We start from the raw sequence: 144,179 nt of genomic DNA, 5'->3' as shown, positions 1-144,179 counted from the left end.
CAACATGAAATGTTGTAAAATTCCATTTGTAAGCATATGTATTGCAATTGAGCACATCAAACTTTACAGAATGAAGTTATTGCAAAACCATCCAAAACAGGCTTCTTTCAGTCTGATATGCTCCCACACTATACTTTAGAGCACTCTCTGTCATAGGTGAAGAGATTACATGTATATTTGCAAGATAACATTACAATTATTTAAACTCTTGAAACCAAGTCAGTTCTGACCTGTAGCAACATGAAATGTTGTAAAATTCCATTTGTAAGCATATGTATTGCAATTGAGCACATCAAACTTTACAGAATGAAGTTATTGCAAACCCATCCAAAACAAGCTTCTTTCAGTCTGATATCCCACTCTATACTTTAGAGCACTCTCTGTCATAGGTGAAGAGATTACATGTATATTTGCAAGATAACATTACAATTCATCAAACTCTTGAAACCAAGTCAGTTCTGACCTGAAACAACATGAAATGTTGGAAAATTCCATTTGTAAGCATATGTATTGCAATTGAGCACATCAAACTTTACAGAATGAAGTTATTGCAAAACCATCCAAAACAAGCTTCTTTCAGTCTGATATGCTCCCACACTATCCTTTAGAGCACTCTCTGTCATAGGTGAAGAGTTTACATATATATTTGCAAGATAACATTACAATTCATCAAACTCTTGAAACCAAGTCAGTTCTGACCTGAAACAACATGAAATGTTGTAAAATTCCATTTGTAAGCATATGTATTGCAATTGAGCACATCAAACTTTACAGAATGAAGTTATTGCAAAACCATCCAAAACAAGCTTCTTTCAGTCTGATATGCTCCCACACTATACTTTAGAGCACTCTCTGTCATAGGTGAAGAGATTACATGTATATTTGCAAGATAACATTACAATTCATCAAACTCTTGAAACCAAGTCAGTTCTGACCTGAAACAACATGAAATGTTGTAAAATTCCATTTGTAAGCATATGTATTGCAATTGAGCACATCAAACTTTACAGAATGAAGTTATTGCAAAACCATCTAAAACAAGCTTCTTTCAGTCTGATATGCTCCCACACTATACTTTAGAGCACTCTCTGTCATAGGTGAAGAGTTTACATGTATATTTGCAAGATAACATTACAATTCATCAAACTCTTGAAACCAAGTCAGTTCTGACCTGAAACAACATGAAATGTTGTAAAATTCCATTTGTAAGCATATGTATTGCAATTGAGCACATCAAACTTTACAGAATGAAGTTATTGCAAAACCATCCAAAACAAGCTTCTTTCAGTCTGATATGCTCCCACACTATACTTTAGAGCACTCTCTGTCATAGGTGAAGAGTTTACATGTATATTTGCAAGATAACATTACAATTCATCAAACTCTTGAAACCAAGTCAGTTCTGACCTGAAACAACATGAAATGTTGTAAAATTCCATTTGTAAGCATATGTATTGCAATTGAGCACATCAAATTTTACAGAATGAAGTTATTGCAAAACCATCCAAAACAAGCTTCTTTCAGTCTGATATGCTCCCACTCTATACTTTAGAGCACTCTCTGTCATAGGTGAAGAGATTACATGTATATTTGAAAGAAAACATTACAATTCATCAAACTCTTGAAACCAAGTCAGTTCTGACCTGAAACAACATGAAATGTTGTAAAATGATATTTGTAAGCATATGTATTGCAATTGAGCACATCAAACTTTACAGAATGAAGTTATTGCAAAACCATCCAAAACAAGCTTCTTTCAGTCTGATATGCTCCCACACTTACTTTAGAGCACTCTCTGTCATAGGTGAAGAGTTTACATGTATATTTGCAAGATAACATTACAATTCATCAAACTCTTGAAACCAAGTCAGTTCTGACCTGAAACAACATGAAATGTTGTAAAATTCCATTTGTAAGCATATGTACTGCAATTGAGCACATCAAACTTTACAGAAAGATGTTATTGCAAAACCATCCAAATCAAGCTTCTTTCAGTCTGATATGCTCCCACACTATACTTTAGAGCACTCTCTGTCATAGGTGAAGAGATTACATGTATATTTGCAAGATAACATTACAATTATTTAAACTCTTGAAACCAAGTCAGTTCTGACCTGTAGCAACATGAAATGTTGTAAAATTCCATTTGTAAGCATATGTATTGCAATTGAGCACATCAAACTTTACAGAATGAAGTTATTGCAAACCCATCCAAAACAAGCTTCTTTCAGTCTGATATCCCACTCTATACTTTAGAGCACTCTCTGTCATAGGTGAAGAGATTACATGTATATTTGCAAGATAACATTACAATTCATCAAACTCTTGAAACCAAGTCAGTTCTGACCTGAAACAACATGAAATGTTGGAAAATTCCATTTGTAAGCATATGTATTGCAATTGAGCACATCAAACTTTACAGAATGAAGTTATTGCAAAACCATCCAAAACAAGCTTCTTTCAGTCTGATATGCTCCCACACTATCCTTTAGAGCACTCTCTGTCATAGGTGAAGAGTTTACATATATATTTGCAAGATAACATTACAATTCATCAAACTCTTGAAACCAAGTCAGTTCTGACCTGAAACAACATGAAATGTTGTAAAATTCCATTTGTAAGCATATGTATTGCAATTGAGCACATCAAACTTTACAGAATGAAGTTATTGCAAAACCATCCAAAACAAGCTTCTTTCAGTCTGATATGCTCCCACACTATACTTTAGAGCACTCTCTGTCATAGGTGAAGAGATTACATGTATATTTGCAAGATAACATTACAATTCATCAAACTCTTGAAACCAAGTCAGTTCTGACCTGAAACAACATGAAATGTTGTAAAATTCCATTTGTAAGCATATGTATTGCAATTGAGCACATCAAACTTTACAGAATGAAGTTATTGCAAAACCATCTAAAACAAGCTTCTTTCAGTCTGATATGCTCCCACACTATACTTTAGAGCACTCTCTGTCATAGGTGAAGAGTTTACATGTATATTTGCAAGATAACATTACAATTCATCAAACTCTTGAAACCAAGTCAGTTCTGACCTGAAACAACATGAAATGTTGTAAAATTCCATTTGTAAGCATATGTATTGCAATTGAGCACATCAAACTTTACAGAATGAAGTTATTGCAAAACCATCCAAAACAAGCTTCTTTCAGTCTGATATGCTCCCACACTATACTTTAGAGCACTCTCTGTCATAGGTGAAGAGTTTACATGTATATTTGCAAGATAACATTACAATTCATCAAACTCTTGAAACCAAGTCAGTTCTGACCTGAAACAACATGAAATGTTGTAAAATTCCATTTGTAAGCATATGTATTGCAATTGAGCACATCAAATTTTACAGAATGAAGTTATTGCAAAACCATCCAAAACAAGCTTCTTTCAGTCTGATATGCTCCCACTCTATACTTTAGAGCACTCTCTGTCATAGGTGAAGAGATTACATGTATATTTGAAAGAAAACATTACAATTCATCAAACTCTTGAAACCAAGTCAGTTCTGACCTGAAACAACATGAAATGTTGTAAAATGATATTTGTAAGCATATGTATTGCAATTGAGCACATCAAACTTTACAGAATGAAGTTATTGCAAAACCATCCAAAACAAGCTTCTTTCAGTCTGATATGCTCCCACACTTACTTTAGAGCACTCTCTGTCATAGGTGAAGAGTTTACATGTATATTTGCAAGATAACATTACAATTCATCAAACTCTTGAAACCAAGTCAGTTCTGACCTGAAACAACATGAAATGTTGTAAAATTCCATTTGTAAGCATATGTACTGCAATTGAGCACATCAAACTTTACAGAAAGATGTTATTGCAAAACCATCCAAATCAAGCTTCTTTCAGTCTGATATGCTCCCACACTATACTTTAGAGCACTCTCTGTCATAGGTGAAGAGTTTACATGTATATTTGCAAGATAACATTACAATTTATCAAACTCTTGATACCAAGTCAGTTCTGACCTGAAACAACATGAAATGTTGTAAAATTCCATTTGTAAGCATATGTATTGCAATTGAGCACATCAAACTTTACAGAATGAAGTTATTGCAAAACCATCCAAAACAGGCTTCTTTCAGTCTGATATGCTCCCACACTATACTTTAGAGCACTCTCTGTCATAGGTGAAGAGATTACATGTATATTTGCAAGATAACATTACAATTATTTAAACTCTTGAAACCAAGTCAGTTCTGACCTGTAGCAACATGAAATGTTGTAAAATTCCATTTGTAAGCATATGTATTGCAATTGAGCACATCAAACTTTACAGAATGAAGTTATTGCAAACCCATCCAAAACAAGCTTCTTTCAGTCTGATATCCCACTCTATACTTTAGAGCACTCTCTGTCATAGGTGAAGAGATTACATGTATATTTGCAAGATAACATTACAATTCATCAAACTCTTGAAACCAAGTCAGTTCTGACCTGAAACAACATGAAATGTTGGAAAATTCCATTTGTAAGCATATGTATTGCAATTGAGCACATCAAACTTTACAGAATGAAGTTATTGCAAAACCATCCAAAACAAGCTTCTTTCAGTCTGATATGCTCCCACACTATCCTTTAGAGCACTCTCTGTCATAGGTGAAGAGTTTACATATATATTTGCAAGATAACATTACAATTCATCAAACTCTTGAAACCAAGTCAGTTCTGACCTGAAACAACATGAAATGTTGTAAAATTCCATTTGTAAGCATATGTATTGCAATTGAGCACATCAAACTTTACAGAATGAAGTTATTGCAAAACCATCCAAAACAAGCTTCTTTCAGTCTGATATGCTCCCACACTATACTTTAGAGCACTCTCTGTCATAGGTGAAGAGATTACATGTATATTTGCAAGATAACATTACAATTCATCAAACTCTTGAAACCAAGTCAGTTCTGACCTGAAACAACATGAAATGTTGTAAAATTCCATTTGTAAGCATATGTATTGCAATTGAGCACATCAAACTTTACAGAATGAAGTTATTGCAAAACCATCTAAAACAAGCTTCTTTCAGTCTGATATGCTCCCACACTATACTTTAGAGCACTCTCTGTCATAGGTGAAGAGTTTACATGTATATTTGCAAGATAACATTACAATTCATCAAACTCTTGAAACCAAGTCAGTTCTGACCTGAAACAACATGAAATGTTGTAAAATTCCATTTGTAAGCATATGTATTGCAATTGAGCACATCAAACTTTACAGAATGAAGTTATTGCAAAACCATCCAAAACAAGCTTCTTTCAGTCTGATATGCTCCCACACTATACTTTAGAGCACTCTCTGTCATAGGTGAAGAGTTTACATGTATATTTGCAAGATAACATTACAATTCATCAAACTCTTGAAACCAAGTCAGTTCTGACCTGAAACAACATGAAATGTTGTAAAATTCCATTTGTAAGCATATGTATTGCAATTGAGCACATCAAATTTTACAGAATGAAGTTATTGCAAAACCATCCAAAACAAGCTTCTTTCAGTCTGATATGCTCCCACTCTATTCTTTAGAGCACTCTCTGTCATAGGTGAAGAGATTACATGTATATTTGAAAGAAAACATTACAATTCATCAAACTCTTGAAACCAAGTCAGTTCTGACCTGAAACAACATGAAATGTTGTAAAATGATATTTGTAAGCATATGTATTGCAATTGAGCACATCAAACTTTACAGAATGAAGTTATTGCAAAACCATCCAAAACAAGCTTCTTTCAGTCTGATATGCTCCCACACTTACTTTAGAGCACTCTCTGTCATAGGTGAAGAGTTTACATGTATATTTGCAAGATAACATTACAATTCATCAAACTCTTGAAACCAAGTCAGTTCTGACCTGAAACAACATGAAATGTTGTAAAATTCCATTTGTAAGCATATGTACTGCAATTGAGCACATCAAACTTTACAGAAAGAAGTTATTGCAAAACCATCCAAATCAAGCTTCTTTCAGTCTGATATGCTCCCACACTATACTTTAGAGCACTCTCTGTCATAGGTGAAGAGTTTACATGTATATTTGCAAGATAACATTACAATTTATGAAACTCTTGATACCAAGTCAGTTCTGACCTGAAACAACATGAAATGTTGTAAAATTCCATTTGTAAGCATATGTATTGCAATTGAGCACATCAAACTTTACAGAATGAAGTTATTGCAAAACCATCCAAAACAAGCTTCTTTCAGTCTGATATGCTCCCACACTATACTTTAGAGCACTCTCTGTCATAGGTGAAGAGATTACATGTATATTTGAAAGAAAACATTACAATTCATCAAACTCTTGAAACCAAGTCAGTTCTGACCTGAAACAACATGAAATGTTGTAAAATGATATTTGTAAGCATATGTATTGCAATTGAGCACATCAAACTTTACAGAATGAAGTTATTGCAAAACCATCCAAAACAAGCTTCTTTCAGTCTGATATGCTCCCACACTTACTTTAGAGCACTCTCTGTCATAGGTGAAGAGTTTACATGTATATTTGCAAGATAACATTACAATTCATCAAACTCTTGAAACCAAGTCAGTTCTGACCTGAAACAACATGAAATGTTGTAAAATTCCATTTGTAAGCATATGTACTGCAATTGAGCACATCAAACTTTACAGAAAGAAGTTATTGCAAAACAATCCAAATCAAGCTTCTTTCAGTCTGATATGCTCCCACACTATACTTTAGAGCACTCTCTGTCATAGGTGAAGAGTTTACATGTATATTTGCAAGATAACATTACAATTTATCAAACTCTTGATACCAAGTCAGTTCTGACCTGAAACAACATGAAATGTTGTAAAATTCCATTTGTAAGCATATGTATTGCAATTGAGCACATCAAACTTTACAGAATGAAGTTATTGCAAAACCATCCAAAACAAGCTTCTTTCAGTCTGATATGCTCCCACACTATACTTTAGAGCACTCTCTGTCATAGGTGAAGAGATTACATGTATATTTGCAAGATAACATTACAATTCATCAAACTCTTGAAACCAAGTCAGTTCTGACCTGAAACAACATGAAATGTTGTAAAATTCCATTTGTAAGCATATGTACTGCAATTGAGCACATCAAACTTTACAGAAAGAAGTTATTGCAAAACAATCCAAATCAAGCTTCTTTCAGTCTGATATGCTCCCACACTATACTTTAGAGCACTCTCTGTCATAGGTGAAGAGTTTACATGTATATTTGCAAGATAACATTACAATTTATCAAACTCTTGATACCAAGTCAGTTCTGACCTGAAACAACATGAAATGTTGTAAAATTCCATTTGTAAGCATATGTATTGCAATTGAGCACATCAAACTTTACAGAATGAAGTTATTGCAAAACCATCCAAAACAAGCTTCTTTCAGTCTGATATGCTCCCACACTATACTTTAGAGCACTCTCTGTCATAGGTGAAGAGATTACATGTATATTTGCAAGATAACATTACAATTATTTAAACTCTTGAAACCAAGTCAGTTCTGACCTGTAGCAACATGAAATGTTGTAAAATTCCATTTGTAAGCATATGTATTGCAATTGAGCACATCAAACTTTACAGAATGAAGTTATTGCAAACCCATCCAAAACAAGCTTCTTTCAGTCTGATATGCTCCCACACTATACTTTAGAGCACTCTCTGTCATAGGTGAAGAGTTTACATGTATATTTGCAAGATAACATTACAATTCATCAAACTCTTGAAACCAAGTCAGTTCTGACCTGAAACAACATGAAATGTTGTAAAATTCCATTTGTAAGCATATGTATTGCAATTGAGCACATCAAACTTTACAGAATGAAGTTATTGCAAACCCATCCAAAACAAGCTTCTTTCAGTCTGATATGCTCCCACACTTACTTTAGAGCACTCTCTGTCATAGGTGAAGAGTTTACATGTATATTTGCAAGATAACATTACAATTCATCAAACTCTTGAAACCAAGTCAGTTCTGACCTGAAACAAAATGAAATGTTGTAAAATTCCATTTGTAAGCATATGTATTGCAATTGAGCACATCAAACTTTACAGAATGAAGTTATTGCAAAACCATCCAAAACAAGCTTCTTTCAGTCTGATATGCTCCCACACTATCTTTTAGAGCACTCTCTGTCATAGGTGAAGAGTTTACATATATATTTGCAAGATAACATTACAATTCATCAAACTCTTGAAACCAAGTCAGTTCTGACCTGAAACAACATGAAATGTTGTAAAATTCCATTTGTAAGCATATGTATTGCAATTGAGCACATCAAACTTTACAGAATGAAGTTATTGCAAAACCATCCAAAACAAGCTTCTTTCAGTCTGATATGCTCCCACACTATACTTTAGAGCACTCTCTGTCATAGGTGAAGAGTTTACATGTATATTTGCAAGATAACATTACAATTCATCAAACTCTTGAAACCAAGTCAGTTCTGACCTGAAACAACATGAAATGTTGTAAAATTCCATTTGTAAGCATATGTATTGCAATTGAGCACATCAAACTTTACAGAATGAAGTTATTGCAAAACCATCCAAAACAAGCTTCTTTCAGTCTGATATGCTCCCACACTATACTTTAGAGCACTCTCTGTCATAGGTGAAGAGTTTACATGTATATTTGCAAGATAACATTACAATTCATCAAACTCTTGAAACCAAGTCAGTTCTGACCTGAAACAACATGAAATGTTGTAAAATTCCATTTGTAAGCATATGTATTGCAATTGAGCACATCAAATTTTACAGAATGAAGTTATTGCAAAACCATCCAAAACAAGCTTCTTTCAGTCTGATATGCTCCCACTCTATACTTTAGAGCACTCTCTGTCATAGGTGAAGAGATTACATGTATATTTGAAAGAAAACATTACAATTCATCAAACTCTTGAAACCAAGTCAGTTCTGACCTGAAACAACATGAAATGTTGTAAAATGATATTTGTAAGCATATGTATTGCAATTGAGCACATCAAACTTTACAGAATGAAGTTATTGCAAAACCATCCAAAACAAGCTTCTTTCAGTCTGATATGCTCCCACACTTACTTTAGAGCACTCTCTGTCATAGGTGAAGAGTTTACATGTATATTTGCAAGATAACATTACAATTCATCAAACTCTTGAAACCAAGTCAGTTCTGACCTGAAACAACATGAAATGTTGTAAAATTCCATTTGTAAGCATATGTACTGCAATTGAGCACATCAAACTTTACAGAAAGAAGTTATTGCAAAACCATCCAAATCAAGCTTCTTTCAGTCTGATATGCTCCCACACTATACTTTAGAGCACTCTCTGTCATAGGTGAAGAGTTTACATGTATATTTGCAAGATAACATTACAATTTATCAAACTCTTGATACCAAGTCAGTTCTGACCTGAAACAACATGAAATGTTGTAAAATTCCATTTGTAAGCATATGTATTGCAATTGAGCACATCAAACTTTACAGAATGAAGTTATTGCAAAACCATCCAAAACAGGCTTCTTTCAGTCTGATATGCTCCCACACTATACTTTAGAGCACTCTCTGTCATAGGTGAAGAGATTACATGTATATTTGCAAGATAACATTACAATTATTTAAACTCTTGAAACCAAGTCAGTTCTGACCTGTAGCAACATGAAATGTTGTAAAATTCCATTTGTAAGCATATGTATTGCAATTGAGCACATCAAACTTTACAGAATGAAGTTATTGCAAAACCATCCAAAACAAGCTTCTTTCAGTCTGATATCCCACTCTATACTTTAGAGCACTCTCTGTCATAGGTGAAGAGATTACATGTATATTTGAAAGAAAACATTACAATTCATCAAACTCTTGAAACCAAGTCAGTTCTGACCTGAAACAACATGAAATGTTGTAAAATGATATTTGTAAGCATATGTATTGCAATTGAGCACATCAAACTTTACAGAATGAAGTTATTGCAAAACCATCCAAAACAAGCTTCTTTCAGTCTGATATGCTCCCACACTTACTTTAGAGCACTCTCTGTCATAGGTGAAGAGTTTACATGTATATTTGCAAGATAACATTACAATTCATCAAACTCTTGAAACCAAGTCAGTTCTGACCTGAAACAACATGAAATGTTGTAAAATTCCATTTGTAAGCATATGTACTGCAATTGAGCACATCAAACTTTACAGAAAGAAGTTATTGCAAAACCATCCAAATCAAGCTTCTTTCAGTCTGATATGCTCCCACACTATACTTTAGAGCACTCTCTGTCATAGGTGAAGAGTTTACATGTATATTTGCAAGATAACATTACAATTTATCAAACTCTTGATACCAAGTCAGTTCTGACCTGAAACAACATGAAATGTTGTAAAATTCCATTTGTAAGCATATGTATTGCAATTGAGCACATCAAACTTTACAGAATGAAGTTATTGCAAAACCATCCAAAACAAGCTTCTTTCAGTCTGATATGCTCCCACACTATACTTTAGAGCACTCTCTGTCATAGGTGAAGAGATTACATGTATATTTGCAAGATAACATTACAATTATTTAAACTCTTGAAACCAAGTCAGTTCTGACCTGTAGCAACATGAAATGTTGTAAAATTCCATTTGTAAGCATATGTATTGCAATTGAGCACATCAAACTTGACAGAATGAAGTTATTGCAAAACCATCAAAAACAAGCTTCTTTCAGTCTGATATCCCACTCTATACTTTAGAGCACTCTCTGTCATAGGTGAAGAGATTACATGTATATTTGAAAGAAAACATTACAATTCATCAAACTCTTGAAACCAAGTCAGTTCTGACCTGAAACAACATGAAATGTTGTAAAATGATATTTGTAAGCATATGTATTGCAATTGAGCACATCAAACTTTACAGAATGAAGTTATTGCAAAACCATCCAAAACAAGCTTCTTTCAGTCTGATATGCTCCCACACTTACTTTAGAGCACTCTCTGTCATAGGTGAAGAGTTTACATGTATATTTGCAAGATAACATTACAATTCATCAAACTCTTGAAACCAAGTCAGTTCTGACCTGAAACAACATGAAATGTTGTAAAATTCCATTTGTAAGCATATGTACTGCAATTGAGCACATCAAACTTTACAGAATGAAGTTATTGCAAAACCATCCAAATCAAGCTTCTTTCAGTCTGATATGCTCCCACACTATACTTTAGAGCACTCTCTGTCATAGGTGAAGAGTTTACATGTATATTTGCAAGATAACATTACAATTCATCAAACTCTTGAAACCAAGTCAGTTCTGACCTGAAACAACATGAAATGTTGTAAAATTCCATTTGTAAGCATATGTATTGCAATTGAGCACATCAAACTTTACAGAATGAAGTTATTGCAAAACCATCTAAAACAAGCTTCTTTCAGTCTGATATGCTCCCACACTATACTTTAGAGCACTCTCTGTCATAGGTGAAGAGTTTACATGTATATTTGAAAGAAAACATTACAATTCATCAAACTCTTGAAACCAAGTCAGTTCTGACCTGAAACAACATGAAATGTTGTAAAATTCCATTTGTAAGCATATGTATTGCAATTGAGCACATCAAACTTTACAGAATGAAGTTATTGCAAAACCATCCAAAACAAGCTTCTTTCAGTCTGATATGCTCCCACACTATCCTTTAGAGCACTCTCTGTCATAGGTGAAGAGTTTACATATATATTTGCAAGATAACATTACAATTCATCAAACTCTTGAAACCAAGTCAGTTCTGACCTGAAACAACATGAAATGTTGGAAAATTCCATTTGTAAGCATATGTATTGCAATTGAGCACATCAAACTTTACAGAATGAAGTTATTGCAAAACCATCCAAAACAAGCTTCTTTCAGTCTGATATGCTCCCACACTATACTTTAGAGCACTCTCTGTCATAGGTGAAGAGATTACATGTATATTTGCAAGATAACATTACAATTCATCAAACTCTTGAAACCAAGTCAGTTCTGACCTGAAACAACATGAAATGTTGTAAAATTCCATTTGTAAGCATATGTATTGCAATTGAGCACATCAAACTTTACAGAATGAAGTTATTGCAAAACCATCTAAAACAAGCTTCTTTCAGTCTGATATGCTCCCACACTATACTTTAGAGCACTCTCTGTCATAGGTGAAGAGTTTACATGTATATTTGCAAGATAACATTACAATTCATCAAACTCTTGAAACCAAGTCAGTTCTGACCTGAAACAACATGAAATGTTGTAAAATTCCATTTGTAAGCATATGTATTGCAATTGAGCACATCAAACTTTACAGAATGAAGTTATTGCAAAACCATCCAAAACAAGCTTCTTTCAGACTGATATGCTCCCACACTATACTTTAGAGCACTCTCTGTCATAGGTGCAGAGTTTACATGTATATTTGCAAGATAACATTACAATTCATCAAACTCTTGAAACCAAGTCAGTTCTGACCTGAAACAACATGAAATGTTGTAAAATTCCATTTGTAAGCATATGTATTGCAATTGAGCACATCAAACTTTACAGAATGAAGTTATTGCAAAACCATCCAAAACAAGCTTCTTTCAGTCTGATATGCTCCCACTCTATACTTTAGAGCACTCTCTGTCATAGGTGAAGAGATTACATGTATATTTGAAAGAAAACATTACAATTCATCAAACTCTTGAAACCAAGTCAGTTCTGACCTGAAACAACATGAAATGTTGTAAAATGATATTTGTAAGCATATGTATTGCAATTGAGCACATCAAACTTTACAGAATGAAGTTATTGCAAAACCATCCAAAACAAGCTTCTTTCAGTCTGATATGCTCCCACACTTACTTTAGAGCACTCTCTGTCATAGGTGAAGAGTTTACATGTATATTTGCAAGATAACATTACAATTCATCAAACTCTTCAAACCAAGTCAGTTCTGACCTGAAACAACATGAAATGTTGTAAAATTCCATTTGTAAGCATATGTACTGCAATTGAGCACATCAAACTTTACAGAATGAAGTTATTGCAAAACCATCCAAAACAAGCTTCTTTCAGTCTGATATGCTCCCACACTATACTTTAGAGCACTCTCTGTCATAGGTGAAGAGTTTACATGTATATTTGCAAGATAACATTACAATTCATCAAACTCTTGAAACCAAGTCAGTTCTGACCTGAAACAACATGAAATGTTGTAAAATTCCATTTGTAAGCATATGTACTGCAATTGAGCACATCAAACTTTACAGAATGAAGTTATTGCAAAACCATCCAAAACAAGCTTCTTTCAGTCTGATATGCTCCCACTCTATACTTTAGAGCACTCTCTGTCATAGGTGAAGAGATTACATGTATATTTGAAAGAAAACATTACAATTCATCAAACTCTTGAAACCAAGTCAGTTCTGACCTGAAACAACATGAAATGTTGTAAAATTCCATTTGTAAGCATATGTACTGCAATTGAGCACATCAAACTTTACAGAATGAAGTTATTGCAAAACCATCCAAAACAAGCTTCTTTCAGTATGATATGCTCCCACACTATACTGTAGAGCACTCTCTGTCATAGGTGAAGAGTTTACATGTATATTTGCAAGATAACATTACAATTCATCAAACTCTTGAAACCAAGTCAGTTCTGACCTGAAACAACATGAAATGTTGTAAAATTCCATTTGTAAGCATATGTATTGCAATTGAGCACATCAAACATTACAGAATGAAGTTATTGCAAAACCATCCAAAACAAGCTTCTTTCAGTCTGATATGCTCCCACACTATACTTTAGAGCACTCTCTGTCATAGGTGAAGAGTTTACATGTATATTTGCAAGATAACATTACAATTCATCAAACTCTTGAAACCAAGTCAGTTCTGACCTGAAACAACATGAAATGTTGTAAAATTCCATTTGTAAGCATATGTATTGCAATTGAGCACATCAAACTTTACAGAATGAAGTTATTGCAAAACCATCCAAAACAAGCTTCTTTCAGTCTGATATGCTCCCACTCTATACTTTAGAGCACTCTCTGTCATAGGTGAAGAGATTACATGTATATTTGAAAGAAAACATTACAATTCATCAAACTCTTGAAACCAAGTCAGTTCTGACCTGAAACAACATGAAATGTTGTAAAATGATATTTGTAAGCATATGTATTGCAATTGAGCACATCAAACTTTACAGAATGAAGTTATTGCAAAACCATCCAAAACAAGCTTCTTTCAGTCTGATATGCTCCCACACTTACTTTAGAGCACTCTCTGTCATAGGTGAAGAGTTTACATGTATATTTGCAAGATAACATTACAATTCATCAAACTCTTGAAACCAAGTCAGTTCTGACCTGAAACAACATGAAATGTTGTAAAATTCCATTTGTAAGCATATGTACTGCAATTGAGCACATCAAACTTTACAGAATGAAGTTATTGCAAAACCATCCAAAACAAGCTTCTTTCAGTCTGATATGCTCCCACACTATACTTTAGAGCACTCTCTGTCATAGGTGAAGAGATTACATGTATATTTGCAAGATAACATTACAATTAATCAAACTCTTGAAACCAAGTCAGTTCTGACCTGAAACAACATGAAATGTTGTAAAATTCCATTTGTAAGCATATGTATTGCAATTGAGCACATCAAACTTTACAGAATGAAGTTATTGCAAAACCATCCAAAACAAGCTTCTTTCAGTCTGATATGCTCCCACACTATACTTTAGAGCACTCTCTGTCATAGGTGAAGAGTTTACATGTATATTTGCAAGATAACATTACAATTCATCAAACTCTTGAAACCAAGTCAGTTCTGACCTGAAACAACATGAAATGTTGTAAAATTCCATTTGTAAGCATATGTACTGCAATTGAGCACATCAAACTTTACAGAATGAAGTTATTGCAAAACCATCCAAAACAAGCTTCTTTCAGTCTGATATGCTCCCACACTATACTTTAGAGCACTCTCTGTCATTGGTGAAGAGTTTACATGTATATTTGCAAGATAACATTACAATTCATCAAACTCTTGAAACCAAGTCAGTTCTGACCTGAAACAACATGAAATGTTGTAAAATTCCATTTGTAAGCATATGTACTGCAATTGAGCACATCAAACTTTACAGAATGAAGTTATTGCAAAACCATCCAAAACAAGCTTCTTTCAGTCTGATATGCTCCCACTCTATACTTTAGAGCACTCTCTGTCATAGGTGAAGAGATTACATGTATATTTGAAAGAAAACATTACAATTCATCAAACTCTTGAAACCAAGTCAGTTCTGACCTGAAACAACATGAAATGTTGTAAAATTCCATTTGTAAGCATATGTATTGCAATTGAGCACATCAAACTTTACAGAATGAAGTTATTGCAAAACCATCTAAAACAAGCTTCTTTCAGTCTGATATGCTCCCACACTATACTTTAGAGCACTCTCTGTCATAGGTGAAGAGTTTACATGTATATTTGCAAGATAACATTACAATTCATCAAACTCTTGAAACCAAGTCAGTTCTGACCTGAAACAACATGAAATGTTGTAAAATTCCATTTGTAAGCATATGTATTGCAATTGAGCACATCAAACTTTACAGAATGAAGTTATTGCAAAACCATCCAAAACAAGCTTCTTTCAGACTGATATGCTCCCACACTATACTTTAGAGCACTCTCTGTCATAGGTGAAGAGTTTACATGTATATTTGCAAGATAACATTACAATTCATCAAACTCTTGAAACCAAGTCAGTTCTGACCTGAAACAACATGAAATGTTGTAAAATTCCATTTGTAAGCATATGTATTGCAATTGAGCACATCAAACTTTACAGAATGAAGTTATTGCAAAACCATCCAAAACAAGCTTCTTTCAGTCTGATATGCTCCCACTCTATACTTTAGAGCACTCTCTGTCATAGGTGAAGAGATTACATGTATATTTGAAAGAAAACATTACAATTCATCAAACTCTTGAAACCAAGTCAGTTCTGACCTGAAACAACATGAAATGTTGTAAAATGATATTTGTAAGCATATGTATTGCAATTGAGCACATCAAACTTTACAGAATGAAGTTATTGCAAAACCATCCAAAACAAGCTTCTTTCAGTCTGATATGCTCCCACACTTACTTTAGAGCACTCTCTGTCATAGGTGAAGAGTTTACATGTATATTTGCAAGATAACATTACAATTCATCAAACTCTTGAAACCAAGTCAGTTCTGACCTGAAACAACATGAAATGTTGTAAAATTCCATTTGTAAGCATATGTACTGCAATTGAGCACATCAAACTTTACAGAATGAAGTTATTGCAAAACCATCCAAAACAAGCTTCTTTCAGTCTGATATGCTCCCACACTATACTTTAGAGCACTCTCTGTCATAGGTGAAGAGTTTACATGTATATTTGCAAGATAACATTACAATTCATCAAACTCTTGAAACCAAGTCAGTTCTGACCTGAAACAACATGAAATGTTGTAAAATTCCATTTGTAAGCATATGTACTGCAATTGAGCACATCAAACTTTACAGAATGAAGTTATTGCAAAACCATCCAAAACAAGCTTCTTTCAGTCTGATATGCTCCCACACTATACTTTAGAGCACTCTCTGTCATAGGTGAAGAGTTTACATGTATATTTGCAAGATAACATTACAATTCATCAAACTCTTGAAACCAAGTCAGTTCTGACCTGAAACAACATGAAATGTTGTAAAATTCCATTTGTAAGCATATTTACTGCAATTGAGCACATCAAACTTTACAGAATGAAGTTATTGCAAAACCATCCAAAACAAGCTTCTTTCAGTCTGATATGCTCCCACTCTATACTTTAGAGCACTCTCTGTCATAGGTGAAGAGATTACATGTATATTTGAAAGAAAACATTACAATTCATCAAACTCTTGAAACCAAGTCAGTTCTGACCTGAAACAACATGAAATGTTGTAAAATTCCATTTGTAAGCATATGTACTGCAATTGAGCACATCAAACTTTACAGAATGAAGTTATTGCAAAACCATCCAAAACAAGCTTCTTTCAGTATGATATGCTCCCACACTATACTGTAGAGCACTCTCTGTCATAGGTGAAGAGTTTACATGTATATTTGCAAGATAACATTACAATTCATCAAACTCTTGAAACCAAGTCAGTTCTGACCTGAAACAACATGAAATGTTGTAAAATTCCATTTGTAGGCATATGTACTGCAATTGAGCACATCAAACTTTACAGAATGAAGTTATTGCAAAACCATCCAAAACAAGCTTCTTTCAGTCTGATATGCTCCCACACTATACTTTAGAGCACTCTCTGTCATAGGTGAAGAGTTTACATGTATATTTGCAAGATAACATTACAATTCATCAAACTCTTGAAACCAAGTCAGTTCTGACCTGAAACAACATGAAATGTTGTAAAATTCCATTTGTAAGCATATGTACTGCAATTGAGCACATCAAACTTTACAGAATGAAGTTATTGCAAAACCATCCAAAACAAGCTTCTTTCAGTCTGATATGCTCCCACACTATACTTTAGAGCACTCTCTGTCATAGGTGAAGAGTTTACATGTATATTTGCAAGATAACATTACAATTCATCAAACTCTTGAAACCAAGTCAGTTCTGACCTGAGACAACATGAAATGTTGTAAAATTCCATTTGTAAGCATATGTACTGCAATTGAGCACATCAAACTTTACAGAATGAAGTTATTGCAAAACCATCCAAAACAAGCTTCTTTCAGTCTGATATGCTCCCACTCTATACTTTAGAGCACTCTCTGTCATAGGTGAAGAGATTACATGTATATTTGAAAGAAAACATTACAATTCATCAAACTCTTGAAACCAAGTCAGTTCTGACCTGAAACAACATGAAATGTTGTAAAATTCCATTTGTAAGCATATGTACTGCAATTGAGCACATCAAACTTTACAGAATGAAGTTATTGCAAAACCATCCAAAACAAGCTTCTTTCAGTATGATATGCTCCCACACTATACTGTAGAGCACTCTCTGTCATAGGTGAAGAGTTTACATGTATATTTGCAAGATAACATTACAATTCATCAAACTCTTGAAACCAAGTCAGTTCTGACCTGAAACAACATGAAATGTTGTAAAATTCCATTTGTAAGCATATGTGTTGCAATTGAGCACATCAAACTTTACAGAATGAAGTTATTGCAAAACCATCCAAAACAAGCTTCTTTCAGTCTGATATGCTCCCACACTATACTTTAGAGCACTCTCTGTCATAGGTGAAGAGTTTACATGTATATTTGCAAGATAACATTACAATTCATCAAACTCTTGAAACCAAGTCAGTTCTGACCTGAAACAACATGAAATGTTGTAAAATTCCATTTGTAAGCATATGTATTGCAATTGAGCACATCAAACTTTACAGAATGAAGTTATTGCAAAACCATCCAAAACAAGCTTCTTTCAGTCTGATATGCTCCCACTCTATACTTTAGAGCACTCTCTGTCATAGGTGAAGAGATTACATGTATATTTGAAAGAAAACATTACAATTCATCAAACTCTTGAAACCAAGTCAGTTCTGACCTGAAACAACATGAAATGTTGTAAAATGATATTTGTAAGCATATGTATTGCAATTGAGCACATCAAACTTTACAGAATGAAGTTATTGCAAAACCATCCAAAACAAGCTTCTTTCAGTCTGATATGCTCCCACACTTACTTTAGAGCACTCTCTGTCATAGGTGAAGAGTTTACATGTATATTTGCAAGATAACATTACAATTCATCAAACTCTTGAAACCAAGTCAGTTCTGACCTGAAACAACATGAAATGTTGTAAAATTCCATTTGTAAGCATATGTACTGCAATTGAGCACATCAAACTTTACAGAATGAAGTTATTGCAAAACCATCCAAAACAAGCTTCTTTCAGTCTGATATGCTCCCACACTATACTTTAGAGCACTCTCTGTCATAGGTGAAGAGATTACATGTATATTTGCAAGATAACATTACAATTAATCAAACTCTTGAAACCAAGTCAGTTCTGACCTGAAACAACATGAAATGTTGTAAAATTCCATTTGTAAGCATATGTATTGCAATTGAGCACATCAAACTTTACAGAATGAAGTTATTGCAAAACCATCCAAAACAAGCTTCTTTCAGTCTGATATGCTCCCACACTATACTTTAGAGCACTCTCTGTCATAGGTGAAGAGTTTACATGTATATTTGCAAGATAACATTACAATTCATCAAACTCTTGAAACCAAGTCAGTTCTGACCTGAAACAACATGAAATGTTGTAAAATTCCATTTGTAAGCATATGTACTGCAATTGAGCACATCAAACTTTACAGAATGAAGTTATTGCAAAACCATCCAAAACAAGCTTCTTTCAGTCTGATATGCTCCCACACTATACTTTAGAGCACTCTCTGTCATTGGTGAAGAGTTTACATGTATATTTGCAAGATAACATTACAATTCATCAAACTCTTGAAACCAAGTCAGTTCTGACCTGAAACAACATGAAATGTTGTAAAATTCCATTTGTAAGCATATGTACTGCAATTGAGCACATCAAACTTTACAGAATGAAGTTATTGCAAAACCATCCAAAACAAGCTTCTTTCAGTCTGATATGCTCCCACTCTATACTTTAGAGCACTCTCTGTCATAGGTGAAGAGATTACATGTATATTTGAAAGAAAACATTACAATTCATCAAACTCTTGAAACCAAGTCAGTTCTGACCTGAAACAACATGAAATGTTGTAAAATTCCATTTGTAAGCATATGTACTGCAATTGAGCACATCAAACTTGACAGAATGAAGTTATTGCAGAACCATCCAAAACAAGCTTCTTTCAGTCTGATATGCTCCCACACTATACTTTAGAGCACTCTCTGTCATAGGTGAAGAGTTTACATGTATATTTGCAAGATAACATTACAATTCATCAAACTCTTGAAACCAAGTCAGTTCTGACCTGAAACAACATGAAATGTTGTAAAATTCCATTTGTAAGCATATGTATTGCAATTGAGCACATCAAACTTTACAGAATGAAGTTATTGCAAAACCATCTAAAACAAGCTTCTTTCAGTCTGATATGCTCCCACACTATACTTTAGAGCACTCTCTGTCATAGGTGAAGAGTTTACATGTATATTTGCAAGATAACATTACAATTCATCAAACTCTTGAAACCAAGTCAGTTCTGACCTGAAACAACATGAAATGTTGTAAAATTCCATTTGTAAGCATATGTATTGCAATTGAGCACATCAAACTTTACAGAATGAAGTTATTGCAAAACCATCCAAAACAAGCTTCTTTCAGACTGATATGCTCCCACACTATACTTTAGAGCACTCTCTGTCATAGGTGAAGAGTTTACATGTATATTTGCAAGATAACATTACAATTCATCAAACTCTTGAAACCAAGTCAGTTCTGACCTGAAACAACATGAAATGTTGTAAAATTCCATTTGTAAGCATATGTATTGCAATTGAGCACATCAAACTTTACAGAATGAAGTTATTGCAAAACCATCCAAAACAAGCTTCTTTCAGTCTGATATGCTCCCACTCTATACTTTAGAGCACTCTCTGTCATAGGTGAAGAGATTACATGTATATTTGAAAGAAAACATTACAATTCATCAAACTCTTGAAACCAAGTCAGTTCTGACCTGAAACAACATGAAATGTTGTAAAATGATATTTGTAAGCATATGTATTGCAATTGAGCACATCAAACTTTACAGAATGAAGTTATTGCAAAACCATCCAAAACAAGCTTCTTTCAGTCTGATATGCTCCCACACTTACTTTAGAGCACTCTCTGTCATAGGTGAAGAGTTTACATGTATATTTGCAAGATAACATTACAATTCATCAAACTCTTGAAACCAAGTCAGTTCTGACCTGAAACAACATGAAATGTTGTAAAATTCCATTTGTAAGCATATGTACTGCAATTGAGCACATCAAACTTTACAGAATGAAGTTATTGCAAAACCATCCAAAACAAGCTTCTTTCAGTCTGATATGCTCCCACACTATACTTTAGAGCACTCTCTGTCATAGGTGAAGAGTTTACATGTATATTTGCAAGATAACATTACAATTCATCAAACTCTTGAAACCAAGTCAGTTCTGACCTGAAACAACATGAAATGTTGTAAAATTCCATTTGTAAGCATATGTACTGCAATTGAGCACATCAAACTTTACAGAATGAAGTTATTGCAAAACCATCCAAAACAAGCTTCTTTCAGTCTGATATGCTCCCACTCTATACTTTAGAGCACTCTCTGTCATAGGTGAAGAGATTACATGTATATTTGAAAGAAAACATTACAATTCATCAAACTCTTGAAACCAAGTCAGTTCTGACCTGAAACAACATGAAATGTTGTAAAATTCCATTTGTAAGCATATGTACTGCAATTGAGCACATCAAACTTTACAGAATGAAGTTATTGCAAAACCATCCAAAACAAGCTTCTTTCAGTATGATATGCTCCCACACTATACTGTAGAGCACTCTCTGTCATAGGTGAAGAGTTTACATGTATATTTGCAAGATAACATTACAATTCATCAAACTCTTGAAACCAAGTCAGTTCTGACCTGAAACAACATGAAATGTTGTAAAATTCCATTTGTAAGCATATGTATTGCAATTGAGCACATCAAACTTTACAGAATGAAGTTATTGCAAAACCATCCAAAACAAGCTTCTTTCAGTCTGATATGCTCCCACACTATACTTTAGAGCACTCTCTGTCATAGGTGAAGAGTTTACATGTATATTTGCAAGATAACATTACAATTCATCAAGCTCTTGAAACCAAGTCAGTTCTGACCTGAAACAACATGAAATGTTGTAAAATTCCATTTGTAAGCATATGTATTGCAATTGAGCACATCAAACTTTACAGAATGAAGTTATTGCAAAACCATCCAAAACAAGCTTCTTTCAGTCTGATATGCTCCCACTCTATACTTTAGAGCACTCTCTGTCATAGGTGAAGAGATTACATGTATATTTGAAAGAAAACATTACAATTCATCAAACTCTTGAAACCAAGTCAGTTCTGACCTGAAACAACATGAAATGTTGTAAAATGATATTTGTAAGCATATGTATTGCAATTGAGCACATCAAACTTTACAGAATGAAGTTATTGCAAAACCATCCAAAACAAGCTTCTTTCAGTCTGATATGCTCCCACACTATACTTTAGAGCACTCTCTGTCATAGGTGAAGAGTTTACATGTATATTTGCAAGATAACATTACAATTCATCAAACTCTTGAAACCAAGTCAGTTCTGACCTGAAACAACATGAAATGTTGTAAAATTCCATTTGTAAGCATATGTACTGCAATTGAGCACATCAAACTTTACAGAATGAAGTTATTGCAAAACCATCCAAAACAAGCTTCTTTCAGTCTGATATGCTCCCACACTATACTTTAGAGCACTCTCTGTCATTGGTGAAGAGTTTACATGTATATTTGCAAGATAACATTACAATTCATCAAACTTTTGAAACCAAGTCAGTTCTGACCTGAAACAACATGAAATGTTGTAAAATTCCATTTGTAAGCATATGTACTGCAATTGAGCACATCAAACTTTACAGAATGAAGTTATTGCAAAACCATCCAAAACAAGCTTCTTTCAGTCTGATATGCTCCCACTCTATACTTTAGAGCACTCTCTGTCATAGGTGAAGAGATTACATGTATATTTGAAAGAAAACATTACAATTCATCAAACTCTTGAAACCAAGTCAGTTCTGACCTGAAACAACATGAAATGTTGTAAAATTCCATTTGTAAGCATATGTACTGCAATTGAGCACATCAAACTTGACAGAATGAAGTTATTGCAAAACCATCCAAAACAAGCTTCTTTCAGTCTGAAATGCTCCCACACTATACTTTAGAGCACTCTCTGTCATAGGTGAAGAGTTTACATGTATATTTGCAAGATAACATTACAATTAATCAAACTCTTGAAACCAAGTCAGTTCTGACCTGAAACAACATGAAATGTTGTAAAATTCCATTTGTAAGCATATGTATTGCAATTGAGCACATCAAACTTTACAGAATGAAGTTATTGCAAAACCATCCAAAACAAGCTTCTTTCAGTCTGATATGCTCCCACACTATACTTTAGAGCACTCTCTGTCATAGGTGAAGAGTTTACATGTATATTTGCAAGATAACATTACAATTCATCAAACTCTTGAAACCAAGTCAGTTCTGACCTGAAACAACATGAAATGTTGTAAAATTCCATTTGTAAGCATATGTACTGCAATTGAGCACATCAAACTTTACAGAATGAAGTTATTGCAAAACCATCCAAAACAAGCTTCTTTCAGTCTGATATGCTCCCACACTATACTTTAGAGCACTCTCTGTCATAGGTGAAGAGTTTACATGTATATTTGCAAGATAACATTACAATTCATCAAACTCTTGAAACCAAGTCAGTTCTGACCTGAAACAACATGAAATGTTGTAAAATTCCATTTGTAAGCATATGTACTGCAATTGAGCACATCAAACTTTACAGAATGAAGTTATTGCAAAACCATCCAAAACAAGCTTCTTTCAGTCTGATATGCTCCCACTCTATACTTTAGAGCACTCTCTGTCATAGGTGAAGAGATTACATGTATATTTGAAAGAAAACATTACAATTCATCAAACTCTTGAAACCAAGTCAGTTCTGACCTGAAACAACATGAAATGTTGTAAAATTCCATTTGTAAGCATATGTACTGCAATTGAGCACATCAAACTTGACAGAATGAACTTATTGCAAAACCATCCAAAACAAGCTTCTTTCAGTCTGATATGCTCCCACACTATACTTTAGAGCACTCTCTGTCATAGGTGAAGAGTTTACATGTATATTTGCAAGATAACATTACAATTCATCAAACTCTTGAAACCAAGTCAGTTCTGACCTGAAACAACATGAAATGTTGTAAAATTCCATTTGTAAGCATATGTATTGCAATTGAGCACATCAAACTTTACAGAATGAAGTTATTGCAAAACCATCCAAATCAAGCTTCTTTCAGTCTGATATGCTCCCACACTATACTTTAGAGCACTCTCTGTCATAGGTGAAGAGTTTACATGTATATTTGCAAGATAACATTACAATTCATCAAACTCTTGAAACCAAGTCAGTTCTGACCTGAAACAACATGAAATGTTGTAAAATTCCATTTGTAAGCATATGTATTGCAATTGAGCACATCAAACTTTACAGAATGAAGTTATTGCAAAACCATCCAAAACAAGCTTCTTTCAGTCTGATATGCTCCCACACTATACTTTAGAGCACTCTCTGTCATAGGTGAAGAGATTACATGTATATTTGCAAGATAACATTACAATTAATCAAACTCTTGAAACCAAGTCAGTTCTGACCTGAAACAACATGAAATGTTGTAAAATTCCATTTGTAAGCATATGTATTGCAATTGAGCACATCAAACTTTACAGAATGAAGTTATTGCAAAACCATCCAAAACAAGCTTCTTTCAGTCTGATATGCTCCCACACTATACTTTAGAGCACTCTCTGTCATAGGTGAAGAGTTTACATGTATATTTGCAAGATAACATTACAATTCATCAAACTCTTGAAACCAAGTCAGTTCTGACCTGAAACAACATGAAATGTTGTAAAATTCCATTTGTAAGCATATGTACTGCAATTGAGCACATCAAACTTTACAGAATGAAGTTATTGCAAAACCATCCAAAACAAGCTTCTTTCAGTCTGATATGCTCCCACACTATCCTTTAGAGCACTCTCTGTCATAGGTGAAGAGTTTACATATATATTTGCAAGATAACATTACAATTCATCAAACTCTTGAAACCAAGTCAGTTCTGACCTGAAACAACATGAAATGTTGGAAAATTCCATTTGTAAGCATATGTATTGCAATTGAGCACATCAAACTTTACAGAATGAAGTTATTGCAAAACCATCCAAAACAAGCTTCTTTCAGTCTGATATGCTCCCACACTATACTTTAGAGCACTCTCTGTCATAGGTGAAGAGATTACATGTATATTTGCAAGATAACATTACAATTCATCAAACTCTTGAAACCAAGTCAGTTCTGACCTGAAACAACATGAAATGTTGTAAAATTCCATTTGTAAGCATATGTATTGCAATTGAGCACATCAAACTTTACAGAATGAAGTTATTGCAAAACCATCTAAAACAAGCTTCTTTCAGTCTGATATGCTCCCACACTATACTTTAGAGCACTCTCTGTCATAGGTGAAGAGTTTACATGTATATTTGCAAGATAACATTACAATTCATCAAACTCTTGAAACCAAGTCAGTTCTGACCTGAAACAACATGAAATGTTGTAAAATTCCATTTGTAAGCATATGTATTGCAATTGAGCACATCAAACTTTACAGAATGAAGTTATTGCAAAACCATCCAAAACAAGCTGTTTTCAGACTGATATGCTCCCACACTATACTTTAGAGCACTCTCTGTCATAGGTGAAGAGTTTACATGTATATTTGCAAGATAACATTACAATTCATCAAACTCTTGAAACCAAGTCAGTTCTGACCTGAAACAACATGAAATGTTGTAAAATTCCATTTGTAAGCATATGTATTGCAATTGAGCACATCAAACTTTACAGAATGAAGTTATTGCAAAACCATCCAAAACAAGCTTCTTTCAGTCTGATATGCTCCCACTCTATACTTTAGAGCACTCTCTGTCATAGGTGAAGAGATTACATGTATATTTGAAAGAAAACATTACAATTCATCAAACTCTTGAAACCAAGTCAGTTCTGACCTGAAACAACATGAAATGTTGTAAAATGATATTTGTAAGCATATGTATTGCAATTGAGCACATCAAACTTTACAGAATGAAGTTATTGCAAAACCATCCAAAACAAGCTTCTTTCAGTCTGATATGCTCCCACACTTACTTTAGAGCACTCTCTGTCATAGGTGAAGAGTTTACATGTATATTTGCAAGATAACATTACAATTCATCAAACTCTTGAAACCAAGTCAGTTCTGACTTGAAACAACATGAATTGTTGTAAAATTCCATTTGTAAGCATATGTACTGCAATTGAGCACTTCAAACTTTACAGAATAAAGTTATTGCAAAACCATCCAAAACAAGCTTCTTTCAGTCTGATATGCTCCCACACTATACTTTAGAGCACTCTCTGTCATAGGTGAAGAGTTTACATGTATATTTGCAAGATAACATTACAATTCATCAAACTCTTGAAACCAAGTCAGTTCTGACCTGAAACAACATGAAATGTTGTAAAATTCCATTTGTAAGCATATGTATTGCAATTGAGCACATCAAACTTTACAGAATGAAGTTATTGCAAAACCATCCAAAACAAGCTGTTTTCAGACTGATATGCTCCCACACTATACTTTAGAGCACTCTCTGTCATAGGTGAAGAGTTTACATGTATATTTGCAAGATAACATTACAATTCATCAAACTCTTGAAACCAAGTCAGTTCTGACCTGAAACAACATGAAATGTTGTAAAATTCCATTTGTAAGCATATGTATTGCAATTGAGCACATCAAACTTTACAGAATGAAGTTATTGCAAAACCATCCAAAACAAGCTTCTTTCAGTCTGATATGCTCCCACTCTATACTTTAGAGCACTCTCTGTCATAGGTGAAGAGATTACATGTATATTTGAAAGAAAACATTACAATTCATCAAACTCTTGAAACCAAGTCAGTTCTGACCTGAAACAACATGAAATGTTGTAAAATGATATTTGTAAGCATATGTATTGCAATTGAGCACATCAAACTTTACAGAATGAAGTTATTGCAAAACCATCCAAAACAAGCTTCTTTCAGTCTGATATGCTCCCACACTTACTTTAGAGCACTCTCTGTCATAGGTGAAGAGTTTACATGTATATTTGCAAGATAACATTACAATTCATCAAACTCTTGAAACCAAGTCAGTTCTGACTTGAAACAACATGAATTGTTGTAAAATTCCATTTGTAAGCATATGTACTGCAATTGAGCACTTCAAACTTTACAGAATAAAGTTATTGCAAAACCATCCAAAACAAGCTTCTTTCAGTCTGATATGCTCCCACACTATACTTTAGAGCACTCTCTGTCATAGGTGAAGAGTTTACATGTATATTTGCAAGATAACATTACAATTCATCAAACTCTTGAAACCAAGTCAGTTCTGACCTGAAACAACATGAAATGTTGTAAAATTCCATTTGTAAGCATATGTACTGCAATTGAGCACATCAAACTTTACAGAATGAAGTTATTGCAAAACCATCCAAAACAAGCTTCTTTCAGTCTGATATGCTCCCACACTATACTTTAGAGCACTCTCTGTCATAGGTGAAGAGTTTACATGTATATTTGCAAGATAACATTACAATTCATCAAACTCTTGAAACCAAGTCAGTTCTGACCTGAAACAACATGAAATGTTGTAAAATTCCATTTGTAAGCATATGTACTGCAATTGAGCACATCAAACTTTACAGAATGAAGTTATTGCAAAACCATCCAAAACAAGCTTCTTTCAGTCTGATATGCTCCCACTCTATACTTTAGAGCACTCTCTGTCATAGGTGAAGAGATTACATGTATATTTGAAAGAAAACATTACAATTCATCAAACTCTTGAAACCAAGTCAGTTCTGACCTGAAACAACATGAAATGTTGTAAAATTCCATTTGTAAGCATATGTACTGCAATTGAGCACATCAAACTTTACAGAATGAAGTTATTGGAAAACCATCCAAAACAAGCTTCTTTCAGTATGATATGCTCCCACACTATACTGTAGAGCACTCTCTGTCATAGGTGAAGAGTTTACATGTATATTTGCAAGATAACATTACAATTCATCAAACTCTTGAAACCAAGTCAGTTCTGACCTGAAACAACATGAAATGTTGTAAAATTCCATTTGTAAGCATATGTATTGCAATTGAGCACATCAAACTTTACAGAATGAAGTTATTGCAAAACCATCCAAAACAAGCTTCTTTCAGTCTGATATGCTCCCACACTATACTTTAGAGCACTCTCTGTCATAGGTGAAGAGTTTACATGTATATTTGCAAGATAACATTACAATTCATCAAACTCTTGAAACCAAGTCAGTTCTGACCTGAAACAACATGAAATGTTGTAAAATTCCATTTGTAAGCATATGTATTGCAATTGAGCACATCAAACTTTACAGAATGAAGTTATTGCAAAACCATCCAAAACAAGCTTCTTTCAGTCTGATATGCTCCCACTCTATACTTTAGAGCACTCTCTGTCATAGGTGAAGAGATTACATGTATATTTGAAAGAAAACATTACAATTCATCAAACTCTTGAAACCAAGTCAGTTCTGACCTGAAACAACATGAAATGTTGTAAAATGATATTTGTAAGCATATGTATTGCAATTGAGCACATCAAACTTTACAGAATGAAGTTATTGCAAAACCATCCAAAACAAGCTTCTTTCAGTCTGATATGCTCCCACACTTACTTTAGAGCACTCTCTGTCATAGGTGAAGAGTTTACATGTATATTTGCAAGATAACATTACAATTCATCAAACTCTTGAAACCAAGTCAGTTCTGACTTGAAACAACATGAATTGTTGTAAAATTCCATTTGTAAGCATATGTACTGCAATTGAGCACTTCAAACTTTACAGAATAAAGTTATTGCAAAACCATCCAAAACAAGCTTCTTTCAGTCTGATATGCTCCCACACTATACTTTAGAGCACTCTCTGTCATAGGTGAAGAGTTTACATGTATATTTGCAAGATAACATTACAATTCATCAAACTCTTGAAACCAAGTCAGTTCTGACCTGAAACAACATGAAATGTTGTAAAATTCCATTTGTAAGCATATGTACTGCAATTGAGCACATCAAACTTTACAGAATGAAGTTATTGCAAAACCATCCAAAACAAGCTTCTTTCAGTCTGATATGCTCCCACACTATACTTTAGAGCACTCTCTGTCATAGGTGAAGAGTTTACATGTATATTTGCAAGATAACATTACAATTCATCAAACTCTTGAAACCAAGTCAGTTCTGACCTGAAACAACATGAAATGTTGTAAAATTCCATTTGTAAGCATATGTACTGCAATTGAGCACATCAAACTTTACAGAATGAAGTTATTGCAAAACCATCCAAAACAAGCTTCTTTCAGTCTGATATGCTCCCACTCTATACTTTAGAGCACTCTCTGTCATAGGTGAAGAGATTACATGTATATTTGAAAGAAAACATTACAATTCATCAAACTCTTGAAACCAAGTCAGTTCTGACCTGAAACAACATGAAATGTTGTAAAATTCCATTTGTAAGCATATGTACTGCAATTGAGCACATCAAACTTTACAGAATGAAGTTATTGGAAAACCATCCAAAACAAGCTTCTTTCAGTATGATATGCTCCCACACTATACTGTAGAGCACTCTCTGTCATAGGTGAAGAGTTTACATGTATATTTGCAAGATAACATTACAATTCATCAAACTCTTGAAACCAAGTCAGTTCTGACCTGAAACAACATGAAATGTTGTAAAATTCCATTTGTAAGCATATGTATTGCAATTGAGCACATCAAACTTTACAGAATGAAGTTATTGCAAAACCATCCAAAACAAGCTTCTTTCAGTCTGATATGCTCCCACACTATACTTTAGAGCACTCTCTGTCATAGGTGAAGAGTTTACATGTATATTTGCAAGATAACATTACAATTCATCAAACTCTTGAAACCAAGTCAGTTCTGACCTGAAACAACATGAAATGTTGTAAAATTCCATTTGTAAGCATATGTATTGCAATTGAGCACATCAAACTTTACAGAATGAAGTTATTGCAAAACCATCCAAAACAAGCTTCTTTCAGTCTGATATGCTCCCACTCTATACTTTAGAGCACTCTCTGTCATAGGTGAAGAGATTACATGTATATTTGAAAGAAAACATTACAATTCATCAAACTCTTGAAACCAAGTCAGTTCTGACCTGAAACAACATGAAATGTTGTAAAATGATATTTGTAAGCATATGTATTGCAATTGAGCACATCAAACTTTACAGAATGAAGTTATTGCAAAACCATCCAAAACAAGCTGTTTTCAGACTGATATGCTCCCACACTATACTTTAGAGCACTCTCTGTCATAGGTGAAGAGTTTACATGTATATTTGCAAGATAACATTACAATTCATCAAACTCTTGAAACCAAGTCAGTTCTGACCTGAAACAACATGAAATGTTGTAAAATTCCATTTGTAAGCATATGTATTGCAATTGAGCACATCAAACTTTACAGAATGAAGTTATTGCAAAACCATCCAAAACAAGCTTCTTTCAGTCTGATATGCTCCCACTCTATACTTTAGAGCACTCTCTGTCATAGGTGAAGAGATTACATGTATATTTGAAAGAAAACATTACAATTCATCAAACTCTTGAAACCAAGTCAGTTCTGACCTGAAACAACATGAAATGTTGTAAAATGATATTTGTAAGCATATGTATTGCAATTGAGCACATCAAACTTTACAGAATGAAGTTATTGCAAAACCATCCAAAACAAGCTTCTTTCAGTCTGATATGCTCCCACACTTACTTTAGAGCACTCTCTGTCATAGGTGAAGAGTTTACATGTATATTTGCAAGATAACATTACAATTCATCAAACTCTTGAAACCAAGTCAGTTCTGACCTGAAACAACATGAAATGTTGTAAAATTCCATTTGTAAGCATATGTATTGCAATTGAGCACTTCAAACTTTACAGAATAAAGTTATTGCAAAACCATCCAAAACAAGCTTCTTTCAGTCTGAAATGCTCCCACACTATACTTTAGAGCACTCTCTGTCATAGGTGAAGAGTTTACATGTATATTTGCAAGATAACATTACAATTCATCAAACTCTTGAAACCAAGTCAGTTCTGACCTGAAACAACATGAAATGTTGTAAAATTCCATTTGTAAGCATATGTACTGCAATTGAGCACATCAAACTTTACAGAATGAAGTTATTGCAAAACCATCCAAAACAAGCTTCTTTCAGTCTGATATGCTCCCACACTATACTTTAGAGCACTCTCTGTCATAGGTGAAGAGTTTACATGTATATTTGCAAGATAACATTACAATTCATCAAACTCTTGAAACCAAGTCAGTTCTGACCTGAAACAACATGAAATGTTGTAAAATTCCATTTGTAAGCATATGTACTGCAATTGAGCACATCAAACTTTACAGAATGAAGTTATTGCAAAACCATCCAAAACAAGCTTCTTTCAGTCTGATATGCTCCCACTCTATACTTTAGAGCACTCTCTGTCATAGGTGAAGAGATTACATGTATATTTGAAAGAAAACATTACAATTCATCAAACTCTTGAAACCAAGTCAGTTCTGACCTGAAACAACATGAAATGTTGTAAAATTCCATTTGTAAGCATATGTACTGCAATTGAGCACATCAAACTTTACAGAATGAAGTTATTGCAAAACCATCCAAAACAAGCTTCTTTCAGTATGATATGCTCCCACACTATACTGTAGAGCACTCTCTGTCATAGGTGAAGAGTTTACATGTATATTTGCAAGATAACATTACAATTCATCAAACTCTTGAAACCAAGTCAGTTCTGACCTGAAACAACATGAAATGTTGTAAAATTCCATTTGTAAGCATATGTATTGCAATTGAGCACATCAAACTTTACAGAATGAAGTTATTGCAAAACCATCCAAAACAAGCTTCTTTCAGTCTGATATGCTCCCACACTATACTTTAGAGCACTCTCTGTCATAGGTGAAGAGTTTACATGTATATTTGCAAGATAACATTACAATTCATCAAACTCTTGAAACCAAGTCAGTTCTGACCTGAAACAACATGAAATGTTGTAAAATTCCATTTGTAATCATATGTATTGCAATTGAGCACATCAAACTTTACAGAATGAAGTTATTGCAAAACCATCCAAAACAAGCTTCTTTCAGTCTGATATGCTCCCACTCTATACTTTAGAGCACTCTCTGTCATAGGTGAAGAGATTACATGTATATTTGAAAGAAAACATTACAATTCATCAAACTCTTGAAACCAAGTCAGTTCTGACCTGAAACAACATGAAATGTTGTAAAATGATATTTGTAAGCATATGTATTGCAATTGAGCACATCAAACTTTACAGAATGAAGTTATTGCAAAACCATCCAAAACAAGCTTCTTTCAGTCTGATATGCTCCCACACTTACTTTAGAGCACTCTCTGTCATAGGTGAAGAGTTTACATGTATATTTGCAAGATAACATTACAATTCATCAAACTCTTGAAACCAAGTCAGTTCTGACCTGAAACAACATGAAATGTTGTAAAATTCCATTTGTAAGCATATGTACTGCAATTGAGCACATCAAACTTTACAGAATGAAGTTATTGCAAAACCATCCAAAACAAGCTTCTTTCAGTCTGATATGCTCCCACACTATACTGTAGAGCACTCTCTGTCATAGGTGAAGAGTTTACATGTATATTTGCAAGATAACATTACAATTCATCAAACTCTTGAAACCAAGTCAGTTCTGACCTGAAACAACATGAAATGTTGTAAAATTCCATTTGTAAGCATATGTATTGCAATTGAGCACATCAAACTTTACAGAATGAAGTTATTGCAAAACCATCCAAAACAAGCTTCTTTCAGTCTGATATGCTCCCACACTATACTTTAGAGCACTCTCTGTCATAGGTGAAGAGATTACATGTATATTTGCAAGATAACATTACAATTAATCAAACTCTTGAAACCAAGTCAGTTCTGACCTGAAACAACATGAAATGTTGTAAAATTCCATTTGTAAGCATATGTATTGCAATTGAGCACATCAAACTTTACAGAATGAAGTTATTGCAAAACCATCCAAAACAAGCTTCTTTCAGTCTGATATGCTCCCACACTATACTTTAGAGCACTCTCTGTCATAGGTGAAGAGTTTACATGTATATTTGCAAGATAACATTACAATTCATCAAACTCTTGAAACCAAGTCAGTTCTGACCTGAAACAACATGAAATGTTGTAAAATTCCATTTGTAAGCATATGTACTGCAATTGAGCACATCAAACTTTACAGAATGAAGTTATTGCAAAACCATCCAAAACAAGCTTCTTTCAGTCTGATATGCTCCCACACTATACTTTAGAGCACTCTCTGTCATTGGTGAAGAGTTTACATGTATATTTGCAAGATAACATTACAATTCATCAAACTCTTGAAACCAAGTCAGTTCTGACCTGAAACAACATGAAATGTTGTAAAATTCCATTTGTAAGCATGTGTACTGCAATTGAGCACATCAAACTTGACAGAATGAAGTTATTGCAAAACCATCCAAAACAAGCTTCTTTCAGTCTGATATGCTCCCACACTATACTTTAGAGCACTCTCTGTCATAGGTGAAGAGTTTACATGTATATTTGCAAGATAACATTACAATTCATCAAACTCTTGAAACCAAGTCAGTTCTGACCTGAAACAACATGAAATGTTGTAAAATTCCATTTGTAAGCATATGTACTGCAATTGAGCACATCAAACTTTACAGAATGAAGTTATTGCAAAACCATCCAAAACAAGCTTCTTTCAGTCTGATATGCTCCCACACTATACTTTAGAGCACTCTCTGTCATAGGTGAAGAGTTTACATGTATATTTGCAAGATAACATTACAATTCATCAAACTCTTGAAACCAAGTCAGTTCTGACCTGAAACAACATGAAATGTTGTAAAATTCCATTTGTAAGCATATGTACTGCAATTGAGCACATCAAACTTTACAGAATGAAGTTATTGCAAAACCATCCAAAACAAGCTTCTTTCAGTCTGATATGCTCCCACTCTATACTTTAGAGCACTCTCTGTCATAGGTGAAGAGATTACATGTATATTTGAAAGAAAACATTACAATTCATCAAACTCTTGAAACCAAGTCAGTTCTGACCTGAAACAACATGAAATGTTGTAAAATTCCATTTGTAAGCATATGTACTGCAATTGAGCACATCAAACTTGACAGAATGAAGTTATTGCAAAACCATCCAAAACAAGCTTCTTTCAGTCTGATATGCTCCCACACTATACTTTAGAGCACTCTCTGTCATAGGTGAAGAGTTTACATGTATATTTGCAAGATAACATTACAATTCATCAAACTCTTGAACCCAAGTCAGTTCTGACCTGAAACAACATGAAATGTTGTAAAATTCCATTAGTAAGCATGTGTATTGCAATTGAGCACATCAAACTTTACAGAATAAAGTTATTGCAAACCCATCCAAAACAAGCTTCTTTCAGTCTGATATGCTCCCACACTATACTTTAGAGCACTCTCTGTCATAGATGAGGAGTTTACATGTATATTTGCAAGATAACATTACAATTCATCAAACTCTTGAAACCAAGTCAGTTCTGACCTGAAACAACAAGAAATGTTGTAAAATTCCATTTGTAAGCATATGTATTGCAATTGAGCACATCAAACTTTACAAATTGAAGTTATTGCAAAACCATCCAAAACAAGCTTCTTTCAGTCTGATATGCTCCCACACTATACTTTAGAGCACTCTCTGTCATAGGTGAAGACATTACATGTATATTTGAAAGAAAACATTACAATTCAACAAACTCTTGAAACCGAGTCAGTTCTGACCTGAAACAACAAGAAATGTTGTAAAATTCCATTAGTAAGCATGTGTATTGCAATTGAGCACATCAAACTTTACAGAATGAATTTATTGCAAAACCATCCAAAACAAGCTTCTTTCAGTCTGATATGCTCCCACACTATACTTTAGAGCACTCTCTGTCATAGGTGAAGAGCTTACATATATATTTGCAAGTATACATTACAATTCATCAAACTCTTGAAACCAAGTCAGTTCTGACCTGAAACAACATGAAATGTTGTAAAATTCCATTTATAAGCATATGTATTACAATTGAGCACATCAAACTTTACAGAATGAAATTATTGCAAAACCATCCAAAACAAGCTTCTTTCAGTCTGATATGCTCCCACTCTATACTTTAGAGCACTCTCTGTCATAGGTGAAGAGATTACATGTATATTTGAAAGAAAACATTACAATTCATCAAACTCTTGAAACCAAGTCAGTTCTGACCTGAAACAACATGAAATGTTGTAAAATTCCATTTGTAAGCATATGTATTGCAATTGAGCACATCAAACTTTACAGAATGAAGTTATTGCAAAACCATCCAAATCAAGCTTCTTTCAGTCTGATATGCTCCCACACTATACTTTAGAGCACTCTCTGTCATAGATGAGGAGTTTACATGTATATTTGCAAGATAACATTACAATTCATCAAACTCTTGAAACCAAGTCAGTTCTGACCTGAAACAACAAGAAATGTTGTAAAATTCCATTTGTAAGCATATGTATTGCAATTGAGCACATCAAACTTTACAGAATGAATTGATTGCAAAACCATCCAAAACAAGCTTCTTTCAGTCTGATATGCTCCCACACTATACTTTAGAGCACTCTCTGTCATAGGTGAAGAGCTTACATATATATTTGCAAGTATACATTACAATTCAACAAACTCTTGAAACCAAGTCAGTTCTGACCTGAAACAACATGAAATGTTGTAAAATTCCATTTGTAAGCATATGTACTGCAATTGAGCACATCAAACTTTACAGAATGAAGTTATTGCAAAACCATCCAAAACAAGCTTCTTTCAGTCTGATATGCTCCCACACTATACTTTAGAGCACTCTCTGTCATAGGTGAAGAGTTTACATGTATATTTGCAAGATAACATTACAATTCATCAAACTCTTGAAACCAAGTCAGTTCTGACCTGAAACAACATGAAATGTTGTAAAATTCCATTTGTAAGCATATGTACTGCAATTGAGCACATCAAACTTTACAGAATGAAGTTATTGCAAAACCATCCAAAACAAGCTTCTTTCAGTCTGATATGCTCCCACTCTATACTTTAGAGCACTCTCTGTCATAGGTGAAGAGATTACATGTATATTTGAAAGAAAACATTACAATTCATCAAACTCTTGAAACCAAGTCAGTTCTGACCTGAAACAACATGAAATGTTGTAAAATTCCATTTGTAAGCATATGTACTGCAATTGAGCACATCAAACTTGACAGAATGAAGTTATTGCAAAACCATCCAAAACAAGCTTCTTTCAGTCTGATATGCTCCCACACTATACTTTAGAGCACTCTCTGTCATAGGTGAAGAGTTTACATGTATATTTGCAAGATAACATTACAATTCATCAAACTCTTGAACCCAAGTCAGTTCTGACCTGAAACAACATGAAATGTTGTAAAATTCCATTAGTAAGCATGTGTATTGCAATTGAGCACATCAAACTTTACAGAATAAAGTTATTGCAAACCCATCCAAAACAAGCTTCTTTCAGTCTGATATGCTCCCACACTATACTTTAGAGCACTCTCTGTCATAGATGAGGAGTTTACATGTATATTTGCAAGATAACATTACAATTCATCAAACTCTTGAAACCAAGTCAGTTCTGACCTGAAACAACAAGAAATGTTGTAAAATTCCATTTGTAAGCATATGTATTGCAATTGAGCACATCAAACTTTACAAATTGAAGTTATTGCAAAACCATCCAAAACAAGCTTCTTTCAGTCTGATATGCTCCCACACTATACTTTAGAGCACTCTCTGTCATAGGTGAAGAGATTACATGTATATTTGAAAGAAAACATTACAATTCAACAAACTCTTGAAACCGAGTCAGTTCTGACCTGAAACAACAAGAAATGTTGTAAAATTCCATTAGTAAGCATGTGTATTGCAATTGAGCACATCAAACTTTACAGAATGAATTTATTGCAAAACCATCCAAAACAAGCTTCTTTCAGTCTGATATGCTCCCACACTATACTTTAGAGCACTCTCTGTCATAGGTGAAGAGCTTACATATATATTTGCAAGTATACATTACAATTCATCAAACTCTTGAAACCAAGTCAGTTCTGACCTGAAACAACATGAAATGTTGTAAAATTCCATTTATAAGCATATGTATTACAATTGAGCACATCAAACTTTACAGAATGAAGTTATTGCAAAACCATCCAAAACAAGCTTCTTTCAGTCTGATATGCTCCCACTCTATACTTTAGAGCACTCTCTGTCATAGGTGAAGAGATTACATGTATATTTGAAAGAAAACATTACAATTCATCAAACTCTTGAAACCAAGTCAGTTCTGACCTGAAACAACATGAAATGTTGTAAAATTCCATTTGTAAGCATATGTATTGCAATTGAGCACATCAAACTTTACAGAATGAAGTTATTGCAAAACCATCCAAATCAAGCTTCTTTCAGTCTGATATGCTCCCACACTATACTTTAGAGCACTCTCTGTCATAGATGAGGAGTTTACATGTATATTTGCAAGATAACATTACAATTCATCAAACTCTTGAAACCAAGTCAGTTCTGACCTGAAACAACAAGAAATGTTGTAAAATTCCATTTGTAAGCATATGTATTGCAATTGAGCACATCAAACTTTACAGAATGAATTGATTGCAAAACCATCCAAAACAAGCTTCTTTCAGTCTGATATGCTGCCACACTATACTTTAGAGCACTCTCTGTCATAGGTGAAGAGCTTACATATATATTTGCAAGTATACATTACAATTCAACAAACTCTTGAAACCAAGTCAGTTCTGACCTGAAACAACATGAAATGTTGTAAAATTCCATTTGTAAGCATATGTATTGCAATTGAGCACATCAAACTTTACAGAATGAAGTTATTGCAAAACCATCCAAAACAAGCTTCTTTCAGTCTGATATGCTCCCACTCTATACTTTAGAGCACTCTCTGTCATAGGTGAAGAGATTACATGTATATTTGAAAGAAAACATTACAATTCATCAAACTCTTGAAACCAAGTCAGTTCTGACCTGAAACAACATGAAATGTTGTAAAATTCCATTTGTAAACATATGTATTGCAATTGAGCACATCAAACTTTACAGAATGAAGTTATTGCAAAACCATCCAAAACAAGCTTCTTTCAGTCTGATATGCTCCCACACTATACTTTAGAGCACTCTCTGTCATAGGTGAAGAGTTTACATGTATATTTGCAAGATAACATTACAATTCATCAAACTCTTGAAACCAAGTCAGTTCTGACCTGAAACAACATGAAATGTTGTAAAATTCCATTTGTAAGCATATGTACTGCAATTGAGCACATCAAACTTTACAGAATGAAGTTATTGCAAAACCATCCAAAACAAGCTTCTTTCAGTCTGATATGCTCCCACTCTATACTTTAGAGCACTCTCTGTCATAGGTGAAGAGTTTACATGTATATTTGCAAGATAACATTACAATTCATCAAACTCTTGAAACCAAGTCAGTTCTGACCTGAAACAACATGAAATGTTGGAAAATTCCATTTGTAAGCATATGTATTGCAATTGAGCACATCAAACTTTACAGAATGAAGTTATTGCAAAACCATCCAAAACAAGCTTCTTTCAGTATGATATGCTCCCACACTATACTGTAGAGCACTCTCTGTCATAGGTGAAGAGTTTACATGTATATTTGCAAGATAACATTACAATTCATCAAACTCTTGAAACCAAGTCAGTTCTGACCTGAAACAACATGAAATGTTGTAAAATTCCATTTGTAAGCATATGTATTGCAATTGAGCACATCAAACTTTACAGAATGAAGTTATTGCAAAACCATCCAAAACAAGCTTCTTTCAGTCTGATATGCTCCCACACTATACTTTAGAGCACTCTCTGTCATAGGTGAAGAGTTTACATGTATATTTGCAAGATAACATTACAATTCATCAAACTCTTGAAACCAAGTCAGTTCTGACCTGAAACAACATGAAATGTTGTAAAATTCCATTTGTAAGCATATGTATTGCAATTGAGCACATCAAACTTTACAGAATGAAGTTATTGCAAAACCATCCAAAACAAGCTTCTTTCAGTCTGATATGCTCCCACTCTATACTTTAGAGCACTCTCTGTCATAGGTGAAGAGTTTACATGTATATTTGCAAGATAACATTACAATTCATCAAACTCTTGAAACCAAGTCAGTTCTGACCTGAAACAACATGAAATGTTGTAAAATTCCATTTGTAAGCATATGTATTGCAATTGAGCACATCAAACTTTACAGAATGAAGTTATTGCAAAACCATCCAAAACAAGCTTCTTTCAGTCTGATATGCTCCCACTCTATACTTTAGAGCACTCTCTGTCATAGGTGAAGAGATTACATGTATATTTGCAAGATAACATTACAATTCATCAAACTCTTGAAACCAAGTCAGTTCTGACCTGAAACAACAAGAAATGTTGTAAAATTCCATTTGTAAGCATATGTATTGCAATTGAGCACATCAAACTTTACAAATTGAAGTTATTGCAAAACCATCCAAAACAAGCTTCTTTCAGTCTGATATGCTCCCACACTATACTTTAGAGCACTCTCTGTCATAGGTGAAGAGATTACATGTATATTTGAAAGAAAACATTACAATTCAACAAACTCTTGAAACCGAGTCAGTTCTGACCTGAAACAACAAGAAATGTTGTAAAATTCCATTAGTAAGCATGTGTATTGCAATTGAGCACATCAAACTTTACAGAATGAATTTATTGCAAAACCATCCAAAACAAGCTTCTTTCAGTCTGATATGCTCCCACACTATACTTTAGAGCACTCTCTGTCATAGGTGAAAAGCTTACATATATATTTGCAAGTATACATTACAATTCATCAAACTCTTGAAACCAAGTCAGTTCTGACCTGAAACAACATGAAATGTTGTAAAATTCCATTTATAAGCATATGTATTACAATTGAGCACATCAAACTTTACAGAATGAAGTTATTGCAAAACCATCCAAAACAAGCTTCTTTCAGTCTGATATGCTCCCACTCTATACTTTAGAGCACTCTCTGTCATAGGTGAAGAGATTACATGTATATTTGAAAGAAAACATTACAATTCATCAAACTCTTGAAACCAAGTCAGTTCTGACCTGAAACAACATGAAATGTTGTAAAATTCCATTTGTAAGCATATGTATTGCAATTGAGCACATCAAACTTTACAGAATGAAGTTATTGCAAAACCATCCAAATCAAGCTTCTTTCAGTCTGATATGCTCCCACACTATACTTTAGAGCACTCTCTGTCATAGATGAGGAGTTTACATGTATATTTGCAAGATAACATTACAATTCATCAAACTCTTGAAACCAAGTCAGTTCTGACCTGAAACAACAAGAAATGTTGTAAAATTCCATTTGTAAGCATATGTATTGCAATTGAGCACATCAAACTTTACAGAATGAATTGATTGCAAAACCATCCAAAACAAGCTTCTTTCAGTCTGATATGCTCCCACACTATACTTTAGAGCACTCTCTGTCATAGGTGAAGAGCTTACATATATATTTGCAAGTATACATTACAATTCAACAAACTCTTGAAACCAAGTCAGTTCTGACCTGAAACAACATGAAATGTTGTAAAATTCCATTTGTAAGCATATGTATTGCAATTGAGCACATCAAACTTTACAGAATGAAGTTATTGCAAAACCATCCAAAACAAGCTTCTTTCAGTCTGATATGCTCCCACTCTATACTTTAGAGCACTCTCTGTCATAGGTGAAGAGATTACATGTATATTTGAAAGAAAACATTACAATTCATCAAACTCTTGAAACCAAGTCAGTTCTGACCTGAAACAACATGAAATGTTGTAAAATTCCATTTGTAAACATATGTATTGCAATTGAGCACATCAAACTTTACAGAATGAAGTTATTGCAAAACCATCCAAAACAAGCTTCTTTCAGTCTGATATGCTCCCACACTATACTTTAGAGCACTCTCTGTCATAGGTGAAGAGTTTACATGTATATTTGCAAGATAACATTACAATTCATCAAACTCTTGAAACCAAGTCAGTTCTGACCTGAAACAACATGAAATGTTGTAAAATTCCATTTGTAAGCATATGTACTGCAATTGAGCACATCAAACTTTACAGAATGAAGTTATTGCAAAACCATCCAAAACAAGCTTCTTTCAGTCTGATATGCTCCCACTCTATACTTTAGAGCACTCTCTGTCATAGGTGAAGAGTTTACATGTATATTTGCAAGATAACATTACAATTCATCAAACTCTTGAAACCAAGTCAGTTCTGACCTGAAACAACATGAAATGTTGTAAAATTCCATTTGTAAGCATATGTATTGCAATTGAGCACATCAAACTTTACAGAATGAAGTTATTGCAAAACCATCCAAAACAAGCTTCTTTCAGTCTGATATGCTCCCACACTATACTGTAGAGCACTCTCTGTCATAGGTGAAGAGTTTCCATGTATATTTGCAAGATAACATTACAATTCATCAAACTCTTGAAACCAAGTCAGTTCTGACCTGAAACAACATGAAATGTTGTAAAATTCCATTTGTAAGCATATGTATTGCAATTGAGCACATCAAACTTTACAGAATGAAGTTATTGCAAAACCATCCAAAACAAGCTTCTTTCAGTCTGATATGCTCCCACACTTACTTTAGAGCACTCTCTGTCATAGGTGAAGAGTTTACATGTATATTTGCAAGATAACATTACAATTCATCAAACTCTTGAAACCAAGTCAGTTCTGACCTGAAACAACATGAAATGTTGTAAAATTCCATTTGTAAGCATATGTACTGCAATTGAGCACATCAAACTTTACAGAATGAAGTTATTGCAAAACCATCCAAATCAAGCTTCTTTCAGTCTGAAATGCTCCCACACTATACTTTAGAGCACTCTCTGTCATAGATGAGGAGTTTACATGTATATTTGCAAGATAACATTACAATTCATCAAACTCTTGAAACCAAGTCAGTTCTGACCTGAAACAACAAGAAATGTTGTAAAATTCCATTTGTAAGCATATGTATTGCAATTGAGCACATCAAACTTTACAAATTGAAGTTATTGCAAAACCATCCAAAACAAGCTTCTTTCAGTCTGATATGCTCCCACACTATACTTTAGAGCACTCTCTGTCATAGGTGAAGAGATTACATGTATATTTGAAAGAAAACATTACAATTCAACAAACTCTTGAAACCGAGTCAGTTCTGACCTGAAACAACAAGAAATGTTGTAAAATTCCATTAGTAAGCATGTGTATTGCAATTGAGCACATCAAACTTTACAGAATGAATTTATTGCAAAACCATCCAAAACAAGCTTCTTTCAGTCTGATATGCTCCCACACTATACTTTAGAGCACTCTCTGTCATAGGTGAAGAGTTTACATGTATATTTGAAAGAAAACATTACAATTCATCAAACTCTTGAAACCAAGTCAGTTCTGACCTGAAACAACATGAAATGTTGTAAAATTCCATTTGTAAGCATATGTACTGCAATTGAGCACATCAAACTTTACAGAATGAAGTTATTGCAAAACCATCCAAAACAAGCTTCTTTCAGTCTGATATGCTCCCACTCTATACTTTAGAGCACTCTCTGTCATAGATGAAGAGATTACATGTATATTTGAAAGAAAACATTACAATTCATCAAACTCTTGAAACCAAGTCAGTTTTGACCTGAAACATGAAATGTTGTAAAATTCCATTTGTAAGCATATGTATTGCAATTGAGCACATCAAACTTTACAGAATGAAGTTATTGCAAAACCATCCAAAACAAGCTTCTTTCAGTCTGATATGCTCCCACACTATACTGTAGAGCACTCTCTGTCATAGGTGAAGAGTTTACATGTATATTTGCAAGATAACATTACAATTCATCAAACTCTTGAAACCAAGTCAGTTCTGACCTGAAACAACATGAAATGTTGTAAAATTCCATTTGTAAGCATATGTATTGCAATTGAGCACATCAAACTTTACAGAATGAAGTTATTGCAAATCCATCCAAAACAAGCTTCTTTCAGTCTGATATGCTCCCACACTATACTTTAGAGCACTCTCTGTCATAGGTGAAGAGATTACATGTATATTTGCAAGATAACATTACAATTCATCAAACTCTTGAAACCAAGTCAGTTCTGACCTGAAACAACATGAAATGTTGTAAAATTCCATTTGTAAGCATATGTATTGCAATTGAGCACATCAAACTTTACAGAATGAAGTTATTGCAAAACCATCCAAAACAAGCTTCTTTCAGTCTGATATGCTCCCACTCTATACTTTAGAGCACTCTCTGTCATAGGTGAAGAGATTACATGTATATTTGAAAGAAAACATTACAATTCATCAAACTCTTGAAACCAAGTCAGTTCTGACCTGAAACAACATGAAATGTTGTAAAATTCCATTTGTAAGCATATGTACTGCAATTGAGCACATCAAACTTTACAGAATGAAGTTATTGCAAAACCATCCAAAACAAGCTTCTTTCAGTCTGATATGCTCCCACACTATACTTTAGAGCACTCTCTGTCATAGGTGAAGAGTTTACATGTATATTTGCAAGATAACATTACACTTCATCAAACTCTTGAAACCAAGTCAGTTCTGACCTGAAACAACATGAAATGTTGTAAAATTCCATTTGTAAGCATATGTATTGCAATTGAGCACATCAAACTTTACAGAATGAAGTTATTGCAAAACCATCCAAAACAAGCTTCTTTCAGTCTGATATGCTCCCACACTATACTTTAGAGCACTCTCTGTCATAGGTGAAGAGATTACATGTATATTTGCAAGATAACATTACAATTAATCAAACTCTTGAAACCAAGTCAGTTCTGACCTGAAACAACATGAAATGTTGTAAAATTCCATTTGTAAGCATATGTATTGCAATTGAGCACATCAAACTTTACAGAATGAAGTTATTGCAAAACCATCCAAAACAAGCTTCTTTCAGTCTGATATGCTCCCACACTATACTTTAGAGCACTCTCTGTCATAGGTGAAGAGTTTACATGTATATTTGCAAGATAACATTACAATTCATCAAACTCTTGAAACCAAGTCAGTTCTGACCTGAAACAACATGAAATGTTGTAAAATTCCATTTGTAAGCATATGTATTGCAATTGAGCACATCAAACTTTACAGAATGAAGTTATTGCAAAACCATCCAAAACAAGCTTCTTTCAGTCTGATATGCTCCCACTCTATACTTTAGAGCACTCTCTGTCATAGGTGAAGAGATTACATGTATATTTGAAAGAAAACATTACAATTCATCAAACTCTTGAAACCAAGTCAGTTCTGACCTGAAACAACATGAAATGTTGTAAAATTCCATTTGTAAGCATATGTACTGCAATTGAGCACATCAAACTTTACAGAATGAAGTTATTGCAAAACCATCCAAAACAAGCTTCTTTCAGTCTGATATGCTCCCACACTATACTTTAGAGCACTCTCTGTCATAGGTGAAGAGTTTAGATGTATATTTGCAAGATAACATTACACTTCATCAAACTCTTGAAACCAAGTCAGTTCTGACCTGAAACAACATGAAATGTTGGAAAATTCCATTTGTAAGCATATGTATTGCAATTGAGCACATCAAACTTTACAGAATGAAGTTATTGCAAAACCATCCAAAACAAGCTTCTTTCAGTCTGATATGCTCCCACACTATACTGTAGAGCACTCTCTGTCATAGGTGAAGAGATTACATGTATATTTGCAAGATAACATTACAATTAATCAAACTCTTGAAACCAAGTCAGTTCTGACCTGAAACAACATGAAATGTTGTAAAATTCCATTTGTAAGCATATGTATTGCAATTGAGCACATCAAACTTTACAGAATGAAGTTATTGCAAAACCATCCAAAACAAGCTTCTTTCAGTCTGATATGCTCCCACACTATACTTTAGAGCACTCTCTGTCATAGGTGAAGAGTTTACATGTATATTTGCAAGATAACATTACAATTCATCAAACTCTTGAAACCAAGTCAGTTCTGACCTGAAACAACATGAAATGTTGTAAAATTCCATTTGTAAGCATATGTATTGCAATTGAGCACATCAAACTTTACAGAATGAAGTTATTGCAAAACCATCCAAAACAAGCTTCTTTCAGTCTGATATGCTCCCACTCTATACTTTAGAGCACTCTCTGTCATAGGTGAAGAGATTACATGTATATTTGAAAGAAAACATTACAATTCATCAAACTCTTGAAACCAAGTCAGTTCTGACCTGAAACAACATGAAATGTTGTAAAATTCCATTTGTAAGCATATGTACTGCAATTGAGCACATCAAACTTTACAGAATGAAGTTATTGCAAAACCATCCAAAACAAGCTTCTTTCAGTCTGATATGCTCCCACACTATACTTTAGAGCACTCTCTGTCATAGGTGAAGAGTTTAGATGTATATTTGCAAGATAACATTACACTTCATCAAACTCTTGAAACCAAGTCAGTTCTGACCTGAAACAACATGAAATGTTGGAAAATTCCATTTGTAAGCATATGTATTGCAATTGAGCACATCAAACTTTACAGAATGAAGTTATTGCAAAACCATCCAAAACAAGCTTCTTTCAGTCTGATATGCTCCCACACTATACTGTAGAGCACTCTCTGTCATAGGTGAAGAGTTTACATGTATATTTGCAAGATAACATTACAATTCATCAAACTCTTGAAACCAAGTCAGTTCTGACCTGAAACAACTTGAAATGTTGTAAAATTCCATTTGTAAGCATATGTATTGCAAATCAAACTTTACAGAATGAAGTTATTGCAAAACCATCCGAAACAAGCTTCTTTCAGTCTGATATGCTCCCACACTATACTTTAGAGCACTCTCTGTCATAGGTGAAGAGTTTACATGTATATTTGCAAGATAACATTACAATTCATCAAACTCTTGAAACCAAGTCAGTTCTGACCTGAAACAACATGAAATGTTGTAAAATTCCATTAGTAAGCATGTGTATTGCAATTGAGCACATCAAACTTTACAGAATGAATTTATTGCAAAACCATCCAAAACAAGCTTCTTTCAGTCTGATATGCTCCCACACTTACTTTAGAGCACTCTCTGTCATAGGTGAAGAGATTACATGTATATTTGAAAGAAAACATTACAATTCAACAAACTCTTGAAACCAAGTCAGTTCTGACCTGAAACAACAAGAAATGTTGTAAAATTCCATTAGTAAGCATGTGTATTGCAATTGAGCACATCAAACTTTACAGAATGAATTTATTGCAAAACCATCCAAAACAAGCTTCTTTCAGTCTGATATGCTCCCACACTATACTTTAGAGCACTCTCTGTCATAGGTGAAGAGTTTACATATATATTTGCAAGATAACATTACAATTCATCAAACTCTTGAAACCAAGTCAGTTCTGACCTGAAACAACATGAAATGTTGTAAAATTCCATTTGTAAGCATATGTATTGCAATTGAGCACATCAAACTTTACAGAATGAAGTTATTGCAAAACCATCCAAAACAAGCTTCTTTCAGTCTGATATGCTCCCACACTTACTTTAGAGCACTCTCTGTCATAGGTGAAGAGTTTACATGTATATTTGCAAGATAACATTACAATTCATCAAACTCTTGAGACCAAGTCAGTTCTGACCTGAAACAACATGAAATGTTGTAAAATTCCATTTGTAAGCATATGTATTGCAATTGAGCACATCAAACTTTACAGAATGAAGATATTGCAAAACCATCCAAAACAAGCTTCTTTCAGTCTGATATGCTCCCACACTATACTTTAGAGCACTCTCTGTCATAGGTGAAGAGTTTACATGTATATTTGCAAGATAACATTACAATTCATCAAACTCTTGAAACCAAGTCAGTTCTGACCTGAAACAACATGAAATGTTGTAAAATTCCATTTGTAAGCATATGTATTGCAATTGAGCACATCAAACTTTACAGAATGAAGTTATTGCAAAACCATCCAAAACAAGCTTCTTTCAGTCTGATATGCTCCCACACTATACTTTAGAGCACTCTCTGTCATAGGTGAAGAGTTTACATGTATATTTGCAAGATAACATTACAATTCATCAAACTCTTGAACCCAAGTCAGTTCTGACCTGAAACAACATGAAATGTTGTAAAATTCCATTAGTAAGCATGTGTATTGCAATTGAGCACATCAAACTTTACAGAATGAATTTATTGCAAAACCATCCAAAACAAGCTTCTTTCAGTCTGATATGCTCCCACACTATACTTTAGAGCACTCTCTGTCATAGGTGAAGAGCTTACATATATATTTGCAAGATAACATTACAATTCATCAAACTCTTGAAACCAAGTCAGTTCAGACCTGAAACAACATGAAATGTTGTAAAATTCCATTTGTAAATATATGTATTGCAATTGAGCACATCAAACTTTACAGAATGAAGTTATTGCAAAACCATCCAAAACAAGCTTCTTTCAGTCTGATATGCTCCCACACTATACTTTAGAGCACTCTCTGTCATAGGTGAAGAGATTACATGTATATTTGAAAGAAAACATTACAATTCATCAAACTCTTGAAACCAAGTCAGTTCTGACCTGAAACAACATGAAATGTTGTAAAATTCCATTTGTAAGCATATGTACTGCAATTGAGCACATCAAACTTTACAGAATGAAGTTATTGCAAAACCATCCAAATCAAGCTTCTTTCAGTCTGATATGCTCCCACACTATACTTTAGAGCACTCTCTGTCATAGGTGAAGAGTTTACATGTATATTTGCAAGATAACATTACACTTCATCAAACTCTTGAAACCAAGTCAGTTCTGACCTGAAACAACATGAAATGTTGTAAAATTCCATTTGTAAGCATATGTATTGCAATTGAGCACATCAAACTTTACAGAATGAAGTTATTGCAAAACCATCCAAAACAAGCTTCTTTCAGCCTGATATGCTCCCACACTATACTTTAGAGCACTCTCTGTCATAGGTGAAGAGATTACATGTATATTTGCAAGATAACATTACAATTAATCAAACTCTTGAAACCAAGTCAGTTCTGACCTGAAACAACATGAAATGTTGTAAAATTCCATTTGTAAGCATATGTATTGCAATTGAGCACATCAAACTTTACAGAATGAAGTTATTGCAAAACCATCCAAAACAAGCTTCTTTCAGTCTGATATGCTCCCACACTATACTGTAGAGCACTCTCTGTCATAGGTGAAGAGTTTAGATGTATATTTGCAAGATAACATTACACTTCATCAAACTCTTGAAACCAAGTCAGTTCTGACCTGAAACAACATGAAATGTTGGAAAATTCCATTTGTAAGCATATGTATTGCAATTGAGCACATCAAACTTTACAGAATGAAGTTATTGCAAAACCATCCAAAACAAGCTTCTTTCAGTCTGATATGCTCCCACACTATACTGTAGAGCACTCTCTGTCATAGGTGAAGAGTTTAAATGTATATTTGCAAGATAACATTACAATTCATCAAACTCTTGAAACCAAGTCAGTTCTGACCTGAAACAACATGAAATGTTGTAAAATTCCATTTGTAAGCATATGTATTGCAATTGAGCACATCAAACTTTACAGAATGAAGTTATTGCAAAACCATCCAAAACAAGCTTCTTTCAGTCTGATATGCTACCACACTATACTTTAGAGCACTCTCTGTCATAGGTGAAGAGTTTACATGTATATTTGCAAGATAACATTACAATTCATCAAACTCTTGAAACCAAGTCAGTTCTGACCTGAAACAACATGAAATGTTGTAAAATTCCATTTGTAAGCATATGTATTGCAATTGAGCACATCAAACTTTACAGAATGAAGTTATTGCAAAACCATCCAAAACAAGCTTCTTTCAGTCTGATATGCTCCCACACTATACTTTAGAGCACTCTCTGTCATAGGTGAAGAGTTTACATCTATATTTGCAAGATAACATTACAATTCATCAAACTCTTGAAACCAAGTCAGTTCTGACCTGAAACAACATGAAATGTTGTAAAATTCCATTAGTAAGCATGTGTATTGCAATTGAGCACATCAAACTTTACAGAATGAATTTATTGCAAAACCATCCAAAACAAGCTTCTTTCAGTCTGATATGCTCCCACACTATACTTTAGAGCACTCTCTGTCATAGGTGAAGAGCTTATATATATATTTGCAAGATAACATTACAATTAATCAAACTCTTGAAACCAAGTCAGTTCTGACCTGAAACAACATGAAATGTTGTAAAATTCCATTTGTAAGCATATGTATTGCAATTGAGCACATCAAACTTTACAGAATGAAGTTATTGCAAAACCATCCAAAACAAGCTTCTTTCAGTCTGATATGCTCCCACACTTACTTTAGAGCACTCTCTGTCATAGGTGAAGAGATTACATGTATATTTGCAAGATAACATTACAATTCATCAAACTCTTGAAACCAAGTCAGTTCTGACCTGAAACAACAAGAAATGTTGTAAAATTCCATTTGTAAGCATATGTTTTGCAATTGAGCACATCAAACTTTACAGAATGAATTTATTGCAAAACCATCCAAAACAAGCTTCTTTCAGTCTGATATGCTCCCACACTATACTTTAGAGCACTCTCTGTCATAGGTGAAGAGCTTATATATATATTTGCAAGATAACATTACAATTAATCAAACTCTTGAAACCAAGTCAGTTCTGACCTGAAACAACATGAAATGTTGTAAAATTCCATTTGTAAGCATATGTATTGCAATTGAGCACATCAAACTTTACAGAATGAAGTTATTGCAAAACCATCCAAAACAAGCTTCTTTCAGTCTGATATGCTCCCACACTTACTTTAGAGCACTCTCTGTCATAGGTGAAGAGATTACATGTATATTTGCAAGATAACATTACAATTCATCAAACTCTTGAAACCAAGTCAGTTCTGACCTGAAACAACAAGAAATGTTGTAAAATTCCATTTGTAAGCATATGTTTTGCAATTGAGCACATCAAACTTTACAGAATGAATTTATTGCAAAACCATCCAAAACAAGCTTCTTTCAGTCTGATATGCTCCCGCACTATACTTTAGAGCACTCTCTGTCATAGGTGAAGAGTTTACATATATATTTGCAAGATAACATTACAATTCAACAAACTCTTGAAACCAAGTCAGTTCTGACCTGAAACAACATGAAATGTTGTAAAATTCCATTTGTAAGCATATGTATTGCAATTGAGCACATCAAACTTTACAGAATGAAGTTATTGCAAAACCATCCAAAACAAGCTTCTTTCAGTCTGATATGCTCCCACACTATACTTTAGAGCACTCTCTGTCATAGGTGAAGAGTTTACATGTATATTTGCAAGATAACATTACAATTCATCAAACTCTTGAACCCAAGTCAGTTCTGACCTGAAACAACATGAAATGTTGTAAAATTCCATTAGTAAGCATGTGTATTGCAATTGAGCACATCAAACTTTACAGAATGAATTTATTGCAAAACCATCCAAAACAAGCTTCTTTCAGTCTGATATGCTCCCACACTATACTTTAGAGCACTCTCTGTCATAGGTGAAGAGCTTACATATATATTTGCAAGATAACATTACACTTCATCAAACTCTTGAAACCAAGTCAGTTCTGACCTGAAACAACATGAAATGTTGGAAAATTCCATTTGTAAGCATATGTATTGCAATTGAGCACATCAAACTTTACAGAATGAAGTTATTGCAAAACCATCCAAAACAAGCTTCTTTCAGTCTGATATGCTCACACACTATACTGTAGAGCACTCTCTGTCATAGGTGAAGAGTTTCCATGTATATTTGCAAGATAACATTACAATTCATCAAACTCTTGAAACCAAGTCAGTTCTGACCTGAAACAACATGAAATGTTGTAAAATTCCATTTGTAAGCATATGTATTGCAATTGAGCACATCAAACTTTACAGAATGAAGTTATTGCAAAACCATCCAAAACAAGCTTCTTTCAGTCTGATATGCTCCCACACTATACTTTAGAGCACTCTCTGTCATAGGTGAAGAGTTTACATCTATATTTGCAAGATAACATTACAATTCATCAAACTCTTGAAACCAAGTCAGTTCTGACCTGAAACAACATGAAATGTTGTAAAATTCCATTAGTAAGCATGTGTATTGCAATTGAGCACATCAAACTTTACAGAATGAATTTATTGCAAAACCATCCAAAACAAGCTTCTTTCAGTCTGATATGCTCCCACACTATACTTTAGAGCACTCTCTGTCATAGGTGAAGAGCTTATATATATATTTGCAAGATAACATTACAATTAATCAAACTCTTGAAACCAAGTCAGTTCTGACCTGAAACAACATGAAATGTTGTAAAATTCCATTTGTAAGCATATGTATTGCAATTGAGCACATCAAACTTTACAGAATGAAGTTATTGCAAAACCATCCAAAACAAGCTTCTTTCAGTCTGATATGCTCCCACACTTACTTTAGAGCACTCTCTGTCATAGGTGAAGAGATTACATGTATATTTGCAAGATAACATTACAATTCATCTTACTCTTGAAACCAAGTCAGTTCTGACCTGAAACAACAAGAAATGTTGTAAAATTCCATTTGTAAGCATATGTTTTGCAATTGAGCACATCAAACTTTACAGAATGAATTTATTGCAAAACCATCCAAAACAAGCTTCTTTCAGTCTGATATGCTCCCGCACTATACTTTAGAGCACTCTCTGTCATAGGTGAAGAGTTTACATATATATTTGCAAGATAACATTACAATTCAACAAACTCTTGAAACCAAGTCAGTTCTGACCTGAAACAACATGAAATGTTGTAAAATTCCATTTGTAAGCATATGTATTGCAATTGAGCACATCAAACTTTACAGAATGAAGTTATTGCAAAACCATCCAAAACAAGCTTCTTTCAGTCTGATATGCTCCCACACTATACTTTAGAGCACTCTCTGTCATAGGTGAAGAGTTTACATGTATATTTGCAAGATAACATTACAATTCATCAAACTCTTGAACCCAAGTCAGTTCTGACCTGAAACAACATGAAATGTTGTAAAATTCCATTAGTAAGCATGTGTATTGCAATTGAGCACATCAAACTTTACAGAATGAATTTATTGCAAAACCATCCAAAACAAGCTTCTTTCAGTCTGATATGCTCCCACACTATACTTTAGAGCACTCTCTGTCATAGGTGAAGAGCTTACATATATATTTGCAAGATAACATTACAATTCATCAAACTCTTGAAACCAAGTCAGTTCTGACCTGAAACAACATGAAATGTTGTAAAATTCCATTTGTAAGCATATGTATTGCAATTGAGCACATCAAACTTTACAGAATGAAGTTATTGCAAAACCATCCAAAACAAGCTTCTTTCAGTCTGATATGCTCCCACACTTACTTTAGAGCACTCTCTGTCATAGGTGAAGAGTTTACATGTATATTTGCAAGATAACATTACAATTCATCAAACTCTTGAAACCAAGTCAGTTCTGACCTGAAACAACATGAAATGTTGTAAAATTCCATTTGTAAGCATATGTTTTGCAATTGAGCACATCAAACTTTACAGAATGAAGTTATTGCAAAACCATCCAAAACAAGCTTCTTTCAGTCTGATATGCTCCCACACTATACTTTAGAGCACTCTCTGTCATAGGTGAAGAGATTACATGTATATTTGAAAGAAAACATTACAATTCATCAAACTCTTGAAACCAAGTCAGTTCTGACCTGAAACAACATGAAATGTTGTAAAATTCCATTTGTAAGCATATGTATTGCAATTGAGCACATCAAACTTTACAGAATGAAGTTATTGCAAAACCATCCAAAACAAGCTTCTTTCAGTCTGATATGCTCCCACACTATACTTTAGAGCACTCTCTGTCATAGGTGAAGAGATTACATGTATATTTGCAAGATAACATTACAATTCATCAAACTCTTGAAACCAAGTCAGTTCTGACCTGAAACAACATGAAATGTTGTAAAATTCCATTTGTAAGCATATGTATTGCAATTGAGCACATCAAACTTTACAGAATGAAGTTATTGCAAAACCATCCAAAACAAGCTTCTTTCAGTCTGATATGCTCCCACACTATATTGTAGAGCACTCTCTGTCATAGGTGAAGAGTTTAGATGTATATTTGCAAGATAACATTACACTTCATCAAACTCTTGAAACCAAGTCAGTTCTGACCTGAAACAACATGAAATGTTGGAAAATTCCATTTGTAAGCATATGTATTGCAATTGAGCACATCAAACTTTACAGAATGAAGTTATTGCAAAACCATCCAAAACAAGCTTCTTTCAGTCTGATATGCTCCCACACTATACTGTAGAGCACTCTCTGTCATAGGTGAAGAGTTTCCATGTATATTTGCAAGATAACATTACAATTCATCAAACTCTTGAAACCAAGTCAGTTCTGACCTGAAACAACATGAAATGTTGTAAAATTCCATTTGTAAGCATATGTATTGCAATTGAGCACATCAAACTTTACAGAATGAAGTTATTGCAAAACCATCCAAAACAAGCTTCTTTCAGTCTGATATGCTACCACACTATACTTTAGAGCACTCTCTGTCATAGGTGAAGAGTTTACATGTATATTTGCAAGATAACATTACAATTCATCAAACTCTTGAAACCAAGTCAGTTCTGACCTGAAACAACATGAAATGTTGTAAAATTCCATTTGTAAGCATATGTATTGCAATTGAGCACATCAAACTTTACAGAATGAAGTTATTGCAAAACCATCCAAAACAAGCTTCTTTCAGTCTGATATGCTCCCACACTATACTTTAGAGCACTCTCTGTCATAGGTGAAGAGTTTACATCAATATTTGCAAGATAACATTACAATTCATCAAACTCTTGAAACCAAGTCAGTTCTGACCTGAAACAACATGAAATGTTGTAAAATTCCATTAGTAAGCATGTGTATTGCAATTGAGCACATCAAACTTTACAGAATGAATTTATTGCAAAACCATCCAAAACAAGCTTCTTTCAGTCTGATATGCTCCCACACTATACTTTAGAGCACTCTCTGTCATAGGTGAAGAGCTTATATATATATTTGCAAGATAACATTACAATTAATCAAACTCTTGAAACCAAGTCAGTTCTGACCTGAAACAACATGAAATGTTGTAAAATTCCATTTGTAAGCATATGTATTGCAATTGAGCACATCAAACTTTACAGAATGAAGTTATTGCAAAACCATCCAAAACAAGCTTCTTTCAGTCTGATATGCTCCCACACTTACTTTAGAGCACTCTCTGTCATAGGTGAAGAGATTACATGTATATTTGCAAGATAACATTACAATTCATCAAACTCTTGAAACCAAGTCAGTTCTGACCTGAAAAAACAAGAAATGTTGTAAAATTCCATTTGTAAGCATATGTTTTGCAATTGAGCACATCAAACTTTACAGAATGAAGTTATTGCAAAACCATCCAAAACAAGCTTCTTTCAGTCTGATATGCTACCACACTATACTTTAGAGCACTCTCTGTCATAGGTGAAGAGTTTACATGTATATTTGCAAGATAACATTACAATTCATCAAACTCTTGAAACCAAGTCAGTTCTGACCTGAAACAACATGAAATGTTGTAAAATTCCATTTGTAAGCATATGTATTGCAATTGAGCACATCAAACTTTACAGAATGAAGTTATTGCAAAACCATCCAAAACAAGCTTCTTTCAGTCTGATATGCTCCCACACTATACTTTAGAGCACTCTCTGTCATAGGTGAAGAGTTTACATCAATATTTGCAAGATAACATTACAATTCATCAAACTCTTGAAACCAAGTCAGTTCTGACCTGAAACAACATGAAATGTTGTAAAATTCCATTAGTAAGCATGTGTATTGCAATTGAGCACATCAAACTTTACAGAATGAATTTATTGCAAAACCATCCAAAACAAGCTTCTTTCAGTCTGATATGCTCCCACACTATACTTTAGAGCACTCTCTGTCATAGGTGAAGAGCTTATATATATATTTGCAAGATAACATTACAATTAATCAAACTCTTGAAACCAAGTCAGTTCTGACCTGAAACAACATGAAATGTTGTAAAATTCCATTTGTAAGCATATGTATTGCAATTGAGCACATCAAACTTTACAGAATGAAGTTATTGCAAAACCATCCAAAACAAGCTTCTTTCAGTCTGATATGCTCCCGCACTATACTTTAGAGCACTCTCTGTCATAGGTGAAGAGTTTACATATATATTTGCAAGATAACATTACAATTCAACAAACTCTTGAAACCAAGTCAGTTCTGACCTGAAACAACATGAAATGTTGTAAAATTCCATTTGTAAGCATATGTATTGCAATTGAGCACATCAAACTTTACAGAATGAAGTTATTGCAAAACCATCCAAAACAAGCTTCTTTCAGTCTGATATGCTCCCACACTATACTTTAGAGCACTCTCTGTCATAGGTGAAGAGTTTACATGTATATTTGCAAGATAACATTACAATTCATCAAACTCTTGAACCCAAGTCAGTTCTGACCTGAAACAACATGAAATGTTGTAAAATTCCATTAGTAAGCATGTGTATTGCAATTGAGCACATCAAACTTTACAGAATGAATTTATTGCAAAACCATCCAAAACAAGCTTCTTTCAGTCTGATATGCTCCCACACTATACTTTAGAGCACTCTCTGTCATAGGTGAAGAGCTTACATATATATTTGCAAGATAACATTACACTTCATCAAACTCTTGAAACCAAGTCAGTTCTGACCTGAAACAACATGAAATGTTGGAAAATTCCATTTGTAAGCATATGTATTGCAATTGAGCACATCAAACTTTACAGAATGAAGTTATTGCAAAACCATCCAAAACAAGCTTCTTTCAGTCTGATATGCTCCCACACTATACTGTAGAGCACTCTCTGTCATAGGTGAAGAGTTTCCATGTATATTTGCAAGATAACATTACAATTCATCAAACTCTTGAAACCAAGTCAGTTCTGACCTGAAACAACATGAAATGTTGTAAAATTCCATTTGTAAGCATATGTATTGCAATTGAGCACATCAAACTTTACAGAATGAAGTTATTGCAAAACCATCCAAAACAAGCTTCTTTCAGTCTGATATGCTCCCACACTATACTTTAGAGCACTCTCTGTCATAGGTGAAGAGTTTACATCTATATTTGCAAGATAACATTACAATTCATCAAACTCTTGAAACCAAGTCAGTTCTGACCTGAAACAACATGAAATGTTGTAAAATTCCATTAGTAAGCATGTGTATTGCAATTGAGCACATCAAACTTTACAGAATGAATTTATTGCAAAACCATCCAAAACAAGCTTCTTTCAGTCTGATATGCTCCCACACTATACTTTAGAGCACTCTCTGTCATAGGTGAAGAGCTTATATATATATTTGCAAGATAACATTACAATTAATCAAACTCTTGAAACCAAGTCAGTTCTGACCTGAAACAACATGAAATGTTGTAAAATTCCATTTGTAAGCATATGTATTGCAATTGAGCACATCAAACTTTACAGAATGAAGTTATTGCAAAACCATCCAAAACAAGCTTCTTTCAGTCTGATATGCTCCCACACTTACTTTAGAGCACTCTCTGTCATAGGTGAAGAGATTACATGTATATTTGCAAGATAACATTACAATTCATCAAACTCTTGAAACCAAGTCAGTTCTGACCTGAAACAACAAGAAATGTTGTAAAATTCCATTTGTAAGCATATGTTTTGCAATTGAGCACATCAAACTTTACAGAATGAATTTATTGCAAAACCATCCAAAACAAGCTTCTTTCAGTCTGATATGCTCCCGCACTATACTTTAGAGCACTCTCTGTCATAGGTGAAGAGTTTACATATATATTTGCAAGATAACATTACAATTCAACAAACTCTTGAAACCAAGTCAGTTCTGACCTGAAACAACATGAAATGTTGTAAAATTCCATTTGTAAGCATATGTATTGCAATTGAGCACATCAAACTTTACAGAATGAAGTTATTGCAAAACCATCCAAAACAAGCTTCTTTCAGTCTGATATGCTCCCACACTATACTTTAGAGCACTCTCTGTCATAGGTGAAGAGTTTACATGTATATTTGCAAGATAACATTACAATTCATCAAACTCTTGAACCCAAGTCAGTTCTGACCTGAAACAACATGAAATGTTGTAAAATTCCATTAGTAAGCATGTGTATTGCAATTGAGCACATCAAACTTTACAGAATGAATTTATTGCAAAACCATCCAAAACAAGCTTCTTTCAGTCTGATATGCTCCCACACTATACTTTAGAGCACTCTCTGTCATAGGTGAAGAGCTTACATATATATTTGCAAGATAACATTACAATTCATCAAACTCTTGAAACCAAGTCAGTTCTGACCTGAAACAACATGAAATGTTGTAAAATTCCATTTGTAAGCATATGTATTGCAATTGAGCACATCAAACTTTACAGAATGAAGTTATTGCAAAACCATCCAAAACAAGCTTCTTTCAGTCTGATATGCTCCCACACTTACTTTAGAGCACTCTCTGTCATAGGTGAAGAGTTTACATGTATATTTGCAAGATAACATTACAATTCATCAAACTCTTGAAACCAAGTCAGTTCTGACCTGAAACAACATGAAATGTTGTAAAATTCCATTTGTAAGCATATGTTTTGCAATTGAGCACATCAAACTTTACAGAATGAAGTTATTGCAAAACCATCCAAAACAAGCTTCTTTCAGTCTGATATGCTCCCACACTATACTTTAGAGCACTCTCTGTCATAGGTGAAGAGATTACATGTATATTTGAAAGAAAACATTACAATTCATCAAACTCTTGAAACCAAGTCAGTTCTGACCTGAAACAACATGAAATGTTGTAAAATTCCATTTGTAAGCATATGTATTGCAATTGAGCACATCAAACTTTACAGAATGAAGTTATTGCAAAACCATCCAAAACAAGCTTCTTTCAGTCTGATATGCTCCCACACTATACTTTAGAGCACTCTCTGTCATAGGTGAAGAGATTACATGTATATTTGCAAGATAACATTACAATTAATCAAACTCTTGAAACCAAGTCAGTTCTGACCTGAAACAACATGAAATGTTGTAAAATTCCATTTGTAAGCATATGTATTGCAATTGAGCACATCAAACTTTACAGAATGAAGTTATTGCAAAACCATCCAAAACAAGCTTCTTTCAGTCTGATATGCTCCCACACTATATTGTAGAGCACTCTCTGTCATAGGTGAAGAGTTTAGATGTATATTTGCAAGATAACATTACACTTCATCAAACTCTTGAAACCAAGTCAGTTCTGACCTGAAACAACATGAAATGTTGGAAAATTCCATTTGTAAGCATATGTATTGCAATTGAGCACATCAAACTTTACAGAATGAAGTTATTGCAAAACCATCCAAAACAAGCTTCTTTCAGTCTGATATGCTCCCACACTATACTGTAGAGCACTCTCTGTCATAGGTGAAGAGTTTCCATGTATATTTGCAAGATAACATTACAATTCATCAAACTCTTGAAACCAAGTCAGTTCTGACCTGAAACAACATGAAATGTTGTAAAATTCCATTTGTAAGCATATGTATTGCAATTGAGCACATCAAACTTTACAGAATGAAGTTATTGCAAAACCATCCAAAACAAGCTTCTTTCAGTCTGATATGCTACCACACTATACTTTAGAGCACTCTCTGTCATAGGTGAAGAGTTTACATGTATATTTGCAAGATAACATTACAATTCATCAAACTCTTGAAACCAAGTCAGTTCTGACCTGAAACAACATGAAATGTTGTAAAATTCCATTTGTAAGCATATGTATTGCAATTGAGCACATCAAACTTTACAGAATGAAGTTATTGCAAAACCATCCAAAACAAGCTTCTTTCAGTCTGATATGCTCCCACACTATACTTTAGAGCACTCTCTGTCATAGGTGAAGAGTTTACATCAATATTTGCAAGATAACATTACAATTCATCAAACTCTTGAAACCAAGTCAGTTCTGACCTGAAACAACATGAAATGTTGTAAAATTCCATTAGTAAGCATGTGTATTGCAATTGAGCACATCAAACTTTACAGAATGAATTTATTGCAAAACCATCCAAAACAAGCTTCTTTCAGTCTGATATGCTCCCACACTATACTTTAGAGCACTCTCTGTCATAGGTGAAGAGCTTATATATATATTTGCAAGATAACATTACAATTAATCAAACTCTTGAAACCAAGTCAGTTCTGACCTGAAACAACATGAAATGTTGTAAAATTCCATTTGTAAGCATATGTATTGCAATTGAGCACATCAAACTTTACAGAATGAAGTTATTGCAAAACCATCCAAAACAAGCTTCTTTCAGTCTGATATGCTCCCACACTTACTTTAGAGCACTCTCTGTCATAGGTGAAGAGATTACATGTATATTTGCAAGATAACATTACAATTCATCAAACTCTTGAAACCAAGTCAGTTCTGACCTGAAAAAACAAGAAATGTTGTAAAATTCCATTTGTAAGCATATGTTTTGCAATTGAGCACATCAAACTTTACAGAATGAATTTATTGCAAAACCATCCAAAACAAGCTTCTTTCAGTCTGATATGCTCCCGCACTATACTTTAGAGCACTCTCTGTCATAGGTGAAGAGTTTACATATATATTTGCAAGATAACATTACAATTCAACAAACTCTTGAAACCAAGTCATTTCTGACCTGAAACAACATGAAATGTTGTAAAATTCCATTTGTAAGCATATGTATTGCAATTGAGCACATCAAACTATACAGAATGAAGTTATTGCAAAACCATCCAAAACAAGCTTCTTTCAGTCTGATATGCTCCCACACTTACTTTAGAGCACTCTCTGTCATAGGTGAAGAGATTACATGTATATTTGAAAGAAAACATTACAATTCAACAAACACTTGAAACCAAGTCAGTTCTGACCTGAAACAACAAGAAATGTTGTAAAATTCCATTAGTAAGCATGTGTATTGCAATTGAGCACATCAAACTTTACAGAATGAATTTATTGCAAAACCATCCAATACAAGCTTCTTTCAGTCTGATATGCTCCCACACTATACTTTAGAGCACTCTCTGTCATAGGTGAAGAGTTTACATGTATATTTGCAAGATAACATTACAATTCATCAAACTTTTGAAACCAAGTCAGTTCTGACCTGAAACAACATGAAATGTTGTAAAATTCCATTTGTAAGCATATGTATTGCAATTGAGCACATCAAACTTTACAGAATGAAGTTATTGCAAAACCATCCAAAACAAGCTTCTTTCAGTCTGATATGCTACCACACTATACTTTAGAGCACTCTCTGTCATAGGTGAAGAGTTTACATGTATATTTGCAAGATAACATTACAATTCATCAAACTCTTGAAACCAAGTCAGTTCTGACCTGAAACAACATGAAATGTTGTAAAATTCCATTTGTAAGCATATGTATTGCAATTGAGCACATCAAACTTTACAGAATGAAGTTATTGCAAAACCATCCAAAACAAGCTTCTTTCAGTCTGATATGCTCCCACACTATACTTTAGAGCACTCTCTGTCATAGGTGAAGAGTTTACATGTATATTTGCAAGATAACATTACAATTCATCAAACTCTTGAACCCAAGTCAGTTCTGACCTGAAACAACATGAAATGTTGTAAAATTCCATTAGTAAGCATGTGTATTGCAATTGAGCACATCAAACTTTACAGAATGAAGTTATTGCAAAACCATCCAAAACAAGCTTCTTTCAGTCTGATATGCTCCCACACTATACTTTAGAGCACTCTCTGTCATAGGTGAAGAGCTTACATATATATTTGCAAGATAACATTACAATTCATCAAACTCTTGAAACCAAGTCAGTTCTGACCTGAAACAACATGAAATGTTGTAAAATTCCATTTGTAAGCATATGTATTGCAATTGAGCACATCAAACTTTACAGAATGAAGTTATTGCAAAACCATCCAAAACAAGCTTCTTTCAGTCTGATATGCTCCCACACTTACTTTAGAGCACTCTCTGTCATAGGTGAAGAGTTTACATGTATATTTGCAAGATAACATTACAATTCATCAAACTCTTGAAACCAAGTCAGTTCTGACCTGAAACAACATGAAATGTTGTAAAATTCCATTTGTAAGCATATGTATTGCAATTGAGCACATCAAACTTTACAGAATGAAGTTATTGCAAAACCATCCAAAACAAGCATCTTTCGGTCTGATATGCTCCCACACTTACTTTAGAGCACTCTCTGTCATAGGTGAAGAGTTTACATGTATATTTGCAAGATAACATTACAATTCATCAAACTCTTGAAACCAAGTCAGTTCTGACCTGAAACAACATGAAATGTTGTAAAATTCCATTTGTAAGCATATGTATTGCAATTGAGCACATCAAACTTTACAGAATGAAGTTATTGCAAAAACATCCAAAACAAGCTTCTTTCAGTCTGATATGCTCCCACACTATACTTTAGAGCACTCTCTGTCATAGGTGAAGAGATTACATGTATATTTGCAAGATAACATTACAATTAATCAAACTCTTGAAACCAAGTCAGTTCTGACCTGAAACAACATGAAATGTTGTAAAATTCCATTTGTAAGCATATGTATTGCAATTGAGCACATCAAACTTTACAGAATGAAGTTATTGCAAAACCATCCAAAACAAGCTTCTTTCAGTCTGATATGCTCCCACACTATACTTTAGAGCACTCTCTGTCATAGGTGAAGAGTTTACATGTATATTTGCAAGATAACATTACAATTCATCAAACTCTTGAAACCAAGTCAGTTCTGACCTGAAACAACATGAAATGTTGTAAAATTCCATTTGTAAGCATATGTATTGCAATTGAGCACATCAAACTTTACAGAATGAAGTTATTGCAAAACCATCCAAAACAAGCTTCTTTCAGTCTGATATGCTCCCACACTATACTTTAGAGCACTCTCTGTCATAGGTGAAGAGTTTACATCTATATTTGCAAGATAACATTACAATTCATCAAACTCTTGAAACCAAGTCAGTTCTGACCTGAAACAACATGAAATGTTGTAAAATTCCATTAGTAAGCATGTGTATTGCAATTGAGCACATCAAACTTTACAGAATGAATTTATTGCAAAACCATCCAAAACAAGCTTCTTTCAGTCTGATATGCTCCCACACTATACTTTAGAGCACTCTCTTTCATAGGTGAAGAGCTTATATATATATTTGCAAGATTACATTACAATTAATCAAACTCTTGAAACCAAGTCAGTTCTGACCTGAAACAACATGAAATGTTGTAAAATTCCATTTGTAAGCATATGTATTGCAATTGAGCACATCAAACTTTACAGAATGAAGTTATTGCAAAACCATCCAAAACAAGCTTCTTTCAGTCTGATATGCTCCCACACTTACTTTAGAGCACTCTCTGTCATAGGTGAAGAGATTACATGTATATTTGCAAGATAACATTACAATTCATCAAACTCTTGAAACCAAGTCAGTTCTGACCTGAAACAACAAGAAATGTTGTAAAATTCCATTTGTAAGCATATGTTTTGCAATTGAGCACATCAAACTTTACAGAATGAATTTATTGCAAAACCATCCAAAACAAGCTTCTTTCAGTCTGATATGCTCCCGCACTATACTTTAGAGCACTCTCTGTCATAGGTGAAGAGTTTACATATATATTTGCAAGATAACATTACAATTCAACAAACTCTTGAAACCAAGTCAGTTCTGACCTGAAACAACATGAAATGTTGTAAAATTCCATTTGTAAGCATATGTATTGCAATTGAGCACATCAAACTATACAGAATGAAGTTATTGCAAAACCATCCAAAACAAGCTTCTTTCAGTCTGATATGCTCCCACACTTACTTTAGAGCACTCTCTGTCATAGGTGAAGAGATTACATGTATATTTGAAAGAAAACATTACAATTCAACAAACTCTTGAAACCAAGTCAGTTCTGACCTGAAACAACAAGAAATGTTGTAAAATTCCATTAGTAAGCATGTGTATTGCAATTGAGCACATCAAACTTTACAGAATGAATTTATTGCAAAACCATCCAAAACAAGCTTCTTTCAGTCTGATATGCTCCCACACTATACTTTAGAGCACTCTCTGTCATAGGTGAAGAGTTTACATGTATATTTGCAAGATAACATTACAATTCATCAAACTCTTGAAACCAAGTCAGTTCTGACCTGAAACAACATGAAATGTTGTAAAATTCCATTTGTAAGCATATGTATTGCAATTGAGCACATCAAACTTTACAGAATGAAGTTATTGCAAAACCATCCAAAACAAGCTTCTTTCAGTCTGATATGCTACCACACTATACTTTAGAGCACTCTCTGTCATAGGTGAAGAGTTTACATGTATATTTGCAAGATAACATTACAATTCATCAAACTCTTGAAACCAAGTCAGTTCTGACCTGAAACAACATGAAATGTTGTAAAAATCCATTTGTAAGCATATGTATTGCAATTGAGCACATCAAACTTTACAGAATGAAGTTATTGCAAAACCATCCAAAACAAGCTTCTTTCAGTCTGATATGCTCCCACACTATACTTTAGAGCACTCTCTGTCATAGATGAAGAGTTTACATGTATATTTGCAAGATAACATTACAATTAATCAAACTCTTGAAACCAAGTCAGTTCTGACCTGAAACAACAAGAAATGTTGTAAAATTCCATTTGTAAGCATATGTATTGCAATTGAGCACATCAAACTTTACAGATTGAAGTTATTGCAAAACCATCCAAAACAAGCTTCTTTCAGTCTGATATGCTCCCACACTATACTTTAGAGCACTCTCTGTCATAGGTGAAGAGATTACATGTATATTTAAAAGAAAACATTACAATTCAACAAACTCTTGAAACCAAGTCAGTTCTGACCTGAAACAACAAGAAATGTTGTAAAATTCCATTAGTAAGCATGTGTATTGCAATTGAGCACATCAAACTTTACAGAATGAATTTATTGCAAAACCATCCAAAACAAGCTTCTTTCAGTCTGATATGCTCCCACACTATACTTTAGAGCACTCTCTGTCATAGGTGAAGAATTTACATGTATATTTGCAAGATAACATTACAATTCATCAAACTCTTGAAACCAAGTCAGTTCTGACCTGAAACAACATGAAATGTTGTAAAATTCCATTTGTAAGCATATGTATTGCAATTGAGCACATCAAACTTTACAGAATGAAGTTATTGCAAAACCATCCAAAACAAGCTTCTTTCAGTCTGATATGCTCCCACACTTACTTTAGAGCACTCTCTGTCATAGGTGAAGAGATTACATGTATATTTGAAAGAAAACATTACAATTCAACAAACTCTTGAAACCAAGTCAGTTCTGACCTGAAACAACAAGAAATGTTGTAAAATTCCATTAGTAAGCATGTGTATTGCAATTGAGCACATCAAACTTTACAGAATGAAGTTATTGCAAAACCATCCAAAACAAGCTTCTTTCAGTCTGATATGCTCCCACACTTACTTTAGAGCACTCTCTGTCATAGGTGAAGAGTTTACATGTATATTTGCAAGATAACATTACAATTCATCAAACTCTTGAAACCAAGTCAGTTCTGACCTGAAACAACATGAAATGTTGTAAAATTCCATTTGTAAGCATATGTAATGCAATTGAGCACATCAAACTTTACAGAATGAAGTTATTGCAAAACCATCCAATCAAGCTTCTTTCAGTCTGATATGCTCTCAAACTATACTTTAGAGCACTCTCTGTCATAGGTGAAGAGTTTACATGTATATTTGCAAGATAACATTACAATTCATCAGACTCTTGAAACCAAGTCAGTTCTGACCTGAAACAACATGAAATGTTGTAAAATTCCATTTGTAAGCATATGTATTGCAATTGAGCACATCAAACTTTACAGAATGAAGTTATTGCAAAACCATCCAAATCAAGCTTCTTTCAGTCTGATATGCTCCCACACTTACTTTAGAGCACTCTCTGTCATAGGTGAAGAGTTTACATGTATATTTGCAAGATAACATTACAATTCATCAAACTCTTGAAACCAAGTCAGTTCTGACCTGAAACAACATGAAATGTTGTAAAATTCCATTTGTAAGCATATGTATTGCAATTGAGCACATCAAACTTTACAGAATGAAGTTATTGCAAAACCATCCAAAACAAGCTTCTTTCAGTCTGATATGCTCCCACACTTACTTTAGAGCACTCTCTGTCATAGGTGAAGAGTTTACATGTATATTTGCAAGATAACATTACAATTCATCAAACTCTTGAAACCAAGTCAGTTCTGACCTGAAACAACATGAAATGTTGTAAAATTCCATTTGTAAGCATATGTACTGCAATTGAGCACATCAAACTTTACAGAATGAAGTTATTGCAAAACCATCCAAATCAAGCTTCTTTCAGTCTGATATGCTCCCAAACTATACTTTAGAGCACTCTCTGTCATAGGTGTAGAGTTTACATGTATATTTGCAAGATAACATTACAATTCATCAAACTCTTGAAACCAAGTCAGTTCTGACCTGAAACAACATGAAATGTTGTAAAATTCCATTTGTAAGCATATGTATTGCAATTGAGCACATCAAACTTTACAGAATGAAGTTATTGCAAAACCATCCAAAACAAGCTTCTTTCAGTCTGATATGCTCCCACACTATACTTTAGAGCACTCTCTGTCATAGGTGAAGAGTTTACATGTATATTTGCAAGATAACATTACAATTCATCAAACTCTTGAAACCAAGTCAGTTCTGACCTGAAACAACATGAAATGTTGTAAAATTCCATTTGTAAGCATATGTTTTGCAATTGAGCACATCAAACTTTACAGAATGAAGTTATTGCAAAACCATCCAAAACAAGCTTCTTTCAGTCTGATATGCTCCCACACTTACTTTAGAGCACTCTCTGTCATAGGTGAAGAGTTTACATGTATATTTGCAAGATAACATTACAATTCATCAAACTCTTGAAACCAAGTCAGTTCTGACCTGAAACAACATGAAATGTTGTAAAATTCCATTTGTAAGCATATGTTTTGCAATTGAGCACATCAAACTTTACAGAATGAAGTTATTGCAAAACCATCCAAATCAAGCTTCTTTCAGTCTGATATGCTCCCACACTATACTTTAGAGCACTCTCTGTCATAGGTGAAGAGTTTACATGTATATTTGCAAGATAACATTACAATTCATCAAACTCTTGAAACCAAGTCAGTTCTGACCTGAAACAACATGAAATGTTGTAAAATTCCATTTGTAAGCATATGTATTGCAATTGAGCACATCAAACTTTACAGAATGAAGATATTGCAAAACCATCCAAAACAAGCTTCTTTCAGTCTGATATGCTCCCACACTATACTTTAGAGCACTCTCTGTCATAGGTGAAGAGTTTACATGTATATTTGCAAGATAACATTACGATTCATCAAACTCTTGAAACCAAGTCAGTTCTGACCTGAAACAACATGAAATGTTGTAAAATTCCATTTGTAAGCATATGTATTGCAATTGAGCACATCAAACTTTACAGAATGAAGTTATTGCAAAACCATCCAAAACAAGCTTCTTTCAGTCTGATATGCTCCCACACTATACTTTAGAGCACTCTCTGTCATAGGTGAAGAGTTTACATGTATATTTGCAAGATAACATTACAATTCATCAAACTCTTGAGACCAAGTCAGTTCTGACCTGAAACAACATGAAATGTTGTAAAATTCCATTTGTAAGCATATGTATTGCAATTGAGCACATCAAACTTTACAGAATGAAGATATTGCAAAACCATCCAAAACAAGCTTCTTTCAGTCTGATATGCTCCCACACTATACTTTAGAGCACTCTCTGTCATAGGTGAAGAGTTTACATGTATATTTGCAAGATAACATTACAATTCATCAAACTCTTGAAACCAAGTCAGTTCTGACCTGAAACAACATGAAATGTTGTAAAATTCCATTTGTAAGCATATGTATTGCAATTGAGCACATCAAACTTTACAGAATGAAGTTATTGCAAAACCATCCAAAACAAGCTTCTTTCAGTCTGATATGCTCCCACACTATACTTTAGAGCACTCTCTGTCATAGGTGAAGAGTTTACATGTATATTTGCAAGATAACATTACAATTCATCCAACTCTTGAACCCAAGTCAGTTCTGACCTGAAACAACATGAAATGTTGTAAAATTCCATTAGTAAGCATGTGTATTGCAATTGAGCACATCAAACTTTACAGAATGAATTTATTGCAAAACCATCCACAACAAGCTTCTTTCAGTCTGATATGCTCCCACACTATACTTTAGAGCACTCTCTGTCATAGGTGAAGAGCTTACATATATATTTGCAAGATAACATTACAATTCATCAAACTCTTGAAACCAAGTCAGTTCAGACCTGAAACAACATGAAATGTTGTAAAATTCCATTTGTAAGCATATGTATTGCAATTGAGCACATCAAACTTTACAGAATGAAGTTATTGCAAAACCATCCAAAACAAGCTTCTTTCAGTCTGATATGCTCCCACACTATACTGTAGAGCACTCTCTGTCATAGGTGAAGAGTTTAGATGTATATTTGCAAGATAACATTACACTTCATCAAACTCTTGAAACCAAGTCAGTTCTGACCTGAAACAACATGAAATGTTGGAAAATTCCATTTGTAAGCATATGTATTGCAATTGAGCACATCAAACTTTACAGAATGAAGTTATTGCAAAACCATCCAAAACAAGCTTCTTTCAGTCTGATATGCTCCCACACTATACTGTAGAGCACTCTCTGTCATAGGTGAAGAGTTTCCATGTATATTTGCAAGATAACATTACAATTCATCATACTCTTGAAACCAAGTCAGTTCTGACCTGAAACAACATGAAATGTTGTAAAATTCCATTTGTAAGCATATGTATTGCAATTGAGCACATCAAACTTTACAGAATGAAGTTATTGCAAAACCATCCAAAACAAGCTTCTTTCAGTCTGATATGCTCCCACACTATACTTTAGAGCACTCTCTGTCATAGGTGAAGAGTTTACATCTATATTTGCAAGATAACATTACAATTCATCAAACTCTTGAAACCAAGTCAGTTCTGACCTGAAACAACATGAAATGTTGTAAAATTCCATTAGTAAGCATGTGTATTGCAATTGAGCACATCAAACTTTACAGAATGAATTTATAGCAAAACCATCCAAAATAAGCTTCTTTCAGTCTGATATGCTCCCACACTATACTTTAGAGCACTCTCTGTCATAGGTGAAGAGCTTATATATATATTTGCAAGATAACATTACAATTAATCAAACTCTTGAAACCAAGTCAGTTCTGACCTGAAACAACATGAAATGTTGGAAAATTCCATTTGTAAGCATATGTATTGCAATTGAGCACATCAAACTTTACAGAATGAAGTTATTGCAAAACCATCCAAAACAAGCTTCTTTCAGTCTGATATGCTCCCACACTATACTGTAGAGCACTCTCTGTCATAGGTGAAGAGTTTCCATGTATATTTGCAAGATAACATTACAATTCATCATACTCTTGAAACCAAGTCAGTTCTGACCTGAAACAACATGAAATGTTGTAAAATTCCATTTGTAAGCATATGTATTGCAATTGAGCACATCAAACTTTACAGAATGAAGTTATTGCAAAACCATCCAAAACAAGCTTCTTTCAGTCTGATATGCTCCCACACTATACTTTAGAGCACTCTCTGTCATAGGTGAAGAGTTTACATCTATATTTGCAAGATAACATTACAATTCATCAAACTCTTGAAACCAAGTCAGTTCTGACCTGAAACAACATGAAATGTTGTAAAATTCCATTAGTAAGCATGTGTATTGCAATTGAGCACATCAAACTTTACAGAATGAATTTATAGCAAAACCATCCAAAATAAGCTTCTTTCAGTCTGATATGCTCCCACACTATACTTTAGAGCACTCTCTGTCATAGGTGAAGAGCTTATATATATATTTGCAAGATAACATTACAATTAATCAAACTCTTGAAACCAAGTCAGTTCTGACCTGAAACAACATGAAATGTTGTAAAATTCCATTTGTAAGCATATGTATTGCAATTGAGCACATCAAACTTTACAGAATGAAGTTATTGCAAAACCATCCAAAACAAGCTTCTTTCAGTCTGATATGCTCCCACACTTACTTTAGAGCACTCTCTGTCATAGGTGAAGAGATTACATGTATATTTGCAAGATAACATTACAATTCATCAAACTCTTGAAACCAAGTCAGTTCTGACCTGAAACAACAAGAAATGTTGTAAAATTCCATTTGTAAGCATATGTATTGCAATTGAGCACATCAAACTTTACAGAATGAAGTTATTGCAAAACCATCCAAAACAAGCTTCTTTCAGTCTGATATGCTCCCACACTTACTTTAGAGCACTCTCTGTCATAGGTGAAGAGATTACATGTATATTTGCAAGATAACATTACAATTCATCAAACTCTTGAAACCAAGTCAGTTCTGACCTGAAACAACATGAAATGTTGTAAAATTCCATTTGTAAGCATATGTATTGCAATTGAGCACATCAAACTATACAGAATGACGTTATTGCAAAACCATCCAAAACAAGCTTCTTTCAGTCTGATATGCTCCCACACTTACTTTAGAGCACTCTCTGTCATAGGTGAAGAGATTACATGTATATTTGAAAGAAAACATTACAATTCAACAAACTCTTGAAACCAAGTCAGTTCTGACCTGAAACAACAAGAAATGTTGTAAAATTCCATTAGTAAGCATGTGTATTGCAATTGAGCACATCAAACTTTACAGAATGAATTTATTGCAAAACCATCCAAAACAAGCTTCTTTCAGTCTGATATGCTCCCACACTATACTTTAGAGCACTCTCTGTCATAGGTGAAGAGTTTACATGTATATTTGCAAGATAACATTACAATTCATCAAACTCTTGAAACCAAGTCAGTTCTGACCTGAAACAACATGAAATGTTGTAAAATTCCATTTGTAAGCATATGTATTGCAATTGAGCACATCAAACTTTACAGAATGAAGTTATTGCAAAACCATCCAAAACAAGCTTCTTTCAGTCTGATATGCTACCACACTATACTTTAGAGCACTCTCTGTCATAGGTGAAGAGTTTACATGTATATTTGCAAGATAACATTACAATTCATCAAACTCTTGAAACCAAGTCAGTTCTGACCTGAAACAACATGAAATGTTGTAAAATTCCATTTGTAAGCATATGTATTGCAATTGAGCACATCAAACTTTACAGAATGAAGTTATTGCAAAACCATCCAAAACAAGCTTCTTTCAGTCTGATATGCTCCCACACTATACTTTAGAGCACTCTCTGACATAGGTGAAGAGTTAACATGTATATTTGCAAGATAACATTACAATTCATCAAACTCTTGAACCCAAGTCAGTTCTGACCTGAAACAACATGAAATGTTGTAGAATTCCATTAGTAAGCATGTGTATTGCAATTGAGCACATCAAACTTTACAGAATGAAGTTATTGCAAAACCATCCAAAACAAGCTTCTTTCAGTCTGATATGCTCCCACACTTACTTTAGAGCACTCTCCGTCATAGGTGAAGAGTTTACATGTATATTTGCAAGATAACATTACAATTCATCAAACTCTTGAAACCAAGTCAGTTCTGACCTGAAACAACATGAAATGTTGTAAAATTCCATTTGTAAGCATATGTTTTGCAATTGAGCACATCAAACTTTACAGAATGAAGTTATTGCAAAACCATCCAAAACAAGCTTCTTTCAGTCTGATATGCTCCCACACTATACTTTAGAGCACTCTCTGTCATAGGTGAAGAGATTACATGTATATTTGAAAGAAAACATTACAATTCATCAAACTCTTGAAACCAAGTCAGTTCTGACCTGAAACAACAAGAAATGTTGTAAAATTCCATTTGTAAGCATATGTATTGCAATTGAGCACATCAAACTTTACAGATTGAAGTTATTGCAAAACCATCCAAAACAAGCTTCTTTCAGTCTGATATGCTCCCACACTATACTTTAGAGCACTCTCTGTCATAGGTGAAGAGATTACATGTATATTTAAAAGAAAACATTACAATTCAACAAACTCTTGAAACCAAGTCAGTTCTGACCTGAAACAACAAGAAATGTTGTAAAATTCCATTAGTAAGCATGTGTATTGCAATTGAGCACATCAAACTTTACAGAATGAATTTATTGCAAAACCATCCAAAACAAGCTTCTTTCAGTCTGATATGCTCCCACACTATACTTTAGAGCACTCTCTGTCATAGGTGAAGAATTTACATGTATATTTGCAAGATAACATTACAATTCATCAAACTCTTGAAACCAAGTCAGTTCTGACCTGCAACAACATGAAATGTTGTAAAATTCCATTTGTAAGCATATGTATTGCAATTGAGCACATCAAACTTTACAGAATGAATTTATTGCAAAACCATCCAAAACAAGCTTCTTTCAGTCTGATATGCTCCCACACTTACTTTAGAGCACTCTCTGTCATAGGTGAAGAGATTACATGTATATTTGAAAGAAAACATTACAATTCAACAAACTCTTGAAACCAAGTCAGTTCTGACCTGAAACAACAAGAAATGTTGTAAAATTCCATTAGTAAGCATGTGTATTGCAATTGAGCAAATCAAACTTTACAGAATGAATTTATTGCAAAACCATCCAAAACAAGCTTCTTTCAGTCTGATATGCTCCCACACTATACTTTAGAGCACTCTCTGTCATAGGTGAAGAGTTTACATATATATTTGCAAGATAACATTACAATTCATCAAACTCTTGAAACCAAGTCAGTTCTGACCTGAAACAACAAGAAATGTTGTAAAATTCCATTTGTAAGCATATGTATTGCAATTGAGCACATCAAACTTTACAGATTGAAGTTATTGCAAAACCATCCAAAACAAGCTTCTTTCAGTCTGATATGCTCCCACACTATACTTTAGAGCACTCTCTGTCATAGGTGAAGAGATTACATGTATATTTAAAAGAAAACATTACAATTCAACAAACTCTTGAAACCAAGTCAGTTCTGACCTGAAACAACAAGAAATGTTGTAAAATTCCATTAGTAAGCATGTGTATTGCAATTGAGCACATCAAACTTTACAGAATGAATTTATTGCAAAACCATCCAAAACAAGCTTCTTTCAGTCTGATATGCTCCCACACTATACTTTAGAGCACTCTCTGTCATAGGTGAAGAATTTACATGTATATTTGCAAGATAACATTACAATTCATCAAACTCTTGAAACCAAGTCAGTTCTGACCTGAAACAACATGAAATGTTGTAAAATTCCATTTGTAAGCATATGTATTGCAATTGAGCACATCAAACTTTACAGAATGAATTTATTGCAAAACCATCCAAAACAAGCTTCTTTCAGTCTGATATGCTCCCACACTTACTTTAGAGCACTCTCTGTCATAGGTGAAGAGATTACATGTATATTTGAAAGAAAACATTACAATTCAACAAACTCTTGAAACCAAGTCAGTTCTGACCTGAAACAACAAGAAATGTTGTAAAATTCCATTAGTAAGCATGTGTATTGCAATTGAGCACATCAAACTTTACAGAATGAATTTATTGCAAAACCATCCAAAACAAGCTTCTTTCAGTCTGATATGCTCCCACACTATACTTTAGAGCACTCTCTGTCATAGGTGAAGAGTTTACATATATATTTGCAAGATAACATTACAATTCATCAAACTCTTGAAACCAAGTCAGTTCTGACCTGAAACAACATGAAATGTTGTAAAATTCCATTTGTAAGCATATGTATTGCAATTGAGCACATCAAACTTTACAGAATGAAGTTATTGCAAAACCATCCAAAACAAGCTTCTTTCAGTCTGATATGCTCCCACACTTACTTTAGAGCACTCTCTGTCATAGGTGAAGAGTTTACATGTATATTTGCAAGATAACATTACAATTCATCAAACTCTTGAAACCAAGTCAGTTCTGACCTGAAACAACATGAAATGTTGTAAAATTCCATTTGTAAGCATATGTAATGCAATTGAGCACATCAAACTTTACAGAATGAAGTTATTGCAAAACCATCCAAATCAAGCTTCTTTCAGTCTGATATGCTCCCAAACTATACTTTAGAGCACTCTCTGTCATAGGTGAAGAGTTTACATGTATATTTGCAAGATAACATTACAATTCATCAAACTCTTGAAACCAAGTCAGTTCTGACCTGAAACAACATGAAATGTTGTAAAATTCCATTTGTAAGCATATGTATTGCAATTGAGCACATCAAACTTTACAGAATGAAGTTATTGCAAAACCATCCAAAACAAGCTTCTTTCAGTCTGATATGCTCCCACACTATACTTTAGAGCACTCTCTGTCATAGGTGAAGAGTTTACATGTATATTTGCAAGATAACATTACAATTCATCAAACTCTTGAAACCAAGTCAGTTCTGACCTGAAACAACATGAAATGTTGTAAAATTCCATTTGTAAGCATATGTTTTGCAATTGAGCACATCAAACTTTACAGAATGAAGTTATTGCAAAACCATCCAAATCAAGCTTCTTTCAGTCTGATATGCTCCCACACTATACTTTAGAGCACTCTCTGTCATAGGTGAAGAGTTTACATGTATATTTGCAAGATAACATTACAATTCATCAAACTCTTGAAACCAAGTCAGTTCTGACCTGAAACAACATGAAATGTTGTAAAATTCCATTTGTAAGCATATGTATTGCAATTGAGCACATCAAACTTTACAGAATGAAGATATTGCAAAACCATCCAAAACAAGCTTCTTTCAGTCTGATATGCTCCCACACTATACTTTAGAGCACTCTCTGTCATAGGTGAAGAGTTTACATGTATATTTGCAAGATAACATTACAATTCATCAAACTCTTGAAACCAAGTCAGTTCTGACCTGAAACAACATGAAATGTTGTAAAATTCCATTTGTAAGCATATGTATTGCAATTGAGCACATCAAACTTTACAGAATGAAGTTATTGCAAAACCATCCAAAACAAGCTTCTTTCAGTCTGATATGCTCCCACACTATACTTTAGAGCACTCTCTGTCATAGGTGAAGAGTTTACATGTATATTTGCAAGATAACATTACAATTCATCAAACTCTTGAAACCAAGTCAGTTCTGACCTGAAACAACATGAAATGTTGTAAAATTCCATTTGTAAGCATATGTATTGCAATTGAGCACATCAAACTTTACAGAATGAAGTTATTGCAAAACCATCCAAAACAAGCTTCTTTCAGTCTGATATGCTCCCACACTATACTTTAGAGCACTCTCTGTCATAGGTGAAGAGTTTACATGTATATTTGCAAGATAACATTACAATTCATCAAACTCTTGAAACCAAGTCAGTTCTGACCTGAAACAACATGAAATGTTGTAAAATTCCATTTGTAAGCATATGTATTGCAATTGAGCACATCAAACTTTACAGAATGAAGTTATTGCAAAACCATCCAAAACAAGCTTCTTTCAGTCTGATATGCTCCCACACTATACTTTAGAGCACTCTCTGTCATAGGTGAAGAGTTTACATGTATATTTGCAAGATAACATTACAATTCATCAAACTCTTGAAACCAAGTCAGTTCTGACCTGAAACAACATGAAATGTTGTAAAATTCCATTTGTAAGCATATGTATTGCAATTGAGCACATCAAACTTTACTGAAAGAAGTTATTGCAAAACCATCCAAAACAAGCTTCTTTCAGTCTGATATGCTCCCACACTATACTTTAGAGCACTCTCTGTCATAGGTGAAGAGTTTACATGTATATTTGAATGAAAACTTTACAATTCATCAAACTCTTGAAACCAAGTCAGTTCTGACCTGAAACAACATGAAATGTTGAAAAATTCCATTTGTAAGCATATGTATTGCAATTGAGCACATCAAACTTTACAGAATGAATTTATTGCAAAACCATCCAAAACAAGCTTCTTTCAGTCTGATATGCTCCCACACTATACTTTAGAGCACTCTCTGTCATAGGTGAAGAGTTTACATGTATATTTGCAAGATAACATTACAATTCATCAAACTCTTGAAACCAAGTCAGTTCTGACCTGAAACAACATGAAATGTTGTAAAATTCCATTAGTAAGCATGTGTATTGCAATTGAGCACATCAAACTTTACAGAATGAATTTATTGCAAAACCATCCAAAACAAGCTTCTTTCAGTCTGATATGCTCCCACACTTACTTTAGAGCACTCTCTGTCATAGGTGAAGAGTTTACATGTATATTTGCAAGATAACATTACAATTCATCAAACTCTTGAAACCAAGTCAGTTCTGACCTGAAACAACAAGAAATGTTGTAAAATTCCATTTGTAAGCATATGTATTGCAATTGAGCACATCAAACTTTACAGATTGAAGTTATTGCAAAACCATCCAAAACAAGCTTCTTTCAGTCTGATATGCTCCCACACTTACTTTAGAGCACTCTCTGTCATAGGTGAAGAGATTACATGTATATTTGAAAGAAAACATTACAATTCATCAAACTCTTGAAACCAAGTCAGTTCTGACCTGAAACAACATGAAATGTTGTAAAATTCCATTTGTAAGCATATGTACTGCAATTGAGCACATCAAACTTTACAGAATGAAGTTATTGCAAAACCATCCAAATCAAGCTTCTTTCAGTCTGATATGCTCCCAAACTATACTTTAGATGACTCTCTGTCATAGGTGTAGAGTTTACATGTATATTTGCAAGATAACATTACAATTCATCAAACTCTTGAAACCAAGTCAGTTCTGACCTGAAACAACATGAAATGTTGTAAAATTCAATTTGTAAGCATATGTATTGCAATTGAGCACATCAAACTTTACAGAATGAAGTTATTGCAAAACCATCCAAAACAAGCTTCTTTCAGTCTGATATGCTCCCACACTATACTTTAGAGCACTCTCTGTCATAGGTGAAGAGTTTACATGTATATTTGCAAGATAACATTACAATTCATCAAACTCTTGAAACCAAGTCAGTTCTGACCTGAAACAACATGAAATGTTGTAAAATTCCATTTGTAAGCATATGTTTTGCAATTGAGCACATCAAACTTTACAGAATGAAGTTATTGCAAAACCATCCAAAACAAGCTTCTTTCAGTCTGATATGCTCCCACACTTACTTTAGAGCACTCTCTGTCATAGGTGAAGAGTTTACATGTATATTTGCAAGATAACATTACAATTCATCAAACTCTTGAAACCAAGTCAGTTCTGACCTGAAACAACATGAAATGTTGTAAAATTCCATTTGTAAGCATATGTTTTGCAATTGAGCACATCAAACTTTACAGAATGAAGTTATTGCAAAACCATCCAAATCAAGCTTCTTTCAGTCTGATATGCTCCCACACTATACTTTAGAGCACTCTCTGTCATAGGTGAAGAGTTTACATGTATATTTGCAAGATAACATTACAATTCATCAAACTCTTGAAACCAAGTCAGTTCTGACCTGAAACAACATGAAATGTTGTAAAATTCCATTTGTAAGCATATGTATTGCAATTGAGCACATCAAACTTTACAGAATGAAGATATTGCAAAACCATCCAAAACAAGCTTCTTTCAGTCTGATATGCTCCCACACTATACTTTAGAGCACTCTCTGTCATAGGTGAAGAGTTTACATGTATATTTGCAAGATAACATTACAATTCATCAAACTCTTGAAACCAAGTCAGTTCTGACCTGAAACAACATGAAATGTTGTAAAATTCCATTTGTAAGCATATGTATTGCAATTGAGCACATCAAACTTTACAGAATGAAGTTATTGCAAAACCATCCAAAACAAGCTTCTTTCAGTCTGATATGCTCCCACACTATACTTTAGAGCACTCTCTGTCATAGGTGAAGAGTTTTACATGTATATTTGCAAGATAACATTACAATTCATCAAACTCTTGAAACCAAGTCAGTTCTGACCTGAAACAACATGAAATGTTGAAAAATTCCATTTGTAAGCATATGTATTGCAATTGAGCACATCAAACTTTACAGAATGAAGTTATTGCAAAACCATCCAAAACAAGCTTCTTTCAGTCTGATATGCTCCCACACTTACTTTAGAGCACTCTCTGTCATAGGTGAAGAGTTTACATGTATATTTGCAAGATAACATTACAATTCATCAAACTCTTGAAACCAAGTCAGTTCTGACCTGAAACAACATGAAATGTTGTAAAATTCCATTTGTAAGCATATGTATTGCAATTGAGCACATCAAACTTTACAGAATGAAGTTATTGCAAAACCATCCAAAACAAGCTTCTTTCAGTCTGATATGCTCCCACACTTACTTTAGAGCACTCTCTGTCATAGGTGAAGAGATTACATGTATATTTGAAAGAAAACATTACAATTCAACAAACTCTTGAAACCAAGTCAGTTCTGACCTGAAACAACATGAAATGTTGTAAAATTCCATTTGTAAGCATGTGTATTGCAATTGAGCACATCAAACTTTACAGAATGAAGTTATTGCAAAACCATCCAAAACAAGCTTCTTTCAGTCTGATATGCTCCCACACTTACTTTAGAGCACTCTCTGTCATAGGTGAAGAGTTTACATGTATATTTGCAAGATAACATTACAATTCATCAAACTCTTGAAACCAAGTCAGTTCTGACCTGAAACAACATGAAATGTTGTAAAATTCCATTTGTAAGCATATGTACTGCAATTGAGCACATCAAACTTTACAGAATGAAGTTATTGCAAAACCATCCAAAACAAGCTTCTTTCAGTCTGATATGCTCCCACTCTATACTTAAGAGCACTCTCTGTCATAGGTGAAGAGATTACATGTATATTTGAAAGAAAACATTACAATTCATCAAACTCTTGAAACCAAGTCAGTTCTGACCTGAAACAACATGAAATGTTGTAAAATTCCATTTGTAAGCATATGTACTGCAATTGAGCACATCAAACTTTACAGAATGAAGTTATTGCAAAACCATCCAAAACTAGCTTCTTTCAGTCTGATATGCTCCCACACTATACTTTAGAGCACTCTCTGTCATAGGTGAAGAATTTACATGTATATTTGAATGAAAACTTTACAATTCATCAAACTCTTGAAACCAAGTCAGTTCTGACCTGAAACAACATGAAATGTTGAAAAATTCCATTTGTAAGCATATGTATTGCAATTGAGCACATCAAACTTTACAGAATGAAGTTATTGCAAAACCATCCAAAACAAGCTTCTTTCAGTCTGATATGCTCCCACACTATACTTTAGAGCACTCTCTGTCATAGGTGAAGAGTTTACATGTATATTTGCAAGATATCATTCCAATTCATCAAACTCTTGAAACCAAGTCAGTTCTGACCTGAAACAACATGAAATGTTGTAAAATTCCATTTGTAAGCTTATGTATTGCAATTGAGCTCATCAAACTTTACAGAATGAAGTTATTGCAAAACCATCCAAAACAAGCTTCTTTCAGTCTGATATGCTCCCACTCTATACTTAAGAGCACTCTCTGTCATAGGTGAAGAGATTACATGTATATTTGAAAGAAAACATTACAATTCATCAAACTCTTGAAACCAAGTCAGTTCTGACCTGAAACAACATGAAATGTTGTAAAATTCCATTTGTAAGCATATGTACTGCAATTGAGCACATCAAACTTTACAGAATGAAGTTATTGCAAAACCATCCAAATCAAGCTTCTTTCAGTCTGATATGCTCCCACACTATACTTTAGAGCACTCTCTGTCATAGGTGAAGAGTTTACATGTATAATTGCAAGATAACATTACAATTCATCAAACTCTTGAAACCAAGTCAGTTCTGACCTGAAACAACATGAAATGTTGTAAAATTCCATTTGTAAGCATATGTATTGCAATTGAGCACATCAAACATTACAGAATGAAGTTATTGCAAAACCATCCAAAACAAGCTTCTTTCAGTCTGATATGCTGCCACACTATACTTTAGAGCACTCTCTGTCATAGGTGAAGAGATTACATGTTTATTTGAAAGAAAACATTACAATTAATCAAACTCTTGAAACCAAGTCAGTTCTGACCTGAAACAACAAGAAATGTTGTAAAATTCCATTAGTAAGCATGTGTATTGCAAATGAGCACATCAAACTTTACAGAATGAAGTTATTGCAAAACCATCCAAAACAAGCTTCTTTCAGTCTGATATGCTCCCACACTATACTTTAGAGCACTCTCTGTCATAGGTGAAGAGTTTACATGTATATTTGAAAGAAAACATTACAATTCATCAAACTCTTGAAACCAAGTCAGTTCTGACCTGAAACAACAAGAAATGTTGTAAAATTCCATTAGTAAGCATGTGTATTGCAAATGAGCACATCAAACTTTACAGAATGAAGTTATTGCAAAACCATCCAAAACAAGCTTCTTTCAGTCTGATATGCTCCCACACTATACTTTAGAGCACTCTCTGTCATAGGTGAAGAGTTTACATGTATATTTGAAAGAAAACATTACAATTCATCAAACTCTTGAAACCAAGTCAGTTCTGACCTGAAACAACATGAAATGTTGTAAAATTCCATTTGTAAGCATATGTATTGCAATTGAGCACATCAAACTTTACAGAATGAAGTTATTGCAAAACCATCCAAAACAAGCTTCTTTCAGTCTGATATGCTCCCACTCTATACTTTAGAGCACTCTCTGTCATAGGTGAAGAGATTACATGTATATTTGAAAGAAAACATTACAATTCATCAAACTCTTGAAACCAAGTCAGTTCTGACCTGAAACAACATGAAATGTTGTAAAATTCCATTTGTAAGCATATGTACTGCAATTGAGCACATCAAACTTTACAGAATGAAGTTATTGCAAAACCATCCAAATCAAGCTTCTTTCAGTCTGATATGCTCCCACACTATACTTTAGAGCACTCTCTGTCATAGGTGAAGAGTTTACATGTATATTTGCAAGATAACATTACAATTCATCAAACTCTTGAAACCAAGTCAGTTCTGACCTGAAACAACATGAAATGTTGTAAAATTCCATTTGTAAGCATATGTATTGCAATTGAGCACATCAAACTTTACAGAATGAAGTTATTGCAAAACCATCCAAAACAAGCTTCTTTCAGTCTGATATGCTCCCACACTATACTTTAGAGCACTCTCTGTCATAGGTGAAGAGTTTACATATATATTTGCAAGATAACATTACAATTCATCAAACTCTTGAAACCAAGTCAGTTCTGACCTGAAACAACATGAAATGTTGTAAAATTCCATTTGTAAGCATATGTATTGCAATTGAGCACATCAAACTTTACAGAATGAAGTTATTGCAAAACCATCCAAAACAAGCTTCTTTCAGTCTGATATGCTCCCACACTATACTTTAGAGCACTCTCTGTCATAGGTGAAGAGTTTACATGTATAATTGCAAGATAACATTACAATTCATCAAACTCTTGAAACCAAGTCAGTTCTGACCTGAAACAACATGAAATGTTGTAAAATTCCATTTGTAAGCATATGTATTGCAATTGAGCACATCAAACATTACAGAATGAAGTTATTGCAAAACCATCCAAAACAAGCTTCTTTCAGTCTGATATGCTGCCACACTATACTTTAGAGCACTCTCTGTCATAGGTGAAGAGATTACATGTATATTTGAAAGAAAACATTACAATTAATCAAACTCTTGAAACCAAGTCAGTTCTGACCTGAAACAACAAGAAATGTTGTAAAATTCCATTAGTAAGCATGTGTATTGCAAATGAGCACATCAAACTTTACAGAATGAAGTTATTGCAAAACCATCCAAAACAAGCTTCTTTCAGTCTGATATGCTCCCACACTATACTTTAGAGCACTCTCTGTCATAGGTGAGAGTTTACATGTATATTTGAAAGAAAACATTACAATTCATCAAACTCTTGAAACCAAGTCAGTTCTGACCTGAAACAACATGAAATGTTGTAAAATTCCATTTGTAAGCATATGTATTGCAATTGAGCACATCAAACTTTATAGAATGAAGTTATTGCAAAACCATCCAAAACAAGCTTCTTTCAGTCTGATATGCTCCCACACTATACTTTAGAGCACTCTCTGTCATAGGTGAAGAGTTTACATGTATATTTGCAAGATAACATTACAATTCATCAAACTCTTGAAACCAAGTCAGTTCTGACCTGAAACAACATGAAATGTTGTAAAATTCCATTTGTAAGCATATGTATTGCAATTGAGCACATCAAACTTTACAGAATGAAGTTTTTGCAAAACCATCCAAAACAAGCTTCTTTCAGTCTGATATGCTCCCACTCTATACTTTAGAGCACTCTCTGTCATAGGTGAAGAGATTACATGTATATTTGAAAGAAAACATTACAATTCATCAAACTCTTGAAACCAAGTCAGTTCTGACCTGAAACAACATGAAATGTTGTAAAATTCCATTTGTAAGCATATGTATTGCAATTGAGCACATCAAACTTTACAGAATGAAGTTATTGCAAAACCATCCAAAACAAGCTTCTTTCAGTCTGATATGCTCCCACACTATACTTTAGAGCACTCTCTGTCATAGGTGAAGAGATTACATGTATATTTGAAAGAAAACATTACAATTCATCAAACACTTGAAACCAAGTCAGTTCTGACCTGAAACAACATGAAATGTTGTAAAATTCCATTTGTAAGCATATGTAATGCAATTGAGCACATCATACTTTACAGAATGAAGTTATTGCAAAACCATCCAAATCAAGCTTCTTTCAGTCTGATATGCTCCCACACTATAATTTAGAGCACTCTCTGTCATAGGTGAAGAGTTTACATGTATATTTGCAAGATAACATTACAATTCATCAAACTCTTGAAACCAAGTCAGTTCTGACCTGAAACAACATGAAATGTTGTAAAATTCCATTTGTAAGCATATGTATTGCAATTGAGCACATCAAACTTTACAGAATGAAGTTATTGCAAAACCATCCAAAACAAGCTTCTTTCAGTCTGATATGCTCCCACACTATACTTTAGAGCACTCTCTGTCATAGGTGAAGAGATTACATGTATATTTGAAAGAAAACATTACAATTCATCAAACTCTTGAAACCAAGTCAGTTCTGACCTGAAACAACAAGAAATGTTGTAAAATTCCATTAGTAAGCATGTGTATTGCAATTGAGCACATCAAACTTTACAGAATGAAGTTATTGCAAAACCATCCAAAACAAGCTTCTTTCAGTCTGATATGCTCCCACACTATACTTTAGAGCACTCTCTGTCATAGATGAAGAGTTTACATATATATTTGCAAGATAACATTACAATTCATCAAACTCTTGAAACCAAGTCAGTTCTGACCTGAAACAACAAGAAATGTTGTAAAATTCCAATTGTAAGCATATGTATTGCAATTGAGCACATCAAACTTTACAGAATGAAGTTATTGCAAAACCATCCAAAACAAGCTTCTTTCAGTCTGATATGCTCCCACACTATACTTTAGAGCACTCTCTGTCATAGGTGAAGAGATTACATGTATATTTGAAAGAAAACATTACAATTCATCAAACTCTTGAAACCAAGTCAGTTCTGACCTGAAACAACATGAAATGTTGTAAAATTCCATTTGTAAGCATATGTATTGCAATTGAGCACATCAAACTTTACAGAATGAAGTTATTGCAAAACCATCCAAAACAAGCTTCTTTCAGTCTGATATGCTCCCACACTATACTTTAGAGCACTCTCTGTCATAGGTGAAGAGATTACATGTATATTTGAAAGAAAACATTACAATTCATCAAACACTTGAAACCAAGTCAGTTCTGACCTGAAACAACATGAAATGTTGTAAAATTCCATTTGTAAGCATATGTAATGCAATTGAGCACATCATACTTTACAGAATGAAGTTATTGCAAAACCATCCAAATCAAGCTTCTTTCAGTCTGATATGCTCCCACACTATAATTTAGAGCACTCTCTGTCATAGGTGAAGAGTTTACATGTATATTTGCAAGATAACATTACAATTCATCAAACTCTTGAAACCAAGTCAGTTCTGACCTGAAACAACATGAAATGTTGTAAAATTCCATTTGTAAGCATATGTATTGCAATTGAGCACATCAAACTTTACAGAATGAAGTTATTGCAAAACCATCCAAAACAAGCTTCTTTCAGTCTGATATGCTCCCACACTATACTTTAGAGCACTCTCTGTCATAGGTGAAGAGATTACATGTATATTTGAAAGAAAACATTACAATTCATCAAACTCTTGAAACCAAGTCAGTTCTGACCTGAAACAACAAGAAATGTTGTAAAATTCCATTAGTAAGCATGTGTATTGCAATTGAGCACATCAAACTTTACAGAATGAAGTTATTGCAAAACCATCCAAAACAAGCTTCTTTCAGTCTGATATGCTCCCACACTATACTTTAGAGCACTCTCTGTCATAGATGAAGAGTTTACATATATATTTGCAAGATAACATTACAATTCATCAAACTCTTGAAACCAAGTCAGTTCTGACCTGAAACAACAAGAAATGTTGTAAAATTCCAATTGTAAGCATATGTATTGCAATTGAGCACATCAAACTTTACAGAATGAAGTTATTGCAAAACCATCCAAAACAAGCTTCTTTCAGTCTGATATGCTCCCACACTATACTTTAGAGCACTCTCTGTCATAGGTGAAGAGTTTACATGTATATTTGCAAGATAACATTACAATTCATCAAACTCTTGAAACCAAGTCAGTTCTGACCTGAAACAACATGAAATGTTGGAAAATTCCATTTGTAAGCATATGTATTGCAATTGAGCACATCAAGCTTTACAGAATGAAGATATTGCAAAACCATCCAAAAAAAGCTTCTTTCAGTCTGATATGCTCCCACACTATACTTTAGAGCACTCTCTGTCATAGGTGAAGAGTTTACATGTATATTTGCAAATTAACATTACAATTCATCAAACTCTTGAAACCAAGTCAGTTCTGACCTGAATCAACAAGAAATGTTGTAAAATTCCATTTGTAAGCATATGTATTACAATTGAGCACATCACACTTTACAGAATGAAGTTATTGCAAAACCATCCAAAACAAGCTTCTTTCAGTCTGATATGCTCCCACACTATACTTTAGAGCACTCTCTGTCATAGGTGAAGAGTGTACATGTATATTTGAAAGAAAACATTACAATTCATCAAACTCTTGAAACCAAGTCAGTTCTGACCTGAAACAAAATGAAATGTTGTAAAATTCCATTTGTAAGCATATGTACTGCAATTGAGCACATCAAACTTTACAGAATGAATTTATTGCAAAACCATCCAAAACAAGCTTCTTTTAGTCTGATATGCTCCCACACTATATTTTAGAGCACTCTCTGTCATAGGTGAAGAGTTTACATGTATATTTGCAAGATAACATTACAATTCATCAAACTCTTGAAACCAAGTCAGTTCTGACCTTAAACAACAAGAAATGTTGTAAAATTCCATTTGTTAGCATATGTATTGCAATTGAGCACATCAAACTTTACAGAATGAAGTTATTGCAAAACCATCCAAAACAAGCTTCTTTCAGTCTGATATGCTCCCACTCTATACTTTAGAGCACTCTCTGTCATAGGTGAAGAGATTACATGTATATTTGCAAGATAACATTACAATTCATCAAACTCTTGAAACCAAGTCAGTTCTGACCTGAAACAACATGAAATGTTGTAAAATTCCATTTGTAAGCATATGTATTGCAATTGAGCACATCAAACTTTACAGAATGAAGTTATTGCAAAACCATCCAAAACAAGCTTCTTTCAGTCTGATATGCTCCCACACTATACTTTAGAGCACTCTCTGTCATAGGTGAAGAGATTACATGTATATTTGAAAGAAAACATTACAATTCATCAAACACTTGAAACCAAGTCAGTTCTGACCTGAAACAACATGAAATGTTGTAAAATTCCATTTGTAAGCATATGTATTGCAATTGAGCACATCAAACTTTACAGAATGAAGTTATTGCAAAACCATCCAAAACAAGCTTCTTTCAGTCTGATATGCTCCCACACTATACTTTAGAGCACTCTCTGTCATAGGTGAAGAGATTACATGTATATTTGAAAGAAAACATTACAATTCATCAAACTCTTGAAACCAAGTCAGTTCTGACCTGAAACAACAAGAAATGTTGTAAAATTCCATTAGTAAGCATGTGTATTGCAATTGAGCACATCAAACTTTACAGAATGAAGTTATTGCAAAACCATCCAAAACAAGCTTCTTTCAGTCTGATATGCTCCCACACTATACTTTAGAGTACTCTCTGTCATAGATGAAGAGTTTACATATATATTTGCAAGATAACATTACAATTCATCAAACTCTTGAAACCAAGTCAGTTCTGACCTGAAACAACAAGAAATGTTGTAAAATTCCAATTGTAAGCATATGTATTGCAATTGAGCACATCAAACTTTACAGAATGAAGTTATTGCAAAACCATCCAAAACAAGCTTCTTTCAGTCTGATATGCTCCCACACTATACTTTAGAGCACTCTCTGTCATAGGTGAGAGCTTACATGTATATTTGAAAGAAAACATTACAATTCATCAAACTCTTGAAACCAAGTCAGTTCTGACCTGAAACAACATGAAATGTTGTAAAATTCCATTTGTAAGCATATGTATTGCAATTGAGCACATCAAACTTTATAGAATGAAGTTATTGCAAAACCATCCAAAACAAGCTTCTTTCAGTCTGATATGCTGCCACACTATACTTTAGAGCACTCTCTGTCATAGGTGAAGAGTTTACATGTATATTTGCAAGATAACATTACAATTCATCAAACTCTTGAAACCAAGTCATGACCTGAAACAACATGAAATGTTGTAAAATTCCATTTGTAAGCATATGTATTGCAATTGAGCACATCAAACTTTACAGAATGAAGTTTTTGCAAAACCATCCAAAACAAGCTTCTTTCAGTCTGATATGCTCCCACTCTATACTTTAGAGCACTCTCTGTCATAGGTGAAGAGATTACATGTATATTTGAAAGAAAACATTACAATTCATCAAACTCTTGAAACCAAGTCAGTTCTGACCTGAAACAACATGAAATGTTGTAAAATCCCATTTGTAAGCATATGTACTGCAATTGAGCACATCAAACTTTACAGAATGAATTTATTGCAAAACCATCCAAAACAAGCTTCTTTTAGTCTGATATGCTCCCACACTATACTTTAGAGCACTCTCTGTCATAGGTGAAGAGATTACATGTATATTTGCAAGATAACATTACAATTCATCAAACTCTTGAAACCAAGTCAGTTCTGACCTGAAACAACATGAAATGTTGTAAAATTCCATTTGTAAGCATATGTATTGTAATTGAGCACATCAAACTTTACAGAATGAAGTTATTGCAAAACCATCCAAAACAAGCTTCTTTCAGTCTGATATGCTCCCACACTATACTTTAGAGCACTCTCTGTCATAGGTGAAGAGATTACATGTATATTTGAAAGAAAACATTACAATTCATCAAACTCTTGAAACCAAGTCAGTTCTGACCTGAAACAACAAGAAATGTTGTAAAATTCCATTAGTAAGCATGTGTATTGCAATTGAGCACATCAAACTTTACAGAATGAAGTTATTGCAAAACCATCCAAAACAAGCTTCTTTCAGTCTGATATGCTCCCACACTATACTTTAGAGCACTCTCTGTCATAGATGAAGAGTTTACATATATATTTGCAAGATAACATTACAATTCATCAAACTCTTGAAACCAAGTCAGTTCTGACCTGAAACAACAAGAAATGTTGTAAAATTCCAATTGTAAGCATATGTATTGCAATTGAGCACATCAAACTTTACAGAATGAAGTTATTGCAAAACCATCCAAAACAAGCTTCTTTCAGTCTGATATGCTCCCACACTATACTTTAGAGCACTCTCTGTCATAGGTGAAGAGTTTACATGTATATTTGCAAGATAACATTACAATTCATCAAACTCTTGAAACCAAGTCAGTTCTGACCTGAAACAACATGAAATGTTGGAAAATTCCATTTGTAAGCATATGTATTGCAATTGAGCACATCAAGCTTTACAGAATGAAGATATTGCAAAACCATCCAAAACAAGCTTCTTTCAGTCTGATATGCTCCCACACTATTCTTTAGAGCACTCTCTGTCATAGGTGAGAGTTTACATGTATATTTGAAAGAAAACATTACAATTCATCAAACTCTTGAAACCAAGTCAGTTCTGACCTGAAACAACATGAAATGTTGTAAAATTCCATTTGTAAGCATATGTATTGCAATTGAGCACATCAAACTTTATAGAATGAAGTTATTGCAAAACCATCCAAAACAAGCTTCTTTCAGTCTGATATGCTCCCACACTATACTTTAGAGCACTCTCTGTCATAGGTGAAGAGTTTACATGTATATTTGCAAGATAACATTACAATTCATCAAACTCTTGAAACCAAGTCAGTTCTGACCTGAAACAACATGAAATGTTGTAAAATTCCATTTGTAAGCATATGTATTGCAATTGAGCACATCAAACTTTACAGAATGAAGTTTTTGCAAAACCATCCAAAACAAGCTTCTTTCAGTCTGATATGCTCCCACTCTATACTTTAGAGCACTCTCTGTCATAGGTGAAGAGATTACATGTATATTTGAAAGAAAACATTACAATTCATCAAACTCTTGAAACCAAGTCAGTTCTGACCTGAAACAACATGAAATGTTGTAAAATCCCATTTGTAAGCATATGTACTGCAATTGAGCACATCAAACTTTACAGAATGAATTTATTGCAAAACCATCCAAAACAAGCTTCTTTTAGTCTGATATGCTCCCACACTATACTTTAGAGCACTCTCTGTCATAGGTGAAGAGATTACATGTATATTTGCAAGATAACATTACAATTCATCAAACTCTTGAAACCAAGTCAGTTCTGACCTGAAACAACATGAAATGTTGTAAAATTCCATTTGTAAGCATATGTATTGCAATTGAGCACATCAAACTTTACAGAATGAAGTTATTGCAAAACCATCCAAAACAAGCTTCTTTCAGTCTGATATGCTCCCACACTATACTTTAGAGCACTCTCTGTCATAGGTGAAGAGATTACATGTATATTTGAAAGAAAACATTACAATTCATCAAACACTTGAAACCAAGTCAGTTCTGACCTGAAACAACATGAAATGTTGTAAAATTCCATTTGTAAGCATATGTATTGCAATTGAGCACATCAAACTTTACAGAATGAAGTTATTGCAAAACCATCCAAAACAAGCTTCTTTCAGTCTGATATGCTCCCACTCTATACTTTAGAGCACTCTCTGTCATAGGTGAAGAGTTTACATGTATATTTGCAAGATAACATTACAATTCATCAAACTCTTGAAACCAAGTCAGTTCTGACCTGAAACAACAAGAAATGTTGTAAAATTCCATTAGTAAGCATGTGTATTGCAATTGAGCACATCAAACTTTACAGAATGAAGTTATTGCAAAACCATCCAAAACAAGCTTCTTTCAGTCTGATATGCTCCCACACTATACTTTAGAGTACTCTCTGTCATAGATGAAGAGTTTACATATATATTTGCAAGATAACATTACAATTCATCAAACTCTTGAAACCAAGTCAGTTCTGACCTGAAACAACAAGAAATGTTGTAAAATTCCAATTGTAAGCATATGTATTGCAATTGAGCACATCAAACTTTACAGAATGAAGTTATTGCAAAACCATCCAAAACAAGCTTCTTTCAGTCTGATATGCTCCCACACTATACTTTAGAGCACTCTCTGTCATAGGTGAGAGCTTACATGTATATTTGAAAGAAAACATTACAATTCATCAAACTCTTGAAACCAAGTCAGTTCTGACCTGAAACAACATGAAATGTTGTAAAATTCCATTTGTAAGCATATGTATTGCAATTGAGCACATCAAACTTTATAGAATGAAGTTATTGCAAAACCATCCAAAACAAGCTTCTTTCAGTCTGATATGCTCCCACACTATACTTTAGAGCACTCTCTGTCATAGGTGAGAGTTTACATGTATATTTGAAAGAAAACATTACAATTCATCAAACTCTTGAAACCAAGTCAGTTCTGACCTGAAACAACATGAAATGTTGTAAAATTCCATTTGTAAGCATATGTATTGCAATTGAGCACATCAAACTTTATAGAATGAAGTTATTGCAAAACCATCCAAAACAAGCTTCTTTCAGTCTGATATGCTCCCACACTATACTTTAGAGCACTCTCTGTCATAGGTGAAGAGTTTACATGTATATTTGCAAGATAACATTACAATTCATCAAACTCTTGAAACCAAGTCACTTCTGACCTGAAACAACATGAAATGTTGTAAAATTCCATTTGTAAGCATATGTATTGCAATTGAGCACATCAAACTTTACAGAATGAAGTTTTTGCAAAACCATCCAAAACAAGCTTCTTTCAGTCTGATATGCTCCCACTCTATACTTTAGAGCACTCTCTGTCATAGGTGAAGAGATTACATGTATATTTGAAAGAAAACATTACAATTCATCAAACTCTTGAAACCAAGTCAGTTCTGACCTGAAACAACATGAAATGTTGTAAAATCCCATTTGTAAGCATATGTACTGCAATTGAGCACATCAAACTTTACAGAATGAATTTATTGCAAAACCATCCAAAACAAGCTTCTTTTAGTCTGATATGCTCCCACACTATACTTTAGAGCACTCTCTGTCATAGGTGAAGAGATTACATGTATATTTGAAAGAAAACATTACAATTCATCAAACACTTGAAACCAAGTCAGTTCTGACCTGAAACAACATGAAATGTTGTAAAATTCCATTTGTAAGCATATGTATTGCAATTGAGCACATCAAACATTACAGAATGAAGTTATTGCAAAACCATCCAAAACAAGCTTCTTTCAGTCTGATATGCTGCCACACTATACTTTAGAGCACTCTCTGTCATAGGTGAAGAGATTACATGTATATTTGAAAGAAAACATTACAATTAATCAAACTCTTGAAACCAAGTCAGTTCTGACCTGAAACAACAAGAAATGTTGTAAAATTCCATTAGTAAGCATGTGTATTGCAAATGAGCACATCAAACTTTACAGAATGAAGTTATTGCAAAACCATCCAAAACAAGCTTCTTTCAGTCTGATATGCTCCCACACTATACTTTAGAGCACTCTCTGTCATAGGTGAGAGTTTACATGTATATTTGAAAGAAAACATTACAATTCATCAAACTCTTGAAACCAAGTCAGTTCTGACCTGAAACAACATGAAATGTTGTAAAATTCCATTTGTAAGCATATGTATTGCAATTGAGCACATCAAACTTTATAGAATGAAGTTATTGCAAAACCATCCAAAACAAGCTTCTTTCAGTCTGATATGCTCCCACACTATACTTTAGAGCACTCTCTGTCATAGGTGAAGAGTTTACATGTATATTTGCAAGATAACATTACAATTCATCAAACTCTTGAAACCAAGTCAGTTCTGACCTGAAACAACATGAAATGTTGTAAAATTCCATTTGTAAGCATATGTATTGCAATTGAGCACATCAAACTTTACAGAATGAAGTTTTTGCAAAACCATCCAAAACAAGCTTCTTTCAGTCTGATATGCTCCCACACTATACTTTAGAGCACTCTCTGTCATAGGTGAAGAGATTACATGTATATTTGAAAGAAAACATTACAATTCATCAAACACTTGAAACCAAGTCAGTTCTGACCTGAAACAACATGAAATGTTGTAAAATTCCATTTGTAAGCATATGTATTGCAATTGAGCACATCAAACTTTACAGAATGAAGTTATTGCAAAACCATCCAAAACAAGCTTCTTTCAGTCTGATATGCTCCCACACTATACTTTAGAGCACTCTCTGTCATAGGTGAAGAGATTACATGTATATTTGAAAGAAAACATTACAATTCATCAAACTCTTGAAACCAAGTCAGTTCTGACCTGAAACAACAAGAAATGTTGTAAAATTCCATTAGTAAGCATGTGTATTGCAATTGAGCACATCAAACTTTACAGAATGAAGTTATTGCAAAACCATCCAAAACAAGCTTCTTTCAGTCTGATATGCTCCCACACTATACTTTAGAGTACTCTCTGTCATAGATGAAGAGTTTACATATATATTTGCAAGATAACATTACAATTCATCAAACTCTTGAAACCAAGTCAGTTCTGACCTGAAACAACAAGAAATGTTGTAAAATTCCAATTGTAAGCATATGTATTGCAATTGAGCACATCAAACTTTACAGAATGAAGTTATTGCAAAACCATCCAAAACAAGCTTCTTTCAGTCTGATATGCTCCCACACTATACTTTAGAGCACTCTCTGTCATAGGTGAGAGCTTACATGTATATTTGAAAGAAAACATTACAATTCATCAAACTCTTGAAACCAAGTCAGTTCTGACCTGAAACAACATGAAATGTTGTAAAATTCCATTTGTAAGCATATGTATTGCAATTGAGCACATCAAACTTTATAGAATGAAGTTATTGCAAAACCATCCAAAACAAGCTTCTTTCAGTCTGATATGCTCCCACACTATACTTTAGAGCACTCTCTGTCATAGGTGAGAGTTTACATGTATATTTGAAAGAAAACATTACAATTCATCAAACTCTTGAAACCAAGTCAGTTCTGACCTGAAACAACATGAAATGTTGTAAAATTCCATTTGTAAGCATATGTATTGCAATTGAGCACATCAAACTTTATAGAATGAAGTTATTGCAAAACCATCCAAAACAAGCTTCTTTCAGTCTGATATGCTCCCACACTATACTTTAGAGCACTCTCTGTCATAGGTGAAGAGTTTACATGTATATTTGCAAGATAACATTACAATTCATCAAACTCTTGAAACCAAGTCAGTTCTGACCTGAAACAACATGAAATGTTGTAAAATTCCATTTGTAAGCATATGTATTGCAATTGAGCACATCAAACTTTACAGAATGAAGTTTTTGCAAAACCATCCAAAACAAGCTTCTTTCAGTCTGATATGCTCCCACTCTATACTTTAGAGCACTCTCTGTCATAGGTGAAGAGATTACATGTATATTTGAAAGAAAACATTACAATTCATCAAACTCTTGAAACCAAGTCAGTTCTGACCTGAAACAACATGAAATGTTGTAAAATCCCATTTGTAAGCATATGTACTGCAATTGAGCACATCAAACTTTACAGAATGAATTTATTGCAAAACCATCCAAAACAAGCTTCTTTTAGTCTGATATGCTCCCACACTATACTTTAGAGCACTCTCTGTCATAGGTGAAGAGATTACATGTATATTTGAAAGAAAACATTACAATTCATCAAACACTTGAAACCAAGTCAGTTCTGACCTGAAACAACATGAAATGTTGTAAAATTCCATTTGTAAGCATATGTATTGCAATTGAGCACATCAAACATTACAGAATGAAGTTATTGCAAAACCATCCAAAACAAGCTTCTTTCAGTCTGATATGCTGCCACACTATACTTTAGAGCACTCTCTGTCATAGGTGAAGAGATTACATGTATATTTGAAAGAAAACATTACAATTAATCAAACTCTTGAAACCAAGTCAGTTCTGACCTGAAACAACAAGAAATGTTGTAAAATTCCATTAGTAAGCATGTGTATTGCAAATGAGCACATCAAACTTTACAGAATGAAGTTATTGCAAAACCATCCAAAACAAGCTTCTTTCAGTCTGATATGCTCCCACACTATACTTTAGAGCACTCTCTGTCATAGGTGAGAGTTTACATGTATATTTGAAAGAAAACATTACAATTCATCAAACTCTTGAAACCAAGTCAGTTCTGACCTGAAACAACATGAAATGTTGTAAAATTCCATTTGTAAGCATATGTATTGCAATTGAGCACATCAAACTTTATAGAATGAAGTTATTGCAAAACCATCCAAAACAAGCTTCTTTCAGTCTGATATGCTCCCACACTATACTTTAGAGCACTCTCTGTCATAGGTGAAGAGTTTACATGTATATTTGCAAGATAACATTACAATTCATCAAACTCTTGAAACCAAGTCAGTTCTGACCTGAAACAACATGAAATGTTGTAAAATTCCATTTGTAAGCATATGTATTGCAATTGAGCACATCAAACTTTACAGAATGAAGTTTTTGCAAAACCATCCAAAACAAGCTTCTTTCAGTCTGATATGCTCCCACTCTATACTTTAGAGCACTCTCTGTCATAGGTGAAGAGATTACATGTATATTTGAAAGAAAACATTACAATTCATCAAACTCTTGAAACCAAGTCAGTTCTGACCTGAAACAACATGAAATGTTGTAAAATTCCATTTGTAAGCATATGTATTGCAATTGAGCACATCAAACTTTACAGAATGAAGTTATTGCAAAACCATCCAAAACAAGCTTCTTTCAGTCTGATATGCTCCCACACTATACTTTAGAGCACTCTCTGTCATAGGTGAAGAGATTACATGTATATTTGAAAGAAAACATTACAATTCATCAAACACTTGAAACCAAGTCAGTTCTGACCTGAAACAACATGAAATGTTGTAAAATTCCATTTGTAAGCATATGTAATGCAATTGAGCACATCATACTATACAGAATGAAGTTATTGCAAAACCATCCAAATCAAGCTTCTTTCAGTCTGATATGCTCCCACACTATAATTTAGAGCACTCTCTGTCATAGGTGAAGAGTTTACATGTATATTTGCAAGATAACATTACAATTCATCAAACTCTTGAAACCAAGTCAGTTCTGACCTGAAACAACATGAAATGTTGTAAAATTCCATTTGTAAGCATATGTATTGCAATTGAGCACATCAAACTTTACAGAATGAAGTTATTGCAAAACCATCCAAAACAAGCTTCTTTCAGTCTGATATGCTCCCACACTATACTTTAGAGCACTCTCTGTCATAGGTGAAGAGATTACATGTATATTTGAAAGAAAACATTACAATTCATCAAACTCTTGAAACCAAGTCAGTTCTGACCTGAAACAACAAGAAATGTTGTAAAATTCCATTAGTAAGCATGTGTATTGCAATTGAGCACATCAAACTTTACAGAATGAAGTTATTGCAAAACCATCCAAAACAAGCTTCTTTCAGTCTGATATGCTCCCACACTATACTTTTGAGCACTCTCTGTCATAGATGAAGAGTTTACATATATATTTGCAAGATAACATTACAATTCATCAAACTCTTGAAACCAAGTCAGTTCTGACCTGAAACAACAAGAAATGTTGTAAAATTCCAATTGTAAGCATATGTATTGCAATTGAGCACATCAAACTTTACAGAATGAAGTTATTGCAAAACCATCCAAAACAAGCTTCTTTCAGTCTGATATGCTCCCACACTATACTTTAGAGCACTCTCTGTCATAGGTGAAGAGTTTACATGTATATTTGCAAGATAACATTACAATTCATCAAACTCTTGAAACCAAGTCAGTTCTGACCTGAAACAACATGAAATGTTGGAAAATTCCATTTGTAAGCATATGTATTGCAATTGAGCACATCAAGCTTTACAGAATGAAGATATTGCAGAACCATCCAAAAAAAGCTTCTTTCAGTCTGATATGCTCCCACACTATACTTTAGAGCACTCTCTGTCATAGGTGAAGAGTTTACATGTATATTTGCAAATTAACATTACAATTCATCAAACTCTTGAAACCAAGTCAGTTCTGACCTGAATCAACAAGAAATGTTGTAAAATTCCATTTGTAAGCATATGTATTACAATTGAGCACATCAAGCTTTACAGAATGAAGATATTGCAAAACCATCCAAAACAAGCTTCTTTCAGTCTGATATGCTCCCACACTATACTTTAGAGCACTCTCTGTCATAGGTGAGAGTTTACATGTATATTTGAAAGAAAACATTACAATTCATCAAACTCTTGAAACCAAGTCAGTTCTGACCTGAAACAACATGAAATGTTGTAAAATTCCATTTGTAAGCATATGTATTGCAATTGAGCACATCAAACTTTATAGAATGAAGTTATTGCAAAACCATCCAAAACAAGCTTCTTTCAGTCTGATATGCTCCCACACTATACTTTAGAGCACTCTCTGTCATAGGTGAAGAGTTTACATGTATATTTGCAAGATAACATTACAATTCATCAAACTCTTGAAACCAAGTCAGTTCTGACCTGAAACAACATGAAATGTTGTAAAATTCCATTTGTAAGCATATGTATTGCAATTGAGCACATCAAACTTTACAGAATGAAGTTTTTGCAAAACCATCCAAAACAAGCTTCTTTCAGTCTGATATGCTCCCACTCTATACTTTAGAGCACTCTCTGTCATAGGTGAAGAGATTACATGTATATTTGAAAGAAAACATTACAATTCATCAAACTCTTGAAACCAAGTCAGTTCTGACCTGAAACAACATGAAATGTTGTAAAATCCCATTTGTAAGCATATGTACTGCAATTGAGCACATCAAACTTTACAGAATGAATTTATTGCAAAACCATCCAAAACAAGCTTCTTTTAGTCTGATATGCTCCCACACTATACTTTAGAGCACTCTCTGTCATAGGTGAAGAGATTACATGTATATTTGAAAGAAAACATTACAATTCATCAAACACTTGAAACCAAGTCAGTTCTGACCTGAAACAACATGAAATGTTGTAAAATTCCATTTGTAAGCATATGTATTGCAATTGAGCACATCAAACATTACAGAATGAAGTTATTGCAAAACCATCCAAAACAAGCTTCTTTCAGTCTGATATGCTGCCACACTATACTTTAGAGCACTCTCTGTCATAGGTGAAGAGATTACATGTATATTTGAAAGAAACATTACAATTAATCAAACTCTTGAAACCAAGTCAGTTCTGACCTGAAACAACAAGAAATGTTGTAAAATTCCATTAGTAAGCATGTGTATTGCAAATGAGCACATCAAACTTTACAGAATGAAGTTATTGCAAAACCATCCAAAACAAGCTTCTTTCAGTCTGATATGCTCCCACACTATACTTTAGAGCACTCTCTGTCATAGGTGAGAGTTTACATGTATATTTGAAAGAAAACATTACAATTCATCAAACTCTTGAAACTAAGTCAGTTCTGACCTGAAACAACATGAAATGTTGTAAAATTCCATTTGTAAGCATATGTATTGCAATTGAGCACATCAAACTTTATAGAATGAAGTTATTGCAAAACCATCCAAAACAAGCTTCTTTCAGTCTGATATGCTCCCACACTATACTTTAGAGCACTCTCTGTCATAGGTGAAGAGTTTACATGTATATTTGCAAGATAACATTACAATTCATCAAACTCTTGAAACCAAGTCAGTTCTGACCTGAAACAACATGAAATGTTGTAAAATTCCATTTGTAAGCATATGTATTGCAATTGAGCACATCAAACTTTACAGAATGAAGTTTTTGCAAAACCATCCAAAACAAGCTTCTTTCAGTCTGATATGCTCCCACTCTATACTTTAGAGCACTCTCTGTCATAGGTGAAGAGATTACATGTATATTTGAAAGAAAACATTACAATTCATCAAACTCTTGAAACCAAGTCAGTTCTGACCTGAAACAACATGAAATGTTGTAAAATTCCATTTGTAAGCATATGTATTGCAATTGAGCACATCAAACTTTACAGAATGAAGTTATTGCAAAACCATCCAAAACAAGCTTCTTTCAGTCTGATATGCTCCCACACTATACTTTAGAGCACTCTCTGTCATAGGTGAAGAGATTACATGTATATTTGAAAGAAAACATTACAATTCATCAAACACTTGAAACCAAGTCAGTTCTGACCTGAAACAACATGAAATGTTGTAAAATTCCATTTGTAAGCATATGTAATGCAATTGAGCACATCATACTTTACAGAATGAAGTTATTGCAAAACCATCCAAATCAAGCTTCTTTCAGTCTGATATGCTCCCACACTATAATTTAGAGCACTCTCTGTCATAGGTGAAGAGTTTACATGTATATTTGCAAGATAACATTACAATTCATCAAACTCTTGAAACCAAGTCAGTTCTGACCTGAAACAACATGAAATGTTGTAAAATTCCATTTGTAAGCATATGTATTGCAATTGAGCACATCAAACTTTACAGAATGAAGTTATTGCAAAACCATCCAAAACAAGCTTCTTTCAGTCTGATATGCTCCCACACTATACTTTAGAGCACTCTCTGTCATAGGTGAAGAGATTACATGTATATTTGAAAGAAAACATTACAATTCATCAAACTCTTGAAACCAAGTCAGTTCTGACCTGAAACAACAAGAAATGTTGTAAAATTCCATTAGTAAGCATGTGTATTGCAATTGAGCACATCAAACTTTACAGAATGAAGTTATTGCAAAACCATCCAAAACAAGCTTCTTTCAGTCTGATATGCTCCCACACTATACTTTTGAGCACTCTCTGTCATAGATGAAGAGTTTACATATATATTTGCAAGATAACATTACAATTCATCAAACTCTTGAAACCAAGTCAGTTCTGACCTGAAACAACAAGAAATGTTGTAAAATTCCAATTGTAAGCATATGTATTGCAATTGAGCACATCAAACTTTACAGAATGAAGTTATTGCAAAACCATCCAAAACAAGCTTCTTTCAGTCTGATATGCTCCCACACTATACTTTAGAGCACTCTCTGTCATAGGTGAAGAGTTTACATGTATATTTGCAAGATAACATTACAATTCATCAAACTCTTGAAACCAAGTCAGTTCTGACCTGAAACAACATGAAATGTTGGAAAATTCCATTTGTAAGCATATGTATTGCAATTGAGCACATCAAGCTTTACAGAATGAAGATATTGCAGAACCATCCAAAAAAAGCTTCTTTCAGTCTGATATGCTCCCACACTATACTTTAGAGCACTCTCTGTCATAGGTGAAGAGTTTACATGTATATTTGCAAATTAACATTACAATTCATCAAACTCTTGAAACCAAGTCAGTTCTGACCTGAATCAACAAGAAATGTTGTAAAATTCCATTTGTAAGCATATGTATTACAATTGAGCACATCAAGCTTTACAGAATGAAGATATTGCAAAACCATCCAAAACAAGCTTCTTTCAGTCTGATATGCTCCCACACTATACTTTAGAGCACTCTCTGTCATAGGTGAGAGTTTACATGTATATTTGAAAGAAAACATTACAATTCATCAAACTCTTGAAACCAAGTCAGTTCTGACCTGAAACAACATGAAATGTTGTAAAATTCCATTTGTAAGCATATGTATTGCAATTGAGCACATCAAACTTTATAGAATGAAGTTATTGCAAAACCATCCAAAACAAGCTTCTTTCAGTCTGATATGCTCCCACACTATACTTTAGAGCACTCTCTGTCATAGGTGAAGAGTTTACATGTATATTTGCAAGATAACATTACAATTCATCAAACTCTTGAAACCAAGTCAGTTCTGACCTGAAACAACATGAAATGTTGTAAAATTCCATTTGTAAGCATATGTATTGCAATTGAGCACATCAAACTTTACAGAATGAAGTTTTTGCAAAACCATCCAAAACAAGCTTCTTTCAGTCTGATATGCTCCCACTCTATACTTTAGAGCACTCTCTGTCATAGGTGAAGAGATTACATGTATATTTGAAAGAAAACATTACAATTCATCAAACTCTTGAAACCAAGTCAGTTCTGACCTGAAACAACATGAAATGTTGTAAAATTCCATTTGTAAGCATATGTATTGCAATTGAGCACATCAAACTTTACAGAATGAAGTTATTGCAAAACCATCCAAAACAAGCTTCTTTCAGTCTGATATGCTCCCACACTATACTTTAGAGCACTCTCTGTCATAGGTGAAGAGATTACATGTATATTTGAAAGAAAACATTACAATTCATCAAACACTTGAAACCAAGTCAGTTCTGACCTGAAACAACATGAAATGTTGTAAAATTCCATTTGTAAGCATATGTAATGCAATTGAGCACATCATACTTTACAGAATGAAGTTATTGCAAAACCATCCAAATCAAGCTTCTTTCAGTCTGATATGCTCCCACACTATAATTTAGAGCACTCTCTGTCATAGGTGAAGAGTTTACATGTATATTTGCAAGATAACATTACAATTCATCAAACTCTTGAAACCAAGTCAGTTCTGACCTGAAACAACATGAAATGTTGTAAAATTCCATTTGTAAGCATATGTATTGCAATTGAGCACATCAAACTTTACAGAATGAAGTTATTGCAAAACCATCCAAAACAAGCTTCTTTCAGTCTGATATGCTCCCACACTATACTTTAGAGCACTCTCTGTCATAGGTGAAGAGATTACATGTATATTTGAAAGAAAACATTACAATTCATCAAACTCTTGAAACCAAGTCAGTTCTGACCTGAAACAACAAGAAATGTTGTAAAATTCCATTAGTAAGCATGTGTATTGCAATTGAGCACATCAAACTTTACAGAATGAAGTTATTGCAAAACCATCCAAAACAAGCTTCTTTCAGTCTGATATGCTCCCACACTATACTTTAGAGCACTCTCTGTCATAGATGAAGAGTTTACATATATATTTGCAAGATAACATTACAATTCATCAAACTCTTGAAACCAAGTCAGTTCTGACCTGAAACAACAAGAAATGTTGTAAAATTCCAATTGTAAGCATATGTATTGCAATTGAGCACATCAAACTTTACAGAATGAAGTTATTGCAAAACCATCCAAAACAAGCTTCTTTCAGTCTGATATGCTCCCACACTATACTTTAGAGCACTCTCTGTCATAGGTGAAGAGTTTACATGTATATTTGCAAGATAACATTACAATTCATCAAACTCTTGAAACCAAGTCAGTTCTGACCTGAAACAACATGAAATGTTGGAAAATTCCATTTGTAAGCATATGTATTGCAATTGAGCACATCAAGCTTTACAGAATGAAGATATTGCAAAACAATCCAAAAAAAGCTTCTTTCAGTCTGATATGCTCCCACACTATACTTTAGAGCACTCTCTGTCATAGGTGAAGAGTGTACATGTATATTTGAAAGAAAACATTACAATTCATCAAACTCTTGAAACCAAGTCAGTTCTGACCTGAAACAACATGAAATGTTGTAAAATTCCATTTGTAAGCATATGTAATGCAATTGAGCACATCATACTTTACAGAATGAAGTTATTGCAAAACCATCCAAATCAAGCTTCTTTCAGTCTGATATGCTCCCACACTATAATTTAGAGCACTCTCTGTCATAGGTGAAGAGTTTACATGTATATTTGCAAGATAACATTACAATTCATCAAACTCTTGAAACCAAGTCAGTTCTGACCTGAAACAACATGAAATGTTGTAAAATTCCATTTGTAAGCATATGTATTGCAATTGAGCACATCAAACTTTACAGAATGAAGTTTTTGCAAAACCATCCAAAACAAGCTTCTTTCAGTCTGATATGCTCCCACACTATACTTTAGAGCACTCTCTGTCATAGGTGAAGAGATTACATGTATATTTGAAAGAAAACATTACAATTCATCAAACTCTTGAAACCAAGTCAGTTCTGACCTGAAACAACAAGAAATGTTGTAAAATTCCATTAGTAAGCATGTGTATTGCAATTGAGCACATCAAACTTTACAGAATGAAGTTATTGCAAAACCATCCAAAACAAGCTTCTTTCAGTCTGATATGCTCCCACACTATACTTTAGAGTACTCTCTGTCATAGATGAAGAGTTTACATATATATTTGCAAGATAACATTACAATTCATCAAACTCTTGAAACCAAGTCAGTTCTGACCTGAAACAACAAGAAATGTTGTAAAATTCCAATTGTAAGCATATGTATTGCAATTGAGCACATCAAACTTTACAGAATGAAGTTATTGCAAAACCATCCAAAACAAGCTTCTTTCAGTCTGATATGCTCCCACACTATACTTTAGAGCACTCTCTGTCATAGGTGAGAGCTTACATGTATATTTGAAAGAAAACATTACAATTCATCAAACTCTTGAAACCAAGTCAGTTCTGACCTGAAACAACATGAAATGTTGTAAAATTCCATTTGTAAGCATATGTATTGCAATTGAGCACATCAAACTTTATAGAATGAAGTTATTGCAAAACCATCCAAAACAAGCTTCTTTCAGTCTGATATGCTGCCACACTATACTTTAGAGCACTCTCTGTCATAGGTGAAGAGTTTACATGTATATTTGCAAGATAACATTACAATTCATCAAACTCTTGAAACCAAGTCAGTTCTGACCTGAAACAACATGAAATGTTGTAAAATTCCATTTGTAAGCATATGTATTGCAATTGAGCACATCAAACTTTACAGAATGAAGTTTTTGCAAAACCATCCAAAACAAGCTTCTTTCAGTCTGATATGCTCCCACTCTATACTTTAGAGCACTCTCTGTCATAGGTGAAGAGATTACATGTATATTTGAAAGAAAACATTACAATTCATCAAACTCTTGAAACCAAGTCAGTTCTGACCTGAAACAACATGAAATGTTGTAAAATCCCATTTGTAAGCATATGTACTGCAATTGAGCACATCAAACTTTACAGAATGAATTTATTGCAAAACCATCCAAAACAAGCTTCTTTTAGTCTGATATGCTCCCACACTATACTTTAGAGCACTCTCTGTCATAGGTGAAGAGATTACATGTATATTTGCAAGATAACATTACAATTCATCAAACTCTTGAAACCAAGTCAGTTCTGACCTGAAACAACATGAAATGTTGTAAAATTCCATTTGTAAGCATATGTATTGTAATTGAGCACATCAAACTTTACAGAATGAAGTTATTGCAAAACCATCCAAAACAAGCTTCTTTCAGTCTGATATGCTCCCACACTATACTTTAGAGCACTCTCTGTCATAGGTGAAGAGATTACATGTATATTTGAAAGAAAACATTACAATTCATCAAACTCTTGAAACCAAGTCAGTTCTGACCTGAAACAACAAGAAATGTTGTAAAATTCCATTAGTAAGCATGTGTATAGCAATTGAGCACATCAAACTTTACAGAATGAAGTTATTGCAAAACCATCCAAAACAAGCTTCTTTCAGTCTGATATGCTCCCACACTATACTTTAGAGCACTCTCTGTCATAGATGAAGAGTTTACATATATATTTGCAAGATAACATTACAATTCATCAAACTCTTGAAACCAAGTCAGTTCTGATTTGAAACAACAAGAAATGTTGTAAAATTCCAATTGTAAGCATATGTATTGCAATTGAGCACATCAAACTTTACAGAATGAAGTTATTGCAAAACCATCCAAAACAAGCTTCTTTCAGTCTGATATGCTCCCACACTATACTTTAGAGCACTCTCTGTCATAGGTGAAGAGTTTACATGTATATTAGCAAGATAACATTACAATTCATCAAACTCTTGAAACCAAGTCAGTTCTGACCTGAAACAACATGAAATGTTGGAAAATTCCATTTGTAAGCATATGTATTGCAATTGAGCACATCAAGCTTTACAGAATGAAGATATTGCAAAACCATCCAAAACAAGCTTCTTTCAGTCTGATATGCTCCCACACTATTCTTTAGAGCACTCTCTGTCATAGGTGAGAGTTTACATGTATATTTGAAAGAAAACATTACAATTCATCAAACTCTTGAAACCAAGTCAGTTCTGACCTGAAACAACATGAAATGTTGTAAAATTCCATTTGTAAGCATATGTATTGCAATTGAGCACATCAAACTTTATAGAATGAAGTTATTGCAAAACCATCCAAAACAAGCTTCTTTCAGTCTGATATGCTCCCACACTATACTTTAGAGCACTCTCTGTCATAGGTGAAGAGTTTACATGTATATTTGCAAGATAACATTACAATTCATCAAACTCTTGAAACCAAGTCAGTTCTGACCTGAAACAACATGAAATGTTGTAAAATTCCATTTGTAAGCATATGTATTGCAATTGAGCACATCAAACTTTACAGAATGAAGTTTTTGCAAAACCATCCAAAACAAGCTTCTTTCAGTCTGATATGCTCCCACTCTATACTTTAGAGCACTCTCTGTCATAGGTGAAGAGATTACATGTATATTTGAAAGAAAACATTACAATTCATCAAACTCTTGAAACCAAGTCAGTTCTGACCTGAAACAACATGAAATGTTGTAAAATCCCATTTGTAAGCATATGTACTGCAATTGAGCACATCAAACTTTACAGAATGAATTTATTGCAAAACCATCCAAAACAAGCTTCTTTTAGTCTGATATGCTCCCACACTATACTTTAGAGCACTCTCTGTCATAGGTGAAGAGATTACATGTATATTTGCAAGATAACATTACAATTCATCAAACTCTTGAAACCAAGTCAGTTCTGACCTGAAACAACATGAAATGTTGTAAAATTCCATTTGTAAGCATATGTATTGCAATTGAGCACATCAAACTTTACAGAATGAAGTTATTGCAAAACCATCCAAAACAAGCTTCTTTCAGTCTGATATGCTCCCACACTATACTTTAGAGCACTCTCTGTCATAGGTGAAGAGATTACATGTATATTTGAAAGAAAACATTACAATTCATCAAACACTTGAAACCAAGTCAGTTCTGACCTGAAACAACATGAAATGTTGTAAAATTCCATTTGTAAGCATATGTAATGCAATTGAGCACATCATACTTTACAGAATGAAGTTATTGCAAAACCATCCAAATCAAGCTTCTTTCAGTCTGATATGCTCCCACACTATAATTTAGAGCACTCTCTGTCATAGGTGAAGAGTTTACATGTATATTTGCAAGATAACATTACAATTCATCAAACTCTTGAAACCAAGTCAGTTCTGACCTGAAACAACATGAAATGTTGTAAAATTCCATTTGTAAGCATATGTATTGCAATTGAGCACATCAAACTTTACAGAATGAAGTTATTGCAAAACCATCCAAAACAAGCTTCTTTCAGTCTGATATGCTCCCACACTATACTTTAGAGCACTCTCTGTCATAGGTGAAGAGATTACATGTATATTTGAAAGAAAACATTACAATTCATCAAACTCTTGAAACCAAGTCAGTTCTGACCTGAAACAACAAGAAATGTTGTAAAATTCCATTAGTAAGCATGTGTATTGCAATTGAGCACATCAAACTTTACAGAATGAAGTTATTGCAAAACCATCCAAAACAAGCTTCTTTCAGTCTGATATGCTCCCACACTATACTTTAGAGCACTCTCTGTCATAGATGAAGAGTTTACATATATATTTGCAAGATAACATTACAATTCATCAAACTCTTGAAACCAAGTCAGTTCTGACCTGAAACAACAAGAAATGTTGTAAAATTCCAATTGTAAGCATATGTATTGCAATTGAGCACATCAAACTTTACAGAATGAAGTTATTGCAAAACCATCCAAAACAAGCTTCTTTCAGTCTGATATGCTCCCACACTATACTTTAGAGCACTCTCTGTCATAGGTGAAGAGTTTACATGTATATTTGCAAGATAACATTACAATTCATCAAACTCTTGAAACCAAGTCAGTTCTGACCTGAAACAACATGAAATGTTGGAAAATTCCATTTGTAAGCATATGTATTGCAATTGAGCACATCAAGCTTTACAGAATGAAGATATTGCAAAACCATCCAAAACAAGCTTCTTTCAGTCTGATATGCTCCCACACTATACTTTAGAGCACTCTCTGTCATAGGTGAAGAGTTTACATGTATATTTGCAAATTAACATTACAATTCATCAAACTCTTGAAACCAAGTCAGTTCTGACCTGAATCAACAAGAAATGTTGTAAAATTCCATTTGTAAGCATATGTATTACAATTGAGCACATCACACTTTACAGAATGAAGTTATTGCAAAACCATCCAAAACAAGCTTCTTTCAGTCTGATATGCTCCCACACTATACTTTAGAGCACTCTCTGTCATAGGTGAAGAGTGTACATGTATACTTGCAAGATAACATTACAATTCATCAAACTCTTGAAACCAAGTCAGTTCTGACCTGAAACAACATGAAATGTTGGAAAATTCCATTTGTAAGCATATGTATTGCAATTGAGCACATCAAGCTTTACAGAATGAAGATATTGCAAAACCATCCAAAACAAGCTTCTTTCAGTCTGATATGCTCCCACACTATACTTTAGAGCACTCTCTGTCATAGGTGAAGAGTTTACATGTATATTTGCAAATTAACATTACAATTCATCAAACTCTTGAAACCAAGTCAGTTCTGACCTGAATCAACAAGAAATGTTGTAAAATTCCATTTGTAAGCATATGTATTACAATTGAGCACATCACACTTTACAGAATGAAGTTATTGCAAAACCATCCAAAACAAGCTTCTTTCAGTCTGATATGCTCCCACACTATACTTTAGAGCACTCTCTGTCATAGGTGAAGAGTGTACATGTATATTTGAAAGAAAACATTACAATTCATCAAACTCTTGAAACCAAGTCAGTTCTGACCTGAAACAAAATGAAATGTTGTAAAATTCCATTTGTAAGCATATGTATTGCAATTGAGCACATCAAACTTTACAGAATGAAGTTATTGCAAAACCAACCAAAACAAGCTTCTTTCAGTCTGATATGCTCCCACACTATACTTTAGAGCACTCTCTGTCATAGGTGAAGAGTTTACATGTATATTTGAAAGAAAACATTACAATTCATCAAACTCTTGAAACCAAGTCAGTTCTGACCTGAAACAACATGAAATGTAAAATTCCATTTGTAAGCATATGTATTGCAATTGAGCACATCAAACTTTACAGAATGAAGTTATTGCAAAACCATCCAAAACAAGCTTCTTTCAGTCTGATATGCTCCCACACTACACTTTAGAACACTCTCTGTCATAGGTGAAGAGTTTACATGTATATTTGAAAGAAAACATTACAATTCATCAAACTCTTGAAACCAAGTCAGTTCTGACCTGAAATAACATGAAATGTTGTACAATTCCATTTGTAAGCATATGTATTGCAATTGAGCACATCAAACTTTACAGAATGAAGTTATTGCAAAACCATCCAAAACAAGCTTCTTTCAGTCTGATATGCTCCCACACTATACTTTAGAGCACTCTCTGTCATAGGTGAAGAGTTTACATGTATAATTGCAAGATAACATTACAATTCATCAAACTCTTGAAACCAAGTCAGTTCTGACCTGAAACAACATGAAATGTTGTAAAATTCCATTTGTAAGCATATGTATTGCAATTGAGCACATCAAACATTACAGAATGAAGTTATTGCAAAACCATCCAAAACAAGCTTCTTTCAGTCTGATATGCTGCCACACTATACTTTAGAGCACTCTCTGTCATAGGTGAAGAGATTACATGTATATTTGAAAGAAAACATTACAATTAATCAAACTCTTGAAACCAAGTCAGTTCTGACCTGAAACAACAAGAAATGTTGTAAAATTCCATTAGTAAGCATGTGTATTGCAAATGAGCACATCAAACTTTACAGAATGAAGTTATTGCAAAACCATCCAAAACAAGCTTCTTTCAGTCTGATATGCTCCCACACTATACTTTAGAGCACTCTCTGTCATAGGTGAGAGTTTACATGTATATTTGAAAGAAAACATTACAATTCATCAAACTCTTGAAACCAAGTCAGTTCTGACCTGAAACAACATGAAATGTTGTAAAATTCCATTTGTAAGCATATGTATTGCAATTGAGCACATCAAACTTTATAGAATGAAGTTATTGCAAAACCATCCAAAACAAGCTTCTTTCAGTCTGATATGCTCCCACACTATACTTTAGAGCACTCTCTGTCATAGGTGAAGAGTTTACATGTATATTTGCAAGATAACATTACAATTCATCAAACTCTTGAAACCAAGTCAGTTCTGACCTGAAACAACATGAAATGTTGTAAAATTCCATTTGTAAGCATATGTATTGCAATTGAGCACATCAAACTTTACAGAATGAAGTTTTTGCAAAACCATCCAAAACAAGCTTCTTTCAGTCTGATATGCTCCCACTCTATACTTTAGAGCACTCTCTGTCATAGGTGAAGAGATTACATGTATATTTGAAAGAAAACATTACAATTCATCAAACTCTTGAAACCAAGTCAGTTCTGACCTGAAACAACATGAAATGTTGTAAAATCCCATTTGTAAGCATATGTACTGCAATTGAGCACATCAAACTTTACAGAATGAATTTATTGCAAAACCATCCAAAACAAGCTTCTTTTAGTCTGATATGCTCCCACACTATACTTTAGAGCACTCTCTGTCATAGGTGAAGAGTTTACATGTATATTTGCAAGATAACATTACAATTCATCAAACTCTTGAAACCAAGTCAGTTCTGACCAGAAACAACAAGAAATGTTGTAAAATTCCATTTGTTAGCATATGTATTGCAATTGAGCACATCAAACTTTACAGAATGAAGTTATTGCAAAACCATCCAAAACAAGCTTCTTTCAGTCTGATATGCTCCCACTCTATACTTTAGAGCACTCTCTGTCATAGGTGAAGAGATTACATGTATATTTGCAAGATAACATTACAATTCATCAAACTCTTGAAACCAAGTCAGTTCTGACCTGAAACAACATGAAATGTTGTAAAATTCCATTTGTAAGCATATGTATTGCAATTGAGCACATCAAACTTTAAAGAATGAAGTTATTGCAAAACCATCCAAAACAAGCTTCTTTCAGTCTGATATGCTCCCACACTATACTTTAGAGCACTCTCTGTCATAGGTGAAGAGATTACATGTATATTTGAAAGAAAACATTACAATTCATCAAACACTTGAAACCAAGTCAGTTCTGACCTGAAACAACATGAAATGTTGTAAAATTCCATTTGTAAGCATATGTAATGCAATTGAGCACATCATACTTTACAGAATGAAGTTATTGCAAAACCATCCAAATCAAGCTTCTTTCAGTCTGATATGCTCCCACACTATAATTTAGAGCACTCTCTGTCATAGGTGAAGAGTTTACATGTATATTTGCAAGATAACATTACAATTCATCAAACTCTTGAAACCAAGTCAGTTCTGACCTGAAACAACATGAAATGTTGTAAAATTCCATTTGTAAGCATATGTATTGCAATTGAGCACATCAAACTTTACAGAATGAAGTTATTGCAAAACCATCCAAAACAAGCTTCTTTCAGTCTGATATGCTCCCACACTATACTTTAGAGCACTCTCTGTCATAGGTGAAGAGATTACATGTATATTTGAAAGAAAACATTACAATTCATCAAACTCTTGAAACCAAGTCAGTTCTGACCTGAAACAACAAGAAATGTTGTAAAATTCCATTAGTAAGCATGTGTATTGCAATTGAGCACATCAAACTTTACAGAATGAAGTTATTGCAAAACCATCCAAAACAAGCTTCTTTCAGTCTGATATGCTCCCACACTATACTTTAGAGCACTCTCTGTCATAGATGAAGAGTTTACATATATATTTGCAAGATAACATTACAATTCATCAAACTCTTGAAACCAAGTCAGTTCTGACCTGAAACAACAAGAAATGTTGTAAAATTCCAATTGTAAGCATATGTATTGCAATTGAGCACATCAAACTTTACAGAATGAAGTTATTGCAAAACCATCCAAAACAAGCTTCTTTCAGTCTGATATGCTCCCACACTATACTTTAGAGCACTTTCTGTCATAGGTGAAGAGTTTACATGTATATTTGCAAGATAACATTACAATTCATCAAACTCTTGAAACCAAGTCAGTTCTGACCTGAAACAACATGAAATGTTGGAAAATTCCATTTGTAAGCATATGTATTGCAATTGAGCACATCAAGCTTTACAGAATGAAGATATTGCAAAACCATCCAAAACAAGCTTCTTTCAGTCTGATATGCTCCCACACTATACTTTAGAGCACTCTCTGTCATAGGTGAAGAGTTTACATGTATATTTGCAAATTAACATTACAATTCATCAAACTCTTGAAACCAAGTCAGTTCTGACCTGAATCAACAAGAAATGTTGTAAAATTCCATTTGTAAGCATATGTATTACAATTGAGCACATCACACTTTACAGAATGAAGTTATTGCAAAACCATCCAAAACAAGCTTCTTTCAGTCTGATATGCTCCCACACTATACTTTAGAGCACTCTCTGTCATAGGTGAAGAGTGTACATGTATATTTGAAAGATAACATTACAATTCATCTAACTCTTGAAACCAAGTCAGTTCTGACCTGAAACAACATGAAATGTTGTAAAATTCCATTTGTAAGCATATGTATTGCAATTGAGCACATCAAACTTTACAGAATGAATTTATTGCAAAACCATCCAAAACAAGCTTCTTTTAGTCTGATATGCTCCCACACTATACTTTAGAGCACTCTCTGTCATAGGTGAAGAGATTACATGTATATTTGAAAGAAAACATTACAATTCATCAAACACTTGAAACCAAGTCAGTTCTGACCTGAAACAACATGAAATGTTGTAAAATACCATTTGTAAGCATATGTAATGCAATTGAGCACATCATACTTTACAGAATGAAGTTATTGCAAAACCATCCAAATCAAGCTTCTTTCAGTCTGATATGCTCCCACACTATAATTTAGAGCACTCTCTGTCATAGGTGAAGAGTTTACATGTATATTTGCAAGATAACATTACAATTCATCAAACTCTTGAAACCAAGTCAGTTCTGACCTGAAACAACATGAAATGTTGTAAAATTCCATTTGTAAGCATATGTATTGCAATTGAGCACATCAAACTTTACAGAATGAAGTTATTGCAAAACCATCCAAAACAAGCTTCTTTCAGTCTGATATGCTCCCACACTATACTTTAGAGCACTCTCTGTCATAGGTGAAGAGATTACATGTATATTTGAAAGAAAACATTACAATTCATCAAACTCTTGAAACCAAGTCAGTTCTGACCTGAAACAACAAGAAATGTTGTAAAATTCCATTAGTAAGCATGTGTATTGCAATTGAGCACATCAAACTTTACAGAATGAAGTTATTGCAAAACCATCCAAAACAAGCTTCTTTCAGTCTGATATGCTCCCACACTATACTTTAGAGCACTCTCTGTCATAGATGAAGAGTTTACATATATATTTGCAAGATAACATTACAATTCATCAAACTCTTGAAACCAAGTCAGTTCTGACCTGAAACAACATGAAATGTTGGAAAATTCCATTTGTAAGCATATGTATTGCAATTGAGCACATCAAGCTTTACAGAATGAAGATATTGCAAAACCATCCAAAACGTGCTTCTTTCAGTCTGATATGCTCCCACACTATACTTTAGAGCACTCTCTGTCATAGGTGAAGAGTTTACATGTATATTTGCAAATTAACATTACAATTCATCAAACTCTTGAAACCAAGTCAGTTCTGACCTGAATCAACAAGAAATGTTGTAAAATTCCATTTGTAAGCATATGTATTACAATTGAGCACATCACACTTTACAGAATGAAGTTATTGCAAAACCATCCAAAACAAGCTTCTTTCAGTCTGATATGCTCCCACACTATACTTTAGAGCACTCTCTGTCATAGGTGAAGAGTGTACATGTATTTTTGAAAGATAACATTACAATTCATCTAACTCTTGAAACCAAGTCAGTTCTGACCTGAAACAACATGAAATGTTGTAAAATTCCATTTGTAAGCATATGTATTGCAATTGAGCACATCAAACTTTACAGAATGAATTTATTGCAAAACCATCCAAAACAAGCTTCTTTTAGTCTGATATGCTCCCACACTATACTTTAGAGCACTCTCTGTCATAGGTGAAGAGATTACATGTATATTTGAAAGAAAACATTACAATTCATCAAACACTTGAAACCAAGTCAGTTCTGACCTGAAACAACATGAAATGTTGTAAAATTCCATTTGTAAGCATATGTAATGCAATTGAGCACATCATACTTTACAGAATGAAGTTATTGCAAAACCATCCAAATCAAGCTTCTTTCAGTCTGATATGCTCCCACACTATAATTTAGAGCACTCTCTGTCATAGGTGAAGAGTTTACATGTATATTTGCAAGATAACATTACAATTCATCAAACTCTTGAAACCAAGTCAGTTCTGACCTGAAACAACATGAAATGTTGTAAAATTCCATTTGTAAGCATATGTATTGCAATTGAGCACATCAAACTTTACAGAATGAAGTTATTGCAAAACCATCCAAAACAAGCTTCTTTCAGTCTGATATGCTCCCACACTATACTTTAGAGCACTCTCTGTCATAGGTGAAGAGATTACATGTATATTTGAAAGAAAACATTACAATTCATCAAACTCTTGAAACCAAGTCAGTTCTGACCTGAAACAACAAGAAATGTTGTAAAATTCCATTAGTAAGCATGTGTATTGCAATTGAGCACATCAAACTTTACAGAATGAAGTTATTGCAAAACCATCCAAAACAAGCTTCTTTCAGTCTGATATGCTCCCACACTATACTTTAGAGCACTCTCTGTCATAGATGAAGAGTTTACATATATATTTGCAAGATAACATTACAATTCATCAAACTCTTGAAACCAAGTCAGTTCTGACCTGAAACAACATGAAATGTTGTAAAATTCCATTTGTAAGCATATGTATTGCAATTGAGCACATCAAACTTTACAGAATGAAGTTATTGCAAAACCATCCAAAACAAGCTTCTTTCAGTCTGATATGCTCCCACACTACACTTAAGAACACTCTCTGTCATAGGTGAAGAGTTTACATGTATATTTGAAAGAAAACATTACAATTCATCAAACTCTTGAAACCAAGTCAGTTCTGACCAGAAACAACATAAAATGTTGTACAATTCCATTTGTAAGCATATGTATTGCAATTGAGCACATCAAGCTTTACAGAATGAAGATATTGCAAAACCATCCAAAACAAGCTTCTTTCAGTCTGATATGCTCCCACACTATACTTTAGAGCACTCTCTGTCATAGGTGAAGAGTTTACATGTATATTTGCAAATTAACATTACAATTCATCAAACTCTTGAAACCAAGTCAGTTCTGACCTGAATCAACAAGAAATGTTGTAAAATTCCATTTGTAAGCATATGTATTACAATTGAGCACATCACACTTTACAGAATGAAGTTATTGCAAAACCATCCAAAACAAGCTTCTTTCAGTCTGATATGCTCCCACACTATACTTTAGAGCACTCTCTGTCATAGGTGAAGAGTGTACATGTATATTTGAAAGATAACATTACAATTCATCTAACTCTTGAAACCAAGTCAGTTCTGACCTGAAACAACATGAAATGTTGTAAAATTCCATTTGTAAGCATATGTATTGCAATTGAGCACATCAAACTTTACAGAATGAATTTATTGCAAAACCATCCAAAACAAGCTTCTTTTAGTCTGATATGCTCCCACACTATACTTTAGAGCACTCTCTGTCATAGGTGAAGAGATTACATGTATATTTGAAAGAAAACATTACAATTCATCAAACACTTGAAACCAAGTCAGTTCTGACCTGAAACAACATGAAATGTTGTAAAATTCCATTTGTAAGCATATGTAATGCAATTGAGCACATCATACTTTACAGAATGAAGTTATTGCAAAACCATCCAAATCAAGCTTCTTTCAGTCTGATATGCTCCCACACTATAATTTAGAGCACTCTCTGTCATAGGTGAAGAGTTTACATGTATATTTGCAAGATAACATTACAATTCATCAAACTCTTGAAACCAAGTCAGTTCTGACCTGAAACAACATGAAATGTTGTAAAATTCCATTTGTAAGCATATGTATTGCAATTGAGCACATCAAACTTTACAGAATGAAGTTATTGCAAAACCATCCAAAACAAGCTTCTTTCAGTCTGATATGCTCCCACACTATACTTTAGAGCACTCTCTGTCATAGGTGAAGAGATTACATGTATATTTGAAAGAAAACATTACAATTCATCAAACTCTTGAAACCAAGTCAGTTCTGACCTGAAACAACAAGAAATGTTGTAAAATTCCATTAGTAAGCATGTGTATTGCAATTGAGCACATCAAACTTTACAGAATGAAGTTATTGCAAAACCATCCAAAACAAGCTTCTTTCAGTCTGATATGCTCCCACACTATACTTTAGAGCACTCTCTGTCATAGATGAAGAGTTTACATATATATTTGCAAGATAACATTACAATTCATCAAACTCTTGAAACCAAGTCAGTTCTGACCTGAAACAACATGAAATGTTGTAAAATTCCATTTGTAAGCATATGTATTGCAATTGAGCACATCAAACTTTACAGAATGAAGTTATTGCAAAACCATCCAAAACAAGCTTCTTTCAGTCTGATATGCTCCCACACTACACTTAAGAACACTCTCTGTCATAGGTGAAGAGTTTACATGTATATTTGAAAGAAAACATTACAATTCATCAAACTCTTGAAACCAAGTCAGTTCTGACCAGAAACAACATAAAATGTTGTACAATTCCATTTGTAAGCATATGTATTGCAATTGAGCACATCAAACTTTACAGAATGAAGTTATTGCAAAACCATCCAAAACAAGCTTCTTTCAGTCTGATATGCTCCCACACTACACTTTAGAACACTCTCTGTCATAGGTGAAGAGTTTACATGTATATTTGAAAGAAAACATTACAATTCATCAAACTCTTGAAACCAAGTCAGTTCTGACCTGAAACAACATGAAATGTTGTACAATTCCATTTGTAAGCATATGTATTGCAATTGAGCACATCAAACTTTACAGAATGAAGTTATTGCAAAACCATCCAAAACAAGCTTCTTTCAGTCTGATATGCTCCCACACTACACTTAAGAACACTCTCTGTCATAGGTGAAGAGTTTACATGTATATTTGAAAGAAAACATTACAATTCATCAAACTCTTGAAACCAAGTCAGTTCTGACCAGAAACAACATAAAATGTTGTACAATTCCATTTGTAAGCATATGTATTGCAATTGAGCACATCAAACTTTACAGAATGAAGTTATTGCAAAACCATCCAAAACAAGCTTCTTTCAGTCTGATATGCTCCCACACTACACTTTAGAACACTCTCTGTCATAGGTGAAGAGTTTACATGTATATTTGAAAGAAAACATTACAATTCATCAAACTCTTGAAACCAAGTCAGTTCTGACCTGAAACAACATGAAATGTTGTACAATTCCATTTGTAAGCATATGTATTGCAATTGAGCACATCAAACTTTACAGAATGAAGTTATTGCAAAACCATCCAAAACAAGCTTCTTTCAGTCTGATATGCTCCCACACTATACTTTAGAGCACTCTCTGTCATAGGTGAAGAGTTTACATGTATATTTGAAAGATAACATTACAATTCATCAAACTCTTGAAACCAAGTCAGTTCTGACCTGAAACAACATGAAATGTTGTAAAATTCCATTTGTAAGCATATGTATTGCAATTGAGCACATCAAACTTTACAGAATGAAGTTATTGCAAAACCATCCAAAACAAGCTTCTTTCAGTCTGATATGCTCCCACACTATACTTTAGAGCACTCTCTGTCATAGGTGAAGAGTTTACATGTATATTTGCAAGATAACATTACAATTCATCAAACTCTTGAAACCAAGTCAGTTCTGACCTGAAACAACATGAAATGTTGTAAAATTCCATTTGTAAGCATATGTATTGCAATTGAGCACATCAAACTTTACAGAATGAAGTTATTGCAAAACCATCCAAAACAAGCTTCTTTCAGTCTGATATGCTCCCACACTATACTTTAGAGCACTCTCTGTCATAGGTGAAGAGATTACATGTATATTTGAAAGAAAACATTACAATTCATCAAACTCTTGAAACCAAGTCAGTTCTGACCTGAAACAACAAGAAATGTTGTAAAATTCCATTAGTAAGCATGTGTATTGCAATTGAGCACATCAAACTTTACAGAATGAAGTTATTGCAAAACCATCCAAAACAAGCTTCTTTCAGTCTGATATGCTCCCACACTATACTTTAGAGCACTCTCTGTCATAGATGAAGAGTTTACATATATATTTGCAAGATAACATTACAATTCATCAAACTCTTGAAACCAAGTCAGTTCTGACCTGAAACAACATGAAATGTTGTAAAATTCCATTTGTAAGCATATGTATTGCAATTGAGCACATCAAACTTTACAGAATGAAGTTATTGCAAAACCATCCAAAACAAGCTTCTTTCAGTCTGATATGCTCCCACACTACACTTAAGAACACTCTCTGTCATAGGTGAAGAGTTTACATGTATATTTGAAAGAAAACATTACAATTCATCAAACTCTTGAAACCAAGTCAGTTCTGACCAGAAACAACATAAAATGTTGTACAATTCCATTTGTAAGCATATGTATTGCAATTGAGCACATCAAACTTTACAGAATGAAGTTATTGCAAAACCATCCAAAACAAGCTTCTTTCAGTCTGATATGCTCCCACACTACACTTTAGAACACTCTCTGTCATAGGTGAAGAGTTTACATGTATATTTGAAAGATAACATTACAATTCATCAAACTCTTGAAACCAAGTCAGTTCTGACCTGAAACAACATGAAATGTTGTAAAATTCCATTTGTAAGCATATGTATTGCAATTGAGCACATCAAACTTTACAGAATGAAGTTATTGCAAAACCATCCAAAACAAGCTTCTTTCAGTCTGATATGCTCCCACACTATACTTTAGAGCACTCTCTGTCATAGGTGAAGAGTTTACATGTATATTTGAAAGAAAACATTACAATTCATCAAACTCTTGAAACCAAGTCAGTTCTGACCTGAAACAACATGAAATGTTGTAAAATTCCATTTGTAAGCATATGTATTGCAATTGAGCACATCAAACTTTACAGAATGAAGTTATTGCAAAACCATCCAAAACAAGCTTCTTTCAGTCTGATATGCTCCCACACTACAGTTTAGAACACTCTCTGTCATAGGTGAAGAGTTTACATGTATATTTGAAAGAAAACATTACAATTCATCAAACTCTTGAAACCAAGTCAGTTCTGACCTGAAACAACATGAAATGTAGTACAATTCCATTTGTAAGCATATGTATTGCAATTGAGCACATTAAACTTTACAGAATGAAGTTATTGCAAAACCATCCAAAACAAGCTTCTTTCAGTCTGATATGCTCCCACACTATACTTTAGAGCACTCTCTGTCATAGGTGAAGAGTTTACATGTATATTTGCAAGTTAACATTACAATTCATCAAACTCTTGAAACCAAGTCAGTTCTGACCTGAAACAACATGAAATGTTGTAAAATTCCATTTGTAAGCATATGTATTGCAATTGAGCACATCAAACTTGTCAGAATGAAGTTATTGCAAAACCATCCAAAACAAGCTTCTTTCAGTCTGATATGCTCCCACACTATACTTTAGAGCACTCTCTGTCATAGGTGAAGAGTTTACATGTATATTTGAAAGAAAACATTACAATACATCAAACTCTTGAAACCAAGTCAGTTCTGACCTGAAACAACATGAAATGTTGTAAAATTCCATTTGTAAGCATATGTATTGCAATTGAGCACATCAAACTTTACAGAATGAAGTTATTGCAAAACCATCCAAAACAAGCTTCTTTCAGTCTGATATGCTCCCACACTATACTTTAGAGCACTCTCTGTCATAGGTGAAGAGATTACATGTATATTTGAAAGAAAACATTACAATTCATCAAACTCTTGAAACCAAGTCAGTTCTGACCTGAAACAACAAGAAATGTTGTAAAATTCCATTAGTAAGCATGTGTATTGCAATTGAGCACATCAAACTTTACAGAATGAAGTTATTGCAAAACCATCCAAAACAAGCTTCTTTCAGTCTGATATGCTCCCACACTATACTTTAGAGCACTCTCTGTCATAGATGAAGAGTTTACATATATATTTGCAAGATAACATTACAATTCATCAAACTCTTGAAACCAAGTCAGTTCTGACCTGAAACAACAAGAAATGTTGTAAAATTCCAATTGTAAGCATATGTATTGCAATTGAGCACATCAAACTTTACAGAATGAAGTTATTGCAAAACCATCCAAAACAAGCTTCTTTCAGTCTGATATGCTCCCACACTATACTTTAGAGCACTCTCTGTCATAGGTGAAGAGTTTACATGTATATTTGCAAGATAACATTACAATTCATCAAACTCTTGAAACCAAGTCAGTTCTGACCTGAAACAACATGAAATGTTGGAAAATTCCATTTGTAAGCATATGTATTGCAATTGAGCACATCAAGCTTTACAGAATGAAGATATTGCAAAACCATCCAAAACAAGCTTCTTTCAGTCTGATATGCTCCCACACTATACTTTAGAGCACTCTCTGTCATAGGTGAAGAGTTTACATGTATATTTGCAAATTAACATTACAATTCATCAAACTCTTGAAACCAAGTCAGTTCTGACCTGAATCAACAAGAAATGTTGTAAAATTCCATTTGTAAGCATATGTATTACAATTGAGCACATCACACTTTACAGAATGAAGTTATTGCAAAACCATCCAAAACAAGCTTCTTTCAGTCTGATATGCTCCCACACTATACTTTAGAGCACTCTCTGTCATAGGTGAAGAGTGTACATGTATATTTGAAAGATAACATTACAATTCATCTAACTCTTGAAACCAAGTCAGTTCTGACCTGAAACAACATGAAATGTTGTAAAATTCCATTTGTAAGCATATGTATTGCAATTGAGCACATCAAACTTTACAGAATGAAGTTATTGCAAAACCATCCAAAACAAGCTTCTTTCAGTCTGATATGCTCCCACACTATACTTTAGAGCACTCTCTGTCATAGGTGAAGAGATTACATGTATATTTGAAAGAAAACATTACAATTCATCAAACTCTTGAAACCAAGTCAGTTCTGACCTGAAACAACAAGAAATGTTGTAAAATTCCATTAGTAAGCATGTGTATTGCAATTGAGCACATCAAACTTTACAGAATGAAGTTATTGCAAAACCATCCAAAACAAGCTTCTTTCAGTCTGATATGCTCCCACACTATACTTTAGAGCACTCTCTGTCATAGATGAAGAGTTTACATATATATTTGCAAGATAACATTACAATTCATCAAACTCTTGAAACCAAGTCAGTTCTGACCTGAAACAACATGAAATGTTGGAAAATTCCATTTGTAAGCATATGTATTGCAATTGAGCACATCAAGCTTTACAGAATGAAGATATTGCAAAACCATCCAAAACGTGCTTCTTTCAGTCTGATATGCTCCCACACTATACTTTAGAGCACTCTCTGTCATAGGTGAAGAGTTTACATGTATATTTGCAAATTAACATTACAATTCATCAAACTCTTGAAACCAAGTCAGTTCTGACCTGAATCAACAAGAAATGTTGTAAAATTCCATTTGTAAGCATATGTATTACAATTGAGCACATCACACTTTACAGAATGAAGTTATTGCAAAACCATCCAAAACAAGCTTCTTTCAGTCTGATATGCTCCCACACTATACTTTAGAGCACTCTCTGTCATAGGTGAAGAGTGTACATGTATTTTTGAAAGATAACATTACAATTCATCTAACTCTTGAAACCAAGTCAGTTCTGACCTGAAACAACATGAAATGTTGTAAAATTCCATTTGTAAGCATATGTATTGCAATTGAGCACATCAAACTTTACAGAATGAATTTATTGCAAAACCATCCAAAACAAGCTTCTTTTAGTCTGATATGCTCCCACACTATACTTTAGAGCACTCTCTGTCATAGGTGAAGAGATTACATGTATATTTGAAAGAAAACATTACAATTCATCAAACACTTGAAACCAAGTCAGTTCTGACCTGAAACAACATGAAATGTTGTAAAATTCCATTTGTAAGCATATGTAATGCAATTGAGCACATCATACTTTACAGAATGAAGTTATTGCAAAACCATCCAAATCAAGCTTCTTTCAGTCTGATATGCTCCCACACTATAATTTAGAGCACTCTCTGTCATAGGTGAAGAGTTTACATGTATATTTGCAAGATAACATTACAATTCATCAAACTCTTGAAACCAAGTCAGTTCTGACCTGAAACAACATGAAATGTTGTAAAATTCCATTTGTAAGCATATGTATTGCAATTGAGCACATCAAACTTTACAGAATGAAGTTATTGCAAAACCATCCAAAACAAGCTTCTTTCAGTCTGATATGCTCCCACACTATACTTTAGAGCACTCTCTGTCATAGGTGAAGAGATTACATGTATATTTGAAAGAAAACATTACAATTCATCAAACTCTTGAAACCAAGTCAGTTCTGACCTGAAACAACAAGAAATGTTGTAAAATTCCATTAGTAAGCATGTGTATTGCAATTGAGCACATCAAACTTTACAGAATGAAGTTATTGCAAAACCATCCAAAACAAGCTTCTTTCAGTCTGATATGCTCCCACACTATACTTTAGAGCACTCTCTGTCATAGATGAAGAGTTTACATATATATTTGCAAGATAACATTACAATTCATCAAACTCTTGAAACCAAGTCAGTTCTGACCTGAAACAACATGAAATGTTGTAAAATTCCATTTGTAAGCATATGTATTGCAATTGAGCACATCAAACTTTACAGAATGAAGTTATTGCAAAACCATCCAAAACAAGCTTCTTTCAGTCTGATATGCTCCCACACTACACTTAAGAACACTCTCTGTCATAGGTGAAGAGTTTACATGTATATTTGAAAGAAAACATTACAATTCATCAAACTCTTGAAACCAAGTCAGTTCTGACCAGAAACAACATAAAATGTTGTACAATTCCATTTGTAAGCATATGTATTGCAATTGAGCACATCAAGCTTTACAGAATGAAGATATTGCAAAACCATCCAAAACAAGCTTCTTTCAGTCTGATATGCTCCCACACTATACTTTAGAGCACTCTCTGTCATAGGTGAAGAGTTTACATGTATATTTGCAAATTAACATTACAATTCATCAAACTCTTGAAACCAAGTCAGTTCTGACCTGAATCAACAAGAAATGTTGTAAAATTCCATTTGTAAGCATATGTATTACAATTGAGCACATCACACTTTACAGAATGAAGTTATTGCAAAACCATCCAAAACAAGCTTCTTTCAGTCTGATATGCTCCCACACTATACTTTAGAGCACTCTCTGTCATAGGTGAAGAGTGTACATGTATATTTGAAAGATAACATTACAATTCATCTAACTCTTGAAACCAAGTCAGTTCTGACCTGAAACAACATGAAATGTTGTAAAATTCCATTTGTAAGCATATGTATTGCAATTGAGCACATCAAACTTTACAGAATGAATTTATTGCAAAACCATCCAAAACAAGCTTCTTTTAGTCTGATATGCTCCCACACTATACTTTAGAGCACTCTCTGTCATAGGTGAAGAGATTACATGTATATTTGAAAGAAAACATTACAATTCATCAAACACTTGAAACCAAGTCAGTTCTGACCTGAAACAACATGAAATGTTGTAAAATTCCATTTGTAAGCATATGTAATGCAATTGAGCACATCATACTTTACAGAATGAAGTTATTGCAAAACCATCCAAATCAAGCTTCTTTCAGTCTGATATGCTCCCACACTATAATTTAGAGCACTCTCTGTCATAGGTGAAGAGTTTACATGTATATTTGCAAGATAACATTACAATTCATCAAACTCTTGAAACCAAGTCAGTTCTGACCTGAAACAACATGAAATGTTGTAAAATTCCATTTGTAAGCATATGTATTGCAATTGAGCACATCAAACTTTACAGAATGAAGTTATTGCAAAACCATCCAAAACAAGCTTCTTTCAGTCTGATATGCTCCCACACTATACTTTAGAGCACTCTCTGTCATAGGTGAAGAGATTACATGTATATTTGAAAGAAAACATTACAATTCATCAAACTCTTGAAACCAAGTCAGTTCTGACCTGAAACAACAAGAAATGTTGTAAAATTCCATTAGTAAGCATGTGTATTGCAATTGAGCACATCAAACTTTACAGAATGAAGTTATTGCAAAACCATCCAAAACAAGCTTCTTTCAGTCTGATATGCTCCCACACTATACTTTAGAGCACTCTCTGTCATAGATGAAGAGTTTACATATATATTTGCAAGATAACATTACAATTCATCAAACTCTTGAAACCAAGTCAGTTCTGACCTGAAACAACATGAAATGTTGTAAAATTCCATTTGTAAGCATATGTATTGCAATTGAGCACATCAAACTTTACAGAATGAAGTTATTGCAAAACCATCCAAAACAAGCTTCTTTCAGTCTGATATGCTCCCACACTACACTTAAGAACACTCTCTGTCATAGGTGAAGAGTTTACATGTATATTTGAAAGAAAACATTACAATTCATCAAACTCTTGAAACCAAGTCAGTTCTGACCAGAAACAACATAAAATGTTGTACAATTCCATTTGTAAGCATATGTATTGCAATTGAGCACATCAAACTTTACAGAATGAAGTTATTGCAAAACCATCCAAAACAAGCTTCTTTCAGTCTGATATGCTCCCACACTACACTTTAGAACACTCTCTGTCATAGGTGAAGAGTTTACATGTATATTTGAAAGAAAACATTACAATTCATCAAACTCTTGAAACCAAGTCAGTTCTGACCTGAAACAACATGAAATGTTGTACAATTCCATTTGTAAGCATATGTATTGCAATTGAGCACATCAAACTTTACAGAATGAAGTTATTGCAAAACCATCCAAAACAAGCTTCTTTCAGTCTGATATGCTCCCACACTACACTTAAGAACACTCTCTGTCATAGGTGAAGAGTTTACATGTATATTTGAAAGAAAACATTACAATTCATCAAACTCTTGAAACCAAGTCAGTTCTGACCAGAAACAACATAAAATGTTGTACAATTCCATTTGTAAGCATATGTATTGCAATTGAGCACATCAAACTTTACAGAATGAAGTTATTGCAAAACCATCCAAAACAAGCTTCTTTCAGTCTGATATGCTCCCACACTACACTTTAGAACACTCTCTGTCATAGGTGAAGAGTTTACATGTATATTTGAAAGAAAACATTACAATTCATCAAACTCTTGAAACCAAGTCAGTTCTGACCTGAAACAACATGAAATGTTGTACAATTCCATTTGTAAGCATATGTATTGCAATTGAGCACATCAAACTTTACAGAATGAAGTTATTGCAAAACCATCCAAAACAAGCTTCTTTCAGTCTGATATGCTCCCACACTATACTTTAGAGCACTCTCTGTCATAGGTGAAGAGTTTACATGTATATTTGAAAGATAACATTACAATTCATCAAACTCTTGAAACCAAGTCAGTTCTGACCTGAAACAACATGAAATGTTGTAAAATTCCATTTGTAAGCATATGTATTGCAATTGAGCACATCAAACTTTACAGAATGAAGTTATTGCAAAACCATCCAAAACAAGCTTCTTTCAGTCTGATATGCTCCCACACTATACTTTAGAGCACTCTCTGTCATAGGTGAAGAGTTTACATGTATATTTGCAAGATAACATTACAATTCATCAAACTCTTGAAACCAAGTCAGTTCTGACCTGAAACAACATGAAATGTTGTAAAATTCCATTTGTAAGCATATGTATTGCAATTGAGCACATCAAACTTTACAGAATGAAGTTATTGCAAAACCATCCAAAACAAGCTTCTTTCAGTCTGATATGCTCCCACACTATACTTTAGAGCACTCTCTGTCATAGGTGAAGAGATTACATGTATATTTGAAAGAAAACATTACAATTCATCAAACTCTTGAAACCAAGTCAGTTCTGACCTGAAACAACAAGAAATGTTGTAAAATTCCATTAGTAAGCATGTGTATTGCAATTGAGCACATCAAACTTTACAGAATGAAGTTATTGCAAAACCATCCAAAACAAGCTTCTTTCAGTCTGATATGCTCCCACACTATACTTTAGAGCACTCTCTGTCATAGATGAAGAGTTTACATATATATTTGCAAGATAACATTACAATTCATCAAACTCTTGAAACCAAGTCAGTTCTGACCTGAAACAACATGAAATGTTGTAAAATTCCATTTGTAAGCATATGTATTGCAATTGAGCACATCAAACTTTACAGAATGAAGTTATTGCAAAACCATCCAAAACAAGCTTCTTTCAGTCTGATATGCTCCCACACTACACTTAAGAACACTCTCTGTCATAGGTGAAGAGTTTACATGTATATTTGAAAGAAAACATTACAATTCATCAAACTCTTGAAACCAAGTCAGTTCTGACCAGAAACAACATAAAATGTTGTACAATTCCATTTGTAAGCATATGTATTGCAATTGAGCACATCAAACTTTACAGAATGAAGTTATTGCAAAACCATCCAAAACAAGCTTCTTTCAGTCTGATATGCTCCCACACTACACTTTAGAACACTCTCTGTCATAGGTGAAGAGTTTACATGTATATTTGAAAGATAACATTACAATTCATCAAACTCTTGAAACCAAGTCAGTTCTGACCTGAAACAACATGAAATGTTGTAAAATTCCATTTGTAAGCATATGTATTGCAATTGAGCACATCAAACTTTACAGAATGAAGTTATTGCAAAACCATCCAAAACAAGCTTCTTTCAGTCTGATATGCTCCCACACTATACTTTAGAGCACTCTCTGTCATAGGTGAAGAGTTTACATGTATATTTGAAAGAAAACATTACAATTCATCAAACTCTTGAAACCAAGTCAGTTCTGACCTGAAACAACATGAAATGTTGTAAAATTCCATTTGTAAGCATATGTATTGCAATTGAGCACATCAAACTTTACAGAATGAAGTTATTGCAAAACCATCCAAAACAAGCTTCTTTCAGTCTGATATGCTCCCACACTACAGTTTAGAACACTCTCTGTCATAGGTGAAGAGTTTACATGTATATTTGAAAGAAAACATTACAATTCATCAAACTCTTGAAACCAAGTCAGTTCTGACCTGAAACAACATGAAATGTAGTACAATTCCATTTGTAAGCATATGTATTGCAATTGAGCACATTAAACTTTACAGAATGAAGTTATTGCAAAACCATCCAAAACAAGCTTCTTTCAGTCTGATATGCTCCCACACTATACTTTAGAGCACTCTCTGTCATAGGTGAAGAGTTTACATGTATATTTGCAAGTTAACATTACAATTCATCAAACTCTTGAAACCAAGTCAGTTCTGACCTGAAACAACATGAAATGTTGTAAAATTCCATTTGTAAGCATATGTATTGCAATTGAGCACATCAAACTTGTCAGAATGAAGTTATTGCAAAACCATCCAAAACAAGCTTCTTTCAGTCTGATATGCTCCCACACTATACTTTAGAGCACTCTCTGTCATAGGTGAAGAGTTTACATGTATATTTGAAAGAAAACATTACAATACATCAAACTCTTGAAACCAAGTCAGTTCTGACCTGAAACAACATGAAATGTTGTAAAATTCCATTTGTAAGCATATGTATTGCAATTGAGCACATCAAACTTTACAGAATGAAGTTATTGCAAAACCATCCAAAACAAGCTTCTTTCAGTCTGATATGCTCCCACACTATACTTTAGAGCACTCTCTGTCATAGGTGAAGAGATTACATGTATATTTGAAAGAAAACATTACAATTCATCAAACTCTTGAAACCAAGTCAGTTCTGACCTGAAACAACAAGAAATGTTGTAAAATTCCATTAGTAAGCATGTGTATTGCAATTGAGCACATCAAACTTTACAGAATGAAGTTATTGCAAAACCATCCAAAACAAGCTTCTTTCAGTCTGATATGCTCCCACACTATACTTTAGAGCACTCTCTGTCATAGATGAAGAGTTTACATATATATTTGCAAGATAACATTACAATTCATCAAACTCTTGAAACCAAGTCAGTTCTGACCTGAAACAACAAGAAATGTTGTAAAATTCCAATTGTAAGCATATGTATTGCAATTGAGCACATCAAACTTTACAGAATGAAGTTATTGCAAAACCATCCAAAACAAGCTTCTTTCAGTCTGATATGCTCCCACACTATACTTTAGAGCACTCTCTGTCATAGGTGAAGAGTTTACATGTATATTTGCAAGATAACATTACAATTCATCAAACTCTTGAAACCAAGTCAGTTCTGACCTGAAACAACATGAAATGTTGGAAAATTCCATTTGTAAGCATATGTATTGCAATTGAGCACATCAAGCTTTACAGAATGAAGATATTGCAAAACCATCCAAAACAAGCTTCTTTCAGTCTGATATGCTCCCACACTATACTTTAGAGCACTCTCTGTCATAGGTGAAGAGTTTACATGTATATTTGCAAATTAACATTACAATTCATCAAACTCTTGAAACCAAGTCAGTTCTGACCTGAATCAACAAGAAATGTTGTAAAATTCCATTTGTAAGCATATGTATTACAATTGAGCACATCACACTTTACAGAATGAAGTTATTGCAAAACCATCCAAAACAAGCTTCTTTCAGTCTGATATGCTCCCACACTATACTTTAGAGCACTCTCTGTCATAGGTGAAGAGTGTACATGTATATTTGAAAGATAACATTACAATTCATCTAACTCTTGAAACCAAGTCAGTTCTGACCTGAAACAACATGAAATGTTGTAAAATTCCATTTGTAAGCATATGTATTGCAATTGAGCACATCAAACTTTACAGAATGAATTTATTGCAAAACCATCCAAAACAAGCTTCTTTTAGTCTGATATGCTCCCACACTATACTTTAGAGCACTCTCTGTCATAGGTGAAGAGATTACATGTATATTTGAAAGAAAACATTACAATTCATCAAACACTTGAAACCAAGTCAGTTCTGACCTGAAACAACATGAAATGTTGTAAAATTCCATTTGTAAGCATATGTAATGCAATTGAGCACATCATACTTTACAGAATGAAGTTATTGCAAAACCATCCAAATCAAGCTTCTTTCAGTCTGATATGCTCCCACACTATAATTTAGAGCACTCTCTGTCATAGGTGAAGAGTTTACATGTATATTTGCAAGATAACATTACAATTCATCAAACTCTTGAAACCAAGTCAGTTCTGACCTGAAACAACATGAAATGTTGTAAAATTCCATTTGTAAGCATATGTATTGCAATTGAGCACATCAAACTTTACAGAATGAAGTTATTGCAAAACCATCCAAAACAAGCTTCTTTCAGTCTGATATGCTCCCACACTATACTTTAGAGCACTCTCTGTCATAGGTGAAGAGATTACATGTATATTTGAAAGAAAACATTACAATTCATCAAACTCTTGAAACCAAGTCAGTTCTGACCTGAAACAACAAGAAATGTTGTAAAATTCCATTAGTAAGCATGTGTATTGCAATTGAGCACATCAAACTTTACAGAATGAAGTTATTGCAAAACCATCCAAAACAAGCTTCTTTCAGTCTGATATGCTCCCACACTATACTTTAGAGCACTCTCTGTCATAGATGAAGAGTTTACATATATATTTGCAAGATAACATTACAATTCATCAAACTCTTGAAACCAAGTCAGTTCTGACCTGAAACAACATGAAATGTTGGAAAATTCCATTTGTAAGCATATGTATTGCAATTGAGCACATCAAGCTTTACAGAATGAAGATATTGCAAAACCATCCAAAACAAGCTTCTTTCAGTCTGATATGCTCCCACACTATACTTTAGAGCACTCTCTGTCATAGGTGAAGAGTTTACATGTATATTTGCAAATTAACATTACAATTCATCAAACTCTTGAAACCAAGTCAGTTCTGACCTGAATCAACAAGAAATGTTGTAAAATTCCATTTGTAAGCATATGTATTACAATTGAGCACATCACACTTTACAGAATGAAGTTATTGCAAAACCATCCAAAACAAGCTTCTTTCAGTCTGATATGCTCCCACACTATACTTTAGAGCACTCTCTGTCATAGGTGAAGAGTGTACATGTATATTTGAAAGATAACATTACAATTCATCTAACTCTTGAAACCAAGTCAGTTCTGACCTGAAACAACATGAAATGTTGTAAAATTCCATTTGTAAGCATATGTATTGCAATTGAGCACATCAAACTTTACAGAATGAATTTATTGCAAAACCATCCAAAACAAGCTTCTTTTAGTCTGATATGCTCCCACACTATACTTTAGAGCACTCTCTGTCATAGGTGAAGAGATTACATGTATATTTGAAAGAAAACATTACAATTCATCAAACACTTGAAACCAAGTCAGTTCTGACCTGAAACAACATGAAATGTTGTAAAATTCCATTTGTAAGCATATGTAATGCAATTGAGCACATCATACTTTACAGAATGAAGTTATTGCAAAACCATCCAAATCAAGCTTCTTTCAGTCTGATATGCTCCCACACTATAATTTAGAGCACTCTCTGTCATAGGTGAAGAGTTTACATGTATATTTGCAAGATAACATTACAATTCATCAAACTCTTGAAACCAAGTCAGTTCTGACCTGAAACAACATGAAATGTTGTAAAATTCCATTTGTAAGCATATGTATTGCAATTGAGCACATCAAACTTTACAGAATGAAGTTATTGCAAAACCATCCAAAACAAGCTTCTTTCAGTCTGATATGCTCCCACACTATACTTTAGAGCACTCTCTGTCATAGGTGAAGAGATTACATGTATATTTGAAAGAAAACATTACAATTCATCAAACTCTTGAAACCAAGTCAGTTCTGACCTGAAACAACAAGAAATGTTGTAAAATTCCATTAGTAAGCATGTGTATTGCAATTGAGCACATCAAACTTTACAGAATGAAGTTATTGCAAAACCATCCAAAACAAGCTTCTTTCAGTCTGATATGCTCCCACACTATACTTTAGAGCACTCTCTGTCATAGATGAAGAGTTTACATATATATTTGCAAGATAACATTACAATTCATCAAACTCTTGAAACCAAGTCAGTTCTGACCTGAAACAACATGAAATGTTGTAAAATTCCATTTGTAAGCATATGTATTGCAATTGAGCACATCAAACTTTACAGAATGAAGTTATTGCAAAACCATCCAAAACAAGCTTCTTTCAGTCTGATATGCTCCCACACTACACTTAAGAACACTCTCTGTCATAGGTGAAGAGTTTACATGTATATTTGAAAGAAAACATTACAATTCATCAAACTCTTGAAACCAAGTCAGTTCTGACCAGAAACAACATAAAATGTTGTACAATTCCATTTGTAAGCATATGTATTGCAATTGAGCACATCAAACTTTACAGAATGAAGTTATTGCAAAACCATCCAAAACAAGCTTCTTTCAGTCTGATATGCTCCCACACTACACTTTAGAACACTCTCTGTCATAGGTGAAGAGTTTACATGTATATTTGAAAGAAAACATTACAATTCATCAAACTCTTGAAACCAAGTCAGTTCTGACCTGAAACAACATGAAATGTTGTACAATTCCATTTGTAAGCATATGTATTGCAATTGAGCACATCAAACTTTACAGAATGAAGTTATTGCAAAACCATCCAAAACAAGCTTCTTTCAGTCTGATATGCTCCCACACTACACTTAAGAACACTCTCTGTCATAGGTGAAGAGTTTACATGTATATTTGAAAGAAAACATTACAATTCATCAAACTCTTGAAACCAAGTCAGTTCTGACCAGAAACAACATAAAATGTTGTACAATTCCATTTGTAAGCATATGTATTGCAATTGAGCACATCAAACTTTACAGAATGAAGTTATTGCAAAACCATCCAAAACAAGCTTCTTTCAGTCTGATATGCTCCCACACTACACTTTAGAACACTCTCTGTCATAGGTGAAGAGTTTACATGTATATTTGAAAGAAAACATTACAATTCATCAAACTCTTGAAACCAAGTCAGTTCTGACCTGAAACAACATGAAATGTTGTACAATTCCATTTGTAAGCATATGTATTGCAATTGAGCACATCAAACTTTACAGAATGAAGTTATTGCAAAACCATCCAAAACAAGCTTCTTTCAGTCTGATATGCTCCCACACTATACTTTAGAGCACTCTCTGTCATAGGTGAAGAGTTTACATGTATATTTGAAAGATAACATTACAATTCATCAAACTCTTGAAACCAAGTCAGTTCTGACCTGAAACAACATGAAATGTTGTAAAATTCCATTTGTAAGCATATGTATTGCAATTGAGCACATCAAACTTTACAGAATGAAGTTATTGCAAAACCATCCAAAACAAGCTTCTTTCAGTCTGATATGCTCCCACACTATACTTTAGAGCACTCTCTGTCATAGGTGAAGAGTTTACATGTATATTTGCAAGATAACATTACAATTCATCAAACTCTTGAAACCAAGTCAGTTCTGACCTGAAACAACATGAAATGTTGTAAAATTCCATTTGTAAGCATATGTATTGCAATTGAGCACATCAAACTTTACAGAATGAAGTTATTGCAAAACCATCCAAAACAAGCTTCTTTCAGTCTGATATGCTCCCACACTATACTTTAGAGCACTCTCTGTCATAGGTGAAGAGATTACATGTATATTTGAAAGAAAACATTACAATTCATCAAACTCTTGAAACCAAGTCAGTTCTGACCTGAAACAACAAGAAATGTTGTAAAATTCCATTAGTAAGCATGTGTATTGCAATTGAGCACATCAAACTTTACAGAATGAAGTTATTGCAAAACCATCCAAAACAAGCTTCTTTCAGTCTGATATGCTCCCACACTATACTTTAGAGCACTCTCTGTCATAGATGAAGAGTTTACATATATATTTGCAAGATAACATTACAATTCATCAAACTCTTGAAACCAAGTCAGTTCTGACCTGAAACAACATGAAATGTTGTAAAATTCCATTTGTAAGCATATGTATTGCAATTGAGCACATCAAACTTTACAGAATGAAGTTATTGCAAAACCATCCAAAACAAGCTTCTTTCAGTCTGATATGCTCCCACACTACACTTAAGAACACTCTCTGTCATAGGTGAAGAGTTTACATGTATATTTGAAAGAAAACATTACAATTCATCAAACTCTTGAAACCAAGTCAGTTCTGACCAGAAACAACATAAAATGTTGTACAATTCCATTTGTAAGCATATGTATTGCAATTGAGCACATCAAACTTTACAGAATGAAGTTATTGCAAAACCATCCAAAACAAGCTTCTTTCAGTCTGATATGCTCCCACACTACACTTTAGAACACTCTCTGTCATAGGTGAAGAGTTTACATGTATATTTGAAAGATAACATTACAATTCATCAAACTCTTGAAACCAAGTCAGTTCTGACCTGAAACAACATGAAATGTTGTAAAATTCCATTTGTAAGCATATGTATTGCAATTGAGCACATCAAACTTTACAGAATGAAGTTATTGCAAAACCATCCAAAACAAGCTTCTTTCAGTCTGATATGCTCCCACACTATACTTTAGAGCACTCTCTGTCATAGGTGAAGAGTTTACATGTATATTTGAAAGAAAACATTACAATTCATCAAACTCTTGAAACCAAGTCAGTTCTGACCTGAAACAACATGAAATGTTGTAAAATTCCATTTGTAAGCATATGTATTGCAATTGAGCACATCAAACTTTACAGAATGAAGTTATTGCAAAACCATCCAAAACAAGCTTCTTTCAGTCTGATATGCTCCCACACTACAGTTTAGAACACTCTCTGTCATAGGTGAAGAGTTTACATGTATATTTGAAAGAAAACATTACAATTCATCAAACTCTTGAAACCAAGTCAGTTCTGACCTGAAACAACATGAAATGTAGTACAATTCCATTTGTAAGCATATGTATTGCAATTGAGCACATTAAACTTTACAGAATGAAGTTATTGCAAAACCATCCAAAACAAGCTTCTTTCAGTCTGATATGCTCCCACACTATACTTTAGAGCACTCTCTGTCATAGGTGAAGAGTTTACATGTATATTTGCAAGTTAACATTACAATTCATCAAACTCTTGAAACCAAGTCAGTTCTGACCTGAAACAACATGAAATGTTGTAAAATTCCATTTGTAAGCATATGTATTGCAATTGAGCACATCAAACTTGTCAGAATGAAGTTATTGCAAAACCATCCAAAACAAGCTTCTTTCAGTCTGATATGCTCCCACACTATACTTTAGAGCACTCTCTGTCATAGGTGAAGAGTTTACATGTATATTTGAAAGAAAACATTACAATACATCAAACTCTTGAAACCAAGTCAGTTCTGACCTGAAACAACATGAAATGTTGTAAAATTCCATTTGTAAGCATATGTATTGCAATTGAGCACATCAAACTTTACAGAATGAAGTTATTGCAAAACCATCCAAAACAAGCTTCTTTCAGTCTGATATGCTCCCACACTACACTTTAGAACACTCTCTGTCATAGGTGAAGAGTTTACATGTATATTTGAAAGATAACATTACAATTCATCAAACTCTTGAAACCAAGTCAGTTCTGACCTGAAACAACATGAAATGTTGTAAAATTCCATTTGTAAGCATATGTATTGCAATTGAGCACATCAAACTTTACAGAATGAAGTTATTGCAAAACCATCCAAAACAAGCTTCTTTCAGTCTGATATGCTCCCACACTATACTTTAGAGCACTCTCTGTCATAGGTGAAGAGTTTACATGTATATTTGAAAGAAAACATTACAATTCATCAAACTCTTGAAACCAAGTCAGTTCTGACCTGAAACAACATGAAATGTTGTAAAATTCCATTTGTAAGCATATGTATTGCAATTGAGCACATCAAACTTTACAGAATGAAGTTATTGCAAAACCATCCAAAACAAGCTTCTTTCAGTCTGATATGCTCCCACACTACAGTTTAGAACACTCTCTGTCATAGGTGAAGAGTTTACATGTATATTTGAAAGAAAACATTACAATTCATCAAACTCTTGAAACCAAGTCAGTTCTGACCTGAAACAACATGAAATGTAGTACAATTCCATTTGTAAGCATATGTATTGCAATTGAGCACATTAAACTTTACAGAATGAAGTTATTGCAAAACCATCCAAAACAAGCTTCTTTCAGTCTGATATGCTCCCACACTATACTTTAGAGCACTCTCTGTCATAGGTGAAGAGTTTACATGTATATTTGCAAGTTAACATTACAATTCATCAAACTCTTGAAACCAAGTCAGTTCTGACCTGAAACAACATGAAATGTTGTAAAATTCCATTTGTAAGCATATGTATTGCAATTGAGCACATCAAACTTGTCAGAATGAAGTTATTGCAAAACCATCCAAAACAAGCTTCTTTCAGTCTGATATGCTCCCACACTATACTTTAGAGCACTCTCTGTCATAGGTGAAGAGTTTACATGTATATTTGAAAGAAAACATTACAATACATCAAACTCTTGAAACCAAGTCAGTTCTGACCTGAAACAACATGAAATGTTGTAAAATTCCATTTGTAAGCATATGTATTGCAATTGAGCACATCAAACTTTACAGAATGAAGTTATTGCAAAACCATCCAAAACAAGCTTCTTTCAGTCTGATATGCTCCCACACTATACTTTAGAGCACTCTCTGTCATAGGTGAAGAGTTTACATGTATATTTGCAAGATAACATTACAATTCATCAAACTCTTGAAACCAAGTCAGTTCTGACCTGAAACAACATGAAATGTTGTTAAATTCCATTTGTAAGCATATGTATTGCAATTGAGCACATCAAACTTTACAGAATGAAGTTATTGCAAAACCATCCAAAACAAGCTTCTTTCAGTCTGATATGCTCCCACACTATACTTTAGAGCACTCTCTGTCATAGGTGAAGAGTTTACATGTATATTTGAAAGAAAACATTACAATTCATCAAACTCTTGAAACCAAGTCAGTTCTGACCTGAAACAACATGAAATGTTGTAAAATTCCATTTGTAAGCATATGTATTGCAATTGAGCACATCAAACTTTACAGAATGAAGTTATTGCAAAACCATCCAAAACAAGCTTCTTTCAGTCTGATATTCTCCCACACTACACTTTAGAACACTCTCTGTCATAGGTGAAGAGTTTACATGTATATTTGAAAGAAAACATTACAATTCATCAAACTCTTGAAACCAAGTCAGTTCTGACCTGAAACAACATGAAATGTAGTACAATTCCATTTGTAAGCATATGTATTGCAATTGAGCACATTAAACTTTACAGAATGAAGTTATTGCAAAACCATCCAAAACAAGCTTCTTTCAGTCTGATATGCTCCCACACTATACTTTAGAGCACTCTCTGTCATAGGTGAAGAGATTACATGTATATTTGAAAGAAAACATTACAATTCAACAAACTCTTGAAACCAAGTCAGTTCTGACCTGAAACAACAAGAAATGTTGTAAAATTCCATTAGTAAGCATGTGTATTGCAATTGAGCACATCGAACTTTACAGAATGAATTTATTGCAATACCATCCAAAACAAGCTTCTTTCAGTCTGATATGCTCCCACACTATACTTTAGAGCACTCTCTGTCATAGGTGAAGAGTTTACATGTATATTTGCAAGATAACATTACAATTCATCAAACTCTTGAAACCAAGTCAGTTCTGACCTGAAACAACATGAAATGTTGTAAAATTCCATTTGTAAGCATATGTATTGCAATTGAGCACATCAAACTTTACAGAATGAAGATATTGCAAAACCATCCAAAACAAGCTTCTTTCAGTCTGATATGCTCCCACACTATACTTTAGAGCACTCTCTGTCATAGGTGAAGAGTTTACATGTATATTTGCAAGATAACATTACAATTCATCAAACTCTTGAAACCAAGTCAGTTCTGACCTGAAACAACATGAAATGTTGTAAAATTCCATTTGTAAGCATATGTATTGCAATTGAGCACATCAAACTTTACAGAATGAAGTTATTGCAAAACCATCCAAAACAAGCTTCTTTCAGTCTGATATGCTCCCACACTATACTTTAGAGCACTCTCTGTCATAGGTGAAGAGTTTACATGTATATTTGCAAGATAACATTACAATTCATCAAACTCTTGAAACCAAGTCAGTTCTGACCTGAAACAACATGAAATGTTGTAAAATTCCATTTGTAAGCATATGTATTGCAATTGAGCACATCAAACTTTACAGAATGAAGTTATTGCAAAACCATCCAAAACAAGCTTCTTTCAGTCTGATATGCTCCCACACTATACTTTAGAGCACTCTCTGTCATAGGTGAAGAGTTTACATGTATATTTGCAAGATAACATTACAATTCATCAAACTCTTGAAACCAAGTCAGTTCTGACCTGAAACAACATGAAATGTTGTAAAATTCCATTTGTAAGCATATGTATTGCAATTGAGCACATCAAACTTTACAGAATGAAGTTATTGCAAAACCATCCAAAACAAGCTTCTTTCAGTCTGATATGCTCCCACACTATACTTTAGAGCACTCTCTGTCATAGGTGAAGAGTTTACATGTATATTTGAATGAAAACTTTACAATTCATCAAACTCTTGAAACCAAGTCAGTTCTGACCTGAAACAACATGAAATGTTGTAAAATTCCATTTGTAAGCATATGTATTGCAATTGAGCACATCAAACTTTACAGAATGAAGTTATTGCAAAACCATCCAAAACAAGCTTCTTTCAGTCTGATATGCTCCCACACTATACTTTAGAGCACTCTCTGTCATAGGTGAAGAGTTTACATGTATATTTGAAAGAAAACATTACAATTCATCAAACTCTTGAAACCAAGTCAGTTCTGACCTGAAACAACATGAAATGTTGTAAAATTCCATTTGTAAGCATATGTATTGCAATTGAGCACATCAAACTTTACAGAATGAAGTTATTGCAAAACCATCCAAAACAAGCTTCTTTCAGTCTGATATGCTCCCACACTACAGTTTAGAACACTCTCTGTCATAGGTGAAGAGTTTACATGTATATTTGAAAGAAAACATTACAATTCATCAAACTCTTGAAACCAAGTCAGTTCTGACCTGAAACAACATGAAATGTAGTACAATTCCATTTGTAAGCATATGTATTGCAATTGAGCACATTAAACTTTACAGAATGAAGTTATTGCAAAACCATCCAAAACAAGCTTCTTTCAGTCTGATATGCTCCCACACTATACTTTAGAGCACTCTCTGTCATAGGTGAAGAGTTTACATGTATATTTGCAAGTTAACATTACAATTCATCAAACTCTTGAAACCAAGTCAGTTCTGACCTGAAACAACATGAAATGTTGTAAAATTCCATTTGTAAGCATATGTATTGCAATTGAGCACATCAAACTTGTCAGAATGAAGTTATTGCAAAACCATCCAAAACAAGCTTCTTTCAGTCTGATATGCTCCCACACTATACTTTAGAGCACTCTCTGTCATAGGTGAAGAGTTTACATGTATATTTGAAAGAAAACATTACAATACATCAAACTCTTGAAACCAAGTCAGTTCTGACCTGAAACAACATGAAATGTTGTAAAATTCCATTTGTAAGCATATGTATTGCAATTGAGCACATCAAACTTTACAGAATGAAGTTATTGCAAAACCATCCAAAACAAGCTTCTTTCAGTCTGATATGCTCCCACACTATACTTTAGAGCACTCTCTGTCATAGGTGAAGAGTTTACATGTATATTTGCAAGATAACATTACAATTCATCAAACTCTTGAAACCAAGTCAGTTCTGACCTGAAACAACATGAAATGTTGTTAAATTCCATTTGTAAGCATATGTATTGCAATTGAGCACATCAAACTTTACAGAATGAAGTTATTGCAAAACCATCCAAAACAAGCTTCTTTCAGTCTGATATGCTCCCACACTATACTTTAGAGCACTCTCTGTCATAGGTGAAGAGTTTACATGTATATTTGAAAGAAAACATTACAATTCATCAAACTCTTGAAACCAAGTCAGTTCTGACCTGAAACAACATGAAATGTTGTAAAATTCCATTTGTAAGCATATGTATTGCAATTGAGCACATCAAACTTTACAGAATGAAGTTATTGCAAAACCATCCAAAACAAGCTTCTTTCAGTCTGATATTCTCCCACACTACACTTTAGAACACTCTCTGTCATAGGTGAAGAGTTTACATGTATATTTGAAAGAAAACATTACAATTCATCAAACTCTTGAAACCAAGTCAGTTCTGACCTGAAACAACATGAAATGTAGTACAATTCCATTTGTAAGCATATGTATTGCAATTGAGCACATTAAACTTTACAGAATGAAGTTATTGCAAAACCATCCAAAACAAGCTTCTTTCAGTCTGATATGCTCCCACACTATACTTTAGAGCACTCTCTGTCATAGGTGAAGAGATTACATGTATATTTGAAAGAAAACATTACAATTCAACAAACTCTTGAAACCAAGTCAGTTCTGACCTGAAACAACAAGAAATGTTGTAAAATTCCATTAGTAAGCATGTGTATTGCAATTGAGCACATCGAACTTTACAGAATGAATTTATTGCAATACCATCCAAAACAAGCTTCTTTCAGTCTGATATGCTCCCACACTATACTTTAGAGCACTCTCTGTCATAGGTGAAGAGTTTACATGTATATTTGCAAGATAACATTACAATTCATCAAACTCTTGAAACCAAGTCAGTTCTGACCTGAAACAACATGAAATGTTGTAAAATTCCATTTGTAAGCATATGTATTGCAATTGAGCACATCAAACTTTACAGAATGAAGATATTGCAAAACCATCCAAAACAAGCTTCTTTCAGTCTGATATGCTCCCACACTATACTTTAGAGCACTCTCTGTCATAGGTGAAGAGTTTACATGTATATTTGCAAGATAACATTACAATTCATCAAACTCTTGAAACCAAGTCAGTTCTGACCTGAAACAACATGAAATGTTGTAAAATTCCATTTGTAAGCATATGTATTGCAATTGAGCACATCAAACTTTACAGAATGAAGTTATTGCAAAACCATCCAAAACAAGCTTCTTTCAGTCTGATATGCTCCCACACTATACTTTAGAGCACTCTCTGTCATAGGTGAAGAGTTTACATATATATTTGAAAGAAAACATTACAATTCATCAAACTCTTGAAACCAAGTCAGTTCTGACCTGAAACAACATGAAATGTTGTAAAATTCCATTTGTAAGCATATGTATTGCAATTGAGCACATCAAACTTTACAGAATGAAGTTATTGCAAAACCATCCAAAACAAGCTTCTTTCAGTCTGATATTCTCCCACACTACACTTTAGAACACTCTCTGTCATAGGTGAAGAGTTTACATGTATATTTGAAAGAAAACATTACAATTCATCAAACTCTTGAAACCAAGTCAGTTCTGACCTGAAACAACATGAAATGTAGTACAATTCCATTTGTAAGCATATGTATTGCAATTGAGCACATTAAACTTTACAGAATGAAGTTATTGCAAAACCATCCAAAACAAGCTTCTTTCAGTCTGATATGCTCCCACACTATACTTTAGAGCACTCTCTGTCATAGGTGAAGAGATTACATGTATATTTGAAAGAAAACATTACAATTCAACAAACTCTTGAAACCAAGTCAGTTCTGACCTGAAACAACAAGAAATGTTGTAAAATTCCATTAGTAAGCATGTGTATTGCAATTGAGCACATCGAACTTTACAGAATGAATTTATTGCAATACCATCCAAAACAAGCTTCTTTCAGTCTGATATGCTCCCACACTATACTTTAGAGCACTCTCTGTCATAGGTGAAGAGTTTACATGTATATTTGCAAGATAACATTACAATTCATCAAACTCTTGAAACCAAGTCAGTTCTGACCTGAAACAACATGAAATGTTGTAAAATTCCATTTGTAAGCATATGTATTGCAATTGAGCACATCAAACTTTACAGAATGAAGATATTGCAAAACCATCCAAAACAAGCTTCTTTCAGTCTGATATGCTCCCACACTATACTTTAGAGCACTCTCTGTCATAGGTGAAGAGTTTACATGTATATTTGCAAGATAACATTACAATTCATCAAACTCTTGAAACCAAGTCAGTTCTGACCTGAAACAACATGAAATGTTGTAAAATTCCATTTGTAAGCATATGTATTGCAATTGAGCACATCAAACTTTACAGAATGAAGTTATTGCAAAACCATCCAAAACAAGCTTCTTTCAGTCTGATATGCTCCCACACTATACTTTAGAGCACTCTCTGTCATAGGTGAAGAGTTTACATGTATATTTGCAAGATAACATTACAATTCATCAAACTCTTGAAACCAAGTCAGTTCTGACCTGAAACAACATGAAATGTTGTAAAATTCCATTTGTAAGCATATGTATTGCAATTGAGCACATCAAACTTTACAGAATGAAGTTATTGCAAAACCATCCAAAACAAGCTTCTTTCAGTCTGATATGCTCCCACACTATACTTTAGAGCACTCTCTGTCATAGGTGAAGAGTTTACATGTATATTTGCAAGATAACATTACAATTCATCAAACTCTTGAAACCAAGTCAGTTCTGACCTGAAACAACATGAAATGTTGTAAAATTCCATTTGTAAGCATATGTATTGCAATTGAGCACATCAAACTTTACAGAATGAAGTTATTGCAAAACCATCCAAAACAAGCTTCTTTCAGTCTGATATGCTCCCACACTATACTTTAGAGCACTCTCTGTCATAGGTGAAGAGTTTACATGTATATTTGAATGAAAACTTTACAATTCATCAAACTCTTGAAACCAAGTCAGTTCTGACCTGAAACAACATGAAATGTTGTAAAATTCCATTTGTAAGCATATGTATTGCAATTGAGCACATCAAACTTTACAGAATGAAGTTATTGCAAAACCATCCAAAACAAGCTTCTTTCAGTCTGATATGCTCCCACACTATACTTTAGAGCACTCTCTGTCATAGGTGAAGAGTTTACATGTATATTTGAAAGAAAACATTACAATTCATCAAACTCTTGAAACCAAGTCAGTTCTGACCTGAAACAACATGAAATGTAGTACAATTCCATTTGTAAGCATATGTATTGCAATTGAGCACATTAAACTTTACAGAATGAAGTTATTGCAAAACCATCCAAAACAAGCTTCTTTCAGTCTGATATGCTCCCACACTATACTTTAGAGCACTCTCTGTCATAGGTGAAGAGATTACATGTATATTTGAAAGAAAACATTACAATTCAACAAACTCTTGAAACCAAGTCAGTTCTGACCTGAAACAACAAGAAATGTTGTAAAATTCCATTAGTAAGCATGTGTATTGCAATTGAGCACATCGAACTTTACAGAATGAATTTATTGCAATACCATCCAAAACAAGCTTCTTTCAGTCTGATATGCTCCCACACTATACTTTAGAGCACTCTCTGTCATAGGTGAAGAGTTTACATGTATATTTGCAAGATAACATTACAATTCATCAAACTCTTGAAACCAAGTCAGTTCTGACCTGAAACAACATGAAATGTTGTAAAATTCCATTTGTAAGCATATGTATTGCAATTGAGCACATCAAACTTTACAGAATGAAGATATTGCAAAACCATCCAAAACAAGCTTCTTTCAGTCTGATATGCTCCCACACTATACTTTAGAGCACTCTCTGTCATAGGTGAAGAGTTTACATGTATATTTGCAAGATAACATTACAATTCATCAAACTCTTGAAACCAAGTCAGTTCTGACCTGAAACAACATGAAATGTTGTAAAATTCCATTTGTAAGCATATGTATTGCAATTGAGCACATCAAACTTTACAGAATGAAGTTATTGCAAAACCATCCAAAACAAGCTTCTTTCAGTCTGATATGCTCCCACACTATACTTTAGAGCACTCTCTGTCATAGGTGAAGAGTTTACATATATATTTGAAAGAAAACATTACAATTCATCAAACTCTTGAAACCAAGTCAGTTCTGACCTGAAACAACATGAAATGTTGTAAAATTCCATTTGTAAGCATATGTATTGCAATTGAGCACATCAAACTTTACAGAATGAAGTTATTGCAAAACCATCCAAAACAAGCTTCTTTCAGTCTGATATTCTCCCACACTACACTTTAGAACACTCTCTGTCATAGGTGAAGAGTTTACATGTATATTTGAAAGAAAACATTACAATTCATCAAACTCTTGAAACCAAGTCAGTTCTGACCTGAAACAACATGAAATGTAGTACAATTCCATTTGTAAGCATATGTATTGCAATTGAGCACATTAAACTTTACAGAATGAAGTTATTGCAAAACCATCCAAAACAAGCTTCTTTCAGTCTGATATGCTCCCACACTATACTTTAGAGCACTCTCTGTCATAGGTGAAGAGATTACATGTATATTTGAAAGAAAACATTACAATTCATCAAACTCTTGAAACCAAGTCAGTTCTGACCTGAAACAACATGAAATGTTGTAAAATTCCATTTGTAAGCATATGTATTGCAATTGAGCACATCAAACTTTACAGAATGAAGTTATTGCAAAACCATCCAAAACAAGCTTCTTTCAGTCTGATATGCTCCCACACTATACTTTAGAGCACTCTCTGTCATAGGTGAAGAGTTTACATATATATTTGAAAGAAAACATTACAATTCATCAAACTCTTGAAACCAAGTCAGTTCTGACCTGAAACAACATGAAATGTTGTAAAATTCCATTTGTAAGCATATGTATTGCAATTGAGCACATCAAACTTTACAGAATGAAGTTATTGCAAAACCATCCAAAACAAGCTTCTTTCAGTCTGATATTCTCCCACACTACACTTTAGAACACTCTCTGTCATAGGTGAAGAGTTTACATGTATATTTGAAAGAAAACATTACAATTCATCAAACTCTTGAAACCAAGTCAGTTCTGACCTGAAACAACATGAAATGTAGTACAATTCCATTTGTAAGCATATGTATTGCAATTGAGCACATTAAACTTTACAGAATGAAGTTATTGCAAAACCATCCAAAACAAGCTTCTTTCAGTCTGATATGCTCCCACACTATACTTTAGAGCACTCTCTGTCATAGGTGAAGAGTTTACATGTATATTTGCAAGATAACATTACAATTCATCAAACTCTTGAAACCAAGTCAGTTCTGACCTGAAACAACATGAAATGTTGTAAAATTCCATTTGTAAGCATATGTATTGCAATTGAGCACATCAAACTTTACAGAATGAAGTTATTGCAAAACCATCCAAAACAAGCTTCTTTCAGTCTGATATGCTCCCACACTATACTTTAGAGCACTCTCTGTCATAGGTGAAGAGTTTACATGTATATTTGCAAGATAACATTACAATTCATCAAACTCTTGAAACCAAGTCAGTTCTGACCTGAAACAACATGAAATGTTGTAAAATTCCATTTGTAAGCATATGTATTGCAATTGAGCACATCAAACTTTACAGAATGAAGTTATTGCAAAACCATCCAAAACAAGCTTCTTTCAGTCTGATATGCTCCCACACTATACTTTAGAGCACTCTCTGTCATAGGTGAAGAGTTTACATGTATATTTGAATGAAAACTTTACAATTCATCAAACTCTTGAAACCAAGTCAGTTCTGACCTGAAACAACATGAAATGTTGTAAAATTCCATTTGTAAGCATATGTATTGCAATTGAGCACATCAAACTTTACAGAATGAAGTTATTGCAAAACCATCCAAAACAAGCTTCTTTCAGTCTGATATGCTCCCACACTATACTTTAGAGCACTCTCTGTCATAGGTGAAGAGTTTACATGTATATTTGAAAGAAAACATTACAATTCATCAAACTCTTGAAACCAAGTCAGTTCTGACCTGAAACAACATGAAATGTTGTAAAATTCCATTTGTAAGCATATGTATTGCAATTGAGCACATCAAACTTTACAGAATGAAGTTATTGCAAAACCATCCAAAACAAGCTTCTTTCAGTCTGATATGCTCCCACACTACAGTTTAGAACACTCTCTGTCATAGGTGAAGAGTTTACATGTATATTTGAAAGAAAACATTACAATTCATCAAACTCTTGAAACCAAGTCAGTTCTGACCTGAAACAACATGAAATGTAGTACAATTCCATTTGTAAGCATATGTATTGCAATTGAGCACATTAAACTTTACAGAATGAAGTTATTGCAAAACCATCCAAAACAAGCTTCTTTCAGTCTGATATGCTCCCACACTATACTTTAGAGCACTCTCTGTCATAGGTGAAGAGTTTACATGTATATTTGCAAGTTAACATTACAATTCATCAAACTCTTGAAACCAAGTCAGTTCTGACCTGAAACAACATGAAATGTTGTAAAATTCCATTTGTAAGCATATGTATTGCAATTGAGCACATCAAACTTGTCAGAATGAAGTTATTGCAAAACCATCCAAAACAAGCTTCTTTCAGTCTGATATGCTCCCACACTATACTTTAGAGCACTCTCTGTCATAGGTGAAGAGTTTACATGTATATTTGAAAGAAAACATTACAATACATCAAACTCTTGAAACCAAGTCAGTTCTGACCTGAAACAACATGAAATGTTGTAAAATTCCATTTGTAAGCATATGTATTGCAATTGAGCACATCAAACTTTACAGAATGAAGTTATTGCAAAACCATCCAAAACAAGCTTCTTTCAGTCTGATATGCTCCCACACTATACTTTAGAGCACTCTCTGTCATAGGTGAAGAGTTTACATGTATATTTGCAAGATAACATTACAATTCATCAAACTCTTGAAACCAAGTCAGTTCTGACCTGAAACAACATGAAATGTTGTTAAATTCCATTTGTAAGCATATGTATTGCAATTGAGCACATCAAACTTTACAGAATGAAGTTATTGCAAAACCATCCAAAACAAGCTTCTTTCAGTCTGATATGCTCCCACACTATACTTTAGAGCACTCTCTGTCATAGGTGAAGAGTTTACATGTATATTTGAAAGAAAACATTACAATTCATCAAACTCTTGAAACCAAGTCAGTTCTGACCTGAAACAACATGAAATGTTGTAAAATTCCATTTGTAAGCATATGTATTGCAATTGAGCACATCAAACTTTACAGAATGAAGTTATTGCA

The sequence above is a fragment of the Amia ocellicauda genome, chromosome 11, assembly GCF_036373705.1.
Source record: "Amia ocellicauda isolate fAmiCal2 chromosome 11, fAmiCal2.hap1, whole genome shotgun sequence".
NCBI classification, from domain to species: Eukaryota; Metazoa; Chordata; class Actinopteri; order Amiiformes; family Amiidae; genus Amia; species Amia ocellicauda.
Note: the sequence above shows the minus strand (reverse complement) of the source record.